This window comes from Pyrgilauda ruficollis, unplaced genomic scaffold (assembly GCF_017590135.1).
Source record: "Pyrgilauda ruficollis isolate IOZ18807 unplaced genomic scaffold, ASM1759013v1 scaffold16, whole genome shotgun sequence".
Lineage (NCBI taxonomy): Eukaryota > Metazoa > Chordata > Aves > Passeriformes > Passeridae > Pyrgilauda > Pyrgilauda ruficollis.
Genome location: NW_024514764.1, coordinates 5695585 through 5836151, shown reverse-complemented (window position 1 = coordinate 5836151; position 140567 = coordinate 5695585). Strand labels below are relative to the sequence as shown.

The 140567-nt window shown below is 41.0% G+C and overlaps 8 protein-coding genes across 11 annotated transcripts; 5 read left to right on the top strand and 3 right to left on the bottom strand.

The window, feature by feature from the left end:
- Positions 1 to 331: 331 nt before the first annotated feature.
- CDR2 (cerebellar degeneration related protein 2) lies at positions 332 to 15324 on the bottom strand. Its single transcript, XM_041462370.1, has 5 exons — positions 15085 to 15324; positions 9852 to 9964; positions 5243 to 5391; positions 4922 to 5086; positions 332 to 3802 (listed from the first exon to the last, which is right to left on the bottom strand). Exons 1-5 carry the CDS (start codon positions 15161 to 15163, stop codon positions 2935 to 2937), a joined length of 1374 nt encoding a protein of 457 aa, XP_041318304.1. The 5' UTR covers positions 15164 to 15324; the 3' UTR covers positions 332 to 2934.
- A 236-nt stretch (positions 15325 to 15560) lies between these two features.
- Positions 15561 to 32264, top strand: LOC121350857 (transmembrane protein 180-like). The gene is made up of 7 exons (XM_041462585.1): positions 15561 to 15576; positions 18873 to 19051; positions 20259 to 20993; positions 23917 to 24071; positions 25560 to 25643; positions 26685 to 26828; positions 31797 to 32264. Exons 2-7 carry the CDS (start codon positions 18899 to 18901, stop codon positions 31927 to 31929), a joined length of 1404 nt encoding a protein of 467 aa, XP_041318519.1. The 5' UTR covers positions 15561 to 15576; positions 18873 to 18898; the 3' UTR covers positions 31930 to 32264.
- Positions 32265 to 38343: 6079 nt separating this feature from the next.
- Positions 38344 to 56155, top strand: METTL9 (methyltransferase like 9). 3 transcript variants are annotated; one of them, XM_041462707.1, is made up of 5 exons: positions 38344 to 38795; positions 42268 to 42458; positions 44688 to 44897; positions 45362 to 45546; positions 55426 to 56155. In XM_041462707.1, the coding sequence occupies exons 1-5, from the start codon at positions 38622 to 38624 to the stop codon at positions 55626 to 55628; spliced, it is 963 nt and encodes a 320-aa protein (XP_041318641.1). In that variant the 5' UTR covers positions 38344 to 38621; the 3' UTR covers positions 55629 to 56155. The 3 variants fall into 3 exon arrangements, with proteins under 3 accessions (XP_041318641.1, XP_041318640.1, XP_041318644.1); XM_041462706.1 differs by having other exon boundaries at positions 55423 to 56155; XM_041462710.1 differs by lacking the exon at positions 38344 to 38795 and adding an exon at positions 38939 to 39277 and having other exon boundaries at positions 55423 to 56155.
- Positions 47939 to 54731, bottom strand: IGSF6 (immunoglobulin superfamily member 6). The gene is made up of 6 exons (XM_041462711.1): positions 54611 to 54731; positions 52684 to 53034; positions 51661 to 51767; positions 50561 to 50614; positions 49891 to 49974; positions 47939 to 48741 (listed from the first exon to the last, which is right to left on the bottom strand). Exons 1-6 carry the CDS (start codon positions 54675 to 54677, stop codon positions 48703 to 48705), a joined length of 702 nt encoding a protein of 233 aa, XP_041318645.1. The 5' UTR covers positions 54678 to 54731; the 3' UTR covers positions 47939 to 48702.
- Positions 56156 to 61212: 5057 nt separating the features above from the next.
- Positions 61213 to 93547, top strand: OTOA (otoancorin). The gene is made up of 28 exons (XM_041462620.1): positions 61213 to 61291; positions 61630 to 61658; positions 61761 to 61791; positions 61885 to 61912; positions 62774 to 62861; positions 64305 to 64436; positions 65042 to 65277; positions 65483 to 65586; positions 67982 to 68088; positions 68540 to 68679; positions 71144 to 71267; positions 71628 to 71843; positions 72356 to 72523; positions 72831 to 72971; positions 73556 to 73611; positions 73970 to 74087; positions 74583 to 74656; positions 75934 to 76069; positions 76936 to 77126; positions 78539 to 78632; positions 79724 to 79853; positions 83206 to 83393; positions 87034 to 87189; positions 88583 to 88725; positions 89116 to 89252; positions 90189 to 90286; positions 92150 to 92342; positions 93458 to 93547. The coding sequence occupies exons 1-28, from the start codon at positions 61213 to 61215 to the stop codon at positions 93523 to 93525; spliced, it is 3405 nt and encodes a 1134-aa protein (XP_041318554.1). The 3' UTR covers positions 93526 to 93547.
- Positions 93548 to 101760: 8213 nt separating this feature from the next.
- KDELR2 (KDEL endoplasmic reticulum protein retention receptor 2) lies at positions 101761 to 114363 on the top strand. The gene is made up of 5 exons (XM_041462441.1): positions 101761 to 101966; positions 108526 to 108626; positions 110999 to 111157; positions 112209 to 112461; positions 113150 to 114363. Exons 1-5 carry the CDS (start codon positions 101876 to 101878, stop codon positions 113182 to 113184), a joined length of 639 nt encoding a protein of 212 aa, XP_041318375.1. The 5' UTR covers positions 101761 to 101875; the 3' UTR covers positions 113185 to 114363.
- A 583-nt stretch (positions 114364 to 114946) lies between these two features.
- Positions 114947 to 126996, top strand: DAGLB (diacylglycerol lipase beta). Its single transcript, XM_041462046.1, has 15 exons — positions 114947 to 115161; positions 115625 to 115776; positions 117929 to 118103; positions 118526 to 118787; positions 118868 to 118993; positions 119978 to 120105; positions 120798 to 120924; positions 121263 to 121346; positions 121796 to 121873; positions 122260 to 122340; positions 122428 to 122555; positions 123037 to 123105; positions 123201 to 123273; positions 124260 to 124513; positions 125923 to 126996. Exons 1-15 carry the CDS (start codon positions 115067 to 115069, stop codon positions 126113 to 126115), a joined length of 2025 nt encoding a protein of 674 aa, XP_041317980.1. The 5' UTR covers positions 114947 to 115066; the 3' UTR covers positions 126116 to 126996.
- Positions 126997 to 127578: 582 nt separating this feature from the next.
- On the bottom strand, positions 127579 to 135481 carry RAC1 (Rac family small GTPase 1). Of its 2 annotated transcripts, XM_041462047.1 has the most exons (5): positions 135387 to 135481; positions 133946 to 134063; positions 130151 to 130213; positions 129298 to 129457; positions 127579 to 129136 (listed from the first exon to the last, which is right to left on the bottom strand). In XM_041462047.1, exons 2-5 carry the CDS (start codon positions 134036 to 134038, stop codon positions 129006 to 129008), a joined length of 447 nt encoding a protein of 148 aa, XP_041317981.1. In that variant the 5' UTR covers positions 134039 to 134063; positions 135387 to 135481; the 3' UTR covers positions 127579 to 129005. The 2 variants fall into 2 exon arrangements, with proteins under 2 accessions (XP_041317981.1, XP_041317982.1); XM_041462048.1 differs by lacking the exon at positions 133946 to 134063 and having other exon boundaries at positions 135387 to 135458.
- Between the last annotated feature and the right edge of the window lie 5086 nt (positions 135482 to 140567).

The following is a 140567-nucleotide window of genomic DNA, read 5'->3' as shown; positions in this document are numbered from 1 at the left end:
GAAGTACCTACATCTGAGACATGGGGAACAGCTACTGGATTTCTTCTACTGGTGTGGGGTTGGTTTGAGGGACCTTGTGCATTACTGTATGTGACAGAGCAAGGTAAGTAACCGAGGGCACTCTGGAAGGCATCCAGCTGTAGTTACCACACGGCAACCATGTAAAACCTCTATTTTGTGTAATTTTTAAATAAAACTTTATCTCAAATAATTCTACCCTGCCTTGTATTTGTCCAAGAAGAAGCAGAAGCTGCACCTGCTCCTTTTAAATCCTGAAAGCTTGGGGAGGAAGGATGGAGGCAGAGAGCAAAGAGCAGTGCAGTCCCTGAGCTCCCTGGGACAGGGAGCCAGCCCTGGTGGCTGACCCTGAACTGGCCTCACCTGCAGTAGCAGCAGGAGTATCTGCTGTGGGCACTGCACAGCACGGGCACTGCTGCTCCTGTTCTCTGCTGCAGCTTCCACCACATGAGAAGCTAAAGGGGATTCTATTGTTTTCATCTACTTATGCTCAGAAAAGGCTGAGTTGAGTTGTTGACCAAAATAAGAAGATTAAGGTAGTTAATCCAGATAAGACTGGCTAAGAATATTGTCCCCATACTTATGGCATTTCACGTTTTGGTGGAAAATGGCTATTTTTGAACTGCTAAAACTCTACCTTATTTAATAGGTTAGTGTAGTTCATTAACTGCATCAATAAAACTGGGATGTGTTTTATGTTCAGGCAGCCCTGGCTGGCACTGACCCAGTGGCTGTGGCTGGAAAGCTCTCTGGGAAAGCCACGCTCCAGGGGAAGCTCTAAGAAGAGCCCAGCCTGGAGGATTTATTGCACAGCCTGCACAGGTGAGAGCTGCAGGACAGCCAGAGCTCAGCAATGGCACAGGTAGCCAAGGCGGGAGTACAGTACAGAAGAATCAAGAAGTTCTGAGGAAACATTTTTGGTATTTTTAAAGTACAGAAATTGTTGCTATCGAAGTGCTCAAAATTAGCCAAAAGCAATAAACCACTGAAGATCACCTATTTAACCAAAAATCTGCAACTGCTTTTACATGTCTTCTGCCCAGCAGGTGTGGTTTGCCCCTGTCCCCAAAGTCAGGAACACTGGTAGTGAACCACTTTGTGTCTTTCTCAGGGTACTGCCTTCCAGTCTCCAAATTTGGGGTGAGATGGGTGCAGGTGGCAGGCACACAGTGACAGGACAGTAACCTCATGGCAGAGCAGCTTTTCTGCTTTCCCCGCCGTTGTCTTTTTTTTTTAACAGCATTGACAAAAACCACAACAATGAGGAAAAACTACTTACTTCCATCTGGATTTCTGTCCTAGACAGGCCTGTTCTTATCCATGTAGCATAACTTTTCTAAAATACAAATTCTGTGGGAACTCTATCTGATCTCTGTAGAAAAGATGGCAAGACTAGATAATGCAGGTGCCAGCTGCACCAAGTTCAGTTTCCTGATTAGCACAGATGGATATAATTACTACTTACACATGCAGCTTGACTGGATTATTTATTTGCTTAGAAAAATATTCAGAAGATTCAGATTCCCATTTTTAAATAATTTTCAGACTGCAATACATGTTTTAGAGAAACTCCCACAACATGAAGTGTTAATACTGCACCTGAAGGACGAGCAGAACAGAGAACAGTGTAAGGCAGCAGAGCTGCAGCAGCAGCTGGACTGAAGCTGAGAAACTGTCAACATTCTGGGTCAAGGGTTTGGTACCTCGCAGCAACAGCAGGAAGCTGCTTCCCAAGAACTGCTGGCCACATTAAGCTATGAGACCCTTTACAAGGAGAAGGATGTCACCTTTCATTGTACCTTTCTTCCTTCCTCCTAATTTCCCTGTGTTCTGAAGAACAACCTTCTCCATGTTCATTGTTTTTCAGAAATTAAGTATTGTATTGTATCAATTACTATTAGGGAATGGAAAAGGAGAGGGAGAACAAGACTATGGTCCCGTTTTCAGTAGGGTATGTGCTGGCAGTGTGTCCATCCTCCCACACCCCCAGGCAGCACGGAATAGGTCAAGAGAGGCCAACACTGGAAGCAACAGACAAAACAATGTAAGGTTTTACCTGGCCTGTCTCCTCAAGCACTTAAAAGAGTTTGTGGTATGCAACATTAAAAGTTACTCCACTATGTCAATGCTACTTCTAAAGTTAAATAGCTAAATAACAACTAACTCACCAAATACACATAAGAATGAACTTTGAAGACATTCCACCAGAGAACCGTAGGTCCCAAGTAACACATAGAGTCAATTCACAGTATCTTGCCTTAAGACAAAGTGCCCTACAAAGGAAACCGTATCTAAAAAGCCACACAAACTTTACATCAAATCCTTTCTTAGTAGAAAGACATTTATACTAATCTGTGGGAGAGCTTAGTGATTGTGAAAACGTGGTATTAGCTTAAAGCAAGCACAGCTTTCCACCACCCTACCAAAGCAAGATCAGCTGGACTGCTCCCTTCCTGGAGCTGAGGAGATGCTGCCCCTGGGACTGGTCAGGGCTTTGCTTTTGTTCATTTTCTACATCAGTGTAGTCACAGAGCTAGATCATCCCTGTGAACCAAAGGAAACCTTTACTCTGGTTCTTGTGAGAGATTCAGAGTTCTTAGCTCTGTTATTTCTGAAGTGGACTAAGGAAACAAGTGTCAGTCACTGCTCTGGCCAGAGATGAAGTATAATATGAAGTAGTAGTGTAGCATAAAGCTATGATGTTTGTTTGCTTTACAACCACTGGTTTGTGTAACAGTGCTAAACATTAAATCTACTGCTACACAGGAACAGGGAATCTAGCTGATACCTAACTAGCTTGTTAACTACAGGCCTACCAGCCTATCCAAAACATTCATTTTGAGTGCTTAAGAAACACATCAGTTTAAGGGGTCTTCTGACATTCATATGAAGTGTGTTCTTGACTAACAGATAAGGTTACGGCTGAGAGGAGAGAGTCTTGTACTTTGCTCTGTGTTCATCTATTTCTTCTTTTGTTTTTCTGATACAGCTAAAAATCTCCTTGAACAGTGCTTTATATTCAGGGGGAGCATTTGTGGAAGAGTCACTTAGCTCAGCAATTGTGAATTCTTGATTGCTAGCTGAAAGATCATACTGGGTGTTCCCCACATTTAGGTCTTTGGAATACTGCTTCAGCGTTTGTACAGCCTTGTGTTTCAAAGAATCTTCATCCATTTGACACTTCTTCAAAAGTTCCTCATACTTCACTTTCAGAGCATTGTACTGAGCATCAACTTCATTAAGTACAGAGATCCCTCGCTGTTTCACAGCTTCAGCTCTCCTAATGCACGTTTCTTCATGGCCCCTGAGGATGTCTGCCCCGGCAGCGCTGCTCAGGAGGCTTTCGCTGCAGCTCCGTTTTAGTGCCTTCTTCTCAAGCTCCGATACTGTCAGAAGTCCATCATCTGCCAGGCTCTGACCAAGCTCCCTGTCTAGAGATTCCTTGAATGAAATGAAAAAGGACTCTGGCACCAATTTCTCTGCATTATGGAGTGTGTTTTCAGACTGAAGTATCTGTCGCATTTCAGCTACTTCTGCTTCCAGCTCCTCTGCCCGAGCCCGATACAAGTCTGTGTCAACCAGCCTCCGCTCCAGGTCACAGTTTTCTTTCACCATGAGACTGTATTCCTCTTCCATGGTTACCCTCTTCTCTTTCTCTACGTTCAGCTGGGCTTGCAGAACTGTCACTGCCTTCTTTAACTTCTCATTTTCTTCTTCTAGAGGACTTAGCTGACTGTCCATCGAAGTAATCTTTTCTGCAAAGACGTGATCATAAACGAAATACCTGCAGAAACAAAATAAGGATTATCAAACACAGGAAGCACAGCTGACCACACCTAAAGTTTTCATGTGCTGGGTAACTAATGACATATTTAAACTGTGTGCTAACACACTTCAGAGCACTAACAGGGGCCATTGCACTAACCAATCAGCCAATTCAGTAATCAGAACAGGATTTGTAAGGACTTACATGCCATGGAACCAAGCTCACAGATTAGGCAGAATGGCAGCTTGTTAACAGTCTCATGTTACATTATTCAAATTATAATTTAAGCTTAGAGACAAGTTGATTAAGTTTAAATACACATTGCCTCCCTGTACCACGCAGTACTTTCTGACACTATTTTTTTCTACAGCACTCCACTCTTGTCGCTATTGATGTAGAGAAACAAGCTTCATAATTGACAAAGCAATGCTGAAGGCTGATATTTTCATAAGCCTTTGGCAGCTTGAAGGATTCTGTTATCTTTGGAATTATCAAGAAATAACTTCTTTTTGGATTTATGATTTATTCTAGAGTATTACCTCCGTGTAGACACAGGAGCCTGTTCTGTCTGTGGAGGTGTTTTCTTTACAAAATTGCTCTCTAGGCTTGCAGTTAGTCTCAGCTTTTACCAGGTGATTGTTCCCATGGCCCCATTAATGCAGTTCAGCTGGGTCAAATGGCTCTACATTTAAAAGGAGGCCCAGTGGCCCAGGTACCATTTTCCCAGTTTAGGTGTCATTTGAACCAGCTTAAACTCAAAAAAGCTAAGGAAATCCATGGACATCCAAGGAAAGACTAAGGTACAGGAAATATTTTGCATTTACTGAGTTTGTTTTTCAGATTTTCTGTGTGTTTGCTTTTACCTGACTGAAAACACTGGGGTGCAAATTGTTGTAAGCTTTCTAGGCCACTATTTGATATGGCTGGCTCTGGAGACAAAGTGGAGCACCAATACTGGTGTGGTCTAGAGGCAGGCTAGAAGTAATGACAGTACCACATAGTGGAGATACTTTGCTAGTTGTGAACATCAGGTAATTTTTTTTCCAGCTTGTGTGGTATCTGTGCTTGTGTCTTAGGTTTTAAAGTTTTGCTAAAATAGTTTCAGTGTTCTGTACTATGTAAGGTACAAAGTCTTACTGGCGGAGGTCGTACAGCTCCTTCAAACATGAGAAACTGTGCATCGATCTCGGCTGCTCAGATCTCTCCTGGCTCATCCGGCCTCGTCCAGGCTTTTTCAGTTCTTCCACTTGTCGCTGCAGGTCATCTATGTGTGTTTGTAGACTTTCAATAGTCTCTGTCAAGCTAAAAGGTGAAAAGACCTTTAAATAAAACTAACCTTTCAATTTGCCAGTATTGTAGAACATCACTAGGCAGAGACAGACACCCAGTAACTACACAAATGCACCTGGACTGCTCTTATTAACAGCTGGGGGGAGGGAATCTCTAAAAATTTGTTACCTTATTATCTTTTGTTGTGAAGCTCTACTCTCTGCAACCAGTTTTTGATTAGTGTCTTCCAGTTCTCTTGCTGTCACATCCAGCTGTTCATAGACTTTTGCATGCTGGTCATTCATCTGCCGCAAGAGCTCCACTTGCTTTGTGAGGTACTGCAAGACAGTTCTGCTGTTACTGGTTTACTCTTGAGACACGAGCTACAGCTCCTATGCTGCATTTTTGCTCACATTCAGAGAGAAACTCCTGAGTTTTCCAAATGTAAATTCCCGTGTTTGCTTTGGTAAGCTGAAGAGACACTACCAGTAACTAGGCAGCTTGCGTTTGTCATGGAGGTCACCGCAGGCTCATGAAGCAGCCCTTACCTGGAGGAGCTGGGTTAGATGGTGCCAGCTGTGTTTATCTGTGCCCAGCCTTGTGCATGGGGCTGTGCTGCAGTCAGCACTGATAGAGCCTTCAGGCTCCAACACAGCCCTTACCTGTCCTCTGTGTTCTAAAGGTTGCAGTCTGCTCCAACAGAAATTTCTTATCTATGTTGACCCAACAATTTTCTCAACATTAAAAGTAAAATATTGGATAGCACCATCCATAATTAAACGTATTTTCAGCTGACCCAAGTGATTGCAGTCTGAAGCAGCATTAGGTTCAGCATGACAAAATTTAGGTTGTGGTCACTCTTAAGACATTATGTGGCTAGTATGTGTCAGGAAATATAAATTATTGAATTCAAATATTTAATTACTCACAGGTAACTTTCCAGTTACAGTAATCCCAAACAAAGGTCTCCTGGTCTTTTTTAGAAAATAAAACCTCACATGAAGTATTCTCAATTTAATGCTCTTGGGTTTCACAATTAAACTACACACACTGTCTAGTTTCCTGAATAACGTCAGAAAGCTTGGAATTCTTAGTCTAAGCAGTTCACAATCACCTAAACCTCTTTTTTAAAGTGTCTTATATTTTCCCACCCAGGACATGAGCACTTATATGAGGCAGTTCTTTTCTGTTTGAGCCTAACCCCCTAAATCTGAAATATTTTGTTCTTATATAGAATTTGTATTTTACAATATATTCTGTATTGCTAGGTGTTACTTGCTTAAGACTAAGCTTCAAGCAGGAACATCCAGCAAACTCCTAGGCAGAATTACTTCTCTTTACATAGGTCTGTTACATACTCAAAACTTCTAATATTCTACTTAACCTTTTACCTCATTAAAAGATTGGTGGGTTTACATTTTAGGCAATTTAAGAACAGATAATAAGTTAATCTAGGACTAGTAACTGCTCCATACAGACTTCTAGAAGATCAACATGATAGCTGTTGGCTAGATCCTTTTGTAGCCTGTGCACACATGACAGAGGATTTACACAAAAATAGAATGTAGATTAGCAGTAGAATCTCAATGTGACCCATTTCAGATTAACTTTCCCTATTGGCTATAGCTGAAGGAAGGAGCTGGAGATCCTCAGAGTTTCTTCTGCAATACAAGTGTGGCTAAGCACAGGAGCCAGGCACAGGTGCCTGAAGAGATGTTGCCACTTATTACAATGGGCTTTTGCAGACCTTTGAGATGAATGGAAGGGGTGAAGCACCACTTCCTCCACCTTCCATCTCTAGTATCTTCAGGACTGGTGTCCAGTTGGTCTGGTATAACCAGACCACCAAAGATGATGTAATAAATACTTTAGAAGTTCATGTTTAATCTATGTCCCCTACAATGGAGCACCTAACATGAAGCAGCACCTTGCATTCCAGCAAATGAAAACTGGAGGGTGTCAGGACTTCCAACATCTGAGTGCTGAGAACAGATTCAGGCAGGAATAAAGTTGCTGTTTCCATGCAGCCTTTTTTACATCTACAGTGATTAGTTAGTGGCACATGTGTCAGTACAAAGGTCAGATATAACGATCCAAAGCTGTAAAATGCTTAATGTGTTATTATTTAATATATGAGATGTAATCTTAAGCACACCACAGCCTTTGACCCTTCTCCTCCATTACAGACAAAGCAATGCTGTATTTCAGAATGATTTCTCAGCCAGCTCTAGATTTTGCTACCCACAAGATCCAAATTAATAGGAAAAGAGTCCCAAAGATTTACATGGATATACTGCACTAAAAAAGCTAGTACAGAAATTCAGTGGAGTGGCTACAGGAACAGCTGAATGATCACATGTAGGTTACATAGACAAGCACTGGAAAATTGGGAAAAATCAAGCACAGAGACTGAATATGCCATTTGTGTATCCTGTGCAATAGGGCATCCTATGATCCCACATGAGCCAGAAACGCTGATATGAAAGTAACAGACTGAACTGCTTTATACCTTGCATATACAAATGTTATTCCCATTTGTTTCGGTGAATTCCTTTAACAATTCCTTGTGCCAGTAAGCTAACATATTCAGTTCCTCAGTTGGAGAGTCTCTCTGGGTATTTGAACAAGGGGTTCATTTTCCCTTTCCTGCTAGAAATCCAGGTGCAAGAGAAACTTCTTTGGAGGAAGAAAAGTTTTTTGCTGCTATTACACTTTTAAATGGCACTGGGGAAAGGGAAAAGATTGAGACAGGACTGACAATACAGCATGTTGCTACAGCAGATACAAATACAGCCTTTGGCTCAACAAGCTGGGCAAAGAAAAGGTGCAGGCACTATTTATACATCAGAAGCATGACAAAAATCTGTTCTCCCACTCTCCCTCTCCTCTTGGAGGGAGTTAATAGGACAGTCCAACACACATTTACTTTCCTTGAGGGAGAGAAGGAAAGAGATAGAAGAGGTATTAGATAAAGCCTTCAAAAAGTGGCATTGCCAAAGTCTTGGTAGAGCAAGACATTGAGAAAAAAAAAATTAATCTGTCATGTCTGAGTTTGACTGCACGTGTACTTGACCCTGCACCACACCAACTATAGATCACTGCTGGAAGGACACTGGTGACACTTCCTGGAGCTGCAGCTCTCCCACATCCTCTGCAAACACTGAACCACCAGAACAGCTTAAGGAAATAAACTGGCTTAAACCAATAGGATATTGCATTCTTAACAGCACTAGACTGTTTCTGTAAATCAGTGTAGCCAAACAATAATGTATTTTCCACATTTCTAGATAGTGTTAAAATGCAGCTGCTCATTAAGTAGCTACACTCCCATCAGCCAGGTTAGTTGCCTATCACGAAGTTCTGGTGTGCTATTTCAAAAGGCATGTTGTAACTCTGCTAAACACTCTCTTAAATATGGTTGTTCATACAAGTACCTTGTGTACAGTATTTGTATAGCACCTTGGAAGTGTTTGTCTTCTCTACACCTTAAGAATTGATCTTTTTATAGAAACTATTCATGACAATGAGGTCTCTGCAGAAGTAAATACATCTTCTAACGCTGTGGCAGTAATATAAATATCAGCCATTCCAACCACTGTATCTCAGAATGAACAGGATAACAAAGATTACAGTTAGCACATAACAGAAGAAAGAGCCAATAGATGAGGTACAAAACAAAAGTAACTTCTAAAAACACACCAACAAATCAAATCTGCACTCAGAAACTGCTCATTGCTTACTAAAAATGCTGCATTTGTGTAGACTACTTTAAAGACACCTGTAATTCTGTAATTATTAAGGTTAGGATTCTTTCAGTTACCTGTTGCCACTACAATAGTGAGCATTTTCAGTCTGAAGTTGCAGCTGTACAAAATGCATATCTCTAACTGCAGTACTGCTAGCACAAAGGAATTCAGATTTTGTAAAAATCTGGTACATACCAGTCAAAGCCTGTTCCCTGTGATTCACACCAGAACCAAATGGAAATGCTGACTACATATTCAATATGTTGTCAGTCAGTGAAGTCCTGAATATTTAATAATTTAATTATTAGAGACCATGCATTGCCCTCTAATAGCTGAAAATATCTCATTATGCTGACAAATGCTAGGTCTGCAAGAACACAGGCAATATTAAAAAAAGAGAAACTGCCAAAAATAGCCAGGTTTTTCCACTCTGTTACCAAAAGATGACTGGTTTTGAAAGGATGGTTATGGTTTTGGGTTTTTTCCCTGGAAAATATGAAACAATATATCCACTATATCCTATATTTAGATACTACTTAAATTGGATTTTTTTCCTGTGGTGTTTGCTGTGAGGTTTTTTGTCATTGCAGGGTTTCTTTTACTGGAAGTACATATCTTTAGATTTCACTTAAATCTCACCTCTGCACTTATCGGCATTTAAATTTCAATGCTGCAATCTTTAATTCTCATGTAATATTTTAAATTATTGTCTTTATCATAATATAATTTAATGTTATTTTATCTGGCAAGATCAGGAAAGTTTAGCAATAAAAATAACTGAACTATCTTCTCTGTTCAAAACAAAAAAAAATACCAGTCATTTGTGAGTAAACAAACCAAATCCAACATTTAGTGGCACAAAGCTTCTGGTAATCAGAGAAACAGTTCTAAGTTTGAGCCACCTATACTGGTTCTCAAATTCTCAAAATAGCAGAAGTGGTGAAAGATTGTTCAGTATTTTCCATTAGATCCCAAAAAATTCAGATCTTAACTTCTATACTGCATGTTGCAGGTCTCGATGCTTTCACACAAGGCTCCTTTAGATATTTTACCTCTATCTCCTGCAATTGCTCTTGATTTGTTGCATACATTTGTTGTAAGGATTCTTCTAGTTCAGTGTTACGGTCCAGTAGTGTCTTCCCAAGCTCAGCAGCAAGGTGAAGATCTAAACAAAGAAATCATATTTGCATGTAAGTGAGAGAAACAATGATGTAATCTAATTCTAAAGCCTGCCATCAAATACTTGAGGTATTTTCTTATTGCTGTTACAACTGCTTCAAGTTATTTCCAGCACCCAGCATGGAAGTTAGCTTACACCTAAGCAGAACATCACTAATGCAAGTCTGAGTCAGCCCTGAGGCCCAGGGACACTCTGATGTCATGAAGCTTCCCCAGCTCCTCCACGGCCCTCCAGACACACCCGGCCACGTTCACCTCCCACACTGTGCCCAGCCTGCACCAGCTCTGCCCAAGGTCTCTTGGGCTTCACCCTCTTTACAGCACTCAGAGGAACAGCACAGCAGACCCTACAGATGTTCATCTAGACCCAGGCCAAAGCTGATGAACTCTTTATTGACTTGACTGTTCCTCCCCATTGCCCCTCTACCAGGTCACTCAGGATCATAGTGCTAAATGAAGCTTTCAGATGCTTTTCATGGTGAAACAATAATATCAAAAGACATAAAACTGATGGAGACTTGCAGCCATTCTGCTTTTCAAGCTCATAAACTCGGGTGACAAGAACTGTTTCATGTGCTCCAAAACATCACTTTAAATGTCATTTGTTCTCAGGCACTTAATCTCAATTTCACTTCAGTCATCTTCAATCACCTCCAGGGTGCAGTGAATGTAGCTGTTGCAAATTAAGAAATAAGTCATCTGAACACTCAGCTCTGTTCTAGAGGGAAGCTTGATATTTGCTCAACAGCATCAGAAATGCTAGAAATTCTGTATTATTATGTTGAAAGACAAGTGTAATTTAAAAACTAACATAATGTGACAAAGTAATAACTCTTGGTATTAATGCTAAAATTGTAGTTACTCTGTGGAGGGTACTACATGTCAAGCATCCAACAGATTTCTAGAAATATCTTTGTTTCCACCTCCTTCCCATCACATGACCCATGACCTGCATGCATGCAATACCACCTAGTTAGTTCTCACATAGAACTTGTATCATTAATCAGAAAGAGAAGAAAAATCAAGAAAAACTTTGAGTCACATCAAGAAGCCTTAAATGAATAAACAGGAGACATGTATTGCATCATCAGTAGCTACAGCCAGAGAAGCAAACACATTAATTCCATTTCCATTTGATTGCAATGCCCTTTTAACATGTTATGCTACCTCTTTCCTGCTCCGTCTCAGTTATCTTATCAGCTAGGAACTGTAACACATACAATACTGCTCCAAGATTGTTTTGTGCTAACCTTCAGTTTGGCAGCCTCTCCAAAATGATTACTCCATCTCCACACGTAAGCCAAAGACCAAATTCAGACTTACAAGGACAAGTCAGTACAAACATTTGTCTGTGAAGTTGTAGAAGTCCAATTCTGACAAAACAACAGCTGTGCTATTCTCTACACATTCATTACAGGCACAATGCATTGTTTCCTACCTTAAGGTCAGATTCTTAGCTTAAATGCCATTAAATTATTTAAAAGAAATCCCACTGCATGGGAGTTCTTCAGTTTCAAAAGATGTACAATTAGCAGGCACAAGGCATATTGGTCTATACTTAGGAGTTTATCCTCACATTGCTTTTTCACTGTAGCACTACTTATTACAAAGCAGGATTTAAAGTATTTGGATAAGGAAACCTTAAGGCATCCTGCTTAAATTTTTCCCATGTGGTAAACAGATTGCACATTGTTTAGTCATGGACAGAATAACCCCCAGTCAAACACCAAGCTGTTTGTTCTATCTCGTTATGGAATACTGTAGTCTTCAAATTCAGTGAATTCATTATCCTATAGAAAATGGAGTCCTGCTTCACAAGCTCTTGTACTGCACAGATCTTTACTAGGAGCCACCATCTTTAAAACAATACTAGCATCATTCAAAGCAAAGACTAAATAGTCTATTCTTTTATTTTAATAGAGTAGAAAAAGAGCTTTAGAGAGGATTTAGGATTATGTTAAAGACATAATGCATAATGGAATTACTACCATCTCCCTGCCCAAAGTGAAAGTTTGTTTTCATGTTTAAGTACATTTAGGACTTTATAGCTTCATTCTTAAATGCCCCCTCACCTACTAATCAAATAGGACACAGTACTTGGAATACAAGGTGAATAATGGAATTCATGTCATACTTCACACTCCTGTTTGTTAGACTGGCAGAAGCACAAATGGGTTACTATGGGAGGAACGCTTTTATAATTAAGGTAATTTGTTTCTGAGGGGGAAAATACAAGTGGGAGTGCTCAGAACATACAATAAAACCTTAACTGTAGAGAAAGCAAGTACTGAAATAATTTATTGTCTTCTAAAATTCAGAATATTTTGCATCCATTTTTCTACACTGTCAAGTACCTGGAAGCCCTACAAAGAGCAAATTTTACAAGAGAGATGTGTCATGTATGTTTTCCAGATACAAAATGGAAAGTATTAATTTACATTTCTCTGGAGAGAGTTATGGTAGAACACTAGAAGCAAAACTGCATTTTCTGTTGTAAATTTATGTAAAGCAAAGCTAAATTCTGACAGACATGCCTTTTTCCTTTTCACCATAAAGATGGAAGCAGAGAGGTTTTTAATAATGCATATGTGCAGATCTAAAGATCTTTGTTTTAGTAAATCTGATTAGTTGTACTGGTGTTTTACAGCTCCATCAGAAATCTCCAAAATAAGACTTCAAGGATGTCTTCTGTGATGTTGAACAGCCCTCACTTACCAGTGTTTCACACTCTCTTCTAACTGCATTACCATCATTGAAAAAAAGATAAAAACAGTACCAAAATCCTTCTCTTCCACTTTTTCATAACCCACCTAGCAAAATTATTCAGAGAATTTTCAATCTAAAATTAGCCTATTCTTTTAAACAGCAACAGGCACTAATTCTGCAAGATGTAAAAGTAAGCCTAGTGTAAGTTTACTTAATTGTAAAATTAATTTTATTTCTACTTAGTTTCCTATTTCTGGTTCTGTATTCAGAATACCCTCTGTTCTGCAAAAGTAAGTAACAGCAAGATGCAAAAAGAGCAGTCCATATAAAAAAAATTCTTTTTTAAAGGTCAGCATACTTCAGCAAAACATTGCAGAGGGATGTCTGTTCTCATCCTGACAAGAATTCCATGAGCACTTTATGCATGAGCAGTATGCCAGAAAAGCCCATCTCCATTGTCAGGGCAAAAATCTTTGGTACGTAGGAAGACTGTCAAGGTTTTCCAAAACTCCTACCCTAACTTTAAGTTTCAAAGACCGACTGACAAGAGCTTTAAACTTGTTTCAGGGTGCTTTCTAATGTTTTATAACCTAGGTGCTCATAACCATACTCACCAGTTTTCAAACACACACTGATTGTTTGGGTTGTGAAGAGTTTCACGAGACCTTGATAAGCACTTACTACCCTGTTTACACACATCCGTGTAAAATCCGTGTCTTAGCCTTAGCAGCAGGAGGAGTATCCTTCAGAGTCCAGACATAAAATACAGCACAACATTTAAAAAACATTCCTGCAAGGAATTTCAACTTGCCTATCACTTTATTTTCCTCCTTTTCCTTTTGGCAAGGCTATTCGTTGCTTCCATTTAGGAGAAAGAGAGAATCCCCAGAAAGATTGTGTCCACATGTTGGGGGTACATTAACCAAACCCCAAAAACCTCTAGAATGGAATACTGTTTCTTAAAAGCTGACAGCAGAGTCAACTGGTGATTATTTCATTCATTTCAATTAAAAGATGAAAGTAGAGAAACATCAAGAAGGCAAGAAGTCAGTTGTTATACATTATGAAGTCCCTTTGTAGGTTTTCAACTCCTTAAACACTGACATAGTAAAAACATTACTGAATCATGTCTCCAAACTTTTCACTCTCTTCCCTATGACAGCATACCGTAGTTTCAGGATCTTATTTCAACTGATTTGTTTGTATCCTAGAGCCAGGAAAACACCAATTTTGGGTGAAGAGTACCTAAATACAGCTTGCAGTTAGCTATTTTATATAGCATACAATTAGAGAGACCTGGCCCGTCTCAAAAACAGTTTCTGTGGTCAGATACCTGATCTTCGCTTTCTCTGTGGTTCACAGTACAGCAGCACCCACCAATCCCAAAAAGTAATGTATTTCAACACAAAAGCAAAACCCGTAAGACTGGAGCAGGTTTGCAAGAAGCCACTTCACAGATTTGAGGTCGCATTTCAAAACAAACTCGGGATTAAGAACAAAAAGTAGAACTAAGTAACTTAAGAAAATACCAGTCATAAATGCCACTAAGCTCTTAAGGAAATTGCACATTCTTTCCGTATCATGCCCGTTAAAAGATTTTTAGTGCAATTATACTTGTATTCCTACGGTTCCTTTCTCATTTGTGAAATGAACAGCATTTACCTCTTGCATGCAGTGTTTCAAGACCTACTGATGGAATTACATACAGAAGCTATACATGTGTGTTTTTGAGGCGTAGCAGAGTTATCTGATATTTTAATAAGAAAACCTAAAGAGTTTCTAATAAGGAACCTGTAACTAATCGAGCATTGCTACGACTACAACTTCATCGACTGGAAGCCCTTACAAAGAGCTCAACAGGGTGCATTAGCGCATCCGACCCCGGTGCTGCCAGCACCAGCCCGAACAAGGCACCTTCACGTTCCGTGCAAGGTGCAACTTTTCGGAGAGCCCCTTCCCTGCCCCCGGGCGGAGAGGGACCCCCGGCACCATTCAGCTCGGCTGCCGCACCTCCTTCCCTCAGACAAAGACGGCCGCAGTCGTTACCGGTGACAGCGATTCCGCGGCGGCGGGAAGCGCGGCCGTGCGGGGATGTCGGGCTCCGACGCTCCGAGCCCGGCACGACCGACGCGCTCGCCGCCGCCCCGCCATCCCCGGCCCCCGAGCGCCCTTCCCGCCGCCCCGCCCGGCGCCCCGCACCGCCGCGGTGCCGCTGCCTCCTCGCCGCCCGCCGCGGCCCCTTCTCTCCCACGCCGCCCTCCTGCCCTCACACACCCCGCGCCCGGCGGTCCCTCCACAGCCCCTTGCCTCACCCGCCCCGCTCAACGCGGCCCCTTCCCTCACACAGCCGGCTCGCTACACGCCCTCCCTCACACGCCCCCCGCCGCCGCCCCGGCTCACCTTGCTGCAGGTCCTGCTGGTCGTACCAGGGTTCATCCTCGCGGATTTCGAACTCCTCCACCAAGCTGTCGGCCAGCATCGCGCCCCTTCTCCTCACGGGCGGCTGAGCGGGCAGCGCCTACCCCACGATGCCCCTTGCGCCGAACGGGGCAGAGCGAGTCGGCAGCCGCTCCCCGCCTCAGCAGCCGCCTCCGGCCATTGCCGAGCGGTTCCGGACGTTGCCGAACCTCTCCCCCTTCTGGCCGGGCTGCGCCGGCGGCAACGTGGCAGCTGCTGCCACCGCCCGCCCCCCGCCTCCCGCGATTCAAACACAGCACCCTCGCCTCGCCTCGCCGGCGGGCAGCCAATGGCGAGCCGCCCGCCGCACAGATCGAAAGGAGACTACACCAATCATAAGGCGAATTTGTATCAAGCGGCCAATGAGAGCAAAGAGAGGGTGGGCCCGGGGCAGCCGCGCCCCGCCCCGCGGTGCGCAGCCTCCCGTCAGAAGAGGTGGGTCGGTGCCGCTGGAAGGGGCGGTGGTCGCCGGCGCTCAGGGGCATTGATGGCGGGGCGCGGCTGCTGAGGGATGTCGGCTGCGGCTTGTGGCGGAGCAGAGCTGGCACAGGCCGGGGTGGGACAGTGCGACTTGGCGTAGGGAAAGCCGAGGCTCCTTGTTGCTCGGTGTTGGGAGCGCTGAGGGAAGAGCCCCTGAGGAGGGGCCCGGCGTGGCGTCCAGGTGCGGGCCGCCTCTCCGCCGGCGTGCGGAAGGGGAGGGCGGAACGGGGAGCCTGCAGTCCGAAAAGGGCTGGCTCCATCCCCGCACGAGCGGCTGCCGCTCGCTCTCGCCTCTTTACCGCACAAAGCGGAGGGAGCCGTGTTTCCTGTCCAGGGACCTGCTGAGAAAAACGAGCGTAACTTCCCTATTGTTAACAGACGAGCCCTTCCAAAGGTGCAGTCCTGCGAGCCCCGTGCCTGGCAGGAGCGCGGCCCCTCAGCGCTCGCAGCGCGGGCTCGGCGCAGCGGGCACGGCCGGTGCCACGGCCCGGCTGCCTCTGTGGGCACCCCCGAGTCTCCCCTCAGTGCTACCCCTCAGGACTAGCAGAGAGTTTATTCTGGTTTCCGTCTTAATGTGGTGCAGTCACGTCAGAAGGATGAGGAAGATCCGTGGGTCCAACCAGTCTGTCAGGGCTGTGAGCATTGCACAGCGGTTTGGGACCCAGAACGGCAGAGCAGGATGTCACCTAGTGCGCCTCAGGCAACGTTTGCTATTATCTCTCGGAATCCACTTTTCTTCTTTAGACTCTTGCTCTAATTTCTTTTAGCCGTTGTCATCCTGCTGTGGGAGAAACGCAGGTAATGTCCCAGTGCATCTCACTGGCCCGAACAGCCTGTTCTTTCGGCCTCTGAGTATTAAGACAGTTGTAACCACTAGAAATTTCTGAAACCGATTTGCCTTCTATGAGTCACAAAATGTTCACCAGTGCTTTAACCTGCTCACTATAAAGGCTGACTATTAAGAAGAGGGAGGGGATGCTCATGCATGATTTCATTGTAGTGCTATTAAAGGGAACATCTGGGGAAGGAAGTGTGGTACCTCAACTTCTAATTGAACCTATTTCATAAACAAGGTGCATGACTAGATGTACCAATTAGGGTAGAGTTGTGTCAGATCCTGCATAGTACAATTACTCATGGTACTAGAGACCAGTTTGTAGATTGTTAGAAAAAAATTTTGGAAGAAATTTCAAATATCTTTCAGATTTTCTGAGGGGACCATTTTTTATTTGTGGCAGAAGGAATCGAGCCAAACAATTTAGAAATGACTGCTGGTAATGTTAGTGTGAAGCACTTTTATTCTTGGTGCTTGTGGAATTTGAAGGAAAGTAAAGTTTCCCAATTCTCCATTTTGAAAACCTGTGCAGGGTGCTCCAGGTAGAAGTAGAGGTGAAATGTCTACCTTTCCAAAAGCCCTAATATCCACTATGTAAATAATTTCATTAAATATATTTGTGAAGGCTTGAAAGAGCAAATGTGACACTTGCCAGTAACATACTCATTGTAATGACTTTCATATTAATATCAAACTTATTTTTAAAAATAAACATTTCAATTGTACATCTTTTCAATAACCTTTTCCTTCATTTTAGGTTTCTCAGTAAAAGATTGTGAAACCAAACTTGCTGCAAAAATGCAAAAATTTTATCCCTTGAAAATGGTATTGTCTTAACAGGTGTAGAAAAAGAAGTTTGAAGGTATACATCATGGTCATTCTCAAGTATTTTAAAAAATCAGTCATATTCTCAGAAATAAATTTGCTTTAATAAAATAAATCCTAGGGTTCCAGTTGTTTGTCAGCTTTACTTTTTTCTTAACTATAAAATAAAGTTACCTACTCTTTGCATCATACCACAGCATCTTCTATATGCAAAAGTGCATCCACACTTTATTTGCTCCTCAAGAGTTCATTTCCCATGTTGGGGGGATGGAGAAACTGCCTGCTCCATCTTCCCAGTCCCTACCTGGTTTGTGGCTTTTGTGTGCTCCTTGCCCGGTGATTCGGAAGTTCCTCCCTTCCTGCACAGCAGCCTTGTAAACCACAGGAAGGCTGGAAAGAGCCTTGGCTTTCATTTCCTGTTTCTTCCATGGTTATTTTTATGAGGAGTTCAGGGAGCTGCTTGTAGAGCTGCTGATCAAGCAGATATTCAAAGTAGGTGTTTTGATGGATATGTGAAAATTGCTTTTACAGTAAAATTGTTAATATGCAGAGAAGCAAAGTGTGAACTATTGCCATAAAGCAGGTTGTAAAGCTCTGCATAGTAAGGCTGAAATTTGAACTTGAGGTAGCAGACAGCTACCTCCAACAGATGTAAAAATGAATAAAGACTCAGTTAAAAACCAGATACCTGGGAGTAATTATGTATTTGGCTTAAAAAATCAAGTATGGTCAAGGGCTACTTTTTGGTAGCTATGAAACAGCTTTAAAAGGTAGAGGTTCCCTGGAACTGGCTCCTTTCATGGCATAGTTTACACCAAACAAGATAATTGATGGAAAAGATCAGCATCTTGAAAATTTGTTGGCTGAATATCTGAATGGTAGATTAAAGAAATCTGTATTCTTGGGCTGAATCTCTGCTACGTGGGCATACATAAAATGCTGTGTGTGCTACTTGCTACTTTTTATTTACATGCACTCTTCCATACCATGAAAATGTTAATTTAAAGGTGTTTTGTTTTAATTGTTTTATGGCTTATTAGGTGAAAATATTGCTTCCATGACTTCTTAACAATTAGTATTTTAAAACAGAAGGGCAAAACTTGGTATTTGTTTTGAAAGAAATATTCACCCTATGTGCATGCTGCATTTGACATTCATAGCATTGGAATACATAAGGATTTGAGTCACTTCATTCCAACACAGTCCATAATTTTAAGAATATACAGCTAGCAAGAACTAAAATGTATGCAATTACTTCGAACTCTATACCAAGATGAGTGTTTGCAATAGCAGGTTTTTAAGTGGAGTCTATGCATCAGTTTTGGAAGGGTTTCTTTCAAATTTTTGTCTACTTGTTCCACTGACTTTTAAGTACTGATTATACTTAGAAATGTCACCTAATAACTTAGTATTTTGGGCTCAGTGTCTTATCACTCAGTAAAATGTGTTTCTGATTTAAAAAAAAAGGAAGAATGGGAACATTTTCCTCCAATAGTACATTTCTGCACCTCTGAAACAAGCAAATCCCCCATGTTATTTTAATTTGGAAGATTATTCTACTAATTGTTGTAATTCTCTTTTGTAACTTGAGGAAGAAGAGAGCTGTACTCTTGGAAGATGAAGATTCTTTGGGGAATTCATGCTAATGCACTGGCATATTCTATGACTACCTTAGGTGCTGGAATGATGAACAGCATTTTTAATTTCTACTACGTTAAGCTCTTCCTAAACCAATACAAAATTTCAGAAACAGGATTTCATGTAGCACAGGTACTGTACAATGGAATATTTTGATTACCATGTTGTGCTGTGCGTCAGTGTTATTACAACAAAGTGATCCTTTTAATGACAGATGAATTTTGGAATCATTGCAATTAATTAACAGTAAATTATCTTTGACTTTAGTTAATCCATAAGCAACGGAACTTACACATAAAGCACATAATTTACAGACTGTAAAAATCTCCAGACTTAATTGCTGAAAAGAGTTTTACATTTGATAGCTTGAAGTAATTTTCTAAACTGATTTTGCACCTCAGCTCCATAGATAAGTTTGACATTAGTGCTTTCCTATGAAGTGTTTAAGTACTTAAATTCTGCATTTATCCTGCAAGTCATTATCCATGTGAGTAACTCACATTGTAAATGGTATCCTGAAAGTAATGGGCCAGCTCATGTTTTGAATTAACTTACTGTGAGAATAATATCTGAGCTTTGCAGGATGAAAGCCCAGATTTATAAGGTTTTGAAAGAGTGGAGTCTTAGAGACAGTTTATTTCACACGTAGTTGGTCACCTACCTACTTACTCAATCTTATTTTTTCAAAATTTCTATAAACCTATGAATGCACATAAGAATTTGTTTTAGAGTCTATTTTGACTCTCAGTGGCTGTTACTAAGTCCTAAGTAGCTGTACTAAGACTCCAAGACCTGTTCTACTCTGAGTAGCTTTTCTATGTTATGGTTGTGTTCGAGGGTCCCAGGACGAGGAGAGAGATGAGAATCTTGACTCCATGTTTCAGAAGGCTGATTTATTATATTATGATATTATATTATATTAAAATGCTATACTAAAACTGTACTAAAAAGAATATAGAGAAAAGATCCATCAGAAGGCTAGAAAGAAAAGGCAAGGAATGAATTACAAAATCCTGTGACTGCTCACAGCCTCGACACAGGTGGCTGTGATTGGTCATCAAGTGAAAACAATCCACATGGACCAATCTAAGATGCACCTGTTGGTAAACAATGTCCAGACCTTATTCCACAGCCATCAGATAGTTAATTGTTTACATCTCTTTTCTGAGGCTTCTCAGCTAGGAGAAAAATCCTAGCAAATAATTTTTCAGAAAATATCATGGTGACGCTATGTGTTTATTTATTGTCTGAATTGAAGTTTCTTTTAAATAAATATGCTGTGTTTGCATAATCTCTGTGGAAGAATGCCAGCAGTGACAAATCCCCTTGCTTGTGGCAGGTCGTGTTCATGATCTGGAACGCCATCAACGATCCCCTTTTCGGCTACATTCAGGACAACTCCCGGCTGAAGTGCTGCGCGAGGCGCCAGTTCTCCATTTTGTACGGAGCCCCTCTGTACGGCCTGGCCTTCCTGCTGCCGTGGTTCCCCTGGAGGCGCTACCAGGAGGGCGACTGGCTGTGCGGCCTGCACCTCACCGTCGCGCTGTGCGCCTTCGACGGCCTGCTGACCTTCGTGCTGCTGGCGCAGTGCGCGCTCTTCGCCGAGAGCTCCACCAGGCACGACGGCCGGCTCAGGCTCATCAAGTACAACCAGGTGGCCACGCTGATCGGCTCCAGCAGCGTTCTGTTCTGCGGGCTCGTTTCGGATAATATGGAAAACTTCGCTTCTTTTCAGGCGTTCGCTGTTTTGGTCGCAGCGCTGGCGACAGCCTGTATGTGTTGCACAGGTAAATACAGCACGAGTCAGTATGAGCAGAGGGACGTTCATACAGAGGATGCTAATCTGGAAAACAGTGGTGGAGCTTTCTCCTTGGCTTCAGTAGTTTCATTGACCAAACAGATCATGACAGAGAAGAACTTTCTGTGTTTTGTAACAATGAACTTCTTCCAAGTCTTCCACCTAGCCTTCTACAACAATTTTATGATGATCTTTGCGGATAATCTTATTCCTAAGGATGTCCTTTCTTCCTCAGTAAGAAGTATCATGTATGGAGCAGGTTTTATTTGTCCTCAGGTAGGCAGTCATATTTTATTTCTGAATATGAAAACCTGGTGTTTTAGTAGTTCACAGTATCCATTTAATGCTTGAAAAATGCTGTATTTGGCATAAGGCATTTGCCAAAATGAGTACTAAATGTCACTCCCCAGTGCTCTAGAAGAAGAAAGTACCTCAGTGCAGGCTGATCAAGTGTAAGAGGTAGAGAGAGCAGACAGACCGGCTGGTGGAACATGTGTTTAAAACAATGTGAGACTTGAGTAGGCAAGGAATGAATGTTTTGTATCCTCCAGCACTTATCATACCTAAGCGTGAAGGAATGAAAAACATGGCCAAGATCAAGCATTTCTAAAGCAAAATCTACAGAATTCTGAATTCTTTTTTGGGTTTGTTTTGTTTTCCAATGCTGTGTATTACAAATTGAAGACTAAGCTCTTCTTCAAGAAGTTTCTGAAATAATATGTTCAAAATACCAGCAAAAAATTAGAAAGTATGAAAGGCATTGTTAAAATATGTAGTATCTCAGTCATGGTAACCAAACAAAACTCTAAATAGCTGCTTTTGAAGAATAATACACTCCCATTTGTTTTGTTGATTGGTCTCTTGGTCAGCAGTATTTATGGGGAAGAGAGACATACTTTTAAGAGCCCAGTCAGTGATGAGGGGAGGAATAATGAACTGAAAAGAGAAAGAGAACCCAAAAGGGTAATGTGTGAAAACAAGCAGCAAAAGTATATACCCACAGAATTTGACCATACTTGTCTGCAGTAAATAAAAAATTCCTCAATTCATTGCCTTCTAACTTCTTTCTCTAGATCTTTAAAAACTTTCTCTGTGTTTACCTGTTGGATGCTGAAAGTTAGGGTACTCAAAATAGGAGTATCATAGGTGCTGATGGTGTTCAGCATTTTTTTTAAATGAGGCTGTTACATTCATTAAATTGTAATGAGTTTTGATAAGTAATATGTATAAGATAAATGAAAATGCAACTGGAATTCACAGCTCAATTTCAGTTCCCATTTGGGCTTTTGCATATAAAACATATAGATCCTGAACATACCTTCTGTTCTATAACTATAATTTCAACTTTTGTCCTTATCACAGCTTTAATAGTTTTGGGGTTTTCCCCTGTACCTCAGACAGTTAGGTAATGAACTGTTAGGTAATGAACTTTGGAAATAAATCAGAAGCTACAGAAGTTAGGAAAGCTTAAATAATTTTACACTTGATATATAGCAATCACTTTTATTGATAAAATCAGTGTGACAGTGTGAAAAGAACAATCTTTCAGAAAATGCGTCCCTCTCTGCTCCCCAGAGACTCTTTGTCTGGAAGGTCACTGAACCGTAGAGGGTTTGCTGTGACCTTATTTTTCTCAGGTTTTGTCCCTTTGAGCTCATGATACAATAAGAGAATTCTCTGATGGCAATGTCCTGAACTTCACTTACTGGAAAAACACCCGACCCTTGTGAAATAACGCTCATTTTTATGAACTCTGCTTCAGTGGCCTCTACTAGAATTCAGCTTCTGACTTAGGTTCCTTCTAGTAGTGGATGTGAGGAACACAACCTGCCCACAAGGAAAATGTTGCTGTAACATAGACAAACAACTTTGAATTTGCATCATTGTTAGTATTTTCCTTACAAACACACAGTCTTAAAGACGTGCAAGTAGTGAGGAATTTTCTAAGTCATAAGTACTTCCTGAGACAGGGTTATTTTGCAATTACAGGGAGACAGGAACATGGTGTTTACAATAGCAGGCATTACACGATCCCTTAGTATCTCTAGTGGAGGCACTTTTCAGCAAAATCCCTGAAAAAAGCCAAGGGGAGGAGTATGTTTTAAATTTCTTATAACAAGCTATTTTTCTTATACCACCTTTCCAGATTTGTTTTACCTCCCTGATCAAGTAGAAATCTTGAGCTTTTTGAACAAAAGCATTTGCCATGGTAATCTTTGTCTGACCGTAGCATCCTAGTTTTATTTGTCATGTTAAAGCAGTTCAGTGTGGGAACAATTGTACAAGGAAATTCTTTCCTGTTCTTCATCTGAATATTACACAGTTCATCTCTGTAACACAGAAGAAAGGAGAAAATGTGGATCGTTATACAGATCCACAGATGTTTTTTGTAGGTTTGTGACAGAGATGAGGACCATGTTCATGTAGATGGTGACAAAGGCCCATATAACAAAAAGAACATAATTCATTACAGAATGTCCTATTGAAACTGAAAAGTGAGGAACAATGAAGAACTTAAATTTTGTTCATACTATAATCAGCACTTAATACCATTTTCATGAATTAGCCAGTCACTAGATTCTCAGAATCTAGTCCTTGCCAAGAATGGCAAAATTAAAACTCAGCCATGCACAAGCACTGGCCTCTGCCTTTCTCTGCTTGCTAGTAAAGCCTCTAACTTGCTTAGTTAAAGCTGTCCTGGTGAGCTTGCTTTGACAACTTAAAAATCGTGCCTGATTTCTATAAATGTCAATGAGAATAGTAATATTAATGAAAAAGCAATTACTGAAAATACATCTTTTCATCAGTTACACGGCAAGATGCTTGATTTACAGTTACCATACTGCAAAGCTAATACTTTAAGGGATATCAAAAGTAAAGATCAAAAGTAAAGATGAGCATTAAATAATAGTTAGGCATTCTGGGGAACTGTTTCTCTCAGGATATAGCAGTTCTCTAGTTTTTGAGTGAAAGGAGGCTGTACCTAGTAGAAGTGGCATAGAATGAGCCAGTAGAGAATTGTCTTTGTTCAATTTATGTTTGTTTTTTTTTTTTAATTTTGTTAAGTTTCCCTTCTTAGGACCATTGTTTAGTCTTTAAAGGGTATTAATCATATCAGGTCTGTGTTTTATAGTTCTCCTAATGCTGAGACACTGTACTGTATCTTTTCATCCTATATGTGTATATATTATCTTTTCAGTGCCTTGTTCTTCTCAGTCATGCTTTGTTGAAGAAGTTGGGTTATTACAGAATCATCCTGTTTTCCTTTTACTATGAAGGAGTAGCTGCTGCTGTCATGTGTCTTCTAGGGCAAGAACACTATTATCTGCTGGCATTTTATGTCACAACAAACATGTAAGTAAATCCACTCCCCTGTTCATAGACACAGCTGAAATACTTCTAATAGAGTAGATATTTGCTTTTATTACCATGAAGATTCTGCCTCTGCTTTCATGGTTTTCATTCTGTTTCACTTACCAGAAAAGTTGAAACTCCAATTACAGCTTTTTTTTTTTTTTTTTTTTTTTTTTTTTTTTTTTTTTTCCCTGGCTTTAATTTTATTCTGTTTCAGCTTTTATTTTCTGCTTGAAATAAAAAAAAGTCTAAAATGCAAAACAGCAATTACAGTTTGCAGGCACATGCCTCCAGTCACTTTAACCTGAGATGCAAGGGAGGAGAATCTCTTGTTTTCCACAGACAGGGAAGAGCTCAGGAGGAAACAGTCTCTCTCCCCAGGGACTGCTTGCTGGGAAAGCTCAGACCTCACCCTGTGCTGCAGGAACACTTGTGTGCTGCACTGCAGGCAGCCAGGGCTAACTCAGGTGTCTGTCGGGTAACCAGCACTGAGCCCATTCCCACTGGTGCTCAGCAGTAAGATGCCAAGCTGTAGTATTTTCACATAAATACATAATGATACATGGAAAACCTTATTTCAAGGTAAAGAGCTGTTTGTATCAGAATACTGTTGCAGCAGTTTTTATTTCTTCATGTTCTCTTTCATTGTTGTCTTTCTCCATGTTCTTTCCTTCCCTCTTTTTCTTCATCTTTCCCTCCCCACCCCATTTTCTTTCTTATTTTCAGTATTGCAGTCGTGGGCTACTCTAACACTGAATTGTGTGAACAATAAATTGAATTTCGTTATCTGCATGTTTTAAATGATGAAGATGTGTTTTGATTTCTCCAGGAAAAAATTCTGAGGTACCTAAAGACTGTATGTTTGAAGTGCTATTTGTTCAAAGTACCTTGTTAGTAAAAGCTCATCCTACCCAAAATTTAATGACACAGAAATTGTAATATTTTAGTTTATTGTTTCATTTGGCTATTTGTTAACAATCAGCTTTGTATGTGTGTGTTTCTGTGTGTGTGTTGCATGTCTATATGCATCTATATACACTGTAAATACAGATCTAGGAATGCATGTAAACTATTCTTTCTATTCTAATTCTTCCACCTTGAAGTTTATCTTCCACATGGTCATGTCTTTTCCAGACTTCAAGAGCAAATTTTCAGTTTCCCCTTTTTCTGAGGTGTTTGTTTTCTCCTGATCATTTAAAATGACATTTGCTGATAATGCTAAATTTATTGTCAGAGTGTTCACAACCTTTTACACCAATGTCCAGCAAAAAAAAAGAAGAAAACCCCGCATTTTTAGGTTTGCATATTGATTTCTAATTCTCAACTAAGAACAGATCTGGTAATGCCTTCATGTTTTAAGGAACATCTCAGCTTTGTGTGTTTGCAGAATATCTGTGTTGGTGTGTTTGTGTTTGAATGTCAGTTACAATTTCATTATAAAGTGAATATAAGAACTGTGAACATCTTCAATATTTTGTTTTTCTTTAGGGTAATTGTGCAAGCTTCATTTAGCTTGTTCAATTTGCCTTTGGCAGATATTGTTGATGCAGATTTAATAAAGCACAAGAGGAGGTATGTCAGTCATTACAGTTTGGTTTTTTTAACATGCTGTTTGCCTTATTACTCTGGTAATAAATTATGTCAAAGTAAAGACAGTAAATGATCTGGGATCCTTGATACAGAAGTACATTTTGCAAAAGCAGTTTAGCATAAATGAAGATCAGAACTTGAGTAAAGTTTCCTGCAGTTACTTCAGTAGAGTCATTTAAACAGATTCTTAGGTCATTTTTCTTTTTTCTTATACTATAATATGTGCCAAGTCCTTCCAATTTTTGTGGCTTTATTTTTGTTAGCTTCAATTGAATTACTTTGTAACCAGGTACATCTATAATCATGTATGGAATTTTCTGAATGAGGCCTTTCCAAGATGGAAAAGGTGTTAAGAAAGCTTTGCCTATGCTAGGTAAAATGCACATTTCAAAGTCTAACTGGTTCCTTTATCTCCCTGAAATAAAAGTGATGAAACCTGCTGCAGAATAGCATATTGCAACTCACTGATCTTTTGGATTTTTATCCAAAAGTGCACATAACTTCCTGTTGGTTCAATCAATTGTTATGTAAGTGCAGATTCACTCCTGTTAAAGAACTTGCCCCTCAAATGGAAGATCTGTTGTTTTCATGAGGAAAAAAATGCCTAATTTCTGGCCTATGCATGCAAAATCTTCAGTTGTAATTAATTCTCCATGCACTGTTCAGTCTAATTTAACTTCAGTAATTACTCAAAGTGCACAAAGTTGAATTTAAGTACGAGTCACTTCAGAATTAGGGCCAAGCTGTGTCTATGTATATATGTGTGTATATATTTATATATATACTCATACACACACCCCGTAGAGTTTGTAACTTTTAATTTCCAAATAAATTTAAATTTTATTATGAGAGTGGATCCGTTTGCTATAATGTGTGAACTAGATAAATCTAATAAATCTAAGGATCATGATATTTAGAATTTGCATATTAACAGGATTTCAAGCTTTTTAAAATCACAATTGTAATTAATGCACTAATAAGTTTGTGTTGTGCAATAATTTGTTTTTTCCCCAAATATTTTAGATTGCCACTTTCCTCTATGGTTTTTGGTACCAATGCTTTATTTACCAAGCCTGCCCAGTCTTTGGCTCCAATGGTTGTGGTTACCATACTAAATCATTATGGATATTATAACCTGAATAATGTACCTGGTCATCCTGATATAAGGTGAGTTCAAAAGAGATACTTTAAATCTTAGAAAATAATGTGAAATACTCCTGTGATCTAAAAAGAAAATTGATCAGGAATTGATTTGCATCAAATGCACTTCAAAAATATAAGCACTTTAAAATACTTATCAGTTGTTTTTGTCTGTGTAGAAATGTTTTTTTTAAAGAGTAAATAATTTATTAAACACTATACATGAGGATATCTACCTAATTTTGAAAAGCAAAGGATACCTTTCATCCCCTAGCTTTTTGCAATAAAGGAAGAAAATGTTAGAGATCACCTAATGGCTCAAATTAAGATACATGTTGTCCTGGCATCTGAATTTTGTTTACCTCATAAACCTACTTCCTTAAATATATAATATAAAATGTTAAATATATAATATAAAATGTTAATCAGATTTCTTTTTTTTTGAGAGAAAGCAGTACAATCACTGGAGGGAGACACTTTGCCTCGAGTAGGAGTGTATCATTTTGGCTCCAGTTCTCCTTACCATTCTCATGCTAATGATTGCATTTCAGTCCCTGGAGACCTTAATACAGCATAAAGCTGTGGTTGCTGGTTAGTTGGACATGTGTGGGCTTTTATAAAAATAAATTAACAAGGAATAACCACACTGAAAGGGTCACGGGCTGTATTTATGACCATCAGGAGGAAGTGGCAACATAAGGAATAACTGAAGTCAGGGCTAAATGGAAAATTCAGTCCTGATTAGGATTTACTTGAGGGAACAGCATGCATATCCTGAGAGCTACAAAGCTCTCCTAAACTTTGAGTAAAAACCTAAAGGAACAGATAAGCACAATTATAAAAATGAACTTTTGTGGAGATAGCTCCTGAGGGAGAGAGGTCTGGTTATGTGTCAGGGTTAGGAGAACATTCCATATTTGAGGAATTTTCTAAAAAAATGTATGAGGACAAGCATGACATAAAAGAACAACAGGTGGTCTTCAGAAAAGCATCTAGACAGAAGCAAGGGCAGCTTAAGTTGAGGCTATGTGTGAGAACAGCTTATTTTAATGCATTCTGTAGATAGCCAGTGAGATGATGTGAAGAGGACATGAACTTCATTATAATGTCAAATAAGATGAGTGATTTTTGCAGAAGAACTGGATGTGGATATGAGAGGGCTGAATATATTCATCTTGATGATTCAGAGAAATTCAGATTTGAAACATAAAAACTGCAGTTCTGATCCCTTTCAATCAGAGAAATGATCCCTTTGTGGATGGATTTTAAATCACAGTAGTCATAAATCTTTTCTGCCTGGTAAATAGCCCCTGGACTATAGCAACAATAAATTTATTATATAGAGGTTGAAATACTTGGAGTGCTCAATCTATAAATCCTCTGTTTTCACTTGAGTCATGCTGAAATCTTACTTATTTCACTGGGGCCAGGAACAGCATAAAACATACAAAGCTGAGATTAGTGAATCAGAGCATCTGAAATATATATTTCTCTTGCCCATCCTTTCAAAAATAATTTCTTAAATCTGAAGCAGTTTGCCTGTGTTTCCTGTATATGTAGTGTGTGAATGGGTTTCCTTTGCTTGCAAATGGAGTACAGGGTTGATACACAATCCATGAAGACCAGAAAGCTCAAAGTTGTTTGTAGGGAGTCAGTTTGCCCTTGGCGCTGTTCTCAGACCATTGACTGAGCTAAAACTGCTTACATATATATATATATATATATATATATATAAACCTATTGGCAGATCTCATATTTCAGCCACAGGCTGAAAATAAAAAACCAGTTAAAATACACTTACCCCAGGACAAAGTTGTTTGAGGACAAACAGAAATTAAATACAAGAGATTGTTTAAAATACACCCAAACTGTTTTGGGGAAAAGAAAGCTTTTCACACATGTGAATTGTATAAAATGAAGTATTATGACCCATTCCAATACAATCTCAGCTCTGTCCTTCCTCCTTCTCCAAAGCTGGCAATATCTATTAAGTGCTTTGGAAAGCATTTGCTTTATTAGGTGTAGTGGCAGTGAATTGTGAAGATAGTACAGAGGACCCTTATTCTGCATTAAAAAAATGTTTGGGCCCTGAATAAATATGTCTGAAGAGTTTCCAGCAATGTTGTTTACTGGGACAAAGCAGAATATGCAGTCTATACACTATTTGCTGCATTCTGAATTATTTTTAATAATTAATTTTACTAACAGTTATTACTTTTTCTTGAACTGAGAGTTAAACTGTAGCAGCAATGATGGAGCAGTTAATCCAGGAAAGCTCCAGGCACAGTAAGGACAATAAAATCATCTGTAATAGCCAGCATGGCTCCACCAAGGGGAAGTGATGCTTGACCAACTTGATAAACTTCTACAGTGAAATGACTTGCCTGGTGGGCAGGGGAAGGCAGTGGAGATTGCCTGCCTGGGCTGCATTCCTCATGACCAGGATGATGGGGCAGGATGGACCCTCAGGAAGTTTGGGGATGACACAAAGCTGGGGCTGTGGCACGTGCACAGAGGGTCACACTGCCATTGGGGGGATCTCAGCAGGCTGGAGAATGGGCTGGAATTAGGCACAGTCCTGCAGCAGGGCAAAGGTGATCCTTCCCCTCTGCTGACACGTTGTGCCACATCCTTAGGAAGTGTGGTCACTGCACAGAAGTTAAGCACTTTGTCATGGAAAGTGGTTTGTAATACCTTTAAAATTTGAGCAGTACTTTGCAGAATGGAGTGTCCTGGTTTTTTCATTCGTCCATCATCATAGCAAAGCAGTACATGCCCTGTATGGCTTGAGATGTGTTTTGTTCTTGTTTGGGTTTGGGGTTTTTTTGGTATTTTTTTTAGTTTGGCTTGATTTTTTTTTTTTACTTTGCCATGGAAAACTGGCCTAGTTTAAAACCTCCCTCTTCTGGAGAGCCACTGCAACTACCACCAGCTTCTCTTGAGAGTGCTTTTCAAATTCATTCTTCAGAATAAAGTTATTTGGCAGCAATTCTTCATTATTTATTGAAGGCACTTTAAACTGTTAATGCTTTCATATTGAATTACTGAACTACCTGACATTCTGTTCAGAGTGATTTTAGGGCTGTTTAGGGAAACACTGTATGTTTTATTCCTGTGTGTGGAAAAAAAAAAAAAAAAAGGTAGATGTGGAAATTTCTGAAGTTACTTGTTTGGCTGTAATTGTGATAAAATTCTGCTCTTGATTTATCCCAGTCCCTTAATGAAATATTTTCCCATTCCTTGTTTGTGTATTATATTTTTTCATAATTCCTTCAATAACTTAAGGTTTTACAATACCACAGGTAATATTATTTTCTTAAATCAGCATCATCCCAGTGAAACCAAATCAGGATTGCAGAGTGTGAGTGATTTTGCAGATGTTCTTTGTGTAAAGATGGAATAATGTTAGCACCGAAAACTGCAATCCTCTTTAGTGTGCAGAGCAGGCCAAATGCAAGCCCCAACATCCTGTTAACTGTGTCTGAGTCCTGTTCTCATCATTAGGTGGTTATTAATGTGTCTGTGGCTCCCTGCTGGCACTGCTCCTGCAGTCCCTGGGGGCAGCTGTGCCAGAGCTGTGCATGATGTGGGCTCCTTCCCCTGTAGGTGCACTGGAAATGCAGCTGGATACCGGCCAGTAAACAACTCCAAATGGTAAATTATTGTCACTGCCAATAAACATTGGCTATGGACCAGTGGCCTGCTAGTGAACATTTCCAGCCACAAATGCAATTGCCCGAGTGATTAAGTGATTCACTTGTGAGCCTGTGGGCTTTTGTTTTCTTATGTAGCATTAGCATGTACATGGTTTGAGATAAACTGTGCTCATTTATGAGCCTGTGTCTGTACTAAGGACAGAATCTGGGCTTTGTTGGAGGTTGCAAACATTTTTTCTGTTAAACTGAGTGAGACATGAGTTGATTCTTTCATGATTCAGAGGAGCTCTTAGGTTTTATTCAGAAAGCTGCTCAAGGTTTGGGGGATTTTTCACAGATTTTAGTTTTTTTGGACCATGTCCATAGCTGTTCTGTGAGTCTCTTATCTCATCCATGAATGCTAAGGAAAAAAATTAGAAAGGAACATAAACTGCCTCATGGAGAGAAAGTTCACTTAGGGGCTGTTTCTCAGCTTGAGTTGACTTTCCTGATATTTAAGTAATTAGAATCCCATAATTAACAGAATGCAAGTAGATAATGATTCCTACTAGATGAATGCCAAAATGCATGCTTTGAGCTGTCAGAAACCATACTGCTCATAAAAGGGAGCTCACTTAATTCCTGTATTTTCTTGCTTCATTCATATTTGCTGATGCTTTTATTTATTTTTCATTAGAGAATATTTAAATGAGGAAATGCCATGCATTCATTACATAAAAAGAAAACTGGTGTTGATTTCACATTTGTTCTTTCTATGGCTTATATTATCTTGTAATCACTTATTTTAAAACCAAATGAAATAAGGCATGATATTTCAAATGGCCCTTGAAACCACACCTGAATTTTGTGCAATTATCATTACTTTTATCTAGCATTCAGCATCTAAAACATCACACTATGTGGATAATTAGAGCACAGATTTCAACTCAAATAAATTAATTTCATGTTCAAATGTTTGCTTCCATTTTCTACTTTTCTTTCTCTTCCAAATTTTACTAAATCTTTTTGGATGCTCTGTTCTATAATTGGACGAAATTTGCTTAAATTGATTCCTATATTACATAATCAGGAAAGTAGTCAACTGGATTTCGTAGGTTGTATTAAAATTAACTCTTTCTGTGCTAATTGTCTGAATTCCTCCCACCTAGAGAAAACAATATATAATACATATCTGTATGTAGAATTAGAAAATACACAAGATATTTCTATTTCTTTTATTTAGAATTGACTGTACAGTAGCATGTCTATGTGTTTATAAAGAGAATGATTTAAAAATAACTTGTTTAGTGACCATGGAAGTTAATCTTCACATTGAAAGCTGTGTTCTCATTTGTTTCAGTAGGTCATTTTTAGATCTCCATGATGCCATGTTCTACCTGGTCTGTCTGGTTCCCCTCTGCATTGCAGTCCTGCAGATCCTCACCTGGACTCCCTTTTCCATCCAGAACAGCCACCTGGCAGCTCCACAGTAATTATGGAGCCAGTGCATCTTCTGGTAAACCACAAGAGAGTTCAGTAAGTTTTTCATGTGAGAAAGCAAAATTGCAAGGATGAAACACAGTTTGAGCTGTTTCATTCAGTCTCTATAGACTGTGACTCACAATCAGCCTTAATGCTGAGCCTACACAAGTTTTTCCTAGTTCAGTTGCTTTCTGTTAATGGGTTTTATCCTTAATTACTTTATTTAAAGTAATTTCTGGTATGTAATGATTCCTGTTAACTTATTTGAAGAAAGGATGTGGCAGATTAGGGAAAGGGATCCCAACCCAGCACCTGGAATTCAAAGGAACTGTATTTTCTCAAGCCTACTGGTAGATTAATTTTGCCATACTGATAAAATGGCAGATCTCTGAAGTTAATCTGGAAATTCAGCATCTAAAACATCACACTATGTGGATAATTAGAGCACAGATTTCAACTCAAATAAATTAATTTCATGTTCAAATGTTTGCTTCCATTTTCTACTTTTCTTTCTCTTCCAAATTTTACTAAATCTTTTTGGATGCTCTGTTCTATAATTGGACGAAATTTGCTTAAATTGATTCCTATATTACATAATCAGGAAAGTAGTCAACTGGATTTCGTAGGTTGTATTAAAATTAACTCTTTCTGTGCTAATTGTCTGAATTCCTCCCACCTAGAGAAAACAATATATCATATATATCACATATCTGTATGTAGAATTAGAAAATACACAAGATATTTCTATTTCTTTTATTTAGAATTGACTGTACAGTAGCATGTCTATGTGTTTATAAAGAGAATGATTTAAAAATAACTTGTTTAGTGACCATGGAAGTTAATCTTCATATTAAAAGCTGTGTTCTCATTTGTTTCAGTAGGTCATTTTTAGATCTCCATGATGCCATGTTCTACCTGGTCTGTCTGGTTCCCCTCTGCATTGCAGTCCTGCAGATCCTCACCTGGACTCCCTTTTCCATCCAGAACAGCCACCTGGCAGCTCCACAGTAATTATGGAGCCAGTGCATCTTCTGGTAAACCACAAGAGAGTTCAGTAAGTTTTTCATGTGAGAAAGCAAAATTGCAAGGATGAAACACAGTTTGAGCTGTTTCATTCAGTCTCTATAGACTGTGACTCACAATCAGCCTTAATGCTGAGCCTACACAAGTTTTTCCTAGTTCAGTTGCTTTCTGTTAATGGGTTTTATCCTTAATTACTTTATTTAAAGTAATTTCTGGTATGCAATGATTCCTGTTAACTCATTTGAAGAGAGGATGTGGCAGATTAGGGAAAGGGATCCCAACCCAGCACCTGGAATTCAAAGGAACTGTATTTTCTCAAGCCTACTGGTAGATTAATTTTGCCATACTGATAAAATGGCAGATCTCTGAAGTTAATCTGGAAGATCCCAGTGGACATCCCTCATGGATGGCAGGGAGAAAAAAATTTAGATGCTGTCTAGCTGGCCAGTATCAAGACAGATCTGACAGCTACCAAGGGAAGATCCAAGAGTAATTAACTACCCTGTGAAAGTCTGTGTAAGGCTAAAGAAGAAAATGATTCAGATGCTGTTCAGTGTTGCTCAATATGGGAAAAGCTCAGTAAGTCCTCACTGGCTTTCAGAATCTCTGGTTGGTGTAAGGTCAATGCAGTTTACTGGTTTGAAATGGGAAAATAATTTAATTTTGAAGGTATCCTATAGTTAGTGCCTCACACAGAATGTCATCGTGGCAAGGGCAGCATTAGTCTGTGGATGTAGGGTTCTCTTGGACAAATGTAGGCACACACAGTTACTGAACCAAGCTCTACCTGTTCACTGGTGTTACTTTGGCTAACTCATTTGGTGTGTGATTATTTAAGTTAATTTCTGAATCATCAAGTTGAAGTTAGTTAATTTCTGATTAATTCTTATTGGTTAAGATTTTAAATGAATCCTGTGATTTTTATAAAATAAAGGGTTTTTGACCAAAATTTAGAAACATTGAGTCCTCTCTTCATTTCACACATTGTAGTGATAAGACCATGGTGTAATTGTGCAGTGATAAATACCTTTAGCATAATACAATCACTGCATTTTTGTATTTTGTTTTGCCTGTACATACAGTTTTAGTAGCACCTTTCTTAGGGAGTGCCATTTGAAAGTACAAGAGCATTGTGTGGATCCCATTTTGAAAAGGCTGAGCAAGCTGATTTTCAAGGCTCTACACTTACTGTGACAGGTAACTTGGAAGAAAAAGGAGTGAGAAATGGCTTTGCATTTTGATGGACACCAGAATAATTTAATGAAGAAGTTTGAGATTTGAAATACCACAGTTGAAAAAAACCATTCATTTGTGCCTCAGCTTTTACATTTGCAGAGTAGAAATAACATCATTTCCTTGCCTTTTTTGAAGTGTGAAGTGTTTTCAAGGCGATGAATGAAAAAGAGAGAGATCATCATTAAATATTTAGAAATCCAAATGAATCCTTTGATAGAAATATGAAGATTTATGTTAAAATGTAAGAAGCCAGAACTGTGGTGAAGTTTGAAGTTGCCTTACCTGGTTTTTATCTGTCTTGTCAGAGAGGCTGTTGCCCATTTGCATTGTGCATGCTGACAGCATTATGTGATGCACATACAGCATCACTTGTGTAAATACTCTGTGGATGGATAAATACAAATACCAGAGCAGATACAGCCTGTGTGTTTGGGTTTTGAATTTGAAAAGGTTTCCTGCATTGTATGTATTTATTTCATGTCTGAAAGGCAGAAGCAGAAGTCAAAGGAATTTAAGTTAATACAATCTTTGATTCATTATATGAAAGTCTTCTCCCTGACAGTTCCTTTAAAATGGTAATAACATTAAATAGTCTCTTTTTTCTTTATTGTTTCTGTATTTCCTAAATTTCCCATGTTTATCCTATCTTCATAGAATATATATTTTAACATATACAATAAAATAACGTTATTGTATCATAAACAGGGTTTGTTAGGTGACTGTGTTAGTTATTTCTAATATTAAGTTATTAGAATATAGTGTACAACTGGAAGACTACCATTCTATACAACAAGAAATCTAATAAGTGGTTTTAAGAGTCAAAATTACATCAAGAATTCATTGAAATCATCAGAATTATTTTTTTTTCTGAAAAGTGTCTGGTAAAGTTACCATTAATTTGCTGAAATAAGGAAAGGAGTAAGGAGTGATGTGACTCAATGCATTGTTTGAATAGGCTCTACAATCTGCTGCCTCTCTAGAATTCTTACAGGAAAAGTACAAAATCAAAGATTTCTAAGCAAGACAGCCTGAAGATAGGAGACATTAACTGTAGAATAAACCAGTTTAGGAAAAAAAAATCTGAGAAATACAATTCAAATTACTTAATATGTAAAATATTAATAGTTTTCCAAATTTATTATGCACTATTCTCCCATGTCTCTGTCCTATTTCCCTTGCTATAAGGGCTGGAGAAATGTCTTTTAGAGCATCAATAGTCAATCCCAAAGAGGACTGGAAGGGCGCTTTAAATTTGGGTGATGATCTTCCTGTGGGAATAGAAGGTTGGCACTGTGCTGTGACTGACATTGCTTATTCTCCATTTCTCTGTCACCCACTAAACTTTGTTATCTTCTGCTAAACCTACATGATTGGTTTTGGCTGTGAATCAAGTAAAGGATGATCAAAGGCAAAAGTTCAGTGTCTTACAACAGCTGGTTTCCCTGCTTTCTCTCCTTATTAGCCAACAGTATCTGAGCTTGAACTCCCACTGCTGGAAAAATGCCTCAATTTCATCTGGATAATTTAAGAGTGTCTAAAAGAGTCTCATAACTGATAAAGAGGCTATAAGTGTGTGTATAGTATAAAATATGAAATGCTGTGGTAAGCTCAGAGGAGGAGAAATGTGATGCTTGAATCCCATTCTTAGAGTTTCTCTATAAATTCTGAGAATATGGAACTTAATACACTGAATGAATTTTATTTATTGAAAATCAATAAGCAGAAATGTCTGCTAGACTTAAAAGCATGTTGCCCAACAGACGCTAAAGAATGTTAGTCTAATATAGAAGTAATATAATATATGGTCAGTGATAGAGTGAAAATATTGAATAAATGACAACAAAGCATATTTAATTTTAAGTGAGGAAAAATGATGTTTTGTGGAGCTTACATGGCTACCTCTGTTCTGGTCTTGTACAAAATGACCTTCCCAGTCTCCTGCTGTCCTGATTTTGGAACTGCTCAGTAATTCATGAATGTACTGTGTTGACATGGCTGGTAGGAATGTTTACATCTGAATACAGTTCCACAGCCTAATGGGTGCTGTCAGGAAAGACAAGCAGGAAGGGGAAGGAACACTTCAGATAAGCCACATCTCCACAAGTACTTCTAGGCACTTCCTGGCATAACTAAGCCAGCCTGTGGGGGAAGAGGCTCAGTACATGCGGGCAAAAGAATTCCAGCTGGTTTGGTAAAGGAACATACAGCTGAGACTGGGGAGAGTTGTCCTGAAGGTCTGGACAGACCCACAACTGGGCTTCCTGGGTTACCTTTGGGGACAGGATTTTAGATATCTGTGTTTACCTTAAAGACCCCTTTCTGGTAATCCCTTTCTTGCTAATGTTTCAATAATAGAAGGGAAAGTTGTTTTATCACTGCGTTTGATGCCTTGTGAAGGCTGACCTAGAACAGAGACTAGATGGAGCTAAAGAATAAAGTAGGGATTTATTAGGAGGTATTTATCAGTAAATCCAGCTTGGGCAGGACAAGAGCCCAGCCAGGGCTACACCCAAGAGGAACCCAAAATGGTCATCAAATGGATGACTGGTCACAGGGTCTCACACTTTTATAAGTTCTGGTCCATTTGCATATTGGAGTTAATTGTCCAATTATAGCTTTAGGTTATAAAGTCCCATCCTTATTTTTTTCTCTTCAGTCCACTGTTGTTTATGCTCTTGAGACTGAAATTTGGATCATTTGTCCTTGGTCCCCAGCTAGAGAAGGAATTGTTTTGTCTCCCTGCTCTGTACAGAGAGCTCACCATTCCCTAATATGAACCCCAGACCCACTAACTAAAGCAGCACAGAATCTCAAAAATATAAAAGCTAAAACCTGAGGCATGATGTTTTATTGGGAAAACTGAGGATTCACATTATAGACCACACTGGCTGTGCAGCCAGCCCTGCAGCCAGGCTGCTCCAGAAGCCAGGGAGGGCCAGCACAGCAACAACTGCTGGTTCATCCCTCTGGGTGGGCTTGGGACCTTTTCTACTCCAGGGATTCAATTGATTATTGAAGTTTTCCATCAAGACAAAGGAAAAAACTGTCTCCAAATAGAGGAGCAGAAAGTAGAAAAAGTGGTTCCATTATTTCTGGGAATCCTTTCCCAGCACACTAATTGAATGACAAAGCTTGCTTGCCCCACAGAGGGTTTGCTGAGGTTGTCCAGCAGCTGCTTACAACTCCAGCAGCTTCTATGCAAATGACTATACATCAAAATTCTTTCCTAAATATGCATGAATAGTGAGTTCTTTATGGCTTGTCAAGAGAAAAATATGCTGAGTATACAACTGCTGCATCAGAATGTTAATGACAAATGTAACACTGGGTAGGAATTTTGAAAAATTCCAGTAAAACACACCCAGGTTATACACTAACGGTGCAAAGACAAAAGCTAGCAAATTGCTTAATTTATTTGGTATGCAATCAATTATCTGTATCTTTTGATATGATAAAACCAAGATATGTTTCCCTGTGAACAACATGTAACTAACCTGAAGTAATTATATTTACTGGTTTATAATATTGTGAGCAGATGTCTGTTTAAAAACCAACAAATTTATGTTTTGTCATTTTGGATTTTGGTTATAAAGTTGTTTTATTCCTGGAGGGGAAAAAATAAACTAGTCTGTCTGTACAAATAAGAACAGGCATGGAAAGGAGAGTCTTAATCCCAAGCCAAATAAAAATAGACCGAAAAGGCATTCTAGCCCATCTAGCTATTGGAGAGAGAGAAAAAAAAAAAAAAAAAACCAAAAAGAACCCCTAAAAATCTTCAGTGGACAACTGTCTAAAGCTCTCAAGTCAAAAACTTTCCTCAAGGGGGTTAAACATCAGTGAAAATGAACTGCACACAAAAATCCTCTGGCAATAATCTGCCGTTGCTCTGGTTTTGCTGATTTCCCAGCATAAGCAAGGTTGGATGTGATCAGTGCTTGATCAGAGGAGGTTCCAGGTAAAAGGCAGGATCCCAGAGGGCTCTGGCTGCCAGTGCCACCCTCCCGATGACACGAAGGGCCGAGCGCCGCCATCAGACCCGCTCTGAGGGCTCGGCCCGCGCCGCTCTGCGCACGCGCGGCTGGCAGGGCGGCACCGAGCACGTGCGCCAGCGCCGCCGAGGCGGCCTCCGCCCGCCCGCCGGCCCGGGGCGGGGACGAAGGAGGAGCCCGGCCGAGGGGCCCGGCCGAGCTGCCGCCAGCCCGCCCTGCCCGGCCCCGCTCCAGTTCGAACGCAGCGCGGCCCCGCCCGGCCATTGGCGAGGGAGAGGGAGGGAGCGGGTGTGCGCGCCAGGCCCCGGCGTGTCGCAGCGAAGACGTCCGGGCGGGCCCCGCTGCCGCGGCGGCGCGTTCCGCCCGGAGCTTGTGCGCGGGCCCCGAGCGGAGCCGCCGCTGCCATGGAGCGGGGGGGCGGCGGCGGCGCGCGGGGCTGATCGCGCCCCTTCCCCATGAGACTGTGGCTGTGCTGGCTGGGCTGCTACACCCTGCTTCTGTGGGTGCTGAGGAGGACGATGTGGGCTGGCCCGGCCCGGTACCTGCGGAGCCCTTTATCCAGGTCCCTCTACGTGAATATGATGGGCAGCCACCGCCAGCCAGCCCCGGGCGCCAGGGAGAACCACCAGGTACAGCCCCGGCGGCGGCCGCGCTGCCCGCCCCTCCCTTCCCTTCCCTCATCGTGCCGGGCTGGGCGGCGGGGGCGGCACGGGGACCCCCCGCCCCCGGGGAGCTCCGCCGGGCAGGGATCGGCGGGAGGAGCGGGAACCCGGGTGCGGGCTGAGGGGGCAGCGGGCCGGGCAGCGCAGACAAAGAGAGGGAACCGCTCTGTCCTGCGGTGAGAAAGTTGCCGTGCGCCCTCGCTGCGGAACGCGCCGCGGAGCGCTGCCGGGGCTGCGGGCTCGGGGGCGCCGCGGGGGGATCGCGGCGAGCCCGGCGGTACCGGCGGGGGGAGCAGCGCCCGTCCCGCACCCGGAGCGGGCCGGGGCCGGAGCTGCTCCCGGGAGAGGGGCGCCCCGCGTTCTGGATGTGCACCCCGGGTTCTTGACGTGCACCCCCCGGGTTCTGGATGTGCACCCCGGTTTTTTCAACGCGCACCCCCGTTTGTCCGGTGAGCCCCGTGAGAGCGCTCCAGGGAAGTTTGCAGGTGGTGGGTTTGTAATCACAGAGATGTTTGTAATTAGTACCGCTGCATCTAGAGGAAAACAAAAAAAAAAAGTGGGGAGCTGAGACTCCCACAGAGGCCTTGGAGCAGTAGGAGGTGGCAGGCTAGGAATGAGTTGTTGCAATGTGATCCGGCTGCGATGAAAGGTTAGTGCTGTGTTTGGGCAGTGTGGCCGCGGGGGTCGGCACCTTGTGGAGAAGTTCGGGGCCGTGCCCTTGCACTGCAGTGGTTGTGTGATAGATTTCATTTGGAGTGTGTTCAGATCCGCACTGTGTTTTGGCGAAATGCTGCTGAAAATCTGACAGGAGTTAGAAGGGCTAATAAAAAGTCTTAGTGCAGAAGGAAGCTGGCAGCTTAATCTAGGTTAAATATGCAGAAGCGAGCTAACGAAGAAGATGTAGTATAAGCACTTGAGGACTGCTGTACAAAGGAAGACCATAATTCTTCCTGCTGATCCATTTCTGCAGCCTTCTTAGTGCTCTGGGTAGGCATCCAGAATCTCGTTGTGTGGATGTATCCCTGGAATTTAGTGCTTGAGGTCTGCTGTTGGTATCATTCAGGACATAAGTACAAAGAGAAGCAGAATTCATTTTACAGGAAGAACTTCCTTCTGGTGAACAAAGAAAATCTGAAAGTCTTTTGTGTTGTTAAAGCTGTAGCAGAAGGACAAGTCAGGGAAATGTGTTGTGAAGGTGCCTGTGTAATTCACAGGTAGATGGTCTGCAGTAGATAATCCTCATCTCTATTTTATTTGATCAGGATTTTAAATGTAGATATTGATTATTTAATACATTCAGTAAGATTTATGGTTACTGAGTTTGTGGGGTAAGCAAGGGTTGCATGGTACTTTGCATGGTACAGCAGGACTGCTGGTACTTTGACTCTCTGCAGTTTTACTGACTTAACTAGTTTTATGTAAATTAAATAAGTCTTTCATTCTTTTACTAATATTAGGCAAGAGTTGCAATGTTTGTAATTTTTGTTGTAACAAAGGTCTGAGCACAATAATCTGAAAATATATAAGAGATTGACACACACTGTCACATAACTAGTGACCTTTCATATGTTGTATGTGGAGGAAAACAAAAGCAGTTTCTGTTCTGAGGAAGTAATTCTGGAATTAAGCTGGTTTTCACCATTGGTTTTGGTTTTTTTTCATTTGCAATTTAGATTGGGGTTTTGGGGGTTTTGTTTTTTTCTCTTATAATGTGTTAGAACTTTGTTATTCACCAGTGTTATATAGGTAGTTGTCAATAACCTAATTGGCAAGATTAACCATGAGAGATCATAGAATCATTGAATCATTAAGGTTAAAAAAGAGCTCCAAGATCATCAAGTTCTTTCACCAAATACCACCATACCCACTAAACCATATTGAGAAGAAGAAATTAGACATCTCTGAACAACATCTAATTTTTGGAAACAAGCTTTTGTTAAGTTGTCACCATCATCCTTCTGCCAGTTATTATGTCAATATTTCAAAGTCTTAAAGACAAGAATTGTAGGACTGTTGTTTTTCAGTGGATCTGCAGGTGAGAGTTCAGTGCAGAACCCCAAGGTGTATGAGCTCAGGTGTAGTCATGCTGCTTATGGAACAAAACCTCTCTTTCCCAAGGCTTTGAAAAGGTTTTCTTCTGGATTGAAACTGGCAGCACATTGCAAAAGGCAAATCATCTGAGCCACTCCTTGTGAGTGAACCTGACGCATCCCAGCCTGCTCCTCAGCTCCTTGGGATCATTTGCTTCTGCCACACTCTGAATGAATGGACAAAGTACACAAGCTTTCGTGGTTTTTCAGGAGCCACTAAGGATTCCTTTTGGGAATCACTGCCCTATGCTGATTTATTGAACAAGTGCTGGGCTGCAGTGAGAAGAGACCTGAAGTGGTGGATCAGCAGTTTTGGGGATCCCTGTGCCAGGCTCAGAGTCTGTGTTTCAGAGGAAAGGATCACTCACTCGTTCTACCCACCAGAGTGTTTGGAAGTACAGCTGAGAGCCTGAGTGTGCCAGCAATGCACCCGTTGTGCAGGAGGTTTTCAAACCTCAGCAGCACGTTTGCTGCTCAGCTGAGGGGTCTTGGGGTCTTCCCTCTCTGCTTTGGGCCAGTGTTTGATGGAGCCCGTGCTCACGGATCTGGCACAGGGGCCCTGGAGCATTGTGTACTCCCCTCTGCTTGCTGGGAAGCTGCACACACTGCAGTCAGAATCCTGTCCCATTCCAGTGATGACTGCCAGTTCCACTGTGCTGAATTCTGTGTAAACCTTGAGTGAATGTTCCTCTCCCAACAAGGCAGACAAATGTGATGGGATCAGGGTCTGAGCACATGTGTGTTAAATCTTTGGGGAGTTACCCCAGCTGACAGTTTCTGTCCTTCTGTGTGCATTTTTTGCAAGATTCTGCTAAAACTCTGCATCTCACTTTAGGATACTTAAAGCTCTCTATCTGCACAATGAACACATGCAGCCAGATTAAGGAATATTATTGCAAGATTTACGGGGGAGATGAGAGGGTGTTGGCTGTAGAGAATAATTCTTAATGGTAGAAAATAGACACAATGGCATTTTATGAGAAGGACTGGCACTAACTCCATGTAAGTATAGGCAAGTGAAAAATAATGGTGATGTTCTTCATTAGAAAGAAATCTAAATATTTTTAATATAACTTTTGCATAGAGGACCTATGTTGGCTTTCTAGGGAATTTACCTGTAGATATCTTCCAAGTACAGGGTAATAATTAAGGCAAAAACTAAAAACACTATTTCTTAGCAAGTAATCAGTCCTCACTTTGTTACAATTCTAAGTTTGTTGGAAAGACTGTAGGAAAAGATAAATTTTTGTATTTATGGAAATGGGTAATAGTTTTGTATGTATTAATTTTGACTACTTCTGGGTTTACATTGCTGAACTTTTAAAATGATCCTTTATCTCTTTCTCTAGTGGTATGTCTGCAACACTGAACAGTTGTCTGAATCCCTTCAGCCTATTTTTGTCCAGAGTTACCTTGACCAAGGAACACAGATCTTCTTAAACAACAGCATTGAGAAGTCAGGCTGGCTGTTTATCCAGCTCTATCACTCTTTTGTGTCCTCTATTTTTAGCCTTTTTATGTCTAGAACATCTATCAATGGGTAAGTGAAAAGTTGATCTTGGGTAAGCTAAATACAGGTTGGATTTAAAGTTTTCATGTGTTCAGCCCTCCCCTTGATCTGCCAGCTTGTCAAAACGTGTAATTTCCCTTTGCTGCTCTGTCAGATGTGAAATGTCCTCCTGTGTTCATCATTCCCAGCCCTCTTAACTGGTGAACACCATTTCCAGTATGGGGGGACAGAGGAGGTAATTGCAATTAATACAGGGCACTCAGAGGATTCTAATTGCATTTTATAACAATTACTTGTGTTAATTTTCTTCTAAGAGAGTGTTCTTTATGTCTCTTCCCTCAGCTTTCTTCCCCCCTCTCACTTTGCCCTTTGCCTACTGCCACATTTGTATCATTTACTGTTGTGATTGTCCTGGTGGCTGTATCCAGACTGTTCTGTATTGTACCTAAAACTCTTCCTACTGGAGAGTGTTTGCCTGTCCACAGCAAATCATGGCACATTTCTAAACACTGCACAGTTGCCCAAGTGCTGTGTTTGGTAACATAAATGTGGAGTATTGTCCTTTCTCTTATTCTCTAAAACAATTTCACCTCAATTTGTGTGTAAGCTGCACTGGAACTTCAAGATCACTTCAGGAGCATGTTTAACTGATGAACCATCAGCAAAGCAGGAAAACATAAGTTGATAAAACAGCATTCTTCAATTCTTATTGCATCAGTTGCAGGGGAGTTTGGCTGTTCAAGGGTGATTTGGTGTTTTTTTCAAACAAGGCAGGGTTCTTTTTTGCTCACCTTACCCCATTCAGACACATTTAACAGCTTACCAGCTTTGACCTTATGAAAAATGCATTTTTTTTACATTAGCCAATTTCTCCAGTATCCCCACCTCTGCACCTGCTACATACTTCTGCACAGTCTGATACAAAATAGGAGCGGTCTACTGGGGCTAGAAAAATAGTCTTTTTCCTTATTTTCTACTCAGATGACTTTATGAGCTTCCCTGTGGTGTTCTTAGTTATGTGTAGCTTTATATAAAGGTTCCTTTGGTCTCTTCTTCCTTTCTCTTCCATTTTTTTTTCAAAGGCTCTTCAGGGCTTTGAATAACACCTCATAATGCTGTTAGGAATAATAGCTATGAGCCAATTATACAGTGTGGACTGACACATGTGTGCTGCAAGGGGGCTCTACTTAAATTGGATGTAGTCTGTTTATTTTTATACATTTGATATCCTGCTTAGTTTCTTCTCTATGACTTTGTATACTCTGTCCTTTTTGTTTCCTTGGGTTTTAGTAGTCAGTCTTTCCTAGGCCAGCTCCTTTTCACATTTTTTATTCTTTGAGTCTTTTTGTCTCTGTTTACCTTTTTTCTTGTTTGCTTTTTTTTTTTCCTGTTCATTGTCTTTAAGATTAACCTTTAAGATTAACCTGCTATCCAACAGGAGTTTAAAGAATAGTATTTATCTACCTGCAGTCTATTAGTGACCAGTTCTTCTCCCTCTGCCTGTTCTTCTAACTTTCATCACTGAATTCTGCTATGACAGCTGAAATGTGTCACTGTGTAGTCTTCAAACAGTTATGGGCGGGTATGGCATTGACTTGATCCATAAGGAATCCAACTGTCACCTCTACCCAATTCCTTAATGAGTTGTCTATTTTCTGTTCCACAGCTTTTCATGTTGAATGCAGGATCTGCACATAGCAGCAAAAGCCATTGTAACCTAGAATTAAAAAAACCTCTTTTGTCCCTCCAGCAGCGTTACCCCCATGCTTTCTTTAAATCTGTTTTCTGTCTTCCCTCCTCATTCCACATCCTATTCCTCATTCATTGTGCATACTTCTGTGTCTGCAGCCATTTTATTTCTTCTGTTATTTCATCCTGTTGGTTTTTTTAAGGTAGGTAGCAGAGATTCAAATCTGCAGATGTGACAAATAAGGTTCAGTCTTTATCTTTCCTACTCTTTTTCTTCCCCTTCTTTATTTTTTTTTTTAATTATTTTTTAGTGCAATCATTTTCTTGAGCTGCACCCCATGAGCTCTTCCTTACCTAATCAAATTCCTTCTGGAGTCTTAACCACTGTAACTGCATGTGGCTCTGTGTTTGATCTCTTACAAGTGCAAGGCAAGTTGAACTGGATTTATCTGAGCACCTTGTCTACTATTATGTATAACTGGTTCCTGCCAAAGCACATTCTAAATTTCTTGACTGCCTGTCCTATTAAAATTCGTACTAAATTGGTCATTTCTTGTTTTTACATTTTAGGCTGCTGGGAAGGGGCTCCATGTTTGTGTTTTCCCCAGAACAATTTCAAAGACTGCTTAAAATAAATCCTGAATGGAAATCCCACAGACTTCTCGATTTAGGAGCTGGAGATGGAGAAGTCACTAAAGTCATGAGTCCTCACTTTGAAGAAATCTATGCCACTGAATTGTCTGAAACGATGATATGGCAGCTTCAGAAGAAGAAATACAGGTATCGACTCAATAATTCCTACATCCTTTATATCAGCAAGTAATTTATTTGTGATTTAATGAACATTACAGCAAGTAATCTATTTGTGATTTAATGAATGTTCAGGATTTTCAGTCAATTCCTTTATTGTTTGATTGTTATGGAAAAGGTTAGCCTGTACAAAAGCAGAAAAACAAGGACAAGTGATGATCCCTCTTACCACTGTTGGTTTCTTGTCTCCTTTATTACCTGATGTTTATCAGACTGTATAAAGGTTCATAGGGCTGGACATGCAGCCATGCTGATCATTGATTTAGTTTCTTTTTCCAAAAGACCAGAAGGGATCATGTCTGTCTCTTCTCTAAATGGTTGACCTTACCTGCACTATCAACACGTCCACAGGGAATTTTTCTCTTCAGTAGTTCTGTCTGAAATCAGCTTGTTTTTATTTAACAGATTGTGTCTCTTTCTCTTTCCTTTCACAGGGTGCTTGGTGTAAATGAATGGCAAAACACAGGATTTCAGTATGATGTTATCAGCTGCTTGAATTTGCTGGATCGCTGTGATCAACCACTGACTGTATTAAAAGATATTAGAAGTGTACTGGAGCCAACCAGAGGCAGAGTCATCCTAGCACTGGTTCTGCCATTTCACCCCTATGTGGAAAATGGTAAGTGCACAGATTAACGGCTGTTTAGGCAGGTAAAGAAAATATTTGTATGATCCAGTGTCCCCAGATTAAATGTTTCATAAGACATGTTTGTATTTGATTTTTTACTCATAACTAGTAGAGGGCATGTTCAGAAGTATGAAATCATAGGTAAGTAGGCTACGTGATGTAAGCTGTTTTGTTAACTCCACAGAATACATTGTTGACACCAACAAAAACTCAAATACTGAAGTACAGGTCCTGTTCTGCAAGTTACCACATTTCAGCTGTGTTGGAGCAACTTGGAAAGACTGGTCTCTGATTAAGGCCTTTTGCCCCAGCTGTCTCTAGTGACCAGTTGAGCAAAACCACCAGAACTGTCTACTGCTGAATAGAGACATTCAAGTCAAGCTGTTTCAAGTGTTCCAGATGAATCCCACCTAAAAATCCATAGAAAGATAACTCACTTTCCAGCATGAGGTCTCAAAGTAAAATATGGACCCCTACAAATACGAAGTATCAACCACTATTAATATTGTATGAATTTGCATTGTACTAGTAACAGGAATAAAAAAGTAAAATTCAGTGCCAAAACTCAATTATTTACCCTACTCGGATTTAAAAGAAATATATGAGAGATTTTCAGATGAATCTGTCCTTATGACTAAACTTCTAAAGAGACTAGAAACCTTTTTACATGCCTGTGATTGTGGATTCAGGTTGAAGCACCCTGAAGGTGGTTTGAATTCCAGGAGGCTGATGTTCATCAGTCATTGTTCTGGTTCTCCTTGAGTGTTAAGACTTTTCTGTGGGAAGGCATGGATGCCCAGAAAAATACAGAACTAATCATGTTCTAGCAATCACAAATGCATCAAACTGAATCTGGACTTCTCTTTTTGCATGCTAGTGTTATTTTGATGGGAAAAGGGAAAAAATAAGTATAAGAAGTAATGCCATCAGGTGAAGAATTACTTATAATACAGTATTTGAGCTTGTAACTTTGTAACTGTTTTGAAAAGTAGTGTGTCTTAAATTAGATTTGGTGTTTGACTTAGGCATCTGTAAAGTATTTCAAGCATATTTGGTTACAACTTATTGTTCCTATAACGTGGAACAATGTGGCTTTGCCTTGTAGAAATCCTTTTCCACTATTTGCCACAATTATGGATACAGACCCATATAAACTGTTAACAGTGCAGGTTAGCACACACAAAAGTTATAGCTTTCCCACTAAAGATCAGTTTAACTGTGGGCTAAAGAAACAGACAATTAGCTGCCAGACTGTCTTCATGATGCAAAAGCCATTTTAGAATTTCAGTATTTTCATTCAGCTGTTCTACATGATGTATTTTAAAAATAGATATATACATATGTTTCATATATAACAAAATTCTGCTTGGAACATTCAAAGAGGAGAACATTCCACAGCTCAAGTAACTTCTTATAGCAGCTCATTAAAAGCAGCTTGGACCCATGTAGTGAAACTTTTTTATTTTGTAGAGAGAGAACAAATGGAAAAGCATTGGGACAGGTAAGGTGTTTGATCCAGTGATGGATAAATTATTTTAGTCAAAGTGAGATATATAGGTTATTACATGCAGTCTAATGAGATGGTAACGGTAGAAGCTGTCTATGTGAATAACATAAAACCTGCTCTAAGAGAACAAAGCAAGGTGGAGAAGAAAATACAGGTCTGTGCTCACCGTTTGTGGCATGACAGTGACACCTAGAGTCCAGAGGAGCTCAGTCTTAAATTCTCTCTGGGGCTTTTCAGTCTTTTTTCAACGTGCAGAACAACCAGGAATGCAGTTACTGCAGGTGTGTGAGTTTGGCAGGAGAGCCTGATGAATCATCAGGTATCAGACCAGTCACTAAGAGCAAGTATTGCCACAACTTCATTTTTAATAGGTGTCTCACAGAGTCATATAAGAATCCTTTGTATTTCCAAATACAGACAGAAAAAGTCACTATTGGATAATACATGACTGGACTGGTGTAAGTTTCTCTAAAATAAAAATGTTACGCCATATTTCAGAAGTAGTGAACACTGGGAGTCTGGAAGTGTGAAATTTCCTTGTTGAATGTGTTCATATCCTTGTAATGGATTGACAGGGATGAGAAGGCAAAGGTGTGTATTCTGTCCTCCTGAAATACTATTAATTGAGCTGGACCCTTAAGATGGACCCTTGCTTTGTCTCAGTTGTCAGTTCTCATCTTGCAGAAGTAAGAAATGCCACTTGATTTGTTAAACAAAGGCTTGCTTTATTTAAATTATGATAAAAGATGCAGCTGTTCTTTAGAAGGGAAAATGCCTGATACCAACAGGTACCTTGTAAAAGTGCTGATTTTGCAGATTGGCTAGGTAGTAACTGCTGAAAAAGGTACTTTAAAAAAAGTATACTGGATAATGTAGTTCTTTTTTGTGCTTGTATCCATGTTGAACAGGTCTGTAAAGCAAAATGTGGTGCTCCAGGTGTTCCTGACTTGGGGTGGTGGGACTGGGAGATGGGAGTTGTCTGCCTAGCAGGTGATTTTAGTATTGGAGGAGCAATGTTTTCACAATGACAGTTACTTTCCTAAATAGGTTTGGAAGACGCTCCCATCCCAAATGAGATTTTCCAGGATAGTGCATGTGTTTATATTGTCAGTTTTTTTCTACTTGCCTGTCTAATACATAGGTTTTGCTCTGTTTAAACTGTTCTAAGGCTCATTTACTGTTGGTTTGTAGATGTTACATCAATAATTACCCCATTAGCATGAGCAAATCCAGAATTTCACCCATGAAACAAGTTTATTTTCTGTTGCTGTCAATTGTCAAACATTTTTCACATTCTGTTTCGTGTGACAGGATTACATAAAAGTTTATGTAAAGAGAAAAAAAGAAGACAGAATTAAATCTAAACTAAAAAAGGAAACTTTTATGAAACATCAGCAGTTATCTTACAAAGATGAAGTCTTTTCCCTGGGTTCTTGGAAATGGAAAATGGAATATGTAACACAGATGTAAGGTACAATGCACTTGGTTCTGGTGATCTGTTTAGAAAATAGTCCCGAAGAACACTGCCCTGCAAGATTTTCTCCTCTTCCTTTAAAGCAAAGGAAGTCTGTGAAGAAGCTTAACTTCCTCACCTGCTCCTTTGCATGCAGAGTTGAACAAATCTGAAGTGCTGCATGTGCTCATCTGTTCTGATACACAGTGTCATCTTCCAAATCATCCTAGGGACAGAAGTGTTTTGTTATTGAGGTGATTTTTTTTCTAATAAAGGCAGAATTTCTTTTTTGAGGTAAACTCCATCCCCTTAGTGTTTCAGTAAAATCCTTTCTCCCCTCTTATCCAGTTGTTTTTGTCCATGTGGTATCTACAGTCTTCAGAACATGTTTCTTGTCCTGTTGACTTTTCCTAATCTCCAGGGAGCACAGGGGCAGTAAAACATGGCCCATATTTTCATATCTGATGGTCAAACCAAGGACCAGGTCATGTCAGCAGGGACTGGAAGGCTTTAAAGGGGTAATTACAGAGGAAAATGATTGGAGCTGTATGGAAATAAATGAAGTGCAATGTATATAGGAGAAGTGTTTGACTTTGGTCTATGTGTCGTTTGGTTCCTCCTTGCATCTCTGAATGATCTCTGTGCTCAGAATAGGAAAGGATTAACATTGTTTCTCAAGAGAAACAAGATTTCTGAAGCAAGGTTTTGAAGCAATTTTCTTTGCTTGCAAATATGTGTTTTCTAAAGTTGTGTGGTTTGGTTTTGTTTATTGGGTTTTTTTTTAAATAATTTACATGGCCTGTGTAAAATTATTGTCATATAAGACTTAATGGCATAAATTTAGAATGATAAAATAAGTTGTGTGGCTTTACCCAGTGATGTTGAATACTTAGTCTGTGAGTCTGTGTGCTGCAGGAAGGGAAATACCTTTAAATATATTACAGGGCTTTTATAATAGTTTTATGTTTCTATCCCCTACTCTGGGTTAAGGGAGCAAGAGGAGCTGAAAAAGCAGTACTTTTCAAACATAACCTCTTAATAGCTCCAGGCATTTTACCAGACAGTACAGAACCAGACCTCTGCTTGGCAAAATACTAATTTATGGCAGTTCTAATTTTAAATGTACAAGCATTCATTTAAAAAGGCGGGGGGAGGGGGGGTGTGTGTATACACACACATGTATAACTATGTATAAATATATACGTAATTGTATGCATATGGCCATTTAGAATGCTTTATAATGTCCTTGTCTGTCATTCAGAATACTTTTTTTACGTCTCTATCAACTTTAAAGCAAATAGATACATTAAACTCCTAAAACCTTTCATTTTCTGTTTTTGCCTATAAATTTAGGTATTGGTGGGTGGATACTCACAGGCTGTTGGCAGTGTTGAGCAAATCTCTGCTTTTGAAGTTCTTGAGCAATTGCTTGAAAAACTTTCCGGCCGCTGTTTATTTTCTGCAAATAATTTAAAATATTTGGTTCAGTGCAACATTTTGAGTTGGAGGAAACATCTTTTCCTACCTTCTAATTTAGGTTTTTTACCTGGATATGTGTTTTGGATTGTTACTAAGTAACATTTTAAAAACATGCAGTTTGGCAAGCAGAAGGTTTTTTAATTGCATTTTTATTTCATTACCTAACATATACACCTTCTTTAATGGCTCTTTAAATGCATGGCTTCTGATTTTTATGCAAGGATATGTAGTGGTGGACGTTGTTGTTAATTAATAGCAAAATCTGTTATTGTCACAAGTTTGAACAAAATTTGCTTAAAACCTAAAGGAAAGAGTGTGTTAGAGATGACCTTTACAGAAATTATCTTTACCATGCATCCAGTGTGTTAAATTACTTGATTTGTTAAAATTAGTTGCATATAAATTGATAACTAATTCTGTACAAATCTAAAGTGAAGCCTTAGCAGCTCAGAATGTCTCTTTAATGGAATCATCAGTTAATTACAAATTTGATGCCCAATATACTTCAAAAAGACAAGAAGCAGCAGCTCTGAATCACAGACAAAGCAAATAGCATGGTAACATACACAGTTCTCTGTTGTTCGGTCTTTTCCACTTTTCTTTAGCAGCTTTGGTTTTAACTGGAGGGAGAGAAAATAAATGAAAAAGCAATTAAAATATAAGATGAGAAGTTAGCAGAGTAGTTAAAATTGTTGCCCTTTTGCAGTGTCAGTTTGTAGGTAAGTGTTTCACTAGATCAGCTTATACCATTGGAAAAATCAGGGAGGTTTTCACATGTGTGAAGCCTTTTTCAACTTCTGGTAGTAGTTACTGCAAGTGTTTTTGCTTTGAGCACAGTGGGACCTGCTTGAAACACTACTTAATTCTCAAAAATAAACCAATGGCATCACAGATCTACTTTTTCCCCTGAAGAAGGCTTGTTTAATTTTTCCCACTGTACTCTTCACTCTGTACCTTCACTTCTAAAGAAAAACAAAAATGAAAAAGCCAGTCTTGTCTTTATGCTTAGACAGTAGTCACTACAGGAAAGAGTCATTTTACCATATCATACCAGTAAGGACTGTGAAGTCCTGATTCTCCTGTCAAAGTCTCATTATCATGTAAAGATTCCTGTTGTAGCTCTGTTTGTTTTTATCTAAACACAAATTTTGTTCTAGATTAAAAAAAAAAAAAACCAACAATAATTACATAGCTTTTAACCATGTGCATTTTAATGGGTTTGTTTCTGTAAGCATAAAACTTCTTCCAAGTCTCTGATATTTTTAAATTTTACCAAGGTCTCTCTTCTGTACATGTATGAAGAGAGTCAGTAGACAAGCAAGGTCAGTTTGCAGTAACTTTACTGCAGCTCATAAATATTTTGATCTGAATTTAAATCATTTTACTGGAAATTTATACTCTTAGGACAATTTTAACTTCAGAATACCTTTTATTTTAGACACTTTACTGAAAAAAGAAAATGTGGTTGCTGTTGAGAGTCCAGGTATGTGCCATGCAGGAGTTCACAGATGTGTGTGTGCAGCACATGGACTTCAACCAACCTCTCTTTAAAACCTAAATATAATAGTTATGAAAGCTAGAAATGTGTTTTTATTCCCTTGATGGAGATGTGAAAACTGCATTGATTTACAAAATGAACAAAACCAGAAAATCACTCTGAGCCTACCTTGTAGACCACAAAGGAAATGAGCACAGCAGAGCTGTACAGGAACAGTAAGGACGAGGCGATGATCATGGAGATGAGTTTTCCATTGCTGAGCTGCTTGCCTGATCCTTTATTAAAAATGAGTGTTAGAATAAAGAGCAGTTCTGATTCACTTAATTTTTTTAAGACTCTGCATTCCAGCTCCCTTTCTCTGAGGAATTAAAAAAAATATACTATCAGTATTTTTCTGGGTAATTTTCATTCTAAATTCCTTAGTGAGATCAATTTCCTTTTGTTCACTCATATGTTTGTGAGGACAATGGAGACCTGTTAGTTTTGATTACAAACCTTTCCTTTAGGGATAGAGAGAGAATGGTATCCAGTGTTCTGCTCCTGTAAAGGTATATCTGAATAAAGCTCATAGACTTCTGTTCAGAAATGGAATTAGAGGAAGGAAGGAATATAAAGAAAGTAATAATCCAGCTGAGTGTTTCTGGGTTTGTTTTTTTTTTTTTTTTCTTTTTCTGTTTTAGGCATGTGAAACTGAAATGTAGTTCCTGAAGTTTCATCACTCTCTTCACTAGAGGCAAGTGATACAAAGGTTTGGAGCATTTTTCTCAGGCTGGTAGTGTGAATCCCCAGGTCTGAGGCCCTGCACTCTCTTGGCAACTTCTACTAAATGTTAGTTTCTCTACTTCCCATTTTCTAGTAGATATTTCTTTCTGACAGCCACAAAAGTCTTTCTGTAAGAGGATGTAGAGTGTGGTTAGACAGCATAAGTGCAAAACTTCTTTCTTTTGTAGAATTCTAGAATCATCTTTATCACATGACAGAACAGCCTAATTAGCAAATGAGGTTGAGGTGCTTATTTGTGGAATCCCTCTGGTTTTACTAATAACATCTTAATATAGCCATACTACTCCTAATGGGTTTGTTGGTATTTCCATCTTAAATGTCATTCTTGAAAGTATAAATCAAGAGAGTATTTAGCAAAGATATTTATTTCTTCTAAGATGCTTCATTAAGAAAGAATAATCAACTGACCTGTTACTGTTAGTACTGTTCCATCTCCTGTTTGTTTAGAAAGGGGTGAATCTGAGTCTGAAAATGCTATTCCACAGATATAAACAGCGCTGTCATTTACAGTCAGATCTTTTATCTGAAGTAAGATGTTATTTCCTGATGAATGTACTTTATACTTCTGATGATCTGTGCATCCAGGAGTACACAAATCCTGATGTGTATTAGTTAAAAAACGAAACCACAGAACTTCAGGTGGGGACGAGGAGCATCCAGAGGCAGAGAAGGAGCATGTTAGGGACACGTTGTTCATGGAGGGGTCAGCTTGCTGAAACCTGGGCTGTGTTACAGCGACTCGGCAGTGACCTGCAACACCTGTTGGGAAGGAACACTTGGTGATGTGAAGGACAGCTAAAAAGCCTGGTACAGTCTCAAAAGAAAAAACAACTACTTTTGGTTAATTCAAGGAAAGGTGGGAGGAAAGGAAGAAACCAACTGTGTTTCAAACTTGAAATTACTAAGGTTGTTTTCAGCGAACTTTGTTTTTAGACAGTTCCTACAGCTTGCACATGTGCTCATTTAACACTTTTATCTACAGGGTGATATGCTTGCCTTTCTGTTTTGTGATAAAACAGGGAAGATTGATAGATCCAAAGCAATGTGAATGTTTCCTTTGGCACTGGAGAAGACCAGAAGAATACTTGGTGCCGTTTCTAGCCTGAGATTTAGTGCTGCATGTTTGTGGGGGTACTGGCCAGTGGGGGTGGGTGTTGTGTGGTGTAAGTGCAGTTGCTCAGTGGAGCAGTTCTGTAGGGCTTTCTCTCTCCTCCACTGTTCCTGGTCTGAGTCAAGCCAGACAAGCTGAAGGCAGGGCAGTGGAAATGTCATAAATCAAGACATTTATAATTTAGTGACTTCATAACATTGATTAGAATTTACAATAGTTCCTAGATATTCTTCCACTTCATCACATATATTGACTCTGGGTTTCTAAGAATAATAGTGCTTGTTAGTCCTGACATTTAAAAATGTGCAAAGAAAACAACGTTAATCAGAGAAGAGCATTCTAATTAAGGAACTAAAATGTGTGGTTTAATATGACTAGTCTGGAAGATTTTCTAAATCCTTATTGAAATCCATGTGTATTCTGTGTTAATATATTTAATTTTATTCAAATAAATAGTGTAGTTATTTAAACTATGGCATTGAGGGTATTGCAGCAAGAATAAAGGTAATACCTAAATAGCGTCCTTTTCTGCTTGCCAGAAAATAACAAACTAGAAGATAAATAAATTGACATCTCTTAGTGTACTGCTGAGACACAGTTTGTAAACCTGTCCACGGTGAACAATTAGCATTGTCCCTTCACCATTTTTCTCACTAAATCCAATCAGATTCAGTGTCTGTGACTTCTTTAGGAATAAAGTGAAACTGATTCTGTGCCAGCTCCATATCAGAGCCATTCCACAGCACTACAGCAATCTGAAGATTGTAAGTTGTGGGTGTACTTGCACCCTGTGTGGTGAAAGGCAGTAGCTTGTGCTTCTGCAGCTGATCTCCTTCTCTTTTCCACCTTATCCACAGGCTCTGGTGTCCTTGCAGAGCAGAACTCTGTGGCCTCAGGTCATATAGGTGCTGCCTGCTGAACTTCCCAAACCCTCCATCCAAACAAACACAGTTGCTGGAGTGTTCCAAGCAGGGAAGTGCAGCAGGATTTGACCCAGAAATTATAGGTTACAGCAGCGTTTCAGACTTTTGGAAGAAAAAAGCATTTGCTAGCAGTTGGGTACTTTGGAAGTTGTATGACACTAGCAGAAATTAACCCGATTTTCAGCAAAACTTTTCACTGCTTTTCTTTTGTAGCTGTGCTGCAAATCATAACCACAAAATTCTCAGTTTTGTTTAACTATTGTTAAATGAGAAAATGTAAGAAATTTTTTAAAAGTCTTACCAGCACCATACAGGATCCAGTCAAACGCCAACATTAGCACGTTTTTAAATTTGTTGAAAGATGCCATTTCTTGTATCTCTGTGGAAATGAATCTTCTTGAAGGAAGAGGAACTTAGGAAATGTTTGGATTTGCAGAACTGTCTTAATCACAAGATGTAGAACTTCCTGTTTAGAAGGGTGTTTACTACTGCATTTAGCAAACTGTTTAAAGGTACAGACCAAACCAGAAAGCCTTTGTTTGTTGTGGATGACATTACTTGGAAAATGAGTGAAGAATTAAATTTTGAATTCCTTAGAGTTGTGCCTATAATCCTTCAGATTATTTCATTTGATATAACAAATAACAAGACATTTTCCAGCATGCTACTTAATCAGCTTCTTAATTTTATATGACCCTAAGCAGCCTTTAGCAGATAGTAGCTGGTAGGTGACTACTGAAGGGACAAAGTAGCTCTCCACTGTGATGTGGGTGATCTGCTGGTGAAAGCTTCACAGCAAATCATAGTTTTCAACTTGCCGACTCTAATTACTGTAATTACCTCTGTCCCTGTCTGCTGGTCACCAGCCTCACTAATGGCAGTTACCTTTTAGCCACTCCTGGCACTTCTAGTTAAAAATGTAACCTTAAAGAAGCTGCTTTTGAACAGCAGGGATAAACTGGAACTGATCTTGCAACAGGTCTGTAAGTGGTGTGGCAACCTCCTGTGTGTAGTGGAATGGAACATAATTAGTGTAATTATGCTTTCTGTAGGAAAATACAGCACACAATAAAGTTTTCTTTATAATTGAAACAAAGCTGTTCTGTTTTTCAGTAGGTGGCAAGTGGGAAAAGCCCTCAGAAGTTTTGGAAATCAAAGGGCACACTTGGGAAGAGCAGGTGAACAGCCTGCCAGAAGTTTTCAGTAAAGCTGGTTTTGCCATTGAGGCTTTCACCAGACTGCCCTACCTCTGTGAAGGTGACATGTACAATGACTACTACGTGCTGGATGATGCTGTCTTTGTCCTCAAGCCAGTGTAAGCCTGTGTGAAGTAAAGCTCCACAATCTAAGCCAAGAAGCAGCCTCTGAAAGAGGATTTTGATTTATGGTTACTTAAAGGGAGGGAATTTTGGGATTGCCATGCTAAATAAATACCATGTAAGAAATTTAAAGGCCAAAATAATAATGTATTTCTTTGTAGTGTGATTAGGTGGGGGGAAAAAAAAGGTTGTTTTTTAAATGGACTCCTCAGCTGAGTATTTCTTTTTTACCAGCTCTTAAACCAACATTGCATTCTGCAATCCAGCAGCAATGGGTGATATTTTTTATACTTACCTGCAACAGGGATCATATCCAAACAAAAGCAATAGTCTTTATAATGGTGAAACTGATACAGTGTGAACTGTTGTGAAAGAAATCAAGCAAAATCTGGCAATAAAGTTATCCATTCAGTTCAAGCCTTGTTGAATGAAACTGTTGAAATGGATAATATTCCATGCTAAGTTACTTTCTCTCTTACTGTCATTCTTCACGTTTTTAATCATGCTAATAAACTTTTTTGAGATGACTTTTGCATTAACTTTTGTGTTCATTTCTGTAACCATAGCCATGCTTGTCTGCAGCAACTGCTCTTTGTGTTGAGAATCAAGCTTTCAGTAGCAACACAACCTTGTATTTATTTAAACAGCATTTAATTATTCTTTAATGGGATAACAGTGCACAAAAAATGTATCACTTGGTTGGGTTTCCTTCATGTTCTTCCCTGTCAAAGCCTCATAAATCCTCATTGCTTTTGCATTTGCCATTTTCCAGCTAAAGGGGTTACAGTAGAACTTGTCAAAACTGCACTTTAAACTGATGGCTTTAAAAACAAACCCTCTAAGCAAGTCGTTGCCAAATGTTTTCAGCTTTAAAAAGTTGCAGGCAGTTTCTTGCAAATTTTCTGAGTCAAACTGCCTGTGAGGATCAGGCTGTAGGAGCTTGAGATATTTTCATTTCAGCTAGCTTAGAGATATTTTCCTTTCTTCAAGAGCACTAAATAAATGCTGTTTATTTTAGCAAGTCTTGTTTCTGTTTAAGTGGATAATTTCTGCCAGTTGGGATATAGCTTCTCTTTAAAACAAGAGACATCATAAGTGGTACAGACCTGGCAGGTGTATGTCTTGCAGTGCTTGGGTTGCAAGTGTGACAGAGCAGAGAAACCTCAGGTAAGTAAAGTAAGAACTGATTTCTGTTGCTTTTGAAGTCTAAAAAAGTTGTCTGTTGTGGGTTTTTTTTGTGGTTTTTATAATTAATGGTGATTTTATGCCAGGTAGGATGCTTAACAATGTCATTTTAAGTTTACCTCAAACTGATGGTTAATGATTTCTCCTGCCAATTTCTTAGCTTTTTGTTGCAAGTCATCTTTGTGGAATAGTATTCTGTAGTATGGGGCAAGGGCAAAGATGCTGAAATTTCAAATTACTTCTCAACAGTAATTTAGACTCAGTGTTATTCTCATTTCAGGATGTGCTGTTGCATTTTGGCACGTAGTGCAATCAGATTTGTCTGTTGGGAAAATGAGCTATGTATGCTCTGGAGTGAATCCATTAATTTATCTTCTGCTACCTTCATTTTGTACTCCTCCAGTAGTGGGAAAATGTTTTTTAATGTGTCATTAATTCAAGCTAAGGTAGCAAATATGTAGTAAGACAAACTTCTTCAAAGGTACTTAAGTGTTTTAATCCCATATGTTAAAAATCACACAAGAGACTGCATTTCATGCCTCTCATCTTTTAGTCCTGTCACTGAGGATTTCAGTTTGTAATGGCTTTGAGACATTTGGGAACAGAAGGTGCAATGTAAACAATAGGGTTTTTTTTTCCTTTCTTATGATTTTCTGCTTTGTTCATTCTATTTAACCAAGTATTCTTACACTTGAGATGAAGAATTAAAACATGACCAATAATGAAGAAAATCTTTCTACAAAGCCTAAATTCAGCAGGGTCAAACACCTGCTTAGTCCTGTTGAATAAACAGAATAACCCCCAGGACTGTACCTACACCTGTATGTCTAAAGCCAGACTGTACCTACACCTGTATGTCTAAAGCCAGACTGTACCTACACCTGTATGTCTAAAGCCAGACTGTACCTACACCTGTATTTCTAAAGCCAGACTGTACCTACACCTGTATGTCTAAAGCCAGACTGTACCTACACCTGTATGTCTAAAGCCAGACTGTACCTACACCTGTATGTCTAAAGCCAGACTGTACCTACACCTGTATTTCTAAAGCCAGACTGTACCTACACCTGTATTTCTAAAGTCAGACTGTACCTACACCTGTATGTCTAAAGTCAGACTGTACCTACACCTGTATTTCTAAAGCCAGGGTTCCTTGGGAGTGAAGGGACTTCTTCCTCCCTGCAGGCACTGAGAGCATTTGTGTGCAGTCAGTGCTGCTCACAGGCCACTCGTGAGTTCAATAGTTCATTAAATTGCCCCAAAATGCCATCTAAGGGAACAAGTGTTGCAATTGCAATGTCCAAATTCATTACTCGTGGGTTTGGGAATCCTGCCTTGTCCTGCTGTGGGTGCCAGTGTCCATCCAAGCTGCACTGAGTGCTCTCACTAATGTGCAGAGTTTTGCCCTGTGGAGTGGCTGAACTGTTCTGTTCTGTTCTGTCAGGGTGGGCTGGGTGTATTGCACTGCTGGAAAACAATGCTGTGCAAGCACTCGATTTAGGCAGAAACTTTTAAAGCAAAGTTGGAACAGCTTCATCCCTCAAAACCGCAGCCTCCTTTTGCCGGGTGATCCCAGGTACAATCAGTTCATACTCTGAGGGACTCAGGGCCACCTGCCCCTGCTTGGGCTGGGGAGATGGGAGAGCAGGGCAGCACCAGCCCTGTGTTTCCCCTGCACAGCTTGTTGAGCTCTGTTCACCTCGGGACAGAAGTGTCCCCTCCTGCCGGCCCTAGGAGTGCCAAGCGCCGGGCGGAGGAGCCGCTCCCGCCCGCCCTGAGGGCCGGGGCGCTGGGCCGGCGCCTGAGGCTGCAGGGCGGTGCTGGGCCTGGCCCCGCTCTCAGGGTCCCTGGCTGGAGCCGCCCAGCTCCTGCAGTGCCGGGGAGGAGGCGCACACTGCAGAGGCAGGTAAAGCTCTCTGGGGTCCTGGCCCTCCTTCTCTTCTGCTTCTCTCTCTCCCTTTCCAGCCCGCACCCCTTGCGGCTTCCCCCATGCATGTGGTGCTTTTTCTTACAGCCCGGGTGCCAGGGGAAGGTGGGCACCGGCAGTGTGAGGGCTTATCAGCACAAGTTGTGGTTGTAAGGTCAGTTTTCTGGTTATCGAGCTTCAGATATGGCAGCGACTGCATGGAGTGAGTGATAAAATGTCTAGGATTTCTGTACGTGGAAGGGTGGCTGTTCTGGGAGTGAGAGGAGAAGGCGATCAGGGAGCTTCTCATAAGCGGGGAGATCTCATCGCAGCATACTCAAGGAATGGTCTCCGGGGAAATGCTGGCTGGGATCTGCAGGAGATCCCCACAGTGTGATTTGGGACTGTCTGGAAGTTGCTGTGAGCTGCAAACTGACCTGTTTCACTCAAAAAATGAGCAACTTCATCCCAGAGATTGTCTTGCCGTGCAGGGCTTTTCACAGCCCTTTTTGTGCCCTGCTGACTGTCCGCTTGAGTTAGTCAGGATGAAAAAGCTCTTTCCTTAGCATTTAATCTCCTTATACATTAAGTTAGCATGCTTTAATTAAAATATACTCCCTGATCAAAGTGAATAAATTGGAATAAACAAATCGGGAGTGACATTGGAAGCATGATTTAACCTATGCAGAGTAATCAAACCTTACTGCAAAATTATTAGGGCACAGGCAGAAACAAACACAAGTAAGTTCATTGTCTAGGAAACCAGATACGTCTGAATGAGAGACATTTACTGTGGTGCTCCCAAAAGAGTAGCTGAAAGGGGTTTCAGTGTGTGTAAGAACAGGACAGAGGTGATAGCTTCTTGAAGTCTAAAGTTTAAATTTTTCATCATCTGTCAGTTTGAGACACTTCTGTTACAAGACTGGAGTTAAGTATTTGCAATAGACTGAGGTATTGCTGGAGGCTTGTTGAAAGATGTTTTTATAAAAGAGTACCTTGGTACATGAGATTAAACAATCCTAAAAAAGGTGTCATTTATCAAATATTCAGATCTGTAACTCAAGCTGTGGCAGAGAACTTTGGGGAGGGGGGGGGAAGAGAGAGCACAGAATTCAGCAACAAAAAGAAATGCAGAAATTCAGTGTCTCACAAATAAACCTTTGACATGAGGGAAAGGGAGACAAAATCTAACAAAGTCTCTTCATGGTCAGAGTCAAGTCAGCCAATGGGACCCTGTGTGTCATTTGTTAAATCAGGGACTAATCCCAGTGTAAGAAGTTGCCATCTGTGGATCAAGGCATCATCTAATATCTCAGATTAATTTGTTGTTTTACCTGTGGGGGTGGTGACTCTCAGGCTGATCAGAGGGCCAGGCAGAAAATCCTCTCTGCAGTGTGGATTGAAGCAGCTCATGGTCCTCAGAGCTGCAGCGGGGATGTGGCTGCAGAAACTCCTGTGTGAGTGAAACCTGCCCAGTCTTTGCTTCCTTTCCACCCCATTGCATTAGTTCTGTGTGTATCCTTGTCCTTCAAGAACTAGACCAAAATCAACACATTCATTTTGTTCTGGACAACTGGGAACTCAATTTTTTTTCTGGTGGCAATCGGTGACAACCCAGTGAAAAGCTCTGGGTACCCTATTACTGCCCTTCCAGACAATTTATCTTTCAGTGATTTTTATGCTGCATAGCACAGGGCAGCAGGGATAGCAAGACATCTATTTCAACACAAACTGTGTCCGTGGTGGCGGTGAAACTTTGATGGAACACTTCTTGTGAGTACAAAGACCACGGCTCTGATCTATCCAGGTGAAGTGACATGGTCTGTTTTCCCAAATGTGTGACTTTCCCTCTGCTTCAGAAGAGCATAAGGGCATTTTCTCCCTTTTTGCCAAATGTGGCAGCAGGGAAGGGGAGTGCTCTGTCACCTCCCTGCCTGGAGCACCCTGCAGGGACAGGGGACGAGGGCCAGGCTGTCCCACCCCTGAGTTCAGAGATCTGCAAATGGAGGTTCCCAGTCTGCAGTGATACTGCAGCTTAACCAGCTAGGAAAAGCTTAGGGTTTGTTTGAAGCTTCTTTATAATTTCCTTTTTCATTCAATTTCTCTTCTGTTTTATCTGATTTTAAAAGGATTTGTTGCCAGTTTTAACAAAACTGCGTTGAAGTCGTACTTAGGTGCAGTGTAACTTGGTAAATAAATGGTGCTACAAGGAAGAAAATGAAATGAGCCATTTGCTGTAGGGAGATAAATCTGCCTGCACACGCACTCTTCATGGACTTGTGTTTGCATAAAGTGTATCTCTGTCCTAGAAAAAGATCTAAATTAAAAACTTGGGAGCAAGCAGCCCTGGATTGTTCTGATCTCTATCTGTACTCCGTAGCGTAGGCTGTCTCTGATTTATAGCTATGAAATTTGGGGTGAATATTGCATTTTGACTGTGTTCCTCCTATTTTCCTCTTCAAGTATATTTTTATTCTAAAAACACCAGAAGAAATGTCCAGACTTTTGAAGATGTGTTTCTTGTTGATATCAATGAATCATGCCAAGATTACTCGCAGTCAGAACTCTGAAGGTAAGACCAGAACTCCTGTCTGAGGGGTGTATTTGTGGCACAGAAAAAGCTGTTTGTAATAAATTAGGTGTTGTTTAGTAACTGAGACCATGGTTTCTGCTCTCTTGGCTTCGTGGAGCTATGCCAGCAAAGAATTTCACCAAGACTGATTATTATTAAATAGCCTTTTCCCTCCCATTGTTTTTCTGTAAATAAATTTAATCAAAACTGCATTAAATGTTTGCAAATAAATTATATATGTATATATAATCACTGTATACAATAAATGTATTTTTGTGTAACACAATTGACTGATAAAACATTAAATTAACTTCTAATAATGGGATAATCTTTTACAGATTTGCCTCCATTGTTACACAAAGCTGTGGTTAGTATTTTTATTTGATCTCTCTACATTTTAACATTATAACATTTTATATTATAATCTAAAAATAGTAATTTATTACATATATTTGCAATTTTTCCTTAGGAGGAAGTAATAGCTGGGAAATATCTGAATGGTAATGTACACAGTTGTTCCCACTTATGCTTCTAAAATGGATTAAAGCTCAGTATCTCACCATAACTTTTTGTGTTCCATTTTTCATGTGCAGCCCTCCTAGATATACTTTATTTTCAAAGGTAATGTATTACTCTCCCCATCTTGATTTTTCAATATTATCTTGCACTTCAGATAATGATCTGTTTCATATCCACAGAAACTGGAACATTATGGATAGAATGAAATTGGCTCATATTGGCTTGGATTTAGGTCTCCTGGGAGGAGTATTTCTTGTTAACAGGGAAAAACCTATTTGTAGTAAAAAAATATATATATAGAATGAGGCTGAAAATATATAGTTGCTACAGTTTTCAGAAGTTTTGATAATTAACTTTGTTCACGTTTGTCCAAATGGCTTCTTAAGAAAATTTGGTGCAGTTCCAGCTGTCTGTCCACCTCCTTCTTTCATTCTCACTCCATCCCCCATCCTCCAGCTCCTGGTGGCTTTTTAATTATTTGCTAATTTTGTCCAAATCTGAAAGAGCAGGATAAGCCTCAAAGGCCATTCCACTCCTACATATCTTGAGAAAATCAGTGTCTGTGTAAGGAAGACACAGTGAAATTAATGACTCTGCTGAAGGAAAGACAGCAGTTACTCCCTGTGCTTTCTGCAAGCAGATCAGAACAGGCATAATGGGGTGCCAGATATCTCATGCCTTGGAGAGAGTACTAATGGCAGCACCTTGGAAAATTGAGTTTGTTGTGGGTGGTTGTGGAATTCGATGGAAAAAAACCAATTAATTCCATTCCCCATTGAACCATGTATTTTCATTGCATTAAACAGATCAACTATTACTCTGGCTAGGCAAAAAACGGAATACTTTTGTCATTATGGTGTTATCATCACTCTTTGCTTCCCTTTTTCTTTTTTACTCTTGTAATCTGCTATTTAACTTGTTATATCATTTTACTGGCATTTTTGATCCTGTTTTCTGTTACAGCTCTAATGTCTGGACAGCAGATCTGCTTACAAAAGTCATGGCATATTTTCATGCCCAGGAAGTTATGTTTACTCTTAGCAGCCTACAGGTTTGTGACATTTAAGATGCATGACAATTTTTATTTGAAAAGGAATTAAAAAACCTTAACTTATCTCTGTAGCCAAAGCTAGGTGGTCAATGATAGAGGTAATTAATACACCTACAGTGTAGCAGCTAAATAAGAAATAGGAATAGGTTGTCTTTTTCCCCAGAGATTGGAGGAATATGCAAGGCAGAAATAATAACAATTCTTTTTGCTTTTTCTCTGATGGAAAGCAGGAAGATTAAGATTTTTTGTGCTAATTGTTTCTGAGTTGAGTGTATATAAATGCTGTTTTCCCAGAAAATGATGGGTTTCTCCCAGAATTTGGATGGCTGTAGTTCACACTGCTCCTTATGGAATAAGAGGCTCCAGAGCATCCTACAAAATGCCTCCACCTTTTAAAGCTCCTCTCAGTGCTGTTTTTGTAAATTATCGGTGTGGAAGTGATGCAGGAAGGAGTTGTTGTTCCTCCTCCTGCTGCTGAGGGTTAGTGATGAGCTGCTTTGAGTGGAGCTGTACCCAGCTAATCAAACCTGAGCCCTTCCCTCGTCCCTAACCACGCTGAAACAGGGAAGTGTCACTGTGCCCTCCCTGAGCCTCAGGCATTCCCAGAAGCGCCGCAGTGCTTGAAACCTGTCCCAAGCTCCGTGTCACTGTCACAGCTCATCCTCACCTACATTTTCCTGCCACTGCCTCTTCCCTTTGTCAGGTTTATTGGCAGCCTGATGTTCTCAGCAGGCTGAACCCCGAGGCATAAAGGAACAGTGTTAATATTTGGTGGTGGCAATGCAAGTTAAGCAAAGGCAGCAAAGAACAATTGCAACTCAAATTCCAACCCAATTCTGAAATAATTCTGTCAGGAAATAGAAGGGATTTTACTCCAGTCTGCTGCTAATGAGCCTTAAATTTATTTCTGTTCCAGTGTTAAGGTTCCCCTTCAATTTTTCAAAACAGGCATGAGATTGTTAACTGGTAATGCAGCTTGATGCGAGAGAGAATATTTTTGGCTTATGACCTGGTAGAGACTTTTCCTCCCATCTAATTGCACATTTCCTTCCCTTTTTTAAGTAATAAGCACATGATATCTGATAATTTTTAAGCTATTTTTTGAGCTCTTTAGAAGTTTCATTTTCACAGCTCTGCTGTGTGAAGCAGAAAAGCTTTATTACTCTTGTTTTAGGAAGTGAGAAACTGAGGCATCTTTGTTAAAAAGCTCCCTCGAGAGGACTTGTTCATGAAACCAAGAATAGGATTTGAAAATTACTGTATTTCAGAATGCATTTAGATTATTTTTGTTTTCAGTTTGTGTGGAGAACAGTTATTTTGATCATTGGCAGCACAGACAATACAGATCTAAGCACTTAGTTCTCCTTGAGCACAGATTTTCAGGGAGGAAAAGTACAATAGTATGAGTTTCATGTATATTAAACATATTTTTCTACACTCCAGATGTCCATAAAAAGTTACCTGAAGAACCTTTTATACCAGCCCAGGCAACTACTGTCTGAATTGCAACAGCTTGATCAGCAGCAGTTCCAAACTGCAATGAAGTACCTCTTCAACAGCAAAAAGGAGCATCTTGTAAGCGAATTTCCACATGTGAAAAGGAAAAGCTGCTGTCAGTGGTTTAGATAAATGGAAAGGAACAGACTGGGGGGCTCACAGTGCAGGCCTTGCAGTTACTTGACTTGCTTGAATTGGATTAATCTTCTCTTAGGTTAGACTTAATTTATTTAACTCTTACTGTCTGAAAGTTGCTGCAAGTCCAAGTCAGTCATTTGGATTTTCACTGTAATCAATAGAGAGAAACTCATCTCCAGAGAAGAGTTCACCCTCGTACAGTAACGCCTAAGGTAGGTAGGGCCAGTTACTCTCAGGGAGTGTCTTCTTTTTGGTGGCTGGAAAGAGAGCCAAGATGGATAAAGAAGGTGAAATTAGTAATTTTGTTAATCAGCCATTTGAAATATCTTTCTGGGTTTCATTTTGGTTTTGTAAAAAAAATTCAAGCTGGTCTCTACCCAATGCCAGAAAGGAATTATCTGAAGTAATGCAAACAACCAGTAATTTGCAGCTGGTTTTCATGATAGCAGCATCATATTCTTTGTAGAGAGCTCTCTGTCAGGCCTCAAAATGAACAATATATTGAATTAATCAGAGATGTTTATTTAACACTTTGTTGCTTGCAGGAAATGGGAAATATTATTCTTGACTGGGGCAAGACTAGAGAGAGAATTTTTCAAAGCCCAGGAGTAAACAGGACCTTGTTCCTTGTAACACTGGATAAATGCTTCCTGGCTCTAAGTGCCCTGGACTGTGTGGATATCCTGGGTCAGGTTCTGCGTGTGTCAGCAGTGAACTATCTCCAACCTGATGTCATTGGGAGTCTCCCAAACCTTCTGCTGGAGGATGCTTTCAGAAACTTGTAAGCCATTTATTTTTCAGACACAATACTATGTTGGATTTGCTGACTATTGAAAAAGAGGTTGCTATATGGTCTTAGTCTGTTTTCCAGATACAGCTTTCTGCTTATGTGTAAAGAATGCTGTTTCTAAAATCATTTGTCCATGTCATTTAAAAAAATGAATAGATAACTCATTAGTGAGCTAACAAACGTGTTTATCACTTAGATCATCATTGTTCAAGGACCTCTATGACAGAACCTCAGCAAGCACTCAGAGAGCTCTCTATGGCTGGATGAAGCAGATTCTACAGAAATCTTACAACATGAGTGGTATGTTACCACATGAGTGGTATGTTTTCTTCTTACTTATTGTAAGAGAAAAGCACTCAGCAAAAGGCCTGCCCATTGTATTGAATTGTTTCCCCAGTTAACACAGGTCTGTGTAAGAGAGCTGTCTGGAATACCTTTTCTGCAGAGCACATAAGTAAATAATGATGTGTTTGTTATTCATGACAAATAGTTCTCCAAAGATGCTTGAACTTGTAGAGTAGAATCATGCTATTGTTAAGGCTGGAAAAGACCTCCAGGATCATCAAGTGCAACCAGTGGACCCTTCACTCCTGCACAGAGCTATACACAAAGTCTTTTTCTAGTACTCCAGTCTTTTCTCTCTGTACTGTTTCTAATTCTGAAATAGGATACAGTGGCCAGGTGCTCTGCCAAGGCGTGTTGTTCTCTTCTGAGCTCCTGTTCAGAGGAGAAAACAGCTCTGGCTCAGGATACATTATCCACTGCGCTGTTTCAAAACACAAAAGAAATGCAGGATGTTGTGAAAGCACATGGCGCCAACTCGATCAGCAAAGGGACATGATAAAACCAAAGTTAATTAATCCTGATGGGATGTATTTTCCCACATCTGTTTGCCTGACTAATGTGCCTGAAACAGCTGTTCCATAGCTGGGACAGGCAGGATGGGCTCCACAAGGGGGCTGTGCAGGGCACTGAACATCGGAGCTGGTGTCTGGGTTTCACTGAACATCCCAGCACAGCTGTCCTGGGAGCATTTTAGATTTACAGGTGTGTGTGTTCTTCTTCCTTCCCTAGAAATCAAGGTTAAATACCCACTTGCTTCAGTGGAGCTAAATTTGCCTCTTGGGTCTCCTGCCATTTCAAAATATCAGAATAAACCAGTAAGTTGTGGGGAGGAGGTTCATGCTGCTGCTTGTAAGGTGATGTTAGTGCCAGTGCATTGCTGGGGAAGCAAAGGTACAGAATTTGCCTGATGCTACTCAGCAGTCCTGGGAAGATCTCTCAGCATCATCTTGAGTTGTGTCTGAAGCATTGGTGAACCCTCAGTTCATGGAAGATCACACAGCCTGGGAGGGACTGGGAGTTGCTGTGCCTCTTTTTCCTCCCTGGTTGCTGCTTCACCAGCCAAAAGCTGCACAGATGTGGTGAATCCACCCCCAGGGCATCAAGTGTGGGCTCATTCCCAGCTGGTTGTGGCAGTGTGAACCATCAGCCCTGGGCAGGAACACTTGGACTGGAAGTCTAAAGCTCCCTCCTGTTTATCTGCACTCCCCAGGCTGCAGCAGAGTACAGGAACAGTGCTGCAGGAGGGTGATTTATTCACTTCATATGTGGGTAGCACTGGGACAGCCTCGGATGGGGATCAGTTTTTGGGGATCACAGCTGCCATGGCTAGTAGCTGTGAGTCTGTTCTGCTAAACATCCTTAAGTGGTGCTTTTTTTCTTTAGCTCTCTTGTCATGTCTTTCAACTCTCGTAATATTCTGGGCAATGGGAGGTAATATCACTTTAAAAAATGCGGGCCTGACAGGTCTGCTGGGATCATCATCTTGTCTCAGTTAAGGAGCTTAGATCTGTGTTTTCAAAAAAATCACTTAATGGAGTCCTTCAGCTTCTGATAGATGCAGGCTGTTTTTTTCCCAGCACGGGAAACTCTTCAAAGTGCACAGATGATTTTATTTTAACAGAGTTGTGAGTATCAGCACTGAGGAATGTGTTCAGAGGTGTCACACATTGAGCCATCCAAATGACAACACCCTGGAGAAAACAGTCTTTGTGGCTCAGGATACCCATAGAGTCAATAAATATGCTTTTTCTCAGGGATATTTGGATCTTGATTTCATTTTCAATCCTTGGGAGAATGTTACTAAATGAATGCCATTTTTTAACTGTTGTGCAGTGTTTTGTGGTTTTGTCAGCTTATTTCCATGTAGGTATTTGAACAGTTTTTCATTTTCTCCATTATTGCTATTGCATATTACTGAAACAAGTGGCATCATCAATAATAATATATAACATATATAAAGTATCATGCCTTCCTGATGTTCATAAATAATGCAATTGATTAGGAAAAGTGAATTTTAAAAATGCTGCTCCATTTTTAATACTTTTGGATAAATTTTTCCTGTCCTACACTTTATTCATTCTCTGTTTCAACAACATAAAACACTAATTGTTTTTGTATGAGAAAATTTGAGACACTTGAAACACTATTTCATTTTCAGTAAAAAATGTATGGACTCATAAATGTATGGTGCTAAAATGTAGCAAATGGAGGAAATCTGACTCTCTCTGCTAATGATTTTTCTGATTTGCAGATTTTTTATTATTTAACAATAACAATATACTGGATAAAATATATTTGAAAAGTAATTACTTTCTTAACATTGTAGTGAGTATTTATTTGTACAAAACAGAGTTCAATGAATCAACTTCTTGGGTCAGTGCAGAAAGCTTATGGATTTTGGGAAGATACATGGTCCATCTCCCAATAGAAGAAATTCTGAAAATTAATCTTAATGAAGTAAGTAACAAAGTGTGGTTGGATATATTATTGCTACAAACAATATGAACACAAATGCAAACTTAAACATGAAAAATAACTTAATATATCTTAATTAATTAATTATAAAGAGAAACTACAGAGGGGAAATATAAATGTATTCTTTACAAAATTCTTCTATCTTTTTAATTTAAAGTGCCTGTCATTAATATGTAATTATTTATCTGTATCAGACTTCCATGACTACTATTGAAAAGGACCAATGATAGAAGACCCTCAAATTATTTGACATTTTGGCAGAGAATTACTCAAATCACTCACTCAACTTTGCTTTCAGAAATACTGGTTTATCCAAATCTTCTTGCTTTCTCTATTACATGAAGGGGCTCAGTTAATTTTGAGTGTCAGACACAGACTTTGTAGGATTCATTGTCTCACAGTGCTGATGCATGGTTTTGTTTGTGCTGGTCAGATCAGACTGTTCATTAGCTATGACAACGCAACAAAGCAGCTGGACATGGTGTATGATATCACACCAGAGCTTGCACAGGCCCTCCTGGAAAGGATAAACTTGTCAGGATTTGATATGAGGAATACTTCAACTATCTACAGGCAAGGCTGCTTTGCTTTTTCTTTTATGGCTGTGTGTGGATGGAACAACTAACTAAGGAGAAAATGGAAATTGATAGCGTGGCACAGCTTTTTCATTCCAGCCGAAAAACCTAGGCTGAAATCCAGCCCTGTTTAGCAACAGTGAAGAATTGCTACTTTATGAATTTTTGGAGGTGTGCCTAATTAGCTAATGCTTTGTCTCCTGCTCCACAGTGAGGAGATGCCTGTAGCATTTGTGGGAAGGCTGCAGGAGTATCTGGGGGACCTAGCAGAGCTCCACCACGTCACAGAGCAATAAAATAAACTGGGACAGCAGGACATGAGTTGTCTTGGCTGCTTGAATCACGGAACATGGAGGTGTTTGGGGGAAATCATTTTACAGTTGGGATTGAAGGAGGAAATCTCAACTCCTGCCAGCAGGACTGCAAGTGGGTTTAAACTGACGTGGGTGTTACCAGAGAAGCCACAAAGTGAAGCAGTGTAAAGCCTGCCCTGCTGTCCTCTTTGTCCTGCAGAGTAGAGATGAGCCATGCTTAAATATGTTTGGATGTTAGGTGTGTAAGCAGGAAACTGAATTTTCAGGGCTGTCAAATCTGCACTGAACTAACTTTAACACTAATAAAAAACCAAAATAAACTGCTGTTACTCATAAGTACGCAGCGAGCATGAGAGAGCTCTGCACTCCACATTTACATTTACATTGTCATATCAATGGATGTATTCAGTCCCAAGACAATGCTGTCTGAAATTATTTGTAGTCTCCTTGGGGGATACCTTGGAGTTTTAAACTAATGGAGAATATGCTTTATGGCTTCAGAGCTCCTGTCATTACTGCAGTGCACTCGCTGACTTCCATGAAGCATTGCTCTTGTTGGAGGAGTAAGTGAGAGAAGAGTTATGCCCACGCTCTAAATTTCAATGTCAGAAATCTTAAAAATTATTTTGTCACTCACAAGAGCTGCCACATTCTCATGGATGAGAGAAATGTCATGCTCCATAATCCTTAATATATTCCATTTTTACGACACACTTAGTTTATGTTACTCATTTTAACCATACTGTTGATTTAAATGCACTTTTACTTTTAAGAAGTAGTGTTATTCATTTCTGCTAATCCCAGAGGAGATGAAGAGCTTTTGGTGGCTAAGCAATAATGCATCAGAATGTAATTATTTGTTATAAAAATGCTCTTATAGATGTTTCTTTGATTTGTATGTTGGTTTGATGATCTCCCATGAATTCAGATGTGCTGCTGAAGCAGTGTTTTGTTATATCACTGGCAGGTTGTTGTTGAGGGACTGTTGAGGAACTAAAAGCCCTTCTGTGCTGCAGAATTTGACTGAGTCTGTGGTAGTGCTGCAGCATTGTCCACTGATGATTTGATTCACATCTGGACATTACTGCCCAGACTCTGCCTGTGCCTGTCTCACTGAACTGTGAAAAAACAGGGACTGTAGCAGGAAAGCTGGGCTTTGTCCATATCTTGAGGTTCTTGTTCTGTTTAAATTATAAAAGCAAAGGCTGAGTTTACAGGGACAGGGAATTGACTCAGGGTTCCTACAAACCGGTTCATCCCCATCACTATCAAGTTCAAAATCCAGACATGGTGATGCACAGTTCAGGGCTCTTTCTTTACAGGGCTGCAGGTAAAGGCCGTAACAAGGACAAGGTAGTAAATAAGCAGAGGCAGTAAATAAACACAAGGTCTAAGCCAGAAGGACACCTATAATAGGCACTTCCCCATGGTGGTGTGACTCCTCCTCTCCAAAAACTATGGCTGTGGTTGCACTTTACAGAGGTTAATGGAAATGTTACGGCATGGGAACTGTGAAGGGAAATGAGCTCAGTTCAGAACCCTGCCTTGCAGACTGCTGTGCTGGCACAAGTAGGCAGTGAGCCTCAGTGTGCTTTCTCCTGACCAGTGTTGAACTGGACAGGTCTCCATCCATTGGCCAGTCCTGTGTTTGAGGTGAAATACAGCAGGCTTTGTTTAATCCTAAAATGATAAAGAGGCCATGTCATGCCCCAGCTGCTGCTCTGAAACACAAATAGGTTGTGTTGCATGTGGAATCCAAGCAGGACTTAAGAGTTCAAAACATCCAGTCAAACCAGATAAGAACTCAGCAAGCCAGTTCTAAAGACTTGGTAATATCCCTCCATCATTTTCAAAATTATCCTGTTGGGGGAAGTGGAGTCATTAACTGGGACAATCCAGCCATGAACAAATGGAACCAGGACAGGTAGATTCTCAAGCACAAGCAATCCAGGTAGGATTCAGCTGAATACAAAGGCCAGTGCATGTTCTCATACCCTGTTACAGGCTAAGTTTTAAAGACTGCAGGTTGAGGCACTCATGACGAACAGAAATGGCTCAAACTGTGATCACAAGGAGAGGGTACCAAGTTGTGTTTCCATTTCCCAATCTTTTATGTCAGAAGGGAGCTAATGTATTTCTGCTCTGTAGGCTGGGTCTGTTGGTTTGTTTTTATGATGACCTGGAACAGATGGATGCAGCTGTGGCCCGGGCTCTACTTCATCAAATGATTAAATGCAATCAGCTGAGAGGTTTCCAGGCCGAGGTTCATGAGGTGTGTACAACACTTGCTCTTCTTGCCTAACATAATCCTGTAGACAGAGGAGGAAAGATGTTCTTCTTAAATAAGGAAAGAAATGGGTGAAAAACTATTGGGACTTAAGAAATTAGGGAAAATAGTTCTTGAGAATGCAAAGGACAGAAACCCATTTTGGGTGCTTATCCTTTTCTCATTCTGTTTCATATTCCTGTTCCTTATACCTTTCACAACTGTGGTTCTATTTTTGAAATTTTATGAAGTGTGTGAATATTTGCCAATGCCTATTCCAGAGATTCCAGTTAATGTTTTGGGTGGTAATGGAAATTGGATCTTGGCAGATTTTTATTTCTGATCTGCTCTTTTTGTTTGATTTAGCTCAAATCTCAACTCCTGAACATTGCCATGCAAAACCAGACATTGAATGATACCCTTGGATCTCTGTCAGATGCTGTGGTTGGACTAACTTCAAGTCAGCTGGAATCTCTGTCACCTGAAGCAGTGCATAATGCTGTTGCAACATTAAACCAAGTCTCTGGGTGGGCAAAGAGCCAAGTTGTGATTTTATCCAGTAAATATCTCTCTTATGAAAAGGTACCTCTGATAACAGCTTTCCTACCTTCTGTTTTTAAAGTGAAATGGCTTCTTCTCAACAATAACTGTAGATTTTGAAAAGTTTAGTACAAGAATTTGGTTTAGTTAGTGGTCTGGAAAATGTCTTTAAATCAAATAAAAGCATCCAAGATTGTACATCCCAAAGTAATTCTCTAGTAACAGAGAGAATGAATATTTGGATTTGGCAGTTGTATATATTATTTTGTCTGTGTCACTGCCCTAAGCAGAATTTGTATGATCAGAGATCCCAGGCTGTATATACAAATATACTGCAATGCAAGGAACCAGGTCCTGGTTGAAGTTTCAGAAAAAGGAACTTCTGAGGAACTTCAGGCATTTGTTCCATGGACAGACACAGAAAATGCATTCCCAGGCAAGAAATGTATTAAGTATTTAATAAATAGTTTTGCATTATTTATTGACTTTTGCTTTTAAATATATCTGCTGGTCTCAATAAAACTTCCTGTTTGCTTGTGCTGTTCTCCCTGCAGGTTTTATCATTTTACAACGTGAGCCAAATGGGTGCCTTGGTGACAGGAATTGGCACCCGGTCACTGCACAGCATGAGCCCCAGGGAGCTGGCTCAGATGATTCGAGGCACAACATCCCAGTACTTGTCTGACTTATCTCCTGCGCAGCAGCAGGGCATCCTCAGGAAGGTGATTATTAACTCCAGTCTGTGGCAGGTTCTCTCTGCACAAGAGCACCATAACCAGAGCTCTAAAGCATGAATTAAACCAAGATATGTCCTTTAGCTCAATGGTTAATGGTTCTACTGGGTTTTTTTCTGAACACCAGGTGTATTTTGAAGGCTCTCTCTTGCTTATTTTGTTGTGTTTTTAATACTGTTGTGTTTTTCCTTTATCCTCTTAAGAGAAATATTACATGGAATAGAAAGAAGGGCAAATCCTGTAAATCTAAGCATCAGTTCAGAAATACTGTGTATTTTTGTGTTCCTCTTTTTAGATTGCTGCATCTGGAGATTTTTCTTCATCAGTCAAAGATATACAAGGAGCTTTCTTTAAAGAAGTCTCTCTTTCTGGTTTATGGAAGCAAACTGGATATGATTCCACAATGCTGAAAGAAAAAGAACTAAGAAGCAGCCAGGTAAAAATTGTTATGTAGTTCCCATTCCACTGCAATTTAGTGTGATGGGAGAATTGGAAAAGTGCTGTAATATATTTGTGTTCAAGGAACACAGGTAAAAGGAAGGAACTGCCCAAATATATCTCAACATAAACACCAAAGGGCATTTAGAGCCCAGGCAGCACTATGAGACAATGCTATGGAAAAGGAAGCATTAATATGCTGAATTTAAGCCCCCAGGTTTCTGCCGTGTAAATTTTCTTTTTCCAGTACTGTGCATTAGATATTTGCATATAAAGTCTTTGACTCTGTCCAGAGAGATGAAAGGTTAGATCAGATGATCTCCAGAGCTCCCTTCACCCTTAAGTTTTTCAGTGGCTGTGGGCTGTGTACAGGTTTACCATAATGCCACTCAGTTATGGCTTGTCTTGTGAAGAAAAAATTCAGCTAAACTGGATGCCAAACCTTTTGGTTGCTCAAGCTGACCACAGAATTACCTTTAGAGTACATAAGAGAGCTCAGAGTACAAAAACCTTACAGCTGTTTATATATCTTACAACTGGATTAACTAAAGTTACCTTTAATTATGGTGGGTTTATTTTCAGGCTTTGTATCTGTATGAATTACTGTCCAAGGAAAACTATCCTGTTGACCTTCTAAGGTATGGACTGTATCTCTTTTGAAATGGGGTTTAAGACTAGTTTTGTGATGAGAGCAACTTTGAGGTAAACAATATGTATTACCTTATGTTTATTCATTCCTGGATACTACAGGATAATTCACTTTCCTTATTAAAAAGGGTCTTCAAAACCAAAGTGAGGATCAAAGCATTGCAGAGGTTTGGGTGTTTTAAGTCTTAGTTGATATTGTTCAATTTGTTTGCATTTTTGTTTTCAAGAGCCTTTTAATTACAGGAAATGGGAGAGGTGAAGAAACTGTGTCTTAGGATGGGGTTGTGGGGAGTAAGGACTAAATCCTGCTTAAATATTCATGAGATTGAAATTCGCCTTTCCTATCAGCACAGGACAGCTTGTGAAAGGAGTAACTTGTCAACTCTTTGAAAGTATGGACACAGACATATTTTTAAACAATTTTAAATTCTTTGAAATTAATCTTCATCTGCTTTCTCCATATCAGGTAAACAAACAAAAAAGACTTTATGTACATAAACATACTACCCAATATCCCAATTAGGCAGATTAAAATTGGCTCATTCTATTTTTTGGGATTTTTTTTCAGAATCCTCTATGTCTCAGCTTGTCTGTTAGCATATTTTATTTAAATCTTTTATGTGTGAATTTGTCTGTTATCATACTTCATTTTGACAATTTCATTTGTCACTTACAAATTGCAAGAAATTCCTACAGCCCTTCTGACTTGTTAATTCATGAGTGATCTGTTTGGAAATACATAGAAGTTTCAGAAACATACAAATGATCTCATGTTCCCAAATATATAATATTTCATCTTTGATATCTATAAAAAGAAAACTCAAACAAACCAGATAAAAATCCTCTCTGAAGAAAATACATATGCTAATTTATATATCTGTGCTGCAATAAACAAGCCATATTTTTTATTATTCTTCAAAACTGCTAGAGGTTTAAGGTCCTACATTTTTGTTGCCTTTAGGTTAATTGTTTGGCTTGGAAATTTTGGAAAGTCTCCAATGCATCCATTCCTCCCTTCCTCTTACTGGCGCTTCCGTGAGTTACGTCTTAGTCCATCTTAACTTCTGAGCACTTTTCAAATAATCTCTTCAGTCCTAAGAAAACTGATGGTTCCAGTAAATGGTGATTTATCAAAAGTGGTCACTGACTGTAGGCAAAATCTGTCTCAAGTGAAAGTTGGTAATACTTTGTGTCTTTTTAGTACAGTACATTTTTGTCACAATGGTGGATTTCTTCCCCCTAGGTAGGCTTATTTGGTTTAGGTTTGCTTATTTGTTTAGGGATCTTTTTGAGAGTGGATATATAAGACAAAAACACTGGATACTGCTGAAGCATATTGCTCTGTATGGCTGGAAACATTCCAATGTGTTTCAAGACATTTGTGTAAGTTAGCAAAACTCAGTGACAGCTTTTTTCCTTAGGAAAAAATAACTTGTGTATGTATGAGAACTCCTGAATTGTAAAATTTGTTAATTCCTTCTTTCCTTTCTTTCTTTGTCTCTTTCTCACTTTTTCTTTCTTTCTCTTCCACCCTTTCTCTCTTTCTTTCTATGTGCCTGAGGGGATTAAAGGGACTGAGAACCCTTCTTTTTGTGGAATATTTTTTAATTGAAAAAAGTAAGAAAAATATTCCATTTGAAAAGACTCTATTCTATTTAACAACTATAAAATAATAATAGAGTTTAATGCAAGGTTTCCCATAAACTGCAGCACTCAGTTATTTGGCAGCAATTGCATGTTGGCTGTTCAGGGCCATCAGAAGTTACTGGTGCTGTTGCCTACAGACCCTGGCAAGGCTGGGCCTGTGCAGATGTGGGTTGTGGTTTTATTTGCAAAGGTTGTCTGCCACTCTGTGTGGAGAAGAGCATTATTTTTTTTTAATTTGGCAGGAGTTTTGGATTTTGATAAAAAGGAAACCTACTCTAAAACTACTTGTGGTCTGCAGGCCACCCACCCCATTTTCATTCATCAGAGAATTATTGCTAATAAAACAGAGAAAGGGGAAAAGCTTCTGACCTGTAAACTGTTGTTTCATATGGTGTTAAAGCATCACAGAGCACTTTCATACACTTGCAGCTATTTATAATTCTTAGCCATTTTTTGAAGTTCAGTTCATGTCCTGATGGACTGGAAGAAGACAGATATTGGACTAAGGTGAGGGTTAATTGCAAGTTTTTTGGCCTCTCTGGCTTATGATTTTTCAAGTCCAGCCTTGTCTCTAAATATTTCTGTCATCACAGATTTCATGGCTATGGTTGTGGGTGTATGAAGGTCAGGTTTGCATTCTGAGATCTTCTGAATTCTTTCTGCAGTTCTGAGTACCTGGAGTACATTACAGGCCCTTTGTGTGTCCCTTTCCTTGAACGTGTGGGGAAGACTGGAATGAACCTTCTGAACCCAAGCCTTCACAAAAGGGATGCTGTCCTGCAAAAAGTACTGGAGTGCTTGGTGGGTATGGCTGAGAGGGGTCAGCAGAGGAGGAGACACCATGGAGGAGGAGAGGGTCACCACCTACCTGAGTTCTTCATTCATCCATCTGCATTCCTTTGGGGGCTTTTTTACTGTTTCAATTTTATTATTTGCTCCTTAAGCAAATCTTTTAATAGCTTGCTTAACAATTTTCCTTGACTCCATGCACACTACAAAGTGTTCTCATGAAATGTCCTTGCTGGCCAGGACAGCCTGGAGCTGATCAGTTTGCACCTGGAGCTGTTCCCCTGGCTCCAAGCAGTGCCAGTCTAAGCAGAGCTGTTGTGGCACAGGGAGCTCCATGGGAGAGGTGGTGGTACCAGGAGGATTTTGTGACTTCTGCTGTCTGGGAGCTGCAGCACTCACCAATTTTTAGGGGAAACTAGTTCTTGGATGTAGCTGTGGCTGTTCCTGTCCTTACACTCAGTACCAGCTGTATAATCCCCAGTGTTTTGGCAGCTGCTTGAGAAACCCTTTAGAGCTCAGCCTTCTAACAGCAAGAGCTTGGGGCCCCTCTGCTGCAAGGGGCCACGTGAGGGCTGTGCTGCCAGACAGAACTGCACCAGCTCTGCAGGTGCTGGGTCGTCACATTCTTTCATTCAGTCGTCACATTCAGTATGGAATAAAGAATACTGAAATCTCTGAGAAGTGCTTATGAAATATCACCAGTTGGATTGGTAAAACAAAAAATGTAAGGCAGTCTCAGCAGAAAATGTAGATTAAGTTGCTGGTGCAAACTGTTGTGTCTTTGTTCCTTACAGCTTAAATGAGTTGTGATGCAGCTAAGTGGTACAGGGCAAGAGCCCAGTTAGGTCTGCCAACAGGGCAAATGCTTCTTTTTTCAGAACAGCTCCATTGCTGATGAATATGATGTTGACCTCCTTGGAAATCTAATCTGCCACTTACCTCCAGCCTTTCTACATGGCAGAATGTCCCTGAAGGCAATGGCAGCAGCCCTACATCAATTCAAACTTTGCCAACAGCTCAGCCATGAGCAGAAGATTGAAATTAAATACAAACTCTTCGAATTATATGGGTAAGGTATTGGATACACCACCGTGGTCATGCTGGTGGTTAGACCATGCAAACACCAAGCATTTGCTTTGCCCAGATGAACTGCAGTGAAACCAGCACAAAGCAGCTTCTGTCACTGCCCAAGTTCTTGTCCACTAGAATAACATTTCTGTTCTTGTGTGTAATGTGATAACTGTGGAACAAAATACAACCCCAGGGACACCCTGCATGGCTTAAGTCCCGGAGGAAAAGGAGAGAAAGTGTAATGTTTGAGGGGGGGCAGGCAAAGAGACTCGCAGGCCTGGCAAGAGAAAGGGGTTACAAGCAGAGAATGGTGCAGGAACGCAAAGAATGGGAAAATGGAAGTGGGATACTTGCTGTGCTGGTGTGAGAAGACAAGTAAAGAAGACTGCAAGCACCTGTAGCAATAGGAGACAGCAGAGAAGAAGCAGAGGGATATAAAGTTCAAGAATCTGCAGCAGCAGAGTGGGCAGTGTGTTGGGTGTCACTAAGGACTCAGATTAGGAGGGCAGATGGAACCTCAGTGGTATCAGTCATGCAAAGAACAAAGCCATCCTCTATGTAGCAAGAGTGTACTGTTCTGTCTTGCATTGTCCCTTGGAAGTATCTTGCATTTGAAAAGGGAGACTGGTTGCAGTTTCTAACCACCCCTTCACCCAAAGTCAGTCCCTTGACCCACCTGATCATGTTAGATGCTGTTCAGCTTCCTGCTAGTCAACATTTTTCTGTGGTAGGATAGCTGTATTTTCCAGCAGATCCCATCCCTGCATTGATCTTGATACAAATCAGTTTTATTGAATCGTGGCACACTGTGCTAAATAAGATTTTATGTTATTTTATATTTAATTTTGAAGATACTTAAACATTCTCATAGTGGAGCAACGAAGCAATTAAAATTGTTTGTGGGAACATGAGTTAGTAACATATTTGTTACTACACTCTTCTATAGGCTCTGTCAGGCTGAAAATAACTTATCTATGAGCTTTATTAAGTCACCTACCAAATGGGTTGACTGACACTTGTCAGATGTGGATGATGTTTCTACTTCTCTTTTGATAACCATTTTGCAGACTACTATTGCAATATGAACTGATGGAAAATGGTAAATTTTCTTTCAAAGACAGAATTATTTCTCCTTGTTCGAACACTGTAATGCTAAGAACATTTGACTATTGAGGGAGAGCTCCATCACCACCACATTGGAAGGGTTTTTCTGATTATATTGTAAGTTCCACTAATGCCCTATGCCCAGAAAGGTGAGAAAATGCAATCTAATGCTTGTAACAGTGAATCATCACATTGGCATAGAATTGTGTTTCCTGTATGGTAAAGTATCATAAACCCACTGAAGTTTTAGTATTATTTTTATTGTAATGTTCTTTATTAATACAATTTTTCAAAATATTTTTTCAGCTCCTCAAACAACTGGACAGCAGAAACAACATTAGATGTTGGACCATTCATAGTTCTGCTGTCAAAAGAGGAATTAAACATCCTTGCTGAAAGGGTATGCTTTTATTAAAAAATTTTAATTTGTAACATATATTTTAGAACTTGGAATTGTGAATGTCACAATGAAGTCTAAATTATGTAACCTGAATGCTGAACTAGGTAAATAATTCTTTTGTCAAAGAATCCTATGTTAATGTTTCACATATTCTTGACTCCATCAAAGAGATTTCTTCTTGAGAGTAATGTTATTATAAAGAATTACTTTCATTGTCACATAGGGAAAAAAAAGGGGCATTTATAGTGATGCAGACTCATTTTTAGTACTTTATACTTTGTAGTGCTCTTTACTCCATCCTTCTGCCTTCCAGCCATAAAAGTTGTGTTTCTTATCCTGTTATTAATGGGATCATACTGATCAAATGAGCATTTACTCATGTGGCCCTTTGCCCTGGGGCCAGCATAGCACAAGTAACAATATCTGATGGCCTCAGCATTGCACTTTGTAATTTCCTTGCCCTTTTTAGTTAATATAATCTTAATTTTTTTATGCATAGGAGTAAACTGTACTGGAATGAGGGATTCATTCTTCAGCAGAAATATGTGAACACAGTGAGCAGATTTCCCACTGGAGATAATGCTTATAATTGACCAGATAGAATAGGACTCTTCAAAGGAAAAGGTGTCTAGCAGGGTGGAGGAGAGAGGTCAGAAAAGCCTAAAGAAGGCAAACAGGTCAAAGTTATTTCTCATAATTTAATTGGGTCCCTATCCCAATTCATACACGTACCTGGCAAATTTAAGACAAGCGAAATGAAGCCCGAATTAAAATGGTGGCACTCATTGCTCCAGGAGGAGCTGGACACAGACACCAATCAGCCAGTGCTCAGGTGTTGCCAGAAGCTGGGAGGGCACACAGGATGGAGAATCACTCAGAATTTGCTTTGTTCCTAATGTTTTCCCCCTCAAATGTGTGCCGGTGACCTTTCAGTAGCAGCCAATTACTTTTTTTCTGAAACATCTGCACAATGGGACGAGACTGAACTGTTACTAACCCTGCTTTGCTAACGTCTGCACAAGTCTTTCTCCACAAATTGATTTGTTTTAAAAGGGAGAGAAGCCTTATTTATTCTTTCTTTCCTTTTGAAGTTCCCAGGTATCATTTTACAAATAGCAAGGACAATTGGACCAGTTTCTTCAGCTGAAGAGCTTCTGTCAGCTGTGTTCGAGTCACTCTCCAACAGCACTGGCAGTGTCAGCCCATCTCTCAGCACAGCTGGTCAGTATTGCACTGGTGCCTCTGCAGAGGGCTGCCATTTGGGGCTGAGATGGTGCAATTCAAACAGTCTTTGTCTCACTTTGTCATCAAATGCCTTCTGAGGAGCCGAATGATAAAAGTGAAGTATTCAGTAACTTATAGACTTCCAGCAAAAACCAGTGAGAGTCTTCATTCTGCTGCTCATCAGAGTTGTATAATGCACTAATTGCTGAAACTTTCATTACAGTATTGCATAATTAAGCATTTCCTGGAATCCTTCTGAGTGCACAAAGGAAAAAGATGAATGATTTGAATTAGAGGGGTTTGTTTATTTTTAATTTTTTTTTATTTTTACTTTGTAATCTAATTGAAACCCCTTGAATTAAAAACCTGTGAAGGTGACAAGTTACCATTGTGCCAAAAGATTGCACATAGTTAATCCTTTGCCAGACATGAGCATATGGTGACTGATCTGTTCTTAAATCTGATAGTGGTGGCACTGTGTTTTTTCTGTCCAAATGGACAAGTTTGTAATCATCTAAAAGGTGTTTTAATTAGCAACCAAACTAATCTATTAGAATCTCTGGTGACAAGTGGATCATTGTCTTTATATAAGATAGATATAAGATAGATGCTTCTTTATATAAGATATATATTAGATAGATACTCTGACTATATTCTATTGTTATAATAACAACTATTCTTTGTCTTATCTGAAATTCACCCAGGCAGAATTTGTAAGCTGTGCCATCCTGTGCCATGGAAAACAATCCTGCTGTGGGGGAAGCTTTTGAAAAGCACCAGTGGGAATTTAGACCCAAACATATTCAAGGAGTTTGATCTTGTCTGCCTTTATCTTTGAAATCTTCCCCTTAGTTCTCTGCCTAGCAGAGTAGAGGTTCAAGCTCTCAGCAAGCCCTGAGCCACCATGGAAATCCATCTGCTTGTATGGCAGGAACTCTGAATGATGACTGTGTGTCTCTGGAAATGAATTTGCCTCTTAGCGTGCTGTATTCATAGGCAGAGAGAGGTGGAGGGAGTTCTGAGAGTTGTGGTTTTTTAATAGCCTGAAACAAAACATGACCTCAGTTGATCAGAGGAGTCATGACACTATCATCAGGCTCTAAAAAAAGCAGGACTCAGCTGGTGAAATAGCAGGGGGTTAGTTCACCTGTGTGCATGACATTCACTCTTCCCTCAACAAGTAAATCAGCAGATCACAAGTCACAAGCCATATTTCTTCAGTCATGGGCCACAGGACTGCAGGTTCAGCAGCAGGTATTTCAGTATGCCTGTGTCCTTAAGTGTTCTTTTCTTAAGCCTCTGGATCTAGATGAATCCCAGAGACGTCTCTAATCAGCCCAGCTCATGTCCAGTGCAGTTGCAGAGCTCTCTCATCTGCATTGCAAGAGCAATGCCAGCAAAGCTGAGGGTCTTTGTCCGAGGATAACTTGATTCCAAGACTGTGGAGGCTCCTGAGTCTTCACTTGGGGTGCATGAGCCCAGCTGGGGAGAATCTGGGAGATGAGAACTTGAAGGATTGTTTGTGCTACTCCAGGAAATGCTTCTGCAGCCCAAACATTGTATTGAACTTCTGTTACCAAACATAATCTCATCAGCTCCATACAACTCACACAGTGGTTTCAGTAAGGAATGAAGTTTAATTACTGATTTGTAATTGGGTATTATGAAAATTACTCCAGAATAACATTAAAGCTATTCATGTCACCAATGCTATTTTGCATTTGTCACAGACCAGTTGTGAGCTAGTGTTAATAACAGCAGCATTTACCAGTTACAGAGTTCTTGCATCTATGTCTATATCAAGATTAAAAGCAAAGGTTTTAAGGTGCTTAAGGCAAGATGGTGCATGAAAAGCAAAACTAGGGAGCTGTGTGTGTGAGATGCTACGAGAGGGCAGTAGCAGTGCTGGAGAAAGAATTCAGGTTTCTCACCACAGGCACTGAGATGTTATAATGTGTGTGTATATATATATATATATATATATGTTTTTCATCAAACGAAATCTATAGCAAAAGGAACAGCAAAGTGACATCAGGTCAAAAATCTAATTATTATTTCCCTCTTTAATTGCATCAGTGTATCTGGTGTGTTAAAAATTATAAAATCAATGGATTTTTTTCAAGGACACCTAGTCTTAGGCTTTCATGTCTTGGGGAAGGGAGCTGCACTGTGTCTGGATGGGCAGTATTTACATGAGAAAAGCTGACCTCCTGCAGCAGGGGAAAGGGAAACAATGCAGCTTCACAAGAGGGAGGTAAAGGGAGAGCTGAAGATCAGCTGGTACAGTGGAAGCTGAGCAGCATTTTCATTTGCTCAACAGATTCAATCTTTTCAGTGTTCTACCCACTACTGCAACGTCCTTTGATGCAAATAAATCCCTCCTCTGCCTCCTTTCAAAGTACAAATCTACTTTGTACATCCTCGCTTTAATTTATTTATCTGGGGAAGCTTAGCTGAGGCACAGCATCTGTGAAATTCATGCTTTTTACTAGTAATGACTGTATCCAAAGACATGTAGGGATTATTTGGTTTAGATAATTATTTAATAAGGTTTTCCTAAATTAGTGATAGGAGAGGGAGCAGTAAACAACCACATTAGGATTCTTATTTCTGCTTTCCATCAACATTAGAGGTAGATTATGTCAGCAAAGACTAGGATTTGTTAAAACACACAATGGAAACTGTCTCATTTGATAATGCATAGGCCTGGAACCTGGCTGTAAATAAGATTTTAAAGGCAGTTTGTCTGTCCAAACAGTGCTGTGGTAAGTGTACAACCCTCTCTAGATCCTGACATTTTAACAACAGGCTTGACATAACCAACAAGCACTGTGCTGCTCTGACACATCCAGCTTCTGTCTTCACCTTGTTTAAATGTCAGGCAAGTCTTAGAAGACATATATCTCTATCAGACATTTCAGAGTGCAAGGACCTCTCATGTCTGTTACATTCTTGTTGAGCTGGATCCACTGTTTGAATGTGATGTTTATTCAGCTGAAGCTCTTTTTGGTAAATTTCCACCAGGGTCACCCCAAACATTTGCATTTCACTCCTATTGAATCAAGGCTCCCAGAAAATGGTGGCTTAAACTTAGAATGAGCCCTTGCCTAGGTTTTGATGCCTTTAGAGAATTAGACTTGAAAGAAGTTTGCAAGATACTGATAGTTTTATATCCAGAACATTAATAATATGAATATTTTTAATTCTTCAATTACAAAATAATTAATTTAACAATATCACATCAGCAGCACTATATTTTCATAGTATGTTGCTCTCTTAAATATCAATATTGTTTTGATTTATTTTGTTGTCTCTTTGATGAAAACTCTTGCTATTTGACCTTTTTCAGATTGCCTGAGAACCAGAGCTCCTTCTTCGAATGAAATCATTAAATTAGGAGAAGCAAATGTCTTTTGGTCAGTTCAGGAACTGAAATGCATGGATCCCGGGACTTTTGACAAAAATGTGGAACTTCTTGGGGGTGTCTCAGGTTTTAACAGCTCCCAGCTGACTGCCTTGAAGGAAAAAGCCAAGCAGGTAACTATCCTGTCTGTGAAGGAAAATTAATTCTGTAATTTGATTTGGTGTTATTGAACTATGCAGTTCTAAAATAACTGTGCTATGTCAATGTCACTACTGCCACAAGAATATCTATGGTTTATTGGAAAAATAATGTGAGGTGATGACAGAAGACTATTGCCCTTGCTTTGGAGTCAGCAGGCAAGTAGTTCTGAGCTATTGGCAGCTGGAAAAGTGAAGTGGTTTTACTTTTGAATTACCTTTCTGCTTGCTTCTCACTTTCCTTTCATAAATGAAAAATCAGCAAGCAGTACTAGGGTCTGTTGATTGCCCTGCTGAGAATTAAGCTTGGCATGCTAAACTGTCTACATGGATGCTAAATATAGCTTCCAATGGGGTAAACCCAAACTGACTGAAAGGCTCCTTTTCCCACCTCCTCACAGGCAGGGACAGACCCATCAGTGGGAAATCTTAGGGAGGAAAAATCCCACCTACATTTTGTCTTTACCAGGAGCACAGTTGGACAGAGGACTGTGCTGGGGGTAGGTCAGCACTCTGGGTCTGGGGCACCAACAGAGCTCTGAGCAGCCCTGCCTGAGACAGAGTGGGCTGCCAGAGAAGTCAGACTTTGCTCCATGTCTGTTGTTGCCATTGCACTTCTCCCTGGGGTGACCTCCTCTTGCTGCTTTGTGGTGGCCTGCGCTGGCAGGGAATGGGCAAATTCCCAAGCATACTTTGAGTGCAGCAAGAAAAAGCTTTAAGGTGCAGTTAGACAAATTGTTCTGGTTGCAGAAAACTCAGAGGTGAAGAGGGTACTGCCCCAGCCTGGCTTCAGCTTCCTGTCAGCAGCATCTGCTGGAGGTTATCTGTTCTCTGCTTCCATCTCTGCATGGCTACGCTGTAATCCCCTTCTGTCAAAATGATCCAACATGTAAAAGTCCTTTTTAGGTTCCATCAGATCGTTCTGACAGAATGAGGTTGGGAAGCATCTACAAGTTGCAGTTGGCAGCAAGCAGTACAGAGTGCAAGAGGCTTGGAGATCTGAGGGCTGTGACCTGTGGAGGAAAGCAGGAGCAGGGGGCCACATGGGCCTGGGCAGCATCTCCTTAACCAGCAGCTGCAGCCAGTAGTGGAGCTGACCATGGATTTGGGGTAAATAAGGCCAACTGTGCAATTTTTAGCAGTGAAGCTCAGCTTTTAGAGCAGTGGGACTGCAGGTGCTTGAAGAGAAGTGGGACTGCACAGATTTCTGAAAGAAGATGGTGGCTCTGCAGTTGTGTCTCTGCTGCCTTGTTGCAGGAGAACAACTGCAGAAGATGTATTCTTCCCAAGTCAGCTTCCCTCTGTCAGCATGGACACAGGAAAAGGGGGAAAAATGTAATCTTAGAAGAAAATAAAACCAGTGCTCTCCTGACATAGTGAAAACTACTATTCTTTACAGTAGTGCAATATATTGGGGTACATACAGAGTGGTATCAGTTGTAGGGAAATTGCTGACAAGGTTGATACACTCACATTTCTGGCTATATTTAAAGACTCACAGATCTGTAGTGCACTGAATGGCAATATATTCTGTCTGTGAGTGTTTGTACAGATTTCTGCTAGACAAAGACAGACTTCCTATATATTAATTTCAAAATGCTGTGTGGTGTTACACTGAGCATGAAGCATGAGAAATGAGACAGGACAGGCAAAGCTCTTTGAAATTATATGCATAGATGCTGTTATGTTATTAACATCTTTGATTAACGGTTTCATTAAGCCTGAGCTAGTCATTGTTCCAAACTAATTCAAAAAGTCTAGTTATCAGATTGTATCTTAATGAAAGTAAGAAGCTTAGCTCACTTGTAAGTGGAAGGTCTCCCAACTCTGCAGCAGTGACAGCTGTATGGATCTGTAGTTCTAGGTGAATGAGGACAAAGGAGTGTTTTAGTTTCATGTGTTGTGTTATTTATATCATTCTGCCTGAGATTTCACCCAGCCCTGTCAGATAATACTATTTATGAAGTACTTCAAATTCTGTACTTTATGGCCTAGATCAGGAAACAGACACTTGGCATTTTTGCCTGCATGTGTTTTATGTATCTCTTAAGCTAGAGAATTAAAAGCTTTAAAATTGGGCTAATACTTTTTACTATCTATTTGCTTTGGAAAAGATTGAAGTTTCCCAGACTTAGACCCTTTATGACATTGTAAAACCAACATAAAAGATCTGGTGGAAGCTCAGTTGGGAGGTACAAGTCCAGCAATGCATCTCTTAAACAAATCCTTAACCTGAGGGTCATAGCTGGGAAAAGCACCCTGGCAGCTGAGGCTGCTCTGTGCTGGATGTGCACAGCAGAGAGCCTGCAGCTCTGTGTAAGGAGTGCTTCATTTCAGAGATCTGGATTCCTGAGCTCTACTTTTATATTTTCTGGAGATTGTACAGCTCCATGTCTATCTGATAGTACAAACACTATTTAGTAGGCAACTGCAGAGATGCTCTTCAGCAAGTCCCCACTAGCTCTGTCCTTTCTAACTTTTTGAACAAAACTTAAATTGTAGCTATCTCAGAAATGGAGGAAATATTTTTCTGACTCAGATAGGAGCCCAGCCCTGGGCTATTAGTTTTAATTTTCTAGGTGGAGTTAGCAGCATGAAGTTATACTAGAAACCTGTCATGTATTTGCTGATATGAAGCAGAGTTGCTGAAGTACATGAGAGCTTAAAAGTATTTTTTTTAATGTGTTCCTGGCTTGTTCAAGTCACTTCCTCCAACCAAAACCCAGTGTCTTTTTCTGTAAAGGCAATTGGCCACATCCAGGGAGATACTGACTACTGTCTACAGTCTTCTACTGTTGTCAAGAAAATGTAATTGACAGTTCTGGCCTCTGAAAATTCAGCTCTTGATGGACTTTTATTATTCTTTACTCTGGCAGAACTTTTCCTTATACCAAAATTTCCTTCGGGCTGCTCAGTGACAGCTTTTCAATTGCTGTAACTTTATCACAAATAAAGTTAAAAGCAGGGGAAGTTGTCAGTTTAAATACATTGGTACTGGTTTAGAAGAGCCCCTTCTTATTTCTTTGGGTTTTTTACAAAGCTTTACAAATTTAACTGTATCTGTACAATCACTTTTAAATTATTTTTTATTTTAACATTGTATGAAGACAATCTAGAAATCAGAACTTTAGGAGCTGGTTCTTTGTCTATATTACTTGATTCTCTACTTTGTCTTTCCTTGTCAGTGGCTGAGCCAGGGTGACTGGTCACAAAAGGAACTTAAAGTCAGTCCCCTGGAGTGATTGCAGTTGGGAAGAAGCCTGGGTAGTGCAGGTGCTGCTTTCTTGACAGTATAACAGTGTGGATCCAGGCACAGATTCCCATTTTTATTGTTCTTAGTGGTTTTGCTCCTACAGCCACACTTCACTACAGCCAACATTCCAGTTCATATTCTGACTCATCAACAAGTCCAAGCTGTAAAAATTGCAGCATTTTTAGATGAACTAATCGTTATTGGTGTAGAACTTCAAAAACCTTCATGATACCTAAGCTCTGGTTTTTGTGTGCAAAGAGAAATATTCAGATTTTAGGACTTTAGAACCAAGGGATTTGAGAACGGTGTATATAGAGGAAGAGTCATAATAGTCTAACAGATATTAATGACTCTCATCTAAAGGTTTGGGGGTTGCTGCCAGACTGGAGGAGTTACCAAATCATCTCCCTGGGCCGCATTGCTCTGGCACTCACTGCACAGGAAATCACAGAGCTGGACCTGCGCTCCATCGACACCGTTTCTGTTCTCAGTCACCAAACAGGGTGGACTCTTACCCAGGTGAGTGAGTTACTGAAGGTACTCCTGGTGAAAGGCTCTGGATTCATGCCCTTTGGGACTCAAGTCCTGGAACTGCCTAGACAACAGATCCAGAGACCCACACTGCTCCCTGCTGCTTTTCTGCAGCTGTGACCCCAGTGAAAGTGGCAGATAGGTCAGCACTGGTGTCTGCCTGGCTGGGCTTCCCTGGAGGTGGCCAAGACAGCATCAATCACTGTTAATTGGGGTGGGGATGAGTGTGTTCTTTAGCACTTGTCCACTAAGCAGCGGAAGGAGGTCAGCAGCTCCTCTCACACTGTCCCTGGAATGGACATTACTGCTAGGAGTACTAGTCCTTCCTAAGGACAATCACAGAATAGGTAGTGTGCCCCAACCCCAGCATCCATTGCCCTAGAAGCTCTTTATTAGAGATAACACTCCTCTCATGTTCCTTTCCTTGAATAACTTCTAGTTATGTCAGTGGGACTTTGATAAAAAGAGTTAAAAGCTTTTATTTATATATGCAATTGGCAGCATATTTCTGACTTTGTGGCCCATCAGGGCTCTGTGGCTGCACAGATGCTGGCATGGTGGCAGTTCTGGAAGAATATCACAAATCTGTTTAATAGATTCACGTTGTGAAGGGCACCATAAGAAAGAAGCACTTGGGAGGATTTTATACAGAACCAGTTTGCTTTTGAGGTTTCCTGCTGTCAGTAAGAGTAGTTAGTTAAAAGAGATTCATCCTGCTGAACTTCAGTTATCTAAAACTTAGGTAGCTAGTTAAGCTAGTTATTTGAAGCTCATCATTGTGGATAGATTAGGAAATCTTGGAAGATGATTGTTGCTTTCACTGGCTTTGGAGGATGCCTTGATGACATGCTTGAGATGGACTCAGTTTTTAAAGGGTTAGTTTAAAATGAGCACCACCCTAAATTAGCTTGCAGAGGCACTTTGGTACCAATATCCCATTCATATCTGAAAATTAATCCTTGACACAGGTCACCACTCATATATGGCACTTAAATAAGGCAAGTCATCCTGAGTATTAAAAATAATAAAATTACATATTGATCCCCTTAGGTATTTTATGTTTTCCTGTAGCCATTTAACTGATTCTGTGAGGCAACCCAGCACCATTTCTTCTGGTGAAGGCTTTCCTTGTGGCCTGGCAGAAGAAGTACAGAGTGTTTTCACACCATTTGCATTTAGCAAGTGGTGGGGTAACAGTGCCCTGGTTCAGTGTCACATGTAGGTGGTGACAGTGCTCCTCCTGAAGGCCATGGCCATACATTGGGGAGGCTCAGGATGTATATTTATGCTCCATAGCTTCTGGTAAGATTTTAATCATCTAGTAACAAACCTTTCAATTATATTTGCCCTGTTCATGCATACTATCTTACTGCTTTTGTAGGCAAGAGCTATTTTGCAAGGTTTTCTAGATGACTCTGGCCAGACCATCAGCACATTAAAAAGTTTTGATTTAGTTGGATTAGGAGCTGTTCTCTGTGCTTTGAACTCCACAGAAATCACATCCATAAGGACTGCTGAATTCAGGTACTGCATTTGATATCTAATGAAATATTTATTAGTAACTCTATTGATAAAATTTATTGTGCTGTTTTTGTTCCTTCAAGATTTTCAGAGCCTAAAGGATACCTTTTACATTTTAAATGCTTTTACAAAAGCAGAAGGCATGCAGCAGTTGTTTAAAACGTGTTCTTTTATAGTTTTCCTCTTCCATTTATATCCCACCATTTAGATATTGCATCAAGAAGTACAGGTTTTTGCTTAAAACCTGAAATATTTGTATGCAATTTGTGCACATATATTTTAAATTGCAAATGGGTTTTGCAGTCTTCCTACAGCAGGCTTAGGTATATTCCAGGCCTATTTAGTACTGCATGTAAATGCAGCTTGTAATGATGACCTTGTTGCTTTTTGCAGTGCTGCAATTGCAAGAATTGGCCTGTTGTTTTGTAGCACCCCTGTTCTGAGGCAGTTTAAGAGGATGACAGAATCTGTGTTTGGTGCTGCTACCAGCTGGAATGGCTCTGTTTTACAGGAAATTGGTACTATAGCAGGTAACAAAGCTACAGCTGCAGATGGTAATGGTTGTGAAGCATTGCTATTAAGAGATGGGTTCACCTAGCTGGGGAATTTTCTAAACTGACAAAAAACATTTCTTCCAGAGGGGAGTAACCTACAGAGACAGGCATCCAGCAATTTCAGAAGCACTAAGGAAAAGTCGTGGTATTCTCTGTAAGGTTCTGTAAATCTGGTCAAACTGACCTTGGGAAGCACAGCCTGAAGTTACTTGGGTCCTGTAAGTTGGAAAGGGTAAATCAAGGAAGGCAAAACCAATCAGGATTCCAGACCCAGTCACTCTTTGTGAACCAGGCTGTCCTGGGAGGAGCTGTGCTCTGGCTACCCAGGTATCCTGCCTGGAAAGAGTGGGTGCCCAGGGAAAGAGCACAAGGGCAGGACTGGCCTGGAGTGATACTTCTCCAGAGTGCTCTTGCAGCCTCAGAGACCTCCTGAGCCAGAGGTCACTCCCAGTTTTGTTCCTGGATTTGTTTCCCTGTTATCATTTAACTGCACATTGAGCTCTCATAATTTTTAGCATCCCCAATGCCTGTGGCAATGATTCCCCACCACAACCACCTAGGTGGTGAAGTCACTCTCACTGCATGATTATGCTCCCTAACCATGGATCAGAAGAGACTGTGAATGAGCATTCCCTAATAACATTGCTTATGATTTTATAGGCTTTTATAATTCTCTTTTCCAAGATAAAGTAATTCAGGTAGAGTACATTCCATGTCAATGGCTAAGGTCAGAGGATTTGTAATACTGAAATATAATGAAACAGAACGAACCAGCATCTCTCTATATAACACCCTGGAATAAACCATTTATTATGTATCTTTTATAAGTGCTTAAAGTTTATATTACCTTAAAAATAAATTTAATAAAAATAACATTAATCGAGTTTTGTTTCTATTATGTGGGTTTTTTAGGTGGTTTGAATGAGGATGAATTAAAAGCTTTTGATAAAAGCTTGATGCCATATTTCCAGCCATCAGCAGTAAGACATATACCTCCTGAAATTTTCCAAGTAAGAGCTTGATTACTGAAGAAGTTACTAAATTTCTATTGTTTTTACTCTAGTATAAATAAACTGCAGCATTGATTTATAGGTTTTGGGTTTTGGCAAAAAAAATTCTATGGTCTGTTAAGTAAGAGACCATCAAGGATCTGGAGCATTAACTTTCAGCTGTATCATCTGTATTTGTGATGCCCATGAAGTATGCTAGACAAGCTTTGTTCATCCTTCAGAATGCATGCCAAAGAAATAGCAAATATCACAAAACAGGGAATGGACACTGTATCTTCCAACATTTGATTCAAATCTGAATTTTTGTCTCTGTTTATTAACATTTGCAAGGATGCTGTAATAGCTACAGATTTCTCTGCTGACTGTGCGAGAGCTGCTTTATTAACCTAAAATCTGGCACCATTCTCCCAAGTTAGCTCTGAAAAACAGATTGTGCAGGCAGATACAGATCAGAAAGGAATTACATCTAATTACAGCAGTATTGAATGTGGACCAGAAATTAGAACAGGGATCTAGAGATCATTGCCCCTGACTTTCTTTGACTTAGTGACAAGATTAATACTCTGCCTGGGCTGGTCTCTTTCAGATGCTCAGGCAAGCAATGTACTTATGGACAGTTGAGTTAAACAGAGAGTTAACTGTGTCAGCTCCCATAAAAAAAAGAAACTCCTTGAGCACTAACTGTGCACAGTACCACTGACAGTTCAGATAAGCCTAAAATGTCATTACAGAAACTGTTTCTTTGCAAAACAGCTCTATATCGTCTTGTAGAATTTCTAACAAACAACATTTTTGTTAGTAAGAGTAATAATGATGCTACAAAAAATGATTAATAAAAAGCAGGGTACCTCTTTGGAAGAGTTTTCTGTATTTGAAAGATACAAAGAAGACTTTGGTTTTACACAGATTTTTTATGGCCTCATTTTGCAGCTGTATAAATTATTCAGATTTTGATTTATGAAAAATTACATTGTATTATGGACTTCAAGTGAGTTAAGATGTTCAATTCAACATGTCTGAACCTGTAGGCATTTCCATGAGTTTGCTGAGTTTAAACCAGCACACCATTTGGTAGACAACGAAAAATGGGCAAGGGTTTGCTCCATCATCTGACCTACTTGCAAGGGGAATTTTGTCTTTCCAAAGTAGGACCTGGATGCAGAACTGTTGCAAGAAAAAAGGCTTGTTGTGTAGGAGGGTTAAAATGCTTGTGACTGCAGAATGTTAACTAGAACTAAAGCAAACCAGCCTGCTCAATAATACAGGCTTTGCAAACTGCTTAATTGCTACATGATATAAGATAATTACTGTAAGATTATGATTGCCATGTTTAATTTTTAAATTTAATATGAACAAACTGGGAAGATTTTCAATCTAAAAGAGAAAATTGAATAATAAGATTAAACATGGGGTCTTTTCATCTCATTGCTCTACTGCTAATTATAATCAAAGGTCAAATGTAAGTTCAAGTGAGGTTGCTTGGGAGCAGATATAAGAGGAAATAAATGAAAACACAAGAGGTTGCACAATACCATCAGTCTTTGAACAAATCAGAAAAGAAATGGCTGGAAAATTAAACTCCAGCAATATATTGAAGAAGTGTACAGTACAGTGCTGGCATAGAAAGCTTCTCAAGCTGTCAGCTTCCAGCATCAAAGAGAAAGGTGACAGCTAGATGAGTGGTCAGGGAAGTAAATGAATACAGAAGATTCTTTTAAGCTCTATTGAGCTCTTTTATAGCTACACAATGTTGAAGGCTAATGTCCCTCATTCCAAATGCAAGGCAGTGCTGACTTCTGATTCCTTACCTGCCTTCTATAATTGACAGCCTAAACCAATTTTTCTGTCTTTTGTTCCTCTCAGGCATTGTCCCCAGAGCAAATAGCAAACCTGGGCCCTGAGAACGCCGCCATGGTTACAGGATCACAGCGGGAGCATCTGGATGCAGCACAGCTCCAGAGCCTGGGGCTGGCCCTGGATGGAGCCAGGACCAGCAGCCCCGGCACACAGAGCACTGCAGGATCTCCCCAGGAGGGACAAACCCCGGCTCCCGGCGGTGAGTGGAGTCCTCCCTGCTCCTGCCCAGGGGAGGGGCACACACCAGCGGGGTGTGAGGTCTCACAGCACACACCAGGGTCAGGCCTCTATTCTGAGGGTAGGTTACAGTGACTTTGCTAATCAGCTTCTACAGTCGTGCCTCAAATCACATGCCTGACCAAGACAAACAGCCAGGAGGATGCTGGATTTATCCACAGCAAGAGGTAATGGAGGAAGACTGTCAGATGGCATTGGCAGCTGTCTAGTAGCATTACACTGTGCTAAGCACTAGCTTTTGTAAAAGGTAGTCTGAAACAGTGAGCTTTTCCCTCTCCTTCTTTCCCGTATATTTTGCCTAAATTTAAGACAGGGGTCTCCATCTCTGGACCTTCAGGTCAGAGCCTTTATGTGCAGCAGAATGTTGTTGGCAGAGCTGCAAGTGGGAAAGGAGGTAGTACTGGGGTGGAATATCATCTTTATTTAGGCTGTCGGGCCATTGAATAGTTTTTCCTGCCATTCCCATCCTATTTGGAATTAAAGCCTATTAGTACCTATACTTCAGTGGTTTAATCTTTTACTTCTTCAATTTCAGTTTATACTGGGCAATGTCAATGGATGTGTTATAGTGAGAGAGTTTGCACATAGTCAATACAATGTTGAGAACTTATCCCTATCAGACAGCAAATGTTGTTGTTTCCAGTGACACTAGCAAGACATAAGCTGTTGGAGGAGAGAGAGGGAAGCTGAAGTGCTGAAAAAGGAGTAAGGGGAACTAAATTGCTATGATGCCCTTGCTGGAATTAGAGCAGGCCTTCCCAGAAGCACCTGGGAAGTGCTCTTAGCCCAGCTCCCTCTCACATATGACCTGTTCCTTCTGGAGGTCTGCCAAAGGGAGGAGTTTTCCGGGTAAAGATCACCTGAGTTGTTGAGCTTCTTGTCCATTGTTCCTGGCTCCCTATGAAATGCTTCTCTTTGGAGCTGTGTATGTTAAACTGGAAGTGACATCTCCAGAGAGCTGAATGTAACTAGGATTCAACTGTTGCAGTTTGCTGCACCTCTCTGTGGTGGTGTAAAGAAGACTTCTAGGCCTGAGCTGTAGCGTGACACTAAGAAATAAAACCTTCTGCTTTCCAGGTGCTCCTTGTTTGAGTGGCTTTGGCATCTGGCTGTGTGCTGTGTTTACACTGCACCTGCCTTTCTGAACCCTCAAGGGTTCAGCTTGAGGTAAGTTACATTTTCAATTAGAGGTGACTTTATAACAGAAGCACAGATCACCTGTAACAGGGAAGAAGGACTGTGGGATCCTCTTCCTGCTTTGAATACAAAGATAACAATTCTTGAATAATTTTTCTGTATTACAAAGGTGTCTTGTACTTTGGTACATTACTATCTCTGAATCTAATCAAGGGGAAAACACTTTATCTTATCTTTATTGTAAAGCCAAACATAACAAAGGTGTATTTAAAACTCCATGTAACACCAATCAATTACTGCATTGTTATTTGGAACATGTTCTTGGATTTACTCTGTTTTGCCTGTTCCAGGCTATTTATAAGATTTTATTCCACAAACAATTCTGTTTAGTAGAGTATTGCCATTAATTTTCATGGGATTTTAACATTTTGACAGGCTAATATTTAAGAGGAGCACTGGTGGGCTTGAAGTTTAGATTCCAGTTAGGCAAACTAAATGCTTAAGTATTCTACTAAGTCTTTAAGCAAGGCATGTCAAAAGACTTAATATTTTTCTTTGCTTTGATTTTCAGTGTCCTGGAGCTTACAACAAAGATGCTAGAGATAAAAGAGTGTCAGCTCAGCTTGAACAGTAGAATCAAGAGGCTCTGAGAATTCTGAGTGCAGAGTGGTTAAATTCTTACAAGCAAGATCCTCATCTGCTATCATTATGAGAACTATCTCCTTTCCATAGCTTTACCCTTAACGAGTAACAGAGTATCCCTGCAAATACTTTGAGTTTAAAAACTAGAAATGGCTTATCTGTCTCATGAGAAAATCATTGAAATATAGGATTGTGTGTTAGCTAGGAACTTGAATTATAGGGAGGAGAGGTAGCAGGGGACTGTTATTTGGAGGCTGATGTCTGATACCCAATGTTTTTTACATGGGCTAATTTGGTCACACTCTTGTGTCCTTTTGTTGGGTTTTCTTTTACTTCAAGTGTACGTTCCCTGGAGAGGGGCTATCCTTCTGTGTGGTGTAGTAGAAACTACACTAAAAGTTACTGCTATTGCAATAAAATAGCTTCATCTTGGAGCTGCTGGTTTAAATCCTCTCAGACAAGAAGTGGTAACAGGCTCTTAGAATTTAAGCACCTCTACAAAATGTTGTTTCCCCATGGCTGTTTGTATTCAATACAGAACTGTTGACACTGGGGGCATTGGCAATACTGTGAGTATTTAATGTGACAAAATACACCATGGAAACCTGCTTATGTTCATCAAGAGACAGTCCTTTCAGTCCAGGTGGGGTTGAAGTGTGCACCTGGGAATACTAAGGGGAAACTGTTCACTGGGCCTATGCACTACTAGGACTGTCAATCCAGTATTTTCCACAAGACCTAGAATAAGGCATTTCTCATAAACCATAAATATTTTCCTGTGTTTTATCAGCATATGATTTAAGTGTCTAATATGAGCTTCTCATGCCCCAATATTTCTCAATAATTAGCTTCTCAGTATTTTTAACAATTGGAGGAAAAAGGTTTATTAAAAATCCTCTTCATGTGAACGTATATTTTGATGTTGTTCAACATGATTTTAGATCATGGACACATGGCACAGTTTTCCATTTTGCCCTTGCAAAAGTCTTATTTTTTCTAGACTGAAAAAGGCAATGCATGGACTGAAAAGTTTACCTTTTTTGTTCAGGGCTGTACTGTAGCAAATGCCCTTCAAACTGTAATTTGTATTTCGTTATGGCAAACATTACATCTGGCTTCTCAGTCCTGAAAGTAGAATTTAAATTTTTCTCAGGTGGGGAAGCAATAGGAGTGGGAGGGAGGGAGAGCTGGAGGGAAGAGCCCAGCTGCTGCTGGGACAAGGTGAAAGTGAGCTCTTGCTGTAGCTGGGAGTCACAGTTCCACCATAGTCCCATATATTCTGTAATTCCTGCAGCAGCCGGGGCTAACTTGATTCTCAGGGCTTTGTTATTGGCAAAGTAGGCAGTGAGAGCCATTTCTTACCCCCTCCTTTCCCTCTTCCCCCTTCAGCAATCTGCTGCTTTGGGAACTGCCTTTGCCTATAACTAACCCTGGCAAGTGTGACATGATGTTATAGATAATACTACATGCTTTAGTTCTGCATTTTATGAGCAAAGAATTACGATTGCTTCAAACTGCCTGGCACTTTTTTCTCTAATCCTCATGGTAAGATTCTAGCTTCTCCAGCTGTGTTTCCTTTTCTGCATGGGAACAAGAGATTGAGACGTATATTTAAATAGGAAGAAGTTTGTTTTGTTAATCCCAGCAAATACACGCAAATGTCCACTAAAACCAAGTGGATCAAATGCATTATAAAGATTTATCTGTGTTTTCACATTAGCAAGTTCTGCCTCACTCAGATGTGAAAGTACTAAAAGATTTTTTGATTTCTAGAAATTGCCTGACTTGAATTCTGTGTGCATTTCCGAAGATGCAAGAGAGTGTTTTCATGTCAAGAAGACAGTCAGCATTTCCTGTTCAGCTGCTTAGGTCAGATACGTGACTTAGCTCTACCAAGCCTTTCAAAAATCTATATGAGCTGAAAGTGATCTTCTTCTGTCAATATACCTGGGAGTGATTCTGTTTGCAATTATGTGAGTCAGAGTTTAGCTTTTAATTGGAGCAGGAGTGAGTTCTTTGTTTTGTGCCATCTGTGCTGTAATTTCTTTCAAGCACAAGTGCTTTTAAATAGCTGAACAGCTTGATTATTTATATATTTTATTAAATTAATAATTACATTAAGAACTTTGGCATTGCATTTACGTTTGGTCAAGGGCTTACCTATTTCTTACAAGAGTAGTGTAGGAGGGGTAAATGTGGCTGACTTAATGTTGTACTGATTTCACTATGAGATTGCAAATGCTGTTTGGTTCATGAGATGGTGTGAGCATTTTGGATGGCAAGTATTGTAGAAAAGCAATTTTACTCCTGACAATGTCCCTCTTGTAAAGGTCACTGATGGAAAAGCCCATTCTACAAAATCTGGGATTCATTAGGCACTTCCATCAAAACTGTCGAAACTGAATTTCTGTGGGAAGAATAGATGGAAAGGGAAGAAAGGCATAGAGAGCACAAGTATGCATGGTATGTAATCTGTGTGTGTGACCTGCCATCCTGCAGGATTCACAATCCTGCACGCTGCCAGAGGAAACTGAAACTTGTACACTTTACTTCCGTGAAACAAACCACAGAACCCCTCAGTGCAGGCATCTGTCCCCTCTGCAGATGTGTATTGCATACAACATGCACGTGATCACTTTGACTGGAATGCATTCATGGGAAAAATGTCTCACACTCCCTCTCTTTTTGCATGATCAGGATTTTGGGGAAGAATATACTACAGAGAAATGTGGTATAAAGGTTTGATTCTTAAAGAAATGTTGCTCTTTTTAGATGTGGGTAACATTTATTTAAACCAAGCTAATTTCTCCTACATTCTTTGTAGTTCTTTGAGGTCTTTGAGAAAGAAAAAAAAATTTGGATTTGTGCATAAATCTGCTGTTGAATATAGACCATGATAATAATTGTATCTGCTTATTGTGAGAACTGCAGTTCTCCTCTCCACTTGTGACCCTTCTGATGGCTGTTGGGCAGTGCCATACATCCTGTGGGATGCACATCCAACCATCCAGCTGCTGACAGTCAGAGCTCTGGTGTAGGCCTGGCTCCTGTGAGTGCTTTGAGCCCTGTGACAGATGACCCTGTCCAGCAGAATGTGAGAGGAGGCATTTCATTCCTGTGATTGAATGTAGGATCCTTCAGAAGTTAACAAATGGGAAGAAATACTTTTGTTTTATTGTTTCAGTGCCTGATACCTTGATGTTAAGAATTGTATTTAGAAAAAAGAGCTACTGGTTCTGGATCAGCAGGAGAGAAAATATCCCTATGACCTGGTACTGAGGTAAATGGCACATCTGTGGTATCTCTAAATCCCCAAAAGGAAGAAAACAACTACCCATCCACCAGTGTCTGAGAAGTGTCCCTGTTAAAGCTGGCATTATGCCTGCTGTCAGGTTTTGTACAGTGCATGGAATGTTTGACTCCCAGTGATCTCAATCTGTCACATTAGAGCTAACCAGCTCCTCAGTGTGAGGCTCTAAAGATACTGTTTAAAAAAAAAAAAAAAAGGCATCCTTCCTTAATTTTAAGAAGTCCTTTATGCCTCTGTATAATCTGCTCAAATATTCCAGAGGCAATTACATACTGCATTATGGCAGATTTAACTTCTCACTTCACTGCAGTGCCTAGGGCTCATCACCCCCTCATTTACTTTCCAGTAACACAAATTGCAACCCCATCATATTAGGCTGGGACCTTGTCAGAGTCCCACTGGCTGCCTCCTTGGAGCAGATGTGAGACATTGCTCAAGGTGTGCCAGCCAAACACACCTGGGGCCAAGGGAGAGGCCTGACTCACTCCAGTGACACTCAGAAAGAAGCAAGGAATCAGCAGTCACCTGGAATGTGTCACTTGAGCAGGTAACTGGCCATAGTGCACCGCTGGTATTTTGGCTCATGCTGTGTTGTGGTTATAGATCCCACACACTGCTTCCCAGTGGGACACTGCCAATTTCCCCATGGCAGTCGAGGAACAGCCAGCAAATTGCAGTACCTCATTCCTCTGTCATACTCTGTTCTCCTTAGAATTAAAAGTCAAATTTCAAAGAATCTCTTCCTCTTTTTTTTTTTCTTTTCTCTAAAGAAGTTGATATTCCAGGCTGGTACCCAGCTTTAAGCAATGGTGTCTCTTTATTTCAGTGAAAATGTTTTCATGTTTTTGATAAGTTTCTGGGATTTTTTGGTGTGTGTGTTTTGGGTTGTTTTTTTTGGGTTTTTCTTAAACAAGATCTCTAGGTATGGGATGAGGAGAGCTAAGAACCTTATAGTCCTGATTAGCAAAATATTCTCATTCGTGCCATATGATGTGGGACAGCCTTAGGGACTGTTTACTCCAGTGCTGTTGGAAGGGAGGGATCTGACTTCCTTTTCCAGCGAGGCAGGAGGGAAACTGGATAGAAAAGACAGGTCTGCAAAGAATAAACAAAAACTCCACTCTAAGTTAAATTTATTTTATTGGTACCCCAGAACATGTGGAATTGGTCCTCAGAAAGAGTATTTTCTGCATTGTTATATAGCATATTGTTGGAAAGTGCAGATAAATAACAAATCTGTCACAAAGCAAAACAGACCTGTGTGCTATCCAGGTATCCATAATTTCATATTTTAGTTAAGACTGTGATAGACTATCTTTCCATATTTTTCTACCTAGTCCTTAGACAGAAATTATGAGACTACCTCAAAGACCCCACTGGACCTTGCCAGGCATCAGGACAAGTAGGACATTTGCACCATAGGATATTTTTATCAAAGCTCACATCTGGTTCTTTATTTGTACCCAAAAATAGATAGCCACAAAATGTATTACATTTTTTCTTCAATGAGTAGAAAGCAACCAATGTCCATCTGTCTCTTCCTGCCCTTTTCTGTTCAGCATCAGTCTGCTTTTCCAATCCGGATTAATGAGAGGATTTTCTTGCCCTGATGATGCAGGAACACAGGCATGTTCAGAGCTCATAGTCCAAGTGACTGAACATTGAAGTATTAACTGGAGGAATTGTGATTGATGGATTTCTTGCTTTGCTGGCAACAGTATAACATTTATTTTCTAATGTTTTAGCTGGTATAATTAGCCTTACAAATACTTAACATCTCACTTAATATCTGTAAACTTCTCTTTGAGGGACAAAGAGAAAAGGAGAGAAGACAAAAGTAAATTCCTGTAGGGAAATATGAAAACAGTGGAAAATGCTAATCTGTCACAGATACAACAGGGGAATATTTTCTCCTTTCCTTGATAATTTTTAACCATTGTATATGGAAGTGAACTGTATTGATTTATCAAAGACTAGTCATTGCTATAGTTAAAATCACATTGGTTTGATGCACAAGCTGAAACTGCCCCAGGTCATGTTTAATTGAGGCCTGACATGTTTCAACATTTAATCAGATGTCAGAAAACAACTTAGATCACAAACAAGTCCTGAATATGAACTGCATTAACTGAGCAGGAGTTGAGAGCATGGATGTCAGCTCTCTAGCTTTAATGTATCTATTAAATAGATTCCAGATATGCATCTGTCAGTGTTTTTATTAGCTACTTTTATTTCAGTATTCACCCTTTCAGAATTGTTGAGATCTGACATATTAAATGTTCACATTTCAATCAAGCCTGTGTCAAACAGGCTGGTCCAGCCAGTGCTGTAAGACATGTCTGTGTTTTCAGACCTCACACGTGTGTGCAGTGATGGAAGTGCCTCAGCACTGCAGCTGCTGATGTTGTGGTTATGAATTTGCACTTTCTCCCCTCCTGTTGCAGTTGTACACAGATCTGGGGAGTTCTGCCAAACGCTGTCGTCTTCAGTACAAATTCTCCAAATACTGTATTTGGGTTTTTAACATGTATCCCCAAGTAGGCAACTCACTGGTGGATACATCAAACATTATTTGATGCCAAAAATTATTCAATATCTGTTTAAAATAATTATTCTGTTAGAGTCCAGATCTATAAAACTTTTTCAAATGCAACATCCAACTTCTCTTAGGAAGTGGTAAGAGATACTATGGAGCTTGTCAAGGAGTTGCACTGCTCTACTTGTAAACACAGTGTTGTAAGAGGACAGACTTTGATTCCTAATCTCTGAAAATAAGTAAATAGCAGGTACTAATCAGGTCTCCCTTCTCAGGATTATGTAAACTCTAAAGATTTCAGTGTTTATTTGTTTTTGTCATACAGTGGACACTTACTAAAAAAGATAAATTCAATAGCAGGTACTAATCAGGTCTCCCTTCTCAGGATTATGTAAACTCTAAAGATTTCATTGTTTGTGCCACATTGTAAACAGAAAAATTAAAATACTTTAGTTAAGATCCTTTTCTTAAATTTCAAACAGTCCATAACCTTCTGCTGTGGGAACTTTTCACTGTATAAATCTGTAACAGTAAAGTCCTTATGCTATTTCCTCAAACGGGCTGTGAAACAATGTAAACCAAGAGATTTTAAAGAAATTAGCTACCCAGCAAAGCACCACTATTTACCTGGAAGAAGCTGTTACCCATTTTCTACAACCGTTAGAAATCCTGTTCCTGGATGGCTACTCCTATTTTTCTTTGCTCTTGTTTGGATTGTTGGATTTTTTTAGAGTGAACATTGGAGAGTTATTAAGAGGAGAAACCTCTTTTGAACTGCCCACTGAACTTTGCTGGTCATGTCCTGTTTTGGGGATTAAGGACTCTGAAGAAGCAGTGTGCTGACTCTCAAGGCATGATTTTGAAGAAATAATTGCTATTTTTTCTTTTTCCTGGAAGTTTACACAGAATCATGGAATTGTTAGTGTTGGAAGGGACATCTGTAGATCACCCAGTCCAACCCTCCTGCCAAGGCAGGGTCACCTGGAGCAGTGACACAGGAACGTGTCCAGGTGGGTTTGGAATGTCTCCAGGGAGGGAGAATCCCTGACTGCCCAGTCTTGTCGCAGTGTTCTGCAACCCTCAATGTAAAAAAATTTCTTGTGTTCACATGAAACTCCTTGTGTTTCAGTTTATGGCCATTGCTCCTTGTCCTGTCACTGGGCACCATGGAAATGACTCTGGCACCATCCTGTCACAGGGTGCCCAGAGAAGCTGTGGCTGCTCCACCGCTGGAAGTGTTCCAGGCCAGGCTCGATGGGGTCCTGAGTACCCTGGTCCAGTGAGCGGCATCCCTGCCCATGGCAGGGGGTGGAACGAGATGATCCCTAAGTGCCCTTCTCACCCAAACTATTCTGTAACTCCATGATTCTGTGACCCTCTTGGCACTCCCCTCTGAGGTATTTATACCTGCCGAGGAGATCCCCCTCAGTCTTCTCCAGACTAACAAGGCCCAGCCCTCACAGTCTCTCCTAAGAGACACTCATCACCTTTATGGCCTCCGCTGGACTCTAGTAGCTGATGGAGATTTTCACACTGTTGGCCTCCAAAACGTACTAAAATATATATAAAAAATAATATAATATATATTATATTCGCTATTGTGTATATATATATATATACAGATCAGCTTCTCGGCCGCTCTAAGGACTGAGTCCCTCAGCCGCTGCCCTCCGCTCGCCCGGGCCCGCGGCTGCCGGGGCGGCCCCGCCGTGAGGGCGGCGCGGGGCGGGGCGGGCGCTCCCCCCGCTTCCCGGCGTGCACCGGCGCGGGGCTGCCTGGCCACGTCCCCGGGCCACGTCGCTCGGTGCCCGCTGAGCTTGCGCCATCTTCGCTCCCCGGCTCCGGCTGCGCCGCCGCCTCTGCCGCCGCCATGAACATCTTCCGCCTCACCGGGGACCTGTCCCACCTGGCGGCCATCATCATCCTGCTGCTCAAGATCTGGAAGAGCCGCTCCTGCGCGGGTGCGTGCGGAGGCCGCGGGGCGGGACCGGCCGGGTGGCTCCGGGCCGCAGAGCCCCGCGGGAGCCGCGCCGGGGCCGGGCGGCATAGCCCCGAGCTCGCCGCGGGGTGCTGCGATCGCCCCCGAAGGGCCGCGCCCCGGGGAGAGCCCAGCGAGCCGGGGCGGCGGGGGGGTCCCGCCTGTCTCAGTGGCCCGGGAGGCGGCCCTGGTGAAGCGGGGAAAGGCGGGGAGGGCATTGACCCCGCTGGGTCCCCCCGAGGGCCCCCGGGGCGGGCGGGCAGAACTCGGCCCGGGCAGGTGAAAAGGGATGGTCGTTCCCGTTCGCGCAGGGGAAGGGGCTCTGCCCTCCTCCTGACCTCCCCGCGGCTCGGCCCCGTCCAAATCCAGCGCTGGCGGAGCGGGTGAGCAGCCGGGAGAGGGGGAAGGAGGAGGCGCATCCCCGCTCCGGGGTGGGGGTGCGCCGGCGGCAGCTGCATTTCCCTGGAAGGTGTTGTGGTTGCCATTATTTGTACTTTAATCCCTGTGCACCGCCGCTCCGGCTGTGTCCGGGAGGGTCGCTCCTTCCTTACGTAACTGCCCGGCGGCAGGCGAATGAATGGGGAGGCCGGTTTGGAGGGCGGGCGGGGGGGAGCAGTTCGTCCCCCACGGGGCGAGCAGCCGCCGTGTCTTCATCCCTCCGTCCCTCCATCCCTTCCCTCGCTTGCCCTGGCCGCGCCCGGCCCCTGGGCCGCCGGTGTACCCGGTTTGGTGCAGCGCCGGCCGCCGCTGGCTCGCGGTTCGCAGCCTCTGAAGTTTCCCTGCTCTCCCCTTCCCTCCGCGGCGGCCTCACGCTCCCCCTCTCCTTCGCTTTTGTGCAGGAATTGAGCTGTGCTTCGTGCCGCTCTTAGGGCTGGCGGCGGGTTTGCTGTCGGCCGGGCCAGCCCGCAGTGGGGAGCGGTAGGAGCGAGATTCCCGGCGGGAGCCGCGGGGCTGTGTGACGTGGCAGCGGGAGCTGCGCCGGGTCCCGGCCGGCGAACCCCGCTCCGCCGCCCCCCGCCGCCGCTTCCCCCCCGTTCGGAACGGGCGTGCTCCAGTTCCTTGTGCCGTGCTTCGCTCTCTCCCTTCGGCTGTACGGTGTGGTGGTTGCAGGGAATTGCAGGCAGTTCCCATAACTGCAGCGTAGCTGATTTCTTTCAGAAAACTGGGAGCTGTTGTCATTCAAAATGGGCATTTCCTTGCGGTGTGTGTTACGTGGGTCGGTTTTGTTGTGCACGGGAGTTTGGCTGTGAGCTTGACTTTGCCTTCTCTCCAGTGAGCTTCTCCTTCTTTAGTGAGGACAATTGTCTTGAAATCAGTTTGCCATGTTTTGATGATACTGTTCAAATACCCGGTTAGCACTGTTGAACAGATGTATCTGTAAAGTTTTCAGTTAAAAGCATGAAGGATTAGTTTAAGTTGTAACCTGAAATAACTGAGAATGGGGAAATGAAAGAGATTTACACCTCAGGTAGGAGGAAGTACAGGTTCTTTATGTTGTCATGTCAAATCACCAGCTAATCACTTGGTAGCACACCAAAAAAAACAGTAAATGAATAGTTTTGTTTTTTTAAAAAGTAAACTAATGGCTTTGGCTTTAAACAGACTTAAAGTAAAAACTGTTCTTAACTTTACAAAAGAGGTCAAGCGAGTGACTCCATGGCCCACACGCAGCAGCAGTGCAGAACTATTGTTCCTGAGGTCGTGGAGCACAAGAGCACCTTCCTGATGAACTTACCTGGCTCAGGCTCTAGTGCATCGCAGGAATCCTGCCTGGATCTGACAGGAGAGGGCCTTGCCTCCTCCAGATCTTGAGTAAAGCTTTGTCCTGTGTTTGAGAAATGCAGTTGAGATTACAAACAGCAGGAGGGTTAATGATCTAAAAACTGAATGTCATGTAATATCTGAAGAAAGAAAATGTGAAATTCTATTGCAGGGCTGAGATTCAGATAGGGTTTGAGCCAAGAGATTCTTAAGTGACCTTTGGATGTGAGGTTATTTGCACAGTATAGTACAATGTGACCTGGTCCCATCTTTCTGCTTAAAAAGTGGTCTGATGTTGCTTTCCTTAGGCCAATTGTGATTGAGAATCTCTGCTACTAGGGGTTTATTGATAAGAAAGCAGCCTCACACCAATCATTGGTACAGCTTTCTCCAGGACAGAAAAGTAAACAGGCCTGTATCACATAGGTGATACAGCTCTCCCCTTTCCCAAATTAGCCAAGTGTCCCTGGACACAAATGCACATGCATGAGATCTTTCAGTAGAAAATACTTGCTTAATTAATTTTCCTGAGGAAAAAAAAGCAAGCAGAAATGTGTTTGTCAAGGGTTGTTTCTTTGGTGTCTTCTAGTTCTGCCTGAGTCCTCAGGAGTAAATCCAGATTTGTGTTGCTGCTGTGAGATTGGTGTCTGAGGCCCAACAAGTTTGTCTAGAATGAGAACATGAATACCTCAAAGGAATACGAGCAAAGAGTTTTATTTTTGGGGCTCTATTTTGTTCCTCCTAGTGGCTCATTGTTGTCAGTTGAGGTTTCTATTGATGAAACTGTTGTAAATATACATTTGCATATGTTTGTAAAGTCATGCATGACAATAACCCCTAAGTAGTTACCAGTTAATGTTAAGCATCTACAGAGAGCCACTTATTAGAGGGCTTTCTGCCATTTCTTTACATTGCATAGTTATTAGAACCATTTATAAATTAAATAAACTTATACCTCGTGGTTATTGGTGACTAAGGAAACACAGGCAAACCAGGTGCTACTTTAACCGTGCACTTTTGCAGCAGTAGAGGCTTGGAAAATAAAGAAGGGCTTCTAACTGCTGGCTGAACTGCAGGCTGTGATCCATGAAGAGCTGGCAAACCACATGGTGCCGACTCCTCTCTTCTGGTTGCATCTGTGTGTGTCTGAGGCCTTTGTTCCAGGAGAACTCAGAGGGCTGTAAAAGCAGCTGGAAATGAAGGGAGACAGCCTGTGCACACCTCTGCTGCAACCTGCTGCTTTTTTAACACTCCTAGTCCCCATTTTCTTTCTTAAGAAGTGACTCTTCTAATTGAAGAAGATGGGTAAGGCTAGGCTCATCTGCACTTTGAAGCAGTCTGTGTTTGAGAAACTTTTTTTTTTCCTTATTTAGTCAATAGATTGAAAAGATAACAAGGGGAAAGCAAATCAAGTCTTGATTTCAGAATTTTAGAGCTGGCAGGGAAACAATTTTTTGCATGTCTGGTTATTTAAGTTTCCAAATTTAGAATTTGGAAAAATGTTTGCCACTCAAAATAACAGTTCAAAAATCATTAGGAAGAGCCATGGAGAATGTAGTAGGTAACTCCATTATCGACATCATGTCATAATTAGGAAATTCATGAGACTTGAGAAATCTTGTGCTTTCAAACATTGTCCTGTTCAGACTGTATTTTCTTACCCATTTCAAGTCAAATTAGGTTGTTTGCACTGCAAATTACTGTCTGAAAATTGATTCGCATTTCTCTGTGCCATTTATCAAGTGTTAAAGGTGACCTGCGGTTGCACTGCTGTCCAATTATAAGCTGTATACTCTAAAAAAGTACTATAGATAGTAAATGTGTAGTACTTTTGCTAGGTAATGTAGCTGTATCTCAATTTTATGTGTCTATTGTGGAACAGATAATATGCTAAGGTGAAGACTTCTGACAGTACTTTGCCATAGGCTGCTGCTAATTTGTCTGTATTTTCACAAAAACTGCTTCTTTAGGTAGATTTGAAATTTTTTCTCTCCCTTTGAAGGAGAGTATTCTCTTTCTCAGTTGGAAAATTTGTCTTTAAAATTAGGTTGGGTTTTTAAATTGGAAGCCAGCAGTCTTAATGCTGGTACTTATTAGCAGAACCAAAGAAGTTGTGGTTCTGTGGGTGGTGTGCACTTGTTACAGAACTGAACTACTTTGTTTTTAAAAGTCTGTGAAGTTTCCATGGCAAAATATGGACTGACCTTCCTTAGAGGAATTTTTGTTTGTAGGTTTTATGGCTGTGATGTGCAGTTTGTAGTTGGTAAGTGCTGTACACACTCCACAGCTCCTGCCTGTTGTTCCTCACCTGACTCACCACAGCAAAATGAAGTTGATAAGAAACTACTACAGTTTCAGCTCTGCCCTCCTGCCTGGCTGTGAAAATCACCTGAATTAAAGTTTCATGCTATGGCTTTCAGCCAAGCTGGAGTGCAGAGGTTGAAGGAGTTTTTCCATGTGTGAGGATGAAACAAAACGGAGAGGTTTGGCTCTTCCAAATTTGAACGCAGAGCTTTGGAAGAAGAAATAAAACCATTTTTATTTAGTTCAGGAACTAAGTAACGTTTGTGGGAGTAAAAGGAAAGGGAGAAGGATGAGATTAGCATCATTGTAGCCTCAGTGTATTGCAGTTGCCAGTGGTGAGGCAGGGTCCGTGCCGTGACCCATACATTGATACATTTCCTAAAGTCTTAAAATGCATCAAAGTCCTACAACTGTTGTGTTTGCCTGTTCCCTTGCCTTGGTTTTGTTTGTAGTTAAGATGTTTCTCCCATCCCTTCATAGGCCTTTGGTTTACAATTTAAACCTTGCCTAGTCTAGTCTAGCCTACTTTTACTTGAGTAGTTTAATCTTGAGTCTAGGGTGGGTTTCAGGATTTCACAACTATTCTAGAGATTCAAAAATCAGTGAGAGTATTGAAAGTCTTAATAAAAATTACAGCTTTGGGGTTGAGGAGGTAAGATTGACAATGGCTTAGAACAATTTGTCAGGTATGTTATATGTATTTATGACAGAATATCCAGATCCAAATTTATAGCTGTTATCAATAATTAATGTCTCTTATATGCTGGTTGGGTTTTAGTTTTTAGTTTTTTTGGTTTTTTTTTTCCCTCTGTTCCCAGTTATTTGCTAAAAAGAAAATAGCATGCTAAATAATTTAGCCTAATTATATTCTGTTATATGTTATATTATTGTATTATAGTCTATATCATGTGTTCTGTAATCTGTCCAGGTGGATTTCTTTGTCCTGTGGATTCTGACCTTAGGACAGCTTTGCTTGCTGGGAGGTTTTATTGGCAAGTTGTGATGCCAACGAGCACACCTGGGATGAGCCCAGAGTGCTGCTTCAGCTACAATGCAGTTGTAGTTCAAGAAATGTCAAATGTATTTTTTTTTCCCTAAATTTTGGGAGGTAGTTTGTTTGTGGGGGTTTGTTTTTGTTTTGGAGTTTTTTTGGGGGGGGCAAGTGGCATGTTTTGTTTGTAATACTTGCAGCTTGTGTTTTACAGCTTTACAGCCTGCAGGTTTTGAGTGGTTTATGTTCCCTGTACTGTACTTGGGCTGTTCTGTAGGTGGCACATCAGGCTCACCTTGCAGACGTTTCACATATGAAATTTGCAAACACATGCCTTTCTAATTGTTACTGTTTCAGCCATTCTTATACTTCATAGGTTAAAATCCTTCATCTGGAGCAGTTTATTCCATGTTCCTTAAGCTGGAGTGAGAAAGGACTTCAATAGCCATAGCAGATTGCCTTCTCCTAATTGCTTTATGGCACTGTTAATAAAAGCCTTTCTAGAAATATCTCTGTATAAAGGGACAAGGATTTTCAGCCTCTTCTGCAGAGTATTTTTCCCTCTTGTTTTTTGAAGAAGACTTGCATGCTTAGCTGAACAGATTCAATTATTTTCGCCCTGGATGACTGAAAACAAGAATAATTGGAATAACAAGATAGAGGCAGAGTAGGTTGTTTTGTCCCCTGCTGTGACACACCACCACATCAGTATTATGGAGCGATGCTTCACCTCAGCTTTTGGAAGCTTTTAGTGACTGACTGTGCAAAGCTTTTATGCTTCTAACTGTGCTCTAGTGCCTGAAGTTAAGTACAAACAAACATTTTGACATTGGGGCTTTGACCTAGAATCGAAAGTTGCTTTGAAGATGCAGTGTAGATGTCTGACATTTTGTCTCACTTCTCTTCCTTTTTAAAGTTTTGTTTTAGTACATAATAACATGTGGGTTTGATTGTTTGATGTTTTTCTCACCATGTGGTCAATTGAATCGGTGAATTGAATTGCCTTATGTTTTAAAATCTATGTATTCCTCTAAAATCCCATTATTGGTGCCATCATACCTTCTGCTTGTCACTGGGTTTGTTCTGTATTGCCCTTGTACCTTTCCAGCTATTCAGCGTCTAAAGATTGTACTGAGGCATGTGACAGCATTCTGAGAACTGAAAGCTAATGCAGCCTTGCCCAGTCATAATACAGAACAGATAGCTTGCAGGTGATATTTTTGGAGATGACACTACCTGCTGTGAGTAACTTCTAAACCTTGTGTAGTGCCAGCACCTCTTCCAGTACAGGGTAACTTATGTTCACACTACTGAGCTATATGGGCTTAGAATTCTGTTTGTACAGCTTGGGAATTTGGATTTTGTCCTAATTTTGTGATCAACCTGCTTAAAAATAAAGGATATAGCCTTTCTCATCCCAGTCATCAAATGTTTCAAAGCACTTTATCACTTTCTGAATGATTAATTATTTCCTTTATCACTTTAGGTATTTCTGGGAAAAGCCAGCTTCTGTTTGCACTGGTCTTCACTACCCGTTACCTGGACCTCTTCACTTCATTCATTTCATTGTATAACACATCTATGAAGGTAGAGTATGCTGAAGAGTTAGAAAAGCTAGTGAGGTTGCCTGCAGAGTGCATATTTCATTAATAAAAGCCATTTTTAATGGCCCACTGCACCAAAGCTCTAGATGGACTTTAGATTAGGGACTTGAAATCCTACTTCTTTTCTGCACTCTACATGCAATTTTTAAAAACTGTATATCAGGACTGTGACATTTAGAACAAATGACATTTTGGTTATTGAAAGTACAAGCTTTTGGAAAAATGGTTCAAATAAACTGTATTTCTCATTTGAGACATTAAAGCTCAAGTAAATCTGCTTTTATTCACTACAAGGTAAATTAGTATTCAGAACGCACTGCCAGAATTGCAGCTACTGTCTGGTCAGAGGCTGATGAAAAGTTGACATGAGTAAGCTTTAAGGAATGCAGCTTCTGTGAGTTATACCCCTGTCACTTGCCCACTGAATATCAGCGAGCCTGAATTTGAGTGTTTTACTTACTCATTCCTGCAATTTCTGGTGCTGAGCACAAGAAAATAAAGCAGTGGTCTGGGATAGGGCAGTATGTTTATGTTTTTTTTTTAATCCAGTTCCTTTATTTCTGGAATTTTTAATGCTTTTCAGCTTTAATTTAGAGGGCAGTATAACTTTGCCAAGAGGAAAGACTAAAATAATCAAGAACACAAAATTGATGGATAAATTAGGGAAATAATACTGTAAAATAAAATTTTGTGTCTTGAACTCACACTTGCTTTCCCACAAGCAAAATGTGCATGCTTAAGTTTTAATATTAACAGTATAGATGAAGAACTGTGGATTAAATAAAATATTCTTGAAACAGAAGCTTTTTCCACATGTGATTTCTGATTGGAAGGTACAATTAGGTGCACTAAAGGAGAAGGTAGGGCTTTTTGCCATTTATTTATTTTATTGGTTGTGATTCAGGGCCATGAGCATATTTTGTTCTACAGCCCTCCTAACCAGAAAAGGAAGGAATGTGGAAATATTAACTTTCAAAATGGTAGCCTCTATTTCAATTTCAAAGGTTGCTGCTTAGAAAGACTGGATATAATTGTCTTTTCAGCCCATTATTGTAGTGTCAAGATGAAGCTGCTTGAGTGTCCCAACACAGTTTTGTGTTATATTTATATATATGTAGGAGTATGTAATGTTACACAGTTGTTGAGAACTTGAGAGAACTTTAGCTGAGAAATAGAGAGTTGAGATTCTTGAGATGAAGAAGTTTGTAATTGCAAGAAATTTGGATTCATTCACACTTTTTCAGTGTCTTCTGTGATCGTACCTGCTGTGATTTGTTTACACCCATAGTAAAGGTTCCCTGTATCCTGTCCTGTGGTTCTTTATCTCCACTCAGCTGGAGTGCTTATGTAGCAGAGCCTTTGGATTCTGAGCTCCTTAATACAGTATTTGTAGGATTTTGTCTGTGAGCAGAGCATTTAGTGATTAATAGCATCTGCAAACAGTGGGATTTTTAATCTGTTACTTCTGTGTTGCAGAGAACCTTTTCTAATGTGATAAATAGTTTGGAACATTTAATCTTTGTGCTGAAAGTGGCAGAAGCTAAAATATTTGTCTAGTCTGCTGTACTCTGTTGACTCCAGGACAATGAGCTCTGTCCTGATGATGGCAGATTGACCTTTAGAAAGTCTTAGATTCTCTCTATTCTGTTTTCTCACCTGTAAAATGAAGCTTTTTGCTTATTCCACAGGGAATAGCTATAAAGTCTACTGTGCCATAACCATTCAAAGTGGCTAGGCATCAGCTCAGATTGAATTCTGGTTCATTGCTGCTCTCAGTCTTGAGGTTTTGGGGCCTCTTGGTTGGTGAAGAGCAGTGTCCAGTTGCCACTCTTCAGATTTTTAGAGATGTTTAATGGTCCAAAGCAAATCAGCTAACTTGTGATATGTTAAATGGTTGTCTGAATATTGAATATTTTTTTAGTTGCCACATGAGCCACACCATGCTGGGCTTTTTGAATGTAGAAAATCCCCTTCCATTATTATTGTGTGTATGCACCTGCACATTTTTAACCTAAATGTTTGGGGCCAGTGCTTCCCCTGCAGTTGCAGAACATGTATTCCTTCTCCAGTCACTTCTTTAGTTGTGGAAAGGGTCTTCACCTTTGGGCAGGCACTTCAGCCATGGGCATGTGATGCCTTTAAAGCAACAAAACCAGTAGGGCCCAGAATCGCTCGTTTTGAATTTTTACTCTGCTGACAAAAGTTAAGCACCACCAACAGCCTGCAAAACCTCGTAAACAATGCAAAGAATCTAAAAAGACCACGCTTACTCATCTTAGTGCTTATTCAGGGAGTGTGATTGAATCCTGGAACCTCTGTGGATTGTTTTGGGGTTGTTTCTTTCCTTGCCCTCAGCTTATCTACATCGCTTGCTCGTACGCCACCGTGTACCTGATCTACATGAAGTTCAAGGCCACCTATGATGGAAACCATGACACCTTCCGAGTGGAGTTCCTGATAGTTCCTGTTGGTGGGCTCTCTTTTCTTGTTAATCATGACTTCTCTCCACTGGAGGTGAGTTGATTGTAGGCATGAGATGATATTTTTTCGCTGAAATATTTAGAAGGTGAGGATGAGCATTTTTAGCCTGACAAGTGAATGGTTGAAGGGTGTCTATGTTTAGTAGGTTCAGCTAATCCTTTCTTCAATGAATCTGTGTGGTGCAGATGTCTGCACAAATTTAAGGCACCTCAGGAAACCAGCATTTTTATCAGCATAGATTATTTTATTAAGCAGAAGACTGTTTTTCCCAGATATGACGACTGTATTAATTCAGAATTCCTTTTGTTCTGTTTGTTAAAGAAATCCCCAGGAAGGCAGTTTGTGAATAGTTGGTGCCACCTGGTGAAAACAAAAGGAATTATACTACTACTTAAATTTTATAGAATTGCAAATGGTCTTAGACTATAAAAACAAATTGCATTGTGTTTAAAGTGCAGCTATGTATTTAATTGCAGAAAAATTATATTAAAAATGTCATTACAGAGAGTTCAAACAGGTAATTTTTTCCTACAAAATAGAGAGTAACTTTAAATCCTTGTTTTACGTGGTCTGAGCTGCATTTTTATATTGGGGTTAAATGAATTTATTACAGGGTAAGGCAATTTGAATTGCAGCACTTTGAGACATTAAATTTTGTTCTGTGTTAACTCATTCTTTAAACAAATAGATAAAAAATGGAAGAACATTAAGCAGGGGAAGGGACTTCATCTTCCCTGCAGCTTTCTCAGCATGGACTGTGTAAGCTGCATTTCATGGTAATGTGAACTGGATGCATTCAAGTTCCCTCACAAGTAAACCTGTGTGTGCCAGCTCAACAGAGAGCTGGTTTGGGAGTCTGCTGTCTGCCAGGAGAGTTCCCTCCTCCCAGCCTCTGGCTGATTATAAAGCTTTCACTTAGTTTTCCCTGTACCAGGGAAAGTTTGCCAAAATACTGGAGCTGTATGAATAGGTATTCATCCGTCCATAACATTGTTAGAGAGTGAAAAGTCGAGGCAAGTCAAATGTTTTCTGTCCTGCTGTTACCAGTAAGACAGTTGGATTTACCTGTGGTTTTTCCTTTCAGATACTGTGGACCTTCTCCATCTATCTTGAATCGGTTGCTATTCTCCCTCAACTTTTTATGATCAGCAAAACTGGGGAAGCAGAGACCATCACTACTCACTATCTTTTCTTCTTGGGTCTGTACCGTGCCTTGTACTTGGTCAACTGGATTTGGCGCTACTACTTTGAGGGATTTTTTGACCTCATAGCTGTTGTTGCTGGTGTGGTCCAGACCGTTCTGTACTGTGACTTCTTCTATTTGTATGTTACAAAAGGTAAGAAATACAGTAACTTCCAGCTTCAGGTTGTGGAATGTAGCAGTTAACAGGTTCATAGGGGTCTGCTACATCAGCATTACGAGCTTGTTAATTCTGTGTGCCAATTAGTTCAGAAATATCCTTCATTTATTGAGTACACTTTCTGCTAGTGTGGGGCGTTTCTGAGGGTTTTTTTTGGGTATGGGTAGAATATAAATATATAAAAGGTCTGATGAACTTTTGGAAAAACTTAATTATGGCTAAATATATATTGCTGTTGTCTTCCATGGGTAAACATGATCCTCCTGCTTCCCCTGACCATGTACACTGTTACATGCAGATTCTGTGCTTACAGACACCTTTCTCAGTGGTTTAGGTACCTCCAAGAGTTGTAAGTTTCCATCATGTAACCACAAAACTGTAGTATTTTAGTCGTAATTCTTAAGAGGCTGTGGTGGGGGAGCTAGTATGTTCTTTGAGGATGAAAATTGGGAACTCCAGGGTGCCACAAGAGGGCAAGGTTAGATTTGTTAATTCTAGTTTTACCAGTATGTATTGAAGAGAGAGAGGCAGCCTAGGAGGGCTGTCTGCAGTGGGCCCATTTGGTGTGGAAGGTTTTGGTCCCTGTGACATTCTAGCAATGTGTGCTTCTCCTGCATCACAACTTTGTTGTGCTGACTGTTTTCTTTCCCACTTCTCCTTGCAGTTCTCAAGGGAAAGAAGCTCAGTTTGCCAGCGTAAGTGCCAAAACATCACCAGCATCTGTCCTGTTGGATGCTTGGACAGAACAATCCTTATCACAAGCAAAGGTGAAGATGCTTGAGACAGAAAGTCAGAAACACAGCTCTTTATAGTGCAGGTAGTCATCAGCGGCTCTGTAAGAACGGAGGAAAAACAACCAGCAGATTTCTGTTTGATGCATCTTGCCTTTATCTTTTTTATTACTATGTATAAAGATTTTTTACATAAAGAAACTTATACTGTATTAATAAATTCAGTGTATGGTTTCAATTGGAATAGTTCCAAAAGTGAGATTTTTGTGAGATTGTTTATGACCAGGAACAAGTGCAAACGTTTTTTTAATTTTCAAGATTTTCTTTGAAATGACTGATTTTTTTTCTTTTTTTTTTTCAGTGCACAAATATGTGCATCCTTGATGGATGGTAGTCATCTGTTCTTTCCCTTTGATTCAGTTTTCATTCCACTATATTTATTTTTTTTCCAAAAGGCGAATATATGTCAACTCTAAATCTGAAACCACCGATGTTTAATGTGATGTGCTGGTGCCCAGTCTTTGTGCCATCTGCTGACATGGAGTTCCTTATTCAAAATATATGCTGGTGCTAGAAGGGGAACAGTCACATTTTGAAGTTGTTCCCCTTCTAAAACAGACTGATGGCAAGAGGGCAATGAGGAAATCACTTGAGGCCACAAGGACGGGCTCTGTCTGTTCTGCCATGATGTCTGGGAAGGTAATCCCAATAATGAAAGCACTTGGCAGCCCAGGTTGTGAGGGGTAAGAGATGTGATTGTGTTAATTAGTGGGAAATGTTTGTGACTGTGTTGTTTGTTCAGGAAGAGAAGGTTAAATATCTTGGATGTCCAACCCTGCTCCACCCTTACAGCTGTGGGAAAGGGAGACTTGTAAGTTGTTGATTACAGAAATCTGTGGGTGATCATTTTAAACAATATCTACATTTTCTTATTAATGAATGCTTTATAAGCAACTTCCATGTTCAGCTTCAAGTGGTTTTCGATGTCACTTTTGGACAATTAATATTTTTTTTATAAACTTTTCAGAATCAGCAGCACCAGTTACCATTCTTCATCCTTTAAATGATTCCCTTTTTTTACTGAGCTGTTGCATGATTTATCCTGTGTTACCATCCTCAATAAACACTTTATGAAATGGTGAAAACATTTTGGGGTTTTTTTTTCCTTTTTTCATTCTTGAATGTGAAAGTGTTCTATTTGCCTGGGACTGGCTGAAAAGTTGGGGTGAGGACGAGTTGCTCAATGTCATTGCTGTATTGAAATAAAAATTTTTTAAGGCTCTGAGGGGCATTATCACTGATGGAAGCAACGATGGCCGAGTTCTGGCTTGTTTAGTAAGAGCTCAAGTGTTCAGCCCGGTGCAGAGGGTTCGGTGAGTGTATGTGTATTGTTTTACCTGCACACTGAGTGCTGGCTCTCGCTGCTGGCCCAGCCGAGCGGTGTTCCTGTCCGCCCCGCGCAGCGCGGGCGGGAGCGCACGGCCCGCCGCGCCTCGCCTGTGACGTCATCCAGCGGCCCTAGCGGAGCCTTATTCCGGGGCGGCGTGACGTCACGGATCGGTGATGTCGCTGCTCTGCTCCGCCCACTGGGGGGCCGCGCTGCTCACGCGCGCTGGGCGCCGTCGCCCTTCCCGCCTTCCCCGCGCGCGCGCCGCGGGACGGGGCGGGGCTCCCGCCAGGCGCGTGCGCGGCGCGGCCCGATGGGGGTGGGACGATGTCCGCAGGGCGGAGTGGGCGCGCGTGACGTCACGGCACCGTGAGGTCGTGCCCGCCCCGGCGGGCGGTGAGGCCTGAGGGCGGGGGAGGCGTGTGGGGCTGGGCCCTGAGGGAGCGGCGACGGGACCCGCAGCATGCCGGGGCTGGTGTTGTTCGGCCGGCGCTGGGCCATCGGCAGCGATGACTTCGTGCTCCCGGGGGCCTTCGAGCTGTTCGTCAGGCTGGTGTGGTAAGGCGCGCCCCGGGGCCGCTGCCCGGCGGGACGAGCGGTGCCCGCGGCCCGGGCGCTATCGGTCCCTGGCACAGCGCACGGTGCGCTGCCCGCGCTGCCGCTGCGCTCCGGGCCGCCCTCACCGCTGGGCTTCATCCGCGAGTCGCGCTCGGGTGGTTTCGTAATTAACGCGGTGCCTGCTTTGTGCCCGCCGGCCGCGCTGCTTCGGGGCCCTCGGGATCCTCGGGAGGGAGTGATAGCACCGGGCAGGGAGCCTGCGGCTCGGGGTGCAGCGGATTGTAATTCCTGCTGGGTGTTCGTGTAGTGGTTCCATCCCGACACTTCCCTTATGTAACAGGTGCCTTGCTGTTAATCTTCGTGCAGTGCTTTCCTTAAGGCGACCACTATCGATCAGGTGCTCGCCTCGCAGCAGGCACTTCTCCCTTCCTGCTGTAACTGTCGTTATCTCCCTTCCCGGCAGGTGGATTGGGATTTTTGTCCTTTACACGGTTCACAAGGGGCAGTTTAACTGTCCCGGGGGAGGATTGCTGCACAGCTACCTGCTCGGCCTCATCATTCTTCTGGCTTCCATAATATGTGCGTTGTGTGCTCTTGTGTACATCAGCATGCAAGGTAAATAGTTAATAACGATGCTTTGTCTTTATCTAGTAGGATTGTAATAGATGTCTGTTCTAATCTGCAGCTGACATAAAAACTACCAAAAAATTGAAATGTTTTAATGGTAGTCAGACTTGAGAAACTCCAACAGCATTAACATATTTGCTTTAATAGTATTGCCTTTGTTAGTCTGGAATCTAACATAACGAATAGATACAACAGCTTAGTTCAGCTAATGGTTCATTGCCATCAGAGCATCCTGAAAACTCTCTGTGTGTGACCTCTGCTGTAACACTGCTCCACCTCTCTGGCAGGAATTAGGGAAGTGTGTCCAGAGTCGTTTAGAATCATGATCCTGTTAGTTCTGCCTTGCATAGGTAGGTTTAGTCATACCTTGTAAAAGTCCCTTAGCTGCAGTGGGCTGCCTGGGGAAAAACACTCAGAAAAGTGAATTATGTAAATGTCATAATAAAACTGACAATGAGTACTGTTAAACAGAGCAGGACCCACAGCTTGAAATGAACGGCTGAACAGAAGGAAGGACCGCAATGCAACTTCTAATTGTTTCTAGCAATGGTTCACTTTGGGTTAAAATTGCTGGGAAAGCTTTTTTCTGGTGAGGCACCTGATCATCAAAGTAATGTTAAGAAGATTAATTTGAAATATGTGTGTGGTCTCTGGAGTAACAGATGAGACTCCACAGTTTCTAATATATTGGTTCTCATGACTCACTGAAAATAAGTATTTATGCTTCTGTAAATAAGTATTTATACTTCTTTCCATTTAAGCAATTTTAAGAGTGCATGAAGAGAAACTGTGACAGAGCAGAGGTGTGGATGATAATCCTGGCCTTGAATCTGACCACTGGTTTGCCTAGAGTTGCCAGAGGAGGGGAAGTAAGATCAGCCAGACTGTGATGTTTATATCAAAGTTTCACAGAATATTCTGGGTTGGAAGGGACCCAAAGCATTGAGTCCAGCAGTGAGTGGGCCATAGAGGGGTCAAACCCATGTCCTTGGTGTTGTTAGCACCAGGCTCTGACCAAAGCTGCAGAGGTGAGAGGTGTAACTGTAAACAGCAGTGATAAAAGAACCTTGTTCTGTGAAAGTACAGCTGCAAGGCCATTGTAACTAAGAAATTGAGTAATTCTGAGGCTGAGTTTCCAGGAAAACAAAGGGTGAGGTGTGTTGGACTGTGGCTGGAATGCGTGGGTGGGTGTGCTCCTCTTGCACCATCCCTTGTGCTGTCCTGAGGATCCCTGATGCCAGCAGGGAGCCTCCCTGGAGCCCTCACACCCTGGGTGGTGTGAGAAAGGAAACGTTGTTCAGAGGAAGCACAGTTCCATCTGACTGTGTCTGTGTAAGCATCCTCACTGCTGCAGGACAGGCTGCAACCTGGGAATGGGAAAAAGCAACCTCTGCATCGAGGGCTTTTGAAACAGCTTTATGCCTGAGTGTGAACCACAGCTTTGTACTTGGAACAGTTCCCAAAGCTGTTTTTGTTCTGCAGCCTTTACAAATCACTTGTCTACACACCTGAGCACTCACACCCCACTACCCATTACCCTGGGATCAGCAGACTGGTTTAAGAGATGAGCTGGCCAAAAGTTACTCCCTTTTTTATTGCCTTAGAGTGCTGAAACTAAGAGGCTATTAGTAAATTAACAATACAGAAAATAGCCTGAGAAGTATTTGTCCTGGTAATGGTCCTACTTTTGTTCTCATATTATTATTTAGTAACTCCAGTAAAAAAAGTCATTGTAGCTCAGAAGAATAGCATCTGAAAATGAAATATTAACCAGCTAAAAGCTAAACAGAATAATAAAAGCAGGCACCAAGAGTCATGAGGAACTGTAGGTAAGCCAGTGCTCCTGGATGCAGCTTTAATTTATGTGGGGCACAGCACTGCTGCCTCAAGTTCAGTGCAAAACTGTCTCTGGCTAGAGTTGTTTTGGGTTTTGGTGGAGTAGATGCTAAGAATCACAGCTGTAAATCCACTGTTGTTTTTCATAGCTTCAGTGATAGTTTTCCATTAGTATGAAAGAACTTGATGGTTTTGCTTAAGTTTCTTACTTTCTGTAAAGCCCAGAATATTTCCATATAGGATTTTGTGTACCTGTGGTGCATTCGTGAACAGTTCTTGTTTTAAATTCTCTTTCTAATTTCAGGAACAATTTCTAATCCAGGCCCAAGAAAATCACTTCCCAAAATACTTTATACTCGCCTGCTTCTCTATTTCCCTGAATTCATCTGGGCCGTTGTAGGAGCTGTGTGGGTGTCAGACAACAGCGTGCAGTGTGAGAAGACTGTGATAAATGGTGTCATTGGGACAGTTATTGCAAGGTAAGGGTGCCTCCCCACAAATCTGAGCTTGAACAGTGTATGGGAAAAGGAAAATGAGTTGGTATCCTTCCCTAAAAAAGCTGCTTGCCTTGGGAGAGAAAGCGTTTCCTGCAGTGAAGGAAAGGAGGTGAAGGTCAGAAGGGGTAAGAGGGGCGATGGGAGTGTAGAAAACTGGATAAATATGAAGAGTGTAGTAACCTGATCACTTAGCTGGTAGTGAAAAATGGAGCTATAGTAAAAAATGCAGAGTTTTGCAAGCACAGTTCAAAGAGCTGCAGCCTCAGCACAGCAGCAGGTTTCCACACAGAATTCCGTACCCAGCTTCGGTTTTGGTCTGCCAAGAAATGTAGCTGGGATTTCTTGCACACTTGTCAGAATGTCTGGTTTCACAGTCTGTTATCCCACTCCCTCCTGTCTGACAGCTGGATTATCATCATTTTTACCGTCATTGGAGTTGTCATTGTCTTCGACCCCCTCGGGGGGAAGAAGACGTTCTACCTGCCCGACGGTGTGAGCCGCAACCTGGAGAGCAGCCAGTCGGGGCAGCTGCTGTACAACGTGAAGAGCTCTGCCACCAGGGTGTGGGAGAAGAGGATCAGGCTGCTCTGCTGCTGCATCGTGCAGGACGACGACCACCGGGTGGCCTTCACCAGCATCGCCGAGCTCTTCCGCAGCTACTTCTCAGTAAGAGAGCCCCGCTCGGGTTTGGAGTTTGGCACTGAGCTGTGGGATGGTTTTACAGAGTCTTCCGTGTCTTTGTACAGGACACTGATCTGGTGCCAAGTGACATAGCGGCTGGGCTGATTCTGCTCCATCAAGAGCAAGATAAAATGGAAAATTGCCCCAAAGAGCCTGAAGAAGTCCTGTGTCATTCTCCATCATCTCTCGTGGTAAGATGGGGTTGGTGCAGCCTCTGGTGTAATTGTTCTGGGAAGTGCTGCCAGGTGCTTTGAAATGCACTTCTTTCTGGAGAGGTTTTTTTGGTTTTGTTTTGTTTATTCTTTTCATAAAATTAAAACACTGCAATAAAATTCATAACAATGTACTTTATTAATAAGTGCAGTGAAAACAGTAAGTTTGTAGTCAAAAACATTTTTCTGCTTTTGCATGAGTAGAACTTCGAATGGGGAATTAAGTACAAAAAAAGGAACCATTTAGGACATTTGATCATTGATGAACAATTGGGAGAGAAAGGGAACAGAGGGAGAATGAATATTTGGTACTGTTTGCAACAACTGAGAAGGTAATCTTCTAGTATGTATTGTGGGCTGTTTGTCTGCTGCAAATACCCAGACAAGATAATAGCAAAAATAGCATCTTTTAAATGCTTGCAGGTGCTGGGTTAGTTTCCTAACTGATTTTTGCTGGTCTTCAGTGGAAAAGTGCCTTTGTAAATATTTCCCCTCCTTTTAGCCTGTGTTTCATAGATGTGTGTAGTTTTACTTTAACCAGTGCATCTCTGTCAAGTTCCTTTGGAATGTAGCTATTGTGGTGGGCTTGTGCTTTAAAAGTCTGTACCAGAGAGATCTGCTGCAGACTCTTTAGCCTTCCCTTGGACATCCTTAGGTGGCATATTTGGAGTGAATTTTGTTTTCAGCATTGAGCTTATCAATGTGTCAGCATTGGAAGAAACTGCTTCAGTGAGAGCTTCTCAAGATCCTTGAGCTGTGTAGCTACATAAATAAACACAGACTTTTTCCTGAAATACAAGTGGCTATTTTTAGTTCCTCTTAGACCTTGAGGTTTTCCTTTTGGGTTGTGTGTATTTCATAATGCCTTGATTTTCACTAGCCTGTGTTCAGTCTTATTCTGAGGCTGCCTAACACAACTTCCTCCCTTTCTCTGCTTCCTTTTCTTTCCCTGTGTGCTTCCAGACTGATGATTTGGATGTTGAGCTGGAGAACGCTGCTCACTACATGCTCTTTGCTGCAGCTGCCTATGGCTGGCCCTACTACGTGTACACCAACCCATATACTGCACTCTGTAAGCTCAATGGTGACTGGTAGGTTTGACCTCAGAGCTTCAAAACACACAGCTGCCTTCTATTTAAGTAGTCTTAGCAGAAATAAAATAGTTACAATAGCAGTATTTTTGTTGCATTAAAGTGTATTACTCTTGGGTGTACATGAGCTTGACTGCTGGAGTTATCTTTCAGAAATTCAGAGAAACAAAATTCCAGTGTCTTTCCACCCTCAAACAGATTGGGGTTTTTTTCCATGGGAAAAGTTTGTGATTGAGATTAAAAAAATCACTTAGCAAAATGACAAAGGAAAAATTAGAATTAAATGAAATATGTTTTAAAATGAGGCTTTTTAGAGGTTTCTTTTGGGCACAGACTTACATATAGAAATAAAAGTGTATCAGTAGTTTTGTCTGTCCTATATACCCTGGATAAAACATTAGATCAGATTGCTGTGCAGATTTTTGTTTGAATTTCCTTTTTCCTTGTTTGTATTTTCTCTCAGTGGCTTGTAATCTTAAGAACTCTTTTCTTGCTGCACTGTTTGCTCTGCCAGTGATCCTGTAACAGGCAGAGGTAACATCTTGCATCAGGATGTTTACTGGTGCTATTGCAAAAAGAAAGCACTTTTGATTCCTGGCAGAAGGCCCTCTGCAAATTTAACTGAGTTTGATTCCTTGAAAGGAAACCTAACAAACTGGAACATGAAAGTTTTTCTCTTCTGTGTTTGTTAGTTGCAGAAATAGACCAACAGATTCTGATATAACGGGCAGTGATCGCCATAACTTTCACTTTGGATCCATCCTAAAAATAACAGGACTGCAGTACAGAGACTTCATTCATATCAGTTTTCATAACAAGGTAAACAATCTGGACAGGCACTGGGCAAGCTGTTGTGATTAATTCAGGGAAAGCAAGGGGTGAAGGGTCTAGTTTGCCTTCAGCATTTATGAAGTGTAAGATGCAAAGTCAAATGAAAACATTTAGTGTGGATTTCTTGTCTAATCTAACAGAACAGCCACAAAACCATGGATATAAATCTGTCTCAGTATTGAAAAAAGGCACTTAGACAAACTAAATAAGAGACAAATTCAGCTGCTTTCCATAGTACAGTATGGAGCTCAATAAGAGCTTGCCCTTGTAAATGCTTACCCTTACAAAATGTTGGTGTCTTTACTGGTTACACTTTTCTTCTCCAGATCTATGAGATTCCATTTTTTGTTGCTTTGGATCACAAAAAAGAAGCTATTGTGGTCGCTGTGAGAGGAACCTTGTCTTTTGAGGTATCATGCATCTGATATCAATAATTAGCTTTATAGAAATGAGTGAACTCCCAGGACCTAGAGGAAATTGTGTTAGGCTGGCACATGCTAAAATAACTCACTCACAGGTGTGAATCTCCCAGGTTTAAGTTGTAAGCTCCCCTGCCCTTGGATGGGCAGTATTCCCTGTGTTACTGGAAGAGAGAGTGGAGGACAGGCAGGGGTAATTCCAAGTCACTGTGGATGGAGGTGCATCCATAATGGGGTGTCTGCAGTTGGAAACAGTTGCCAGGCTCGGAGCTGTGCTTGCTGTGTGTTTGCTGGGGTTGGTGGTGTGTGGTGGGATGTGTTGTGCTGCTCACACACCTGGCAGCCAGCTGGTGATGTCCCTGTGGCAGGGGTGAGCAGCAGAGCACGACCCAGGAGCCACACAGCCCTGCTGGGAGCTCTGACCAAGGCTTTGTTCACAGGACATTCTCACTGATCTGTCAGCGGACTGTGAAGATCTGACACTGGAGGAGGTTCTGGAGAATGGGTTTGTGCATAAGGTGTGTGCAGCCTGTGGCTCTTTGTAGATCAGCTCAGCAGTAGCAAGCCAAAAACACCTGGGATCCTTAGTTAAACAGAAGAATGTTCTCCTTGCCAGATGGATTGCACAAATTATTTCAGTGTTTGGTGCATCAAATGCTGCCTCTGGCACTGCAAGGTAGAATTTTTAATCCTCTTGTCAGACTTAATGTCCTTATGAAATATCCCAAAACCTTTTTAACCCATACATGCAGACCTCTTGGTTATAACCAGACCTCTGTCAGGAGGATGTCAAAGAGAAGACCAGCTTTGCAAAAAGTTGTTCTGTGATGGTGTTGTATTTAAACTACACATGTACCACACCTCAGATTAAAGACACCTTCTAACCTGAACTGCTCTCTTGTAGGGAATAACTCAAGCTGCAAATTACATCTATCGAAAACTAATTAATGATGGAATTTTAAACCAGGCTTTCACAATTGCCCCAGTAAGTTATCTCCCAAATAATTTGATTTATCAGTAAAATTACCCACAGCTTTTCTGTGTCCATCTAAGTTTGTCTTTCTGTCTGCAGGAATATAAACTTGTGATAGTTGGTCACAGTTTGGGTGGTGGGACGGCGTCTATCCTGGCCATCATGCTCAGGAACTCCTTCCCCACGCTGAGGTGTTACGCCTTCTCTCCCCCAGGAGGGCTCCTAAGGTGAGAGGCTGCTGTTGCTTGGTTCTGTGTCTAAGCTGTAAAAGTCAAGGCAGCTGCCAGGTGTGTTGGCTGGTAGCTGTGGGCTGGCTGTGGGAAGAGTTTGTGTGTTCTTCACTCTCCACTCAAATCAATTTGCTCCATCTGGAGTTGAGTTCTTGGCAGAGTGTTACAGAATGAAACACATCTGGGGAATTCTGTCAGGCAGTACAATTAGATGTTAAAATAACTGTTCCAGAAAAATACTCACCTGACTTGTCTGCCTTGGCCTGTTGGACATCCACACACCCTTAGAGTCAGCACTGAAGTTACTCTGTCACCTTCAGCAGGAAGGTCTGAACACCCACTGAGGCACTGACTGCAAATGGTGCTGCCACATGCTTGTATTTTTACTGAATTATTATGATCATCCTAAAACTAAAGTGTGCTTATCTCCTTAGTGTATCTAAACTGCTTTTTTTCTTTTTTTTTTCTTTTGTTTAAGCAAATCACTTGCAGATTACACTAAGCACTTCATTGTTTCAGTCATTGTTGGAAAAGACCTTGTTGCAAGGTGAGATGAAAATGCTTTTAAATTGATATTTGGAGATGTGTTTGATAGCAGACAATAGGAGGCTTTGCTTTACTTTGTTCTGTGTGTTTAAACAGGTTAAGTATGCCCAACATGGAGGATTTAAAGAGAAGAATAGTGAGAATTGTGGCAAACTGCAACAGGCCCAAGGTAACCAAATGCAGTTCCTGGTTAAAATTGTGGAATTGTTACCTGGGTTAAGCCCCAAATTTAATGAAGTGACTGCTGGTGTGTGTATTTATGATCTTAAAACTGAGAGTTACAATTGTGTTTCAGAACAAAATTGTTTTCATTTAATTCAGTGACATTTGTGTTAGTGTCCTATCCTGTAAAGTTACGTTGTTGGAGATTAGGACTCAGTAAGACTCCCAATATACCAATTTACAACATCAAAGGCCTGAAATTATCTGTTTGCTAGTTTTACTGATAAAAGGAAACTATTAAAAAACAAAAATAGGAGAAAAAGCCCAACAGCTAAAATTACAAAAAATTAGTAAGATTACTTTAATAGTGTAATAACTAGTACCAGTAGGTAAGCAAATTATTGATTTACTTATATATTGCTGTCAGAATTCATTTGAAAAGCAAATATTTCTCTGTTACAATGTTAATTCTTTACCTTTTTACTGTTAGTGGGAAATAGTTTTGAATGTGCTGGATCAGGTGGTGTCAGGCAGGATGGTACTGGAGGTACAGAGGTGTGGCTTAAAGATTCAGAACTGCCATTTCTGAACATCTGAATTTGAATCTGCCATGCCCCAAGATTACCATGTAGTCCTAGGGATGAGCAGAGGGTGTGATGTAAATACAGAATAAGATAATGGACAGTTAGAAGTTACAGGTGCAAGAAAAGTTAAACCTGCAGAGCAAGAATCCACGTGGAGTAATTCAGCTGGTGAAGATGGTAATGTTTTCTGTAGTGTTACTGGGAGCTAAGGATCCATACTGCTGAAATTAATGTTACTGTGGGGAAAATTCAGGAGGGAGATCACTATCAAACAAAATTTGGGAAGCATGTGCATAAAGTAATTTTTAATCTTTTCATTATTTTCGATGAAGTGTGTGCAAGCACACAGCTAGAATAAGTTACTTGAAGAGATGCCAAACTTGAACTGGACTGTTGTCTCTGATTTCAGTACCAGATTCTGCTGCGTGGGTGTTGGTACGAGGTGTTTGGAGGAGATCCTGATGACTTCCCAACAGAGCTGGATGGAAGGAGCCAGGATGCCCTGAGCCAGCCCCTCCTGGCCGAGGAGAGTTTAATGGTTCATCGGTCGCCTTCGTACAACGCCCTTGAGGAGGAGCCACACTTGAATTCACCCCCTCAGTATCCTCATCTGTATCTGCCTGGAAAGATTATCCATGTTGTTGAAGAATGCAGCTCTAGGAGGTAAGTGCAATGATGAACACCACTCTCCTGTCTTCCTAAAGTCGACTTACAGCTCCTTGTCCCTTTCAAAGTGCACATTTCCAGCTCTGTGAATCTCCAGTACCCACTTTTGGTTATTGCACATTACCCAGTTTTCAGTTTCTATTCTGTGTCTCCCGACTTGTGTCTGTTTCACTTCAAGCCCTGGACACTGTTCTCTTTATGCCTTATCCTGCCCATTTATTGCAGCTGCTGAAGTGAGGACTTTAAACCCAAACTTGGCAAGTTCAGCTTTGCCAGGTGGCAGTTTCTGCCCGAGACTGAGGTCTGCAGTGTGTGCTGGTAGAGGTGGAGTGGTAACAAAATCTCTCGTTACTGAGCAGTCCCGTGAATGTTGTGATTAGAAGGAGGTGCAATACTGCCTGTAGTGCTGCCCCAGTACCCAGTGTGTGCCCACACAGTCTGTAGATTTTCCTGTCACTTGCTGCTTTTCTGTGGATGCAGGAAGCTGAGACAAAGACACCAGAAAGCTGAAACTGCTGGAAGCACGAGGATTGTGGCTTTGTTGGGGCAGTGTTGTTTTCAGGGCTTTTTTTTGTGTGTTTTTTTGTTGATGTTGGGTTTTTTTAGACAAAGCAACCTGAAACAGGCCATAAGCCAGGCAGGCCCTGATAGCCTCTCGTGTTCTGAAACAGATGTCAGAGCATTTTTAACTTGCACAAGGCTGTCTTACAGAAGAAAAGAGAAATTGCCCCTTACAGAGAGGAAAAAAAAGGATTGGAGAAGAAATTCACTTCTTTCCTCCCATTCAGTAGATCAATGTTTTAAGCTTCATGTCTTTAATTTCTAACAATTTTAATACTCAGGTTAGATACTTGATGACCTCTGACCTGGGCAGGTTTTCCCAATGGCTGCTCTTCTCCTTTATTGAGCTAATTTCTTTTCTTTTAATTTCTTTTACTCCACAGCACAGCATTTAATAATGGCAGTTTTTCTTAGTAGGCCTAGCACACAAAAGCCCCCATCATGTATTTGGGATTTAATTTTACAGACTGGTGCATCCTATGTGCAGCATTAAATGTATTGCCTGGTCTCCTATTGATACCACTGTGACTTATTCCCTAAATCTGACATTACCACGTGAATGTGCAGTGTTCAGTGCCCTCCTCCTCCTTGCTCAGGCTCTTCTCCATGTTTTTGGGAGCAGAATTATTTGAATCTTTGATGGCTTCTTTCCCTGTTAAAGCACAGTGTAACGTGGTGCAGCTCTGCCCTCAGGGACACTTCATGGCAGCAATTCCAGCTGTTTGCTGAAGGGCAGACCAGCTGTGGGAGGGTTCCAGTTCCTCCCTCAGCCATGGCCAGAGTTTCCAGGTTGCCTGCTCCAGTTCTGACAGGGCCATTGTATCTGTGGTGTGTTTTTTCCCTAGGTTGTGTTCTTCAGATATTAAATACACTGCAAGATGGTCAAACGAAACCGTCTTCAGCAGCATTTTAATAAGTCCCAAGATGATCACAGACCACATGCCAGATGTTGTGCTCAAAGCTCTGAACAGTTTGTCTCAGGAACATGCATCGTGTCTGTCTTGTCAAACACGAGAATACAACCCCAGTGCAGTATAACCACAGCTCGAGGACGACCTGGGAGGCTTTTTTGCAGGTTTCAGGTATTCAGGACACATTCCACTTTCATGCTTAAGTGGATTTCAGTACTTTTCTCACATTGCGTAAAATGAACAAGGGTCTTAGTGCCCTGCAGGACCTCGGGGAATGTTGTGCTGGTGAAAGCACAGGCTGTGTCTCTGTGCTGAAGGCTGGGCTTTCCACGAGGGATCAGGAGGAGAAGCTCCAGCCGAGCCTGTGCGTGCTGGCACAGCAGCTGAACGCTTGACCAAAGTGAATGTGTGTGAGAACCACGTGGCCACGTGTCAGAGCAGAGCCTTGCCAGACCTCATCCTCCCCCTGCAGCTCCACTTCTGCTCCCACGTCCCTTCCTGGCTGCCTGGGCCGTGGCAGAGCCGAGGGGCTGCAGCTCAGGGCTGCAGGGTGAGAGAGCCCGGCCCAGGCAGGGCTGGGGCTGGGCAGGCTCAGTGATTGCACTACTTTTTCTTACAGATTGTGCTGGGATCCCAGGGTTGCAGGGGGAGGGCTTGTTGTGGTTAAATGCTGCTTGGATGTACATGTGCAATATTCTTTAATCTACCTGTCTTTTGTATGTGTTGATCTACATCACTGCTTTTATTGATTTTTAACTAAAACTACTTAATGAGAAGGAAAACTAATAACATTCAGGCCCTGGCATCATGTTGGTCACTTGCTCTAGTTCCAGCTACTGAGCAGCACTCTGATTCTGCCAAGAATGTGTAACCCGTTGTAATGACTTTGAAAAAGTGGATTCCTTGTTTCTAGTGTGTAACTATTTTACTTTTTTTTTTTCCTTTTTAAGGCTCAGCAGCATTTATTTAAAAGAAATTGATGTAAGTAAAATATGATGTGGTTGAGAATTAGCTGTGTGGATGTTCCTGCTGTGATACTTGATATGGAGACGAAATTAAATAAAACCTTGGCTCCTGTGCAATGACAGGTACCAGTGCTGGCTGTCAGAGCAATGAGGTCAGGCAGCACCAGGAGGGATCCTGCTGCTTTCGGGGCCTGTGGGGTCCCAGGGCCCCAGCCTTGGGTGCAGCCACGCTGGAGGAGGGGAGGCAACACACAGAGCAGGGCTTTAAATAAAAGCCTGGGATCTGGGGCATTTTAGCACAAACTGACTGGTTCAGAGGAAAAGGATTTCTGTTCACATAGAGGGGAGTGGAACAGAGAACCTGCCCCCCGCTGCCAGCAGCTTTAAGCCACTGCACAAGCAGTGCAGGAGCTGTAACAACTGCACTGAGAGGGCAAGGCCTCTGCAGAGCTGTTGCCAAGTGCTGTGTTTAGTTTGGGTTCTCAGGGGAGCACTGCCAGCCTGGGCTTTGCACACTGGCCCTGAGGAGACACGTGCACACAGGGCTGCTGGCACAGAACAAGAATGTGTGCTCAGAGTGGCACAGGAATGAGACACTTGTTCAGAAACTCAAACATTGCCACACTTATGATTCAAGGATTTATTAAGTCATACATGCAAAACATACTGCCAATTGCATTAGCAAAAGATCAATGTAAAAACTTCACAATTTTGCAACTTTTATTTTTAAATTTTGCTTTAGTGGTTGAAAGGGTGTAGTTCAACATCATATTCCTGCCAGTTTGGAAGGTACAGAACATGAGCACTAATTACAGAACCTCACAGACCCAAGTTACCGTTACGCAATCGATGCTGCACATGGAGTGACAGAAAGAACACTTGGCTGCATTAGTCATGTTACAGTGGGGGGACCTTGCAAATAGTGATGGTTGAAAGGTTTGTCAGTTACAGAGGTCTAAAATATAAAAATTACTAAAATGTGTAAAGCTGCTTCACATGATTTTTACACCTAGTTAATAGACTAAAAGCGCCTCAGAAAGCATAACTTACTGGGTCAGAAATAACAGGAAAATGAGGATATGCTTGAAAATTCTACTCTAAAAAAAAAAAAAAGAAAAAAAAAGCAAACTTCTATCAATCAGAAGGTTTTAAAATACAAGTTATATTGCTCAATAAGAAGAGATTCTACAAGAAAAGCATTTACTACATAAAAGTGGGAATGACTGATTCAGAATTGTACCTACATGAATGCCCTACTTGAAATTCAAAGGAATTTACCCATGAACACCAACCTCTCTCCACTACTGCACCTCTGGGAAAATGGTTGCTGAGCTACTCTGGCAGTGTAGTGTAAGTCAGCTGTACAGTGTCAAAATACTGTCTGGCACTATCTCCTGATCCAACCCAATATTTCATTTATTCATCACAATACAACGCTGTCAAAAGGACTAGATACATTTCAGTAAGAATAGTTAATTTTCCAATCACAGCAGCAAGAACTAGATTGCAACCAAGCCCTTACCAATGATAAAGCATTTACACTGTGACTCAGGCGTGTCAGTCATTGCCAGAGATGGGTGCTGGATGCACCACGAGGCAACGGCTGTGCTGGGAAAACAGTTCAGAATAAAACACGTTAGAGCGCAATGTTCTGCTAATTCCCTGGTACTGTTACTTACTGTGAAAAACTAGAAAGAGATTTTGCATTTCCTACCAGAAATTAGAGTCATTTTCAACAAGAATCTTTAAAAAACAGTTTAGTGCTTAGTGTTTGTAGCACAACAATGCGACTTAGTTCAGCAGATAGTTTGGCAACATTTAATTGAGCAAGAAGAGGATTTTAAAAATAAGGCTTTACACAGGTGTGTCTTTTCAGGAGTTTGCTCTTAGAAGGATGCAAGGTAAGGGTCATACTTAAACAAATGAAACCATGAAATTGTCAATTGGTTGAAGAATTGATGGAAGAGAACTAATTTATAACAGAAAAAATTGGCATGTGACTGCTCCATTGTTGAGCAAAGCACAGGGCTGATGGGCTGGGGGAGGGTGAGTTTACAGCAGCAGACATTTTCTCTTCCTCTTCTTTACAGGAGGGGGGCACAGCACTGCTCGGATGGCTTCATCAAACACTGTCTTGAGGCCTCGCTGCGTAAGTGCTGAGCATTCGAGATATTTCACTGCGCCTGGGGGAAGCAGAGACACAGTTACAGAGCAGCTTTGCACAGCTCCAGCACTGCTCCCAGCTGGCTCCACAACAAGAGCCAGGCATTCCATTTAATTAAGGTACAAGGTCTTCCAGAAACACAGCCCAGATGCAGCCCACAATAACCCCCTGCTGCCATACCGATCTCTTTTGCCATGGCAAGGCCCTGTGGGTAGGTGATGGGAGTCAGCTTCTTCTCCTTCAGCTTCTCTATGGTGTCCTTGTCATCCCGCAGATCGAGTTTGGTGCCCACGAGAATGATGGGCGTGTTGGGACAGTGGTGCCGCACCTCAGGATACCACTGGAAAAGACAAATTAAGAATGGGGTCTCTTGTGTGGGGGCAGAGTCCCCTGCAGGCCCTGGAACATCACAGCTGAAAGCTGCCAGTCCTTCACTTTCTGTCGGAGCAGAGGGAGCACCCAGGTCCCATCAGGACAGGATTAGAAAAGGGCACATCACTGTTAGTGAAGCTATTTCCATATACTTTAAAATGTAGCCCATTAAGGGCTGTATTTTCCTCACACACCAGAAATGTCCTGACCCCCCCTTGCCCACGGAGACACCTCCTTGTGCAGCTGAGTTGTCTGAGGACATGGAATACTCCTGCAGTCACAGAGCACGTGCAGAAGGATGGCTGATGCAAGGAACAAGTGCTATCAACCCAAGTTTTACATGCATTTGTTTTAAAACTCTTTTGTTTCAAACTGTACTCAAAGGAAAGCTCCTGTTTGTGCTCTCAGCACCTTGCTGGCTGAACACTTCAATTACTGTTATCAATGCATCAAGGAACAATTCGTACTGAAGTGTGTCATGTGCTCTGAACTTCCATGACTCACAAGTTAGGCAAATGGATTTCTGCTTTTCCAAACTGCATTTCATGGGGCCTGTGGGAAAAACAATTAAAAAAAAAGCACCTAATATTTTCCAAGCTCTGCTGTAAAGTGAACAGTGTGATGAACATTCAGAAATAAAACAGTACCAGCTCGTCCTTACCTTAGCACGGACATTTTCAAAGGAAGCTGGGCTCACGAGGGAAAAGCAGATTAAGAAGACATCCTACAAAACAAGGTGATAGAGGTCAGCCCAACAGAAAAGCCACTGCAGAGTGTCATGAACAGGCCAATATCATCAGTATCTCCATGACACTGCCAGCTCTACCACACTTGCAAAAGGCAAGGTCAGCAATACAGTTGCACATGATAATCAGAGGCAGCTTTCCCAGTGGGAAATCCATTCCCAGGCAGCTACAAGCAGCCAGAGAGAAAGGGGAGAAAATAACAAATAGATTGCAGTGAAATTTATAATCAGCTATTGCAGTAGCCAGCAACTAGGACACCAATACTGCCTTTCAAGGGTTTTTTCCTCTAAATGTCATTTCTTCTTCACTGACCTCATCAGCATAGGATGTTGCAAAGTGTTAGCTATTAATACACAACCCTAAAGTAGTTGTAAATTGCCAAGGCCAATTCAACAGCATGAAATTAAAAAAAAAAAACTAGTCAAGAATGTCTACAATTATTGCTTTCATACCCAAATCAGCAGCAGCTTGTTGAACTTATAGAACTTCACTCCTACTGAATGCCAGTGAAAAAAAGATTTAGAACTTTTCTATAACCAAATGAGGATTGAAAAGGGCTTAAAAATCTCAAAGCTCCTCCCTTTCCTTTCTAAATAATGAGAAAGCAGAAAAAAAAAGGGTATTTTTTGGGGATCTTGCACATCTCGCTTTTCAACTGAAGGCAAAAGATTCTAAGTAAGAGCAGATCAAAACATTTCAGAGCACGTGTTGATAGCAACCACAGGATACAATTCAGGTTTCACAGATGACACACTCCAGGTCTGCAGGCATTCAGAATAACCCCAACACTCATTTCCTCTGTCTGTGCTGATGTAAACTTGCTGTATGACCCAAAACTCAGCAGGTGTCTCCCAAACAAGCCCAACTCTCCCCAACCTACCTCTGCATCCGTACTTATTCCGGTACCACACGTGCTACAGAATCAGGCATTGCAGAGTGTTAGTTGATTGTGCTGCATTTCAAGGCATTTTGTTAGGTCAGCAGCTGACATCTCACTGCTAAGCACTTGCAACCCAGTTGTTCATGCATCACCCCAACAAGTTTCCGTAGCAGCGTCCCAGAAGAAGAAAGAAACAACATCAAATAATGTGATACTATGGCCACTACTTCTGTTTTCCAATTCTGCTGGTTTGTGGGGACTCAAGGGCTGCACTTGAGATTCTCTCCTCCACTAGCTCCAGAGATCAAAAGATTTGGTGTAACCACAAGGAATTACTGGAAGATCTCAGGTGTCTTGCACACTAGTAGGAAAAGCTATTTGTTTTCAAGAAAATATTTAATCTTAGCAACTCATACAAATTTGGTAACAGAGCTCTCAGATCTAGCAATTTGATAGTTCCAAGGAAAGTATTTGTTCAAAAAATAGGGGCCAATTTATCACTATCATAGGCAAGACAAGATGACAGAACTTGGAACTGAAGTTTATTTAAAGTTTTACATACGGCAATAGGTTGATCTGTCAGACTGGAAGATATATTCTTACCATTGGTTCCTCCAACCTAGTAACAGGAGGAGATAAAGTTACTCCTCAAATGGGTTTAAGGGAGAATGTTTTCAGTCAGCAATTTCTGCTCACAGATATTCTGAAGGAGGATTTTCTTCTTAAGAGAGACGCTGCCCTGTAATTCAGCACAACCAACTGCACCCAGAGCAGACACCAGCCTTCCCCAGAAAGCAGTTCTGCACTGCCAGGGGAAACCTGCAAGATCAAACCTCTCCTGAAAAGCACCCAACTAACAATTTCTCTTTGGTTTGGTCCCCTGAGGGAACAGATGTGACCACCTTTTCTGTCCCAACTTTTTCCTTCCCCAAATATTTGCAAACAGTAGTAGATATCAAATGCATTAAGAAGAAGATATTAAATTCTTGTATATTTTAAGGCATAAAATAAAAATATGAATAAGGAGAAAGAGATACAAACTAATGCCTCACTGGGAAGTTACCAGCTGTTAACTGCTGGGTGGCTGATCTCAGCACACACCCAAGTAACCAACACCTGCTGCTTTCACCTTGCCCAAAACATCCTTCAGGTGCACAAACAGGGAAAGGATGGCCATGAGAACATGCAAAGGCTGAGTTTTAAATAGCACATTGAAGGAGAAGAGAGGCTGAGCACAGATCCTAAAAAAAGTCAGGTTTCGTCAGCACCACTGTTCTCTTCCTCAGTGCTTTTTCTTAGTTTTGTGGGGGTGATGAATCTTTGATACTGCACAAGTCTGAAATCTGAAGACTTCTTCACAAGAACTTGAAGACATACAGCCCTGTTTTTTCATTTTCTGCTGCAAAAACCCATCCAAATAACTAAAAGTACTCCAAATATAACTGTACTGAACAGTTACACATCCTTGCACAGACAACACTTTTTCCCTAGGATGCTTAGACAAGGAATTATTTTGCAGTCTACCAGAAAGCCACAGTTACTTTGGCAGCCTGAAGACATGTATGTGCATTCTGTCCCTTTGTCACATACATTCTGTTCCTACTAAAGATCTTTCAACATACCTTCTTCTACTTTTCAGAAAATATTTTTATGATGTTAAGCAAAACTGAAGTTTTAAGTATCCCATAAATATCTAAGTATTAGAGAAAACCAGTTTCCCATTGTCTCTCCTTCTAAAATAGACAGGTATTTCTTTCATTTCAACTACACTAGCCCACAGCTGGCAAGTTCATATCAATTTTGTGTATCATAACTGATGGGGAAGCCTAATGACTGTAAGTTAGTGAGCAGTGAATTAAGGAAAGATTACTGAAAATAGCACCACAGTTCCTTAAATAAGATTCACATTATTCAAGAGAGCAGTTATGCTGTAGAGTGAAACAATTTTGCATTTTATATTACCAGCATTTAACATATATTTGACAGTCAACAGCAAGAGTAATCAGTGCCAAAAAAACCCTGCAAATTACCCTAGCACAGCTCCATCAGGTAAAAGCCACTGCTCTAAACAGATTACAAAACCACCTTTACAAAGATTAACTGTAGCTGAAGTCACACTGGAAAGAAGAAAGCAGATCACTTCAGTGTTTTCCTTGAACATGGAAAGATGCAGGATGCAGGCAGGACTTAACCAGTTGCACACAGGGAAGACAGAAGCACATTTGTATCGATGTCACAGCACAAACTACAGCAAGCAATGGAATACCCACAGGCTCAAGTACATTGGAAAGCTGGGACACCACAGCCTCTGTCAATACCAATAATCTCTTCATTCAGTGCTGCCTCTTTCACATGTAGAACATCTTCACACAGACTAAACAATATCAAGTGCTTAGCAGTGACAGTGTCAGGTTGCAGCCAAACATCGCCTAAAACCAAAAACAAACCCTGCCTTTGGCAGGCATGCTAACCTTAAAATCAATGGACTAGCTGATGGGACTATTCACCAAGATTTTTTGAGGTAGTTTTGGGGTGTTTTATTTTATTTTAAATCAAGCATTCTAGACAATTCTGAGGCTGCAACTACACAAAACCCAGCAAGTACCAGTGCACACAAATACACAGGGCATGCAAATTTTAACTTTTTTACAACTGCACACACCCCAGAGATTATAAAATACAGCTACAGCACAAGAAATGAAAGAGGGTCACTGTTACTGATAAATACAACTCTAGGTGTGACAATGTTTGCCTTATGTTCAAAAAGAAAAATGCTTTATGTCAGACAAGGCTGTAGAGGCTGCTCTTGGTTCCACCCTGCAGCTCTTACTGTTTGCGGGTAGGAGAGCGGGCGTAGTCTGTCATAGTCCTCTTGACCAGCTGTGTCCCACAAACCCAGGTTGACCGGTTTTCCATCAACCATTACATTGGCAGAGTAGTTGTCAAAACTAAAAATAAAGAGAGAGTTAGCTGCATTAGCTTGCAGTAAAATAAGGCACCCAAGGATTTTTCCCTCACAGAGGGAAAAACTTGGAAAATTGGGGAAGGGAACATTTTCATGGCATCCGTCAGCTCCCCAGAGACAGTGAAGTTGTTCTCTAAATAACAAGCGTGACATTGGGTAATGGAATAAAAAATTATACACAACAGACTTGGTCCAGTCTGAGCAGAAGTGATCTGCCATGGCTCTTCCAAAGGAAGTGTTAATCCCAGCGAGTACAGGAAAGCAGGTGATGTACTTAGCAAGCACTTTCCAGTCTTAGTGGGACATTCAGCAAGTTAATCTGTCTCATGGTGTGAGATTTAGAACAGAAGATACAGGAGCAACAACCAAGAAATCCTTAATGACAACAGTAGGTAAGAAAAAAAGCTAATTAATCCTGCTAATCAAAACCCCCTCCAATGAAATATCAAAGCTCATAACCAGGGGCCAGTGGAGGCATTGTTTTTATCTCATTACTGCTGTGGGTGCAAAGGTTTTAAATTCACTGGGAACACAAGACACTGTAATGCAAAAACTCGAATTTAAGACCAAAAAAAAGGAAACAGCAGTAACTAAGGCAACAAGGCCTTGGACAGGTAACAAAAGTAATCTATAAACCTTATTAGAATATATTTTGTTGTCTGACAAAACTCATCAATACTTCAGACAGCAGCATAGCCAGATGAAAATACAGAGACATCTGAAAAGGGCAAAGAAGTTGTACATGTATAAAACACACCCAACAGGCCCTAGAAAAGAGAACTGTACTAATACTGACAAATCCTTCTGTGAAAGAAAAAGGGAAGCACCAGAATAAATGAGTCTCCACAGTCTCGCCTGAGGAGCCAAAAAGCTGTGGCTGGCTTAGCACAGGATTGGCAGTAGCACAAAAAGTGGAAGGAACAAATAAACAAAAAATCACCAGCCATGTAAGACAACTATTTCTGACTATGATATAATGTTTTACAAGCTGTTCAGCCTTGGGACTGCTTATTATGAATGACATTAGAGACAGAAACACACTATTTTGGAAGAGAACAACATCTGGTAAAATGTTAGCAAATGTTAGTCCCTAATCAGCCAGGCCCAGAGGGCACAGAGAGCCAAAACGGAGGGACCATCAGCAAGCACTGGTGTGACTGTGCCACAGCAAAAGCTCAAAGTGTTCCTCACACACACCTGAGGGGTGCTTGCAGCCAAATCAAACAATTCAGTTAAGGAATCTGGAATGGCAGCAGGCACTGAGAAGCTGACAGAAGTGAGTTCTTTGGATTTTACAAGTACTTACACCGTGGGTATATACTCTCCAGGAAATGCATTGGTTGTGTAACTGATGAGTAGGCATGTTTTACCTACAGCACTGCAAAGAAAGAAAGTTCACATGTAAAACACATTCATCTTGAATAACAAGAAATTATATTCCTTGTAGGGGGAAGAAAACTAATTACATCCAGACACCTAAGGACAACTGAACATCTCCAGACACTACTGTGCAGGAAAACAGCTGACAGACTGCAGCTTTAAAATTACTGGCAATGAAAACACACCTAGTATAAACATCCATTTTGTGAAGTGACAAATAACCAAATTTTGTTAATTTTTAGTGACAAAAACCCCCAACAAACCCACATGTATTAATTAGACTACTAACATCTCCTAGTCACCTGACTGAATACTCAGAAAGATGGCCCTCTTCCAACTCTCTGAAATTAAAAATCCCTGAGAAGTATTTCCAGATACCCTTACACAATTTCAAAACTCTTATCTTTTCCAGAAAATTGTACACTTACATATAAGTGAAGTTAAAGAAAGCTTGAAAAGTATAATTTCTCAACACATGGTTACTTTGGAGTATTTAAGGAATGAATACAAATGATAACTCTCGCATTATTTACTGCTATTACAAAGTGACTCCCCACATGCGTTCACCCACTACTCAAACATTTCATTAACTGATTTGAAGATAAATTACATTCCAGGATTGGAAAACTTGGAACAGCAAACCTCTTCCTACTGATCTAATTCACAAGAGCCTCAAATGGGGGCAGGACAAGGCTCTGTTCCAGGATTCCTTCAAAACTCTGGCAGCCAGCTCATTCCCTCTCTACCCTCCTCCCCACATCTTATCTGGAGTCAAACATTTGATTAATGACAGCATTCAATTTTTGTTACCGTTTCAATTAAGTGTTGGAAAACTTGAAATTGGGTCTTATTTCTCTTTTTAAAATAGTATCTGCAAAGAGTGTGACACTGCAGACCGGTTCCTTTGCAGGCTTCCCACTTGCAGTGCATAATCCTTTGACCCTGTGAGAGATTCCAGGGATGCTGCCAGACAGCCTCCCAGCCCGATCCCCCTTCCTGCCCCTGGGCAGGGAAAACCGCATTGTCTTGCAGTTGTTTCATCACCACAGCGATTTGCTCAAAGCCAGTCAGCAGTAACTTTGAATCCTTGCTGCACCTACACGTAATCGTGTCGTTAGTACGAGGTTTGACTCATGAGCCTCCTGAACCAAATCTTTCACAAGTGAATTTGAGCTCTGTCATATCCACAAGTCATGGCTCAATCCCTAGCTGAAGTCTCTCCATTCAGCTTTAAGCAGTTCCTCACTGCATTAGCCCAAGAAGGTATTTGATAGCAGCTTCTGACATCCCCTGAAATGCCCGAGCTACAGAAGAGACACTTCAGTGTGCAAAATTATTTGGGATTTTGTCTCACACACCCATTTTTAATTAAAATTTGCCTAATGTTTCTTAGCTAATACCTGCCATAAGACCCCATCTGCTGCAGCTCTGATCATTCCATGCAGTTTTTCACCCTGGTTTTCTCACCTGCCTCTAAGACACCAGCTCCACACACAGTCTGGGTTTTTTCCTTCCAGCACACACTCTCTTTACCAAGCTATAATAGCATCATGAAAGGAGGCATTTAATTCTGTTCTCATTAAGTACAATCTCTGAACATTCCCTCATTGTAAAAGGTCTGAGATACACTTGTGTTCAAAAGTAGATGGATTTACCCTTAAAAAAAAAGTTGTGTGGGAAACAATCAAGGAGCAGTTCACCACACAGCTACCTGTTTAACAGCTGTCAAAGAGGAGATCCCATCTCAGCTCCTGAGCTAACACTAGCAAGCCAGAACAAGGAGTTAAGGAAAGTTATTCCTCCCCCATAAGGACAACTTGCTATTTTAGCTGTCTGCTGATGAGTTAGATCAGTTTGGATGTGCTGCTGAGCTGCTCTCACAACACCACACAGCCGGCTGTGCTGGGCCAGCTCACAAAGGACAGGTGGGAAAACCTTCAGGATCCCCAGCAGAACAACAGCCAAATGCTTTGGGAAATCTCTTGAGGCACAGAGACAACACATTCTCATGCCTCTGGAACCTGTCTGGGCTGACACGCCAGCTTCCAGTAAGATCATTACAGGTAATTTGAGCTTCCAACAAATTAGTGTTGAACTTAACGTTTTCAGCGGCAGATCGAGAACTATTCTGTGCACCCAGGCTCCTTTGCCCACCTGGCACTGAAACTCCCGAATCTGCTCTGGCTAATCAAAACAGCACGGGAAGGTGGTGAGAGATTTCACTCAAGTTCAGAAGTGCCTGTAGTGTGTTTCTGCAGCACCAATCAGCCAGAGTCATTTAAACAAGAAAAAACACGTTCAACAACCCCATTTCAGACTTACTCCATCCAGGTTTCCTGCTTTCCTTGCCTTCTGGCTCACTGCCACACGAATCAGATCGTTATGGTCACCAGTCTTAAAAATAAACACTAATGCCTACCTTTATAAAGTACATCCTCTAAGTGCTTTATCAACTTTTTTGGACTACTAATTTCTGTAATAAAGCACCTCCTCTAAAGAGAATTCTAACTGTTTGGCAAAGTTTAAATCCTTGTACATAAAGGCTGAGACTAAGAATCTAAAATAACACCAAGATTAGTCATAAGATTTCTAGCAACTACTTAATCACAGCTCTGTCCACCCACTATTACATAAATGAAACTAGCAACATTTGACTGTCATTAAAAACATGGCCTACAGAAATCTAGCTTTAAATGCTTAACAAAAGACAGCACTGAGTCGCTTTTTGATTCTGAGCAGCACCCAGGAATCAATGTATTATCACTGAAGTATAACCATATATAACCACATATGGATTCATTCCTAAGAACATAACATACCTTCTCTTTATTTATGCTAACAAGTTTTATGAAATTTCCCCACTGTAGCAGAACTCCTAGGAGCCATGTTTTACCTGCAAACAGGTGCTAACCTTCATAAAAGGCTTTGCTTGTGCCATTTCTTTCTTTCTTTCCCTGATGCACATGACCTACCCCTCTGGCAGACACGATGCCCAACAGCCCAGGTCTTTGCTCAGACACTGAAGAGTAGCTGAGATTTCCCTAGTACCACCCTCAGATCCAGAGTTCAGCACTGCTGCTATAGGAGGTTTAGCTACATACAGCTCCCAGATAAGCTCTATTACTCACTGCGCCACACCCTCTCCCAAATACGCTCTTCAGTACTTAGAAACAACTACTTTTTAAAGAACTTTTTCAGTAACACAAGTTACCAGACTTCAAGTCACTGCAATTTCTCCAGATGGCACGGGAGGGATCTGAGGTGCTCAGTGTCTCACACAAACACTGCACTATGCCCAGTAAGAAGGCAATTACCCTGCACACACCCTCCCCTTCTCTCCGAGCCATCAAAGCAAATACACACAAAAAAAGTACAGCTTTAGCAGTCAAAGGCCTCAGATCAAGCAGAATTCCAAACAAGGACTCCTAAGTCACTGCTCTTACAGTATTTCCACAATTAAAAAATGCCTACAACAAAAGAGCACGAAGTGCGACAACTTCTGTGGCATCTAGCAATTGGTAATTTCTCCCAAACACAGAACTTCTCCTAACATTACACAACATCACTGGAGATTTTGTACCACTTAACAGCTGCCTTTTTGGAGTGAAAACAAAAGCTGCTAAAAATAACTTCCACCAATGCTTTTTCTCAAGTGTCAATCAACAGCAACTCCTGCAGTTACTCCAGCGGCTGCTCTTCATCTGTCCTGCACATTCCTCCTACTCTCTATCATGACAGCTCAAAGCAACAGTTGTCATTTATTTTCCCCCAAACAATCCCCACAGGAAAAAAAAAAAAAAAAAAAAAAAAAAGGTGGGGGGGGGGGGAAAATATGATAGCCCAAACTAGCACACATGCCACACTTTTCTACTCAAAACTTGGACTTTGGACAACTTGGACTAGTTGTCCAAACTTACACTAGTCAAAACTCCAAGAACAAAAAGGGACTTACATATGAGACACAGCCTACTCATTAACAAATTAGAAAAATAACCACAGGTATTTATTTTTGTTCCTAGCAGATCTTTGTGGAGGGTACGTAAAACAATACCCAAGTTTTATATTACATAAGCAAATCTTTAACCTGCATTGTTTTACAGGAACACTAAAACTTTGGCCTTATCTAAGCCAAACAAGACGTTTCCTAGAATACCTGCAATGCTGGAGCTCTTGAAGCAGCAACAGCACAAAGAAAGACAAATAGTTAAATGTATTTTAAAAACAGTGAACAGAGAATGATACAAAGCCACCAAAAATGAACAACAGTATCTGAAAAGAACCTTACAAAAGATTTATTTCTAACTAAAGAGGAAGGAAAATAAATTAAACTACTATTTTGGTCACACATATGCACAAAAGTCAGGTAGAACTACACCACCTACATTTATTTCCAAGACAGAGAACTACAGAAATGCTAGGAAGGATGGTTTACAAAGCAAATGACCCAAAGAACTGTTCTGCTGAATGAATTACTGAACATTATACAGCTGGTTTGTGCTGAGTTCTCCCTTCTAGAGGAGGAAGTAGACTGAACCTTTTCCCCACCCAAACATGATGTATCACGTTTATTTACAGCATTATAAATAGAGTGCAGATGAATTAAAAAACCCCATATATAGATATATATATATGTATGTACTAGAAAAGCAATTTTGTTTGGTTTAAATTCAATATAAGCAAAAGAGCAGTCCACAGTTACCCTATCTGGCATCACAGAATTACACTGTTATGACAATGATTTATTGAGATACCACTTTCATGCTCATATGGCCCCAAATCTTACACAGCAATTCAAAACAAATTTGGCACACTGTAAGGTTTATCTTTCAGCCATACTTTGCTGCCTTTTTAGGGATTCTACGTTGTTAAAAACAAATCAACAACCCCACCCAAACACACACAAATAACTTCAAAAATAAGGCACCATGTGAGATTACAGGCCACTGTACTGAGTGCATTTAGCTACACTTCACCCCTCTGTAATCTACAGAAGTTCGCTGTGATACCAATTATGCTCAGTCTACACTAGGATTTTTGTTTCTTCTAAAAGGAAAAAAAAAACCCAACAACTCAAACTGCATAAGACAAGTCTTGTTTTCCAGCTGGA

Bases quoted from the DNA above. Each gene is read 5' to 3' on its own strand.
- CDR2 (XM_041462370.1), bottom strand. From the start codon at position 15,163: ATGCTGGCCGACAGCTTGGTGGAGGAGTTCGAAATCCGCGAGGATGAA. The intron at 5,392-9,851 runs GTAAAATATCTA...ACTGTCTTGCAG, and splicing joins AGCAATTGCAGGAGATAGAG to TACCTCACAAAGCAAGTGGA. The intron at 5,087-5,242 runs GTAACAAATTTT...TTCACCTTTTAG, and splicing joins TCACAACAAAAGATAATAAG to CTTGACAGAGACTATTGAAA.
- LOC121350857 (XM_041462585.1), top strand. From the start codon at position 18,899: ATGAAGATTCTTTGGGGAATTCATGCTAATGCACTGGCATATTCTATG. The intron at 24,072-25,559 runs GTAAGTAAATCC...GTTTTTCTTTAG, and splicing joins TTTTATGTCACAACAAACAT to GGTAATTGTGCAAGCTTCAT. The intron at 26,829-31,796 runs GTGAGTTCAAAA...CATTTGTTTCAG, and splicing joins CCTGGTCATCCTGATATAAG to TAGGTCATTTTTAGATCTCC.
- METTL9 (XM_041462706.1), top strand. From the start codon at position 38,622: ATGAGACTGTGGCTGTGCTGGCTGGGCTGCTACACCCTGCTTCTGTGG. The intron at 44,898-45,361 runs GTATCGACTCAA...TTCCTTTCACAG, and splicing joins CTTCAGAAGAAGAAATACAG to GGTGCTTGGTGTAAATGAAT. The intron at 45,547-55,422 runs GTAAGTGCACAG...TCTGTTTTTCAG, and splicing joins TCACCCCTATGTGGAAAATG to TAGGTGGCAAGTGGGAAAAG.
- IGSF6 (XM_041462711.1), bottom strand. From the start codon at position 54,677: ATGGCATCTTTCAACAAATTTAAAAACGTGCTAATGTTGGCGTTTGAC. The intron at 51,768-52,683 runs GTCAGTTGATTA...TTTTTAATAAAG, and splicing joins AACAGTACTAACAGTAACAG to GATCAGGCAAGCAGCTCAGC. The intron at 50,615-51,660 runs GTAGGCTCAGAG...CTCTCCCTCCAG, and splicing joins TTTCCTTTGTGGTCTACAAG to TTAAAACCAAAGCTGCTAAA.
- OTOA (XM_041462620.1), top strand. From the start codon at position 61,213: ATGTCCAGACTTTTGAAGATGTGTTTCTTGTTGATATCAATGAATCAT. The intron at 78,633-79,723 runs GTATGCTTTTAT...TTCCTTTTGAAG, and splicing joins TAAACATCCTTGCTGAAAGG to TTCCCAGGTATCATTTTACA. The intron at 87,190-88,582 runs GTGAGTGAGTTA...CTGCTTTTGTAG, and splicing joins CAGGGTGGACTCTTACCCAG to GCAAGAGCTATTTTGCAAGG.
- KDELR2 (XM_041462441.1), top strand. From the start codon at position 101,876: ATGAACATCTTCCGCCTCACCGGGGACCTGTCCCACCTGGCGGCCATC. The intron at 108,627-110,998 runs GTAGAGTATGCT...CCTTGCCCTCAG, and splicing joins TGTATAACACATCTATGAAG to CTTATCTACATCGCTTGCTC. The intron at 111,158-112,208 runs GTGAGTTGATTG...TTTTCCTTTCAG, and splicing joins ATGACTTCTCTCCACTGGAG to ATACTGTGGACCTTCTCCAT.
- DAGLB (XM_041462046.1), top strand. From the start codon at position 115,067: ATGCCGGGGCTGGTGTTGTTCGGCCGGCGCTGGGCCATCGGCAGCGAT. The intron at 115,777-117,928 runs GTAAATAGTTAA...TTCTAATTTCAG, and splicing joins TGTGTACATCAGCATGCAAG to GAACAATTTCTAATCCAGGC. The intron at 123,106-123,200 runs GTGAGATGAAAA...GTGTTTAAACAG, and splicing joins GGAAAAGACCTTGTTGCAAG to GTTAAGTATGCCCAACATGG.
- RAC1 (XM_041462047.1), bottom strand. From the start codon at position 134,038: ATGGTTGATGGAAAACCGGTCAACCTGGGTTTGTGGGACACAGCTGGT. The intron at 129,458-130,150 runs GTAAGGACGAGC...TGTCTTTTCCAG, and splicing joins TTGAAAATGTCCGTGCTAAG to TGGTATCCTGAGGTGCGGCA. The intron at 129,137-129,297 runs GTATGGCAGCAG...TGCTTCCCCCAG, and splicing joins TGCCATGGCAAAAGAGATCG to GCGCAGTGAAATATCTCGAA.